We start from the raw sequence: 142,438 nt of genomic DNA, 5'->3' as shown, positions 1-142,438 counted from the left end.
ATCAAACTGGTCAGTTCTACACATTCTGTCAATTTCAGCTGCCATTCTTTATGAGACCCCCTAATATTCAGTGGGTGCTACTCCTTTAAGGGGGAGGAGCCCTGCCCCACCAATGTCTGTCTGCCCCCACCTGCCTGCCTTCTTACATACAACAAGTCCAGGTGGTGGCCTCTGCCTGTGAACATTCTCCTCCCTAGTCTCAATTTTACCAGGGTAAAAGTCAGCAGGGAGAAAGCAGAACGCAATGAGAGTTACTCTGCTCTGCCTGTCATTGGCTGTAGCGCCCTCTACTGTTGGGCTCCCTGTCTTCTACCCTACCAGTGGACACCAGACACCAGTGCTTTTCAGTGTCCCCTCCCAACTCTATGGCTAAAATAATGACCCTTTGAATCTTGGGAAAGTGCTGCCCTTGTCAAACTCAGCAGAGAGGAGAACTGGGACAAAAGCTAGGATTAGCTGCTTCTTTCTGTCATTGGCTCTGGTTCCACTCCCTGCCTTTTGCCCTACCTTCTCCACCAGCTTCCCATCTGCCTGTGGAGTGAACAAGACTAACCCCACTCACCCTCTCCCAAGCCTGGCACAAATTGGTGGTGTTATCAGTGTGCACCTGCTTAGCTTGGCACAGACAACAGCAGCAGAAGATGACAAAAGAAAGCAGTGAGTGGATTTGTCATGATCTATGGTTTTCCCAGTAGTGATGTATGGAAGTGAGAGCTGGACCATATAAAAGGCTGATCGCCAAAGAACTGATGCTTTTGAATTATGGTGCTGGAGGAGACTCTTGAGAGACCCATGGACTGCAAGAAGATCAAACCTCTCCATTCTGAAGGAAATCAGCCCTGAGGGCTCACTGGAAGGACAGATCCTGAAGCTGAGGCTCCAATACTTTGGCCACCTCATGAGAAGAGAAGACTCCCTGGAAAAGACCCTGATGTTGGGAAAGATGGAGGGCACAAGGAGAAGGGGACGACAGAGGACAAGATGGTTGGACAGTGTTCTCAAAGCTACCAGCATGAGTTTGACCAAACTGCGGGAGGCAGTGGAATAAAGAAGTGCCTGACATGCTCTGGTCCATGGGCTCATGAAGAGTCAGACACAACTAAATGACTAAACAACAACAGGACTCCGATTCAGACTGCGTGGAAGAGGCACCTAAGAAAGAAGACTCCAGGTGGGAGATGATGCCCCACTGGCTGTAGACACAACTGAAGCTACTGATAAAGCATGAGACCCAAACCCTACCCATGGGCTCAGGGGCCCAGTCTGCTCTTCACAGGGTGAGAAGGTTCAGAAAAGGAGTCAGGTCCAGCACTGCCTTTTCCTATACATGTAGCTTCTGAATGAAGCTTACAAACTACCGGTGGTCCACGAACCACACTTTGAAAACCACTGAGTTGGAATGTCCATCAACATTCCAAGCCATCAGATCAGCTCATTTCTAACCAGTACTGATCTGGGAACCCAGACAGGTGCTGTTCTTTGACTCCTGTCCTGAGCTTCCCCAAAATTTCCATCTGACAGCTTTAAGAAGGAGGGAGCTTTCTTGTTGGCAGTTCAAATTGCAGGTGACATCTTCAATTAACTTTCTCTGCCTCACAAGATGTTCATTCAGATGTCGAGTTCGGTATTCTGCGTTGTTGCTTTTTTTTAAAAAAAAGCTATTGAATTCTTTAAACAATTAAACCTCAGAGCTCACAGATGTTGCTCTCCGGAAGAATCTGGGAATGGAAACATCGCCACACCTGAAACCTTGAACTCCGATAATACTCCATGCTGTTGTGGATAGAGGCTGGAAGAAACTAGCCTCAGATGCAAAGGAAACATGTGTATTAATTGCTCCACCAACTTTTGTTTCGGGGCCCAACCACCTGTGACATGATGTAGCTCCTGCTTGGACTACTGCAACATGCTGTACATGGGACTACCTTTGAAGGTGACTCGGAAACTACAATTAAACCAGAATGCAGCTGCCAGACTGGTGACTGAGAGAGGCTGCTGGGACTATATAAGACCCAGTGGTGGAGGAAGGGGGTGCGGGGTGTACAGTCTGCCCCGGGTGTCATCACTGAGGGGGGAGTGACAAAATGACAAAAATATGAGTTTTTTAAAATGGGCTCACAGAACTTTTTAGTTCAGTCAACAAATGTAAAGAAACGTGTCTGGCACTGGGCACCATACCATGGGGGCTGGCACTTACCACGGGGTCTGTAGTGTGCCCGAGCCACGCATCTCTCCTGGGAGTGACGTGGTGGCTTGGGCGCTTGCCAATTCCACACTGCCTGAAACAGCAGTGTGGGACTTGCGTCTGCCCACCACCTCTCCCTCAGCCACCCTACAGCTGGAGGTGGCAGAGAGGCTCCACGCAGCATGCCCTGCCCCCATGGGTGGCTTGCTCTGTCCCCATGGGTGGCTCGCCCCATGGGGCACCGCCTGCACCACATCAGGTGCCCGGGCGGCTAGCTACGCTGCTGATAGCACTGCTCTTACATGAGACCTACATTGGCTTCCAGTATGCTTCTGAGCACACTTCAAAGTGTTGGTGCTGACCTTTAAAGCCCTAAAGAGCTTTGGCTCTGAATACCTGAAGGAGCGTCTCCATCCCCATCATTCAGCCTGGACACTGAGGTCCAGTTCAGAGAGCCTTCTGGTTTTCCCTCATTGCAAGAAGTGAGATTACAGGGAACCAAGCAGAGGGCCTTCTCAGTAGTGGCACCTGCACTGTGGAACACCTTCCCATCAGATGTCAAAGAGATGATCAATGATACGACCTTCCATAGACATCTGAAGGCAGCCCTATAACAGGAAACTTTTTAAGTCTGATGTACCATGTGTTCTTTAAAAAAAACAACACATTCGTTCTGGTCATTGACCAAAATAAATCAATTCCTTCATGTGTTCTTTTATATGAGTGGCTGGGGCAACCCAGTCAAATGGATGGGGTTGTTGTTTAGTTGTTTAGTCGTGTCCGACTCTTCGTGACCCATGGACCAAAGCACGCCAGGCACTCCTGTCTTCCACTGCCTCCTGCAGTTTGGTCAAACTCATGCTGGGAGCTTCGAGAACACTGTCCAGCCATCTTTTTCTCTGTTGTCCCCTTCTCCTTGTGCCCTCCATCTTTCCCAACATCAGGGTCTTTTCCAGGGAGTTGTTGTTGTTGTTATAGCCATGGAACATGGCCCTCAGACTCAAAAGGGTTCCACATTCTTGAGGACCCTATGATCATTGGATGGAAGAACTTTTATTTTTATGTTTATTTTTTAATTTATTTTTTTTTCAAAATTATAACAATACATATTATCCAAAAACATATCATCCTTATTTTCCCCCATTTTTCCTCCCTCCCCCTCCCCCTCCCACACAGAACCCACCCCCCATCCCCCCCGACTTCCCTCAGTTCCAGTCTTTGGTTTCTCTAATAATGCTGTTTTCTGCATGTTATAGGTCCTCAAACTACCGGTATTTAGCTGATTATCATCAATAGAAAAGTTTGTGAATGTTTATTCAAAGCCAGCCAAGGAGTCCAGTTCGCTTTGTTGCATCTTCAAATCCCATTCATCTTTAAAGTCACAGTTATCCTTGTCCCGTAGCTTATATGTCAGTTTTGCCAGTTCTGCATAGTCCATCAATTTTTCTTGCCATGATTCTTTAATGGATGGGGAAACATTTTTAACTGCTTTTAGGTTTCTTTTTTAAAACTGTAACTGATTTTAGAATGTTTTTATTTAGAATTGTTTTTTGTTTTAGAGTGTTTCTGGTTTTGCTTTTAAATGGTATATCTGTTTTCCACTGTGGGCTCCTTGAGGAGTGTGGGACAATCTGCAGCCAAATCATAACTGCATGACTGCTAGATAGTCACAATCAGGGGGCTCTGTGATGTCATATCTTTTAAACTTTTGTGGCAGGGAGGGAAACAATAGAAAACTTAATTTTTACTGCTCCCTGACACTCCACATTTTTTTGCCCTTCCTTTGTTGGGGGAAGACGTATCTTTGTTCTCCTCCAGAAAGCAATCTCCATTATGAACTGGACTATGGATATTTGTAACAATTAAGGATTATTGCCTGCCTGATCTTCATCACAGTATCTGTTGAATTCTGGCAGGATTTTGATGTGAGTAAACCTTGTGTTTTTCTTGTCTACCTAGGAGCCTGAGAGTGATTTCTTTGTCAAGAGGGAACATAAAACAGAAAGAAGATAACCCAAGCCTGCCTCAAATATCCTTGGATATCAGAATTGCTCTCGAAGGTTAAGCAAACTTGTCCTTATAGCTTCTAGAGATAAGCTGCACACGGATGGCAATTTTTAATTCTGCTGAAATAGATATTTGTATTCTCGCGCAACTGAGAAAGAGGGAAGATAATTACTAAATAAAATATCCTCTCCTACTCATCTAAATCCATCCCACAAGGAGGAAGGATGGGATTTAAAGGAATTCAATCAATCAATCAATCAATCAATCAATCAATCAATCGTGTATACAGTGTGTGTAAGGTAAAGGTAAAGGGACCCCTGACCGTTAAGTCCAGTCACGGACGACTCTGGGTTTGTGGCGCTCATCTCGCTTTACTGGCCAAGGTAGCCGACGTTTGTCCGCAGACAGCTTCCAGGTCATGTGGCCAGCATGACTAAGCCACTTCTGGTGAACCAGAGCAGTGCTTGGAAACACCTTTTATCTTCCCGCCGGAGCGGTACTATTTATCTTCTTGCACTTTGACATGCTTTCGAACTGCTAGGTTGACACACAGTCCCAAATTCAGTCGCTTTGTTTCTCCCTTGGAGGTTCCTTGGAACCAACACTTTTAATAATAATAATTTATTATTTATACCCCGCCCATCTGGCTGAGTCTCCCCAGCCACCCTGGGCGGCTCCCAATCAAAGGTTAAAAACAGTACAGCATTAAATATTAAAAACTTCCCTAAACAGGACTGCCTTCAGATGTCTTTTAAAGATAGGATAACTGCTTATTTTCTTCACATCTGAAGGGAGGGTGTTCCATGGGGTGGACGCCACTACCGAGAAGGCCCTCTGTCTGGTTCCCTGTAACCTCACTTCTCACAATGAGGGAACCGCCAGAAGGCCCTCGGCGCTGGATCTCAGTGTGTGGGCTGAACGATGGGGGTGGAGATACTCCTTCAGGTATACAGGACCGAGGCCATTTAGGGCTTTAAAGGTCAGCACCAACACTTTGAATTGTGCTCGGAAACGTACTGGGAGCCAATGCAGGTATCTCAGGACTGGTGTTATGTGGTCCCGGTGGCCACTCCCAGTCACCAGACTAGCTGCCGCATTCTGGATTAATTGCAGTTTCTGGGTCACCTTCAAAGGTAGCCCCACATAGAGTGCATTGCAGTAGTCCAAACGGGAGATAACCAGAGCATGCACCACTCTGGCGAGACAGTCTGTGGGCAGGTAGGGTCTTAGCCTGCATACTTAGTCTTTTATTAGACTAACAGATTATTTACAGCATGGCTCACTCCCTTAGAGCTTAGGGTCATCACCTGGAATCAGTTCCCCTTCTAACATCTTGCCCCAGGGAATGAGGTCCTGCCAACAGGGGCATAAGCAGGAGATTGTGTTGAGGGCCATCTCTGGGTTTTTCCCCCCTCCTAAGATGATGAACTGCCTGTCTTGGAGGAAAAGGGGAGGTGGTGGTGCTCACCCAAAAAACGAGTCATATTAACATGCAAGGCGACGGGTGGGTGGGGGGAGGGGATGGCAGGGAGAGGAGGAGGGGAGACAAGTTTTCATTTTCAACTTGTCAGGATTGGTGAAATGAATTACTGAACGAAACCGCTGAATGACAGAATAATGAGTTGTTCATTTGAAATGTAAAATAAATAGGTAAATCTCTCCGGTGACCAGGCAGGATAAATGGCGCTGGGGTGACAGTAGGTGATTAAATTAAACAGTAATGAACTCATGAGGGATGGGGCTGCCGGATTGGATTTTGAGGGCAATCTCTTTGTAAGCCTGGGGATTTAGGCTATAAATTATAACACACATCACACTTGCGTGCACGCACACACAGAGCTATTCTTCGACACAACAACATTGAGCGAAACAGGCTTTTCTGGAACTTGATCTTTCACCATCATGCTGAACTGCAGCTCTTGAGGTCATGACTCTCATGCCAATTCACTGCAGAATAGTGGGAATAATTCCTTCTATTTCCAGTGTACACAGTGTGTGTCCTCTCTTCATTAAATAGCCAAAATGGCAGCAGCCACTCACAAGACAGAGGTATTACTAGGCTAAGAGGGCTCTCATTGGCATGTTCAGTCACCATGGAATGCAGATTGATCATGGGAGGAAATGGAAAGTGAGTCAGGGGGAAAATGGAATGAAGGACCCTTAAGGAGATCTCTGCCGGATCAGACCAGTGGCTGTCAGGGACTGGACAGAGCAGGGGGAGGAATGGTGGATACTCCCTCCTCAGCCTGAACCTTCTAGAGAAGAGGGAGACGTATAGATTTGAAACAGTGGTTTGCAGAAGGTCACAGCTCAGAGGCTGCAGAGGGGAGAAGCTGGGAAATATTGGGAGAGGAGCAGGGACAATAATAAGGACAAGGGGAGAGACAGCTGACAGTGTCTTTAGCAAGCATGTCAGACCCCCCCTCCCAGAACCTAGTGGGCATTGAAAGTAGGAGAGCAGAAAGCTCAGAGGCAGAAAGCACAGATACGCCAACGTAGGGATGACGTATAATAGAAGAGACGGAGGGGTGGGGCTCCACTTGGAGCAATGCCATGACCACAAAGGGGCAGCTTTTCTAAGCCTCTCTCTGTGAGTATTGAATAAAAGACTTGGTAAGAGCTCTCCTTGTTTACCTATTCCTGGCTTCCTACCATGGGAGGGATCGGATTCCCTGGTGCCTGACAGTGGTCGTCGAGTCCAACATCCTGTTTTCATAGTAGTCAACCAGATGCCCATTATGGGAAGCCCATAAGCAGGACGTGAGCACAAGAGCACTCACTTTTCTTGTGGTTTCCAGCAGCTGGAGGAAAGAAATACCCATCTTGGCTAGTAGCCACTGATAGCTTTCTCCTCCATGAGTTTCTCCAATCCTCTGTTGAAGCCATCCAAGTTGGTGGCCATCACTGCCTCCCATGGCAGCAAGTTCCTTAGCTTAGCTATGCTCTGAGAAAAGGAGAACCTTCAGCTTCATTGGAAGTCCATGAATTCTAGTACTATGAGAGAGGAAGAAAAACTATTCTCTATTAATCTACAGTGGTACCTCTGGTTGTGAACAGGATCCATTCCGGAGGCCCATTTGCAACATGAGAAGAGCACAACCCGCAGCGGTGCATCTGCGCATGCGCAGGTTGCGATTCGCCGCTTCTGCGCATGCACGTGACATCCTTTTGCGCCTCTGCGCATGCACGACAGCGAAATCTGGAAGTAACCCTTTCCGGTACTTCCGGGTCGCCGTGGGACATAACCTGAAAGAACGTAACATGAAGCGGATGTAACGTGAGGTATGGCTGTACCTTGGTTCTCAAACGCCTTGGTACTCACAAGCCTTGGTTCCCAAAGGCTGAAAACCCAGAAGTAAGTGTTCCGGTTTCTGAATGTTTTTTGGAAGCCGAACGTCCAATGTGGCTTTTGGATATTGTTTCTGGGGCGCCTGCGCCAAACAGAAGCTGCGCCTTGGTTTTTGAACCTTTTGGAAGTCAAGGGGACTTCTGGAATGGATTAAGTTTGGTGCTTTGGTTTTGGAACGGACTTACGGAATGGATTAAGTTTGAGAACCAAGCTACCACTGTGTTAATTAATCTCCAACCATGCTCTCCATGCTGGTTAATCATTCCGTAAACTTCAACCTTGCCGTTCCTCGCTTGGTGGCCTCCTACCAAACGCATAAGGCCAAAGCTCAACTTCAATAATATCCATGGTGCTCAATCCCAGACCTGTTCTCCCCCCCCCCCCAATTCTCCTTCACTCTGGAGCACTTTCTCTCCAGATGGCTGGCATTATCCAGGCTTTAATAGGGGATTATGTGATCAAAGCTATCAGGATAATAGCGGCTGCTGCCTCTGCAGTCCCCAGTTCCAAACTTCTCCTTGCCTTCAGCAGGGGAAGGCAAACCCAGGGAGGCCCCCTAATCTGGCAGTAACAAATTAAAGTGCATTACTGTCCTGAGGTGCCCCCTTTGGGAGGGCTGCTTTGACAACCTCCCTGAGGGGCAAAAGTTGTGCTCTAGTCCTGCTTATGGGATTCCCACCAGGGCCTCTGACTGGCCACCATGAGAACAGGAGGATGGACTCAATGGCCCATTGGCCTGACCCAACAGGCTCTTCTTATGTTCCCCCATTGTGGTATCTGGTTGGTCACCATGGGAACAGGAGGATGGACTCAATGGCCCATTGGCCTGACCCAACAGGCTCTTCTTATGTTCCCCCACTGAGGCATCTGGCTGGCCACCATGAGAACAGGAGGGTGGACATCTGGTTGGTCACCATGGGAACAGGAGGATGGACTCAATGGACCATTGGCCTGATTCAGCCGGCTCCTCTTTTGTCCTTGACCTGAAGGTATGGCACTCAGTGTAGAAATCCTGGGTTGTCTCCCATGGAGTAGGAGTAGACTCAGTGAAATTAAGGAACCCAAGTTAGTCATGTCCATTCCCATCAAGGGCAACATCGTTGGGAATTATAAGTGGACAGAGAACTATTAAGCTCCTATCCACCTTGAGGGCTTCCCATTTGGTTGGCCAATTTGAAAACAGGATGCTTGGGCCCTTGATCCACTCCATCTGCCAGGCTCTTGGCTAGGTTTCTATGCCTAGGAGTGTATTTACTTTTTTCACCTGGGGGAGCATTCAGATGTGCAATTTCCCGATTCACCCACTTGCTGCCACCTGCATCCTGAAGTGGAGCTATCCCTTGAGTTCACACCACCTGGTTTCTCTGAATTTGTCGCCTGGCTCTGATTTCCCTTTGGATGTGAACAATCCCCCTTGCCCCTAAGAACACAGCTTCTCTCCCACCCCCTTCCCTGACTGGAGCAGGGAGGCTGAAATTCAATTTTCTGCCGCAATCCATGGCTGTGCCAGCAATCGACTCCCTCCCCACAATTTCCCCACTGCCCTCTGCACTGTTGGCACCCAAGGGCCTTGAATTTGCTATTTTATCATCCAGACCGAGACCGAACCGACAGCGGCAGAGACAGCCAGTTTGTTACAAGAAAGCCATCAGAGGCCATGAGCAGGCAGGCAGGCAGGCGCCGGAATGAGAGAGAGAGAGAGAGCTGGGGAAAGCCAAGGCAAGCGTTAGGATTCAATCTCTGCTCTCATTTCTCGGTGGGAAACCAGCCAGAATCTTTCCAGCCCTCCAAGTAGAGGAGGGGAGGAGGCCAAGAGGAGTTGGGGGGGAGCCTCTAGTGGGTTAAGTTTTTACTTTCTTTCCTCCCTGCTTCTCTGACACAAATCCAACGTGCCTCATTGATTTTCTTTTGGGCCCTGACTGGGCTCAGCAATATCAAATTACTCCTGCTTCCTAGGCTGAGTTATTGCCAGCCTGCTTCCAGTTAAGGAGGGACGCTCCGAGGAGGAGAGAGAATGAGTTTTCCTCCTTTGTCTGGACAGGTCCAGGGTCCAGGGTCCAGGGTCCAGGGTCCAGGGTCCAGGGTCCAGGGTCCAGGGTCCAGGGTCCAGGGTCCAGGGTCCAGGGTCCACAACCTGATTGGTCTCCAGGAGCAGAGCCATTCCATGTTCCAACAGAACATTCCAATGTTCCAACAGAACATTCCATGACATCACAGAAGCCAAGCTAATGGGAAAGGAGCTGGTGTGGTGTAGCACAAAGAAGGTTAGACTAAGACCTGGCAAATCAGGTGCCACTGGGTCAGTGACTGCCTCTCAGCCTAACCTACCTCAAAGGGTTGTTGTGGGGATGAGATGATGAGGTGCACAGCCATATACCCCATCCTGAGTTCCTTGGAGGCAAAGGTGGGATATAAATGCAATATATAAGTAAAATAATAATAAATGGAAACTGAGTGTTCCAGGAACTGTTCATGTTCTCACATTTGGAGTGAACAGTCCGTGATGTCACAGAACCCAAGCTTCTCGGTGGAACATTCAGATCAGGATGTTCCAGGAGCAAACATATTCCTACATCTTAAGGGAATAGCTGTAGCTCAGTGGTTGAGCACTTGCTATGCATGAGGAAGGTCCCAGGTTCAATCCCCAGCAGCATTTCCAGGCAGAGCTGGGAAATATGTGATGGCCTGGGAATCCGATTCAGAGGCTGAACCAGAGGAATCCCAGCCTGCACCGGAGTCCCCGCCTCCAGGGCCCGCTGAGCTGGGGCAGGGCCTTGATTCTGAAGCGCCTACACCTGTGCCGGATCCTTAGGAGCAGGCACCAGGTGAATCCACTCTGGCTCCAGAGGTGGTTGAGGACTCAGTGCCTACAGGTGAGTCTCCCCCTGGGCCCAGTAACCCTTCAGCCTCTCCTGAACTGCAGAGGCTCAGGGCAGAGAGGCGGAGGGAACTGGTTTCTCCCAGGAGGAGTGCTCGCCTTAAAGCCAGGGGAGGCGGGTCTCAGAGAAGATAAAGGCCAGTCAGCCCGGTCCCAGGATGCGGGAGCAACGTCGTCGAAGAGCTGTTTCGGCCAGCATCCAGTCCTGTTCCCCTAGAGTTCCTGTCCTTGCCCGGCTTCTCGCTGTGGACCCCGCTTCGCCCGTGGAGGACTGTCTGCTGACCCTCAACTCAGGTCCTGGACCTCTCCCCATGGTAACCTCCCCCCTGGATCAGCACAAAATATTTCCTGCCTGAAACTGTGGAGAGTCACTGTCAGTCAATGGCGACATCCGCTGAATATCTCAGCTGGTTAGTGCATGGTGCTGATAATACCAAGGTCACAGGTTTGATTCCCATATGGGACATATTCCTACATCGCAGGGGGTTGGGTTAGAATTCAATGGTTCTCAACCTGTGGGTCCCCAGATGTTGTTGGACTACAACTCCCTGAGCTCTGGCCTTGCTAGCTAGGTGTGATGGGAGTTGTAGTTCAACAACATCTGGTGTGATAGGAATTTTGAGGTCTTAGAATATATGTTAAATGTTCATAAGTGTACCAACCAAGCACATACATAGATCAGCACAGGAAGACCGACCTGAAACCATTTTTGATTCCCAAACTGAGGGTATGCCTCCCCGTTGTCTTTTCCTTCACAAATCCTGTCTTAAGGGCACATTTAAGATATGAATAGCGTGTGAGCCTGTGACCTGGCTCAGGAACTAAGTATTTCTCATTACAAAAGACTGACCAGGCTTCCCAGGCAATCCAGTCAAGTGACCATTAAACAGGTAACCTGGCAGACAGGAGGTAAACAAAGCACTCAGATTTCTGCTGTAGACTGCCCTTTCTCTGATGTAGGCATGATGTTTCTGGGGGTGGTCTTGGACTCCAGAGAGGGAATTTAAAATGTCTATATAAGGGCAGGCAAACTTTTGTTCTGGGTTCCTCCTCCCTCCTGCGTGTGGTGAGGACCCTGTTGCAACAGAGCAATAAAGATCAGGCTTACTAGCTGCTTTGCTTCTCAATATTCTCTGGTTGGCCTCTGTTATTTTCTCCTACCAATAGGGAACCTACGTAAGGATTCTATATGGGCTCTTGGATACCCCATAAGGGAAAAAGGGCAGATTTTTGTTTATAACACTGGGGACCCACTGGTTGAGAAAGACTGGGTTAGATGATCCTCAGGATCCCTTCCAACTCTATGATTCTGTGCTTAGAATTGAACTGGGTGGACACAATGATCTGACTAGGCATAAGACAGCCTTGTGCATCCCTACTGAGCTAGCAATCGTGGGCAGATTTTGACCAGACATCACCCACACCAATCCCTCTCCTACCTTACTGATGCTGATCCAGCACTAGTACAGAAGGGATTACACAAAGCAATTATCCCTGATGAATCTTTAGCGCTGGCACCCGACTACCTCCATATGTTCATAGTGCACATGTTGGAAGCATCAGGGCTGTGATCTGTCTTTCCATCCTCACTCTCTTTTGGGGGGGGGGCTGAAGACGGAGCACTCTCCAAACACCAGACTCCCAGCCAGAGTTTTAACTTTGTGTCCTAGCATGCTTTTGAGCCAGCACGACAGAACCGAATTTGCATTGTGCCATTTTTCTTAATTATACCCTCCACGTCGGTGCTTAATTGGAGCTTAATCAGGGGGAAAGCACCCGGCAAGAGCTTCGTTAGGGGAAACGAGTGCTCACAATTCTTTCTTTAAAGCCCTAAATGGCCTCGGTCCAGTGTACCTGAAGGAGCGTCTCCACCCCATTGTTCAGCCCAGAAACTGAGGTCCAGCTCCGAGGGCCTTCTGGCGGTTCCCTCCCGGTGAGAAGTGAGGTTACAGGGAACCAGGCAGAGGGCCTTCTCGGTACTGGCGCCCACCCTGTGGAACAGCCTCCCATCAGATGTCAAGAAAATAAACAACCACCTGACGTTTAGAAGACATCTAAAGGCAACCCTGTTTAGGGAATTTTTTAATGTTTGATGTTTTATTGTGTTTTTAATATTCTGCTGGGAGCCACCCAGTGTGGATGGGGAAACCCAACCAGATGGGCGGGGTATTTCTTCTTCATGGGCCAAACTCTCCAGAAAGAGGTATCTAGGACTCCCTCCCCCCCAAAAAACCCCAAAACAATTTGTCATTGATGTTATAAATGGGCTGGACTTCTCACCTTCCAGGTTTCAGGCCAAAGGGTGATTAGAACTAAGACCTTCATATAAGGAAAGCCTACTGGGTTGGGTCAATGGTCAATCTAGTCCAGCATGGTATTCTCTCAGTGGCCATTCATATTCTTGTGGGCTTCCCATAATGGACATCTGGTTGGCTATGGTGGGAACAGGACTAGAGGGGCCATTGGTCTGATCCAGCAGGCTCTTCTTATGTCTTATGCTCTCTTTGGAGCAACCCACGACTGTTTTAAGAGATGTGGTGCTGCTTTCGCTGTACAGTGCAGATGGGCCATTGCTAGGAATGTCATCATCATCATCATCCCTCCTTATCATGTCATGTCTGCGGTGGAACATTGTGAAGGACTGGACTGAAGGGGACGAGATTGAGGAGGAGGAATGGTGGAGATCACCCCCCTCTTCTCCTGACTCTTCCAGAGAAGAGGAAGGCAGTATTGAATCACAGCAGTGGTTTGAGGAAGAGCACAGCGTAGAGACAGGTGAACAGAAGAGCTGGGAGGTGTTGGGAGAAGAGAAGGGGGAGACAGAGGAGACAGAGACAGCACAGCCAGCTGACATGTTATCACTGGAGAGTATTTCTGACCCCCCTTCTCCCAGAACTTGGCGTTCATTGAGGTTGCAAGAGCAAAGGGCTGAAGAGACAATTAGCCCCTGGTGGCCACCATAAGAAGTTCTGTTGGTAGGAAGGGAGGTGGGAGGAGCTTAGTTGGAGCAACACCATTAATGGGAGGCAGACTGCATTCCTTGTCTCTCACTGTGATGACTGAATAAACTCATTAGCACTTTTTGTTTTTCTCTGCTCCTTGCAGCCAGAAGAAGAAGAAGAAGAGTTTGGATTTGATATCCCGCCTTTCACTCCCTTGAAGTCTCAAAGCGGCTAACATTCTCCTTTCCCTTCCTCCCCCACAACAAACACTCTGTGAGGTGAGTGGGGCTGAGAGACTTCAAAGAAGTGTGACTGGCCCAATGTCACCCAGCAGCTGCATGTGGAAGGGAGAGAATTCCCTGGAGCCTAACAGACGTGCACTCACATAACAGACTTGCCACCACCTTCCAAGGGACCTTAGCCTGGATAAGAGGAAACCGAGAGGAGATATGATAGCCATCTTCCAATGTAGGTTGGGAGATGGCACGAATTTGGTTTCTCCTGCTGCAGAGGATAGGACCCGAACCAATGGATTCAAGTTACAAGAAAGGAAATGCTGGCTAAACATCAGGAAGAACTTTCTGACAGTATGAACTGTTTGACAGTAAAATGGATTCCCTCAGAAGGTTGTGGGCTCTCCTTCCTTGGAGGTTTTTAAGCAGAGGTTGGAAGGTCATCTGTGGTGTAGTGGTTAAGAGCGGTAGACTCGTAATCTGGGGAACCGGGTTCGCGTCTCCGCTCCTCCACATGCAGCTGCTGGGTGACCTTGGGCCAGTCACACTTCTTTGAAGTCTCTCAGCCCCACTCACCTCACAGAGTGTTTGTTGTGGGGGGAGGAGGGAAAGGAGAATGTTAGCCGCTTTGAGACTCCTTCGGGTAGTGATAAAGCGGGATATCAAATCCAAACTCCTCCTCTTCTTCTTCTTCTTCTTCTTCTTCTTCTTCTTCTTCTTCTTCTTCTTCTTCTTCTTCTGTCATGGTTGCTTTAATTGAGATGCCTGAATTGCAGGGGGTTGTATTAGATTTGGGTCTCTTCCAACTCTACAATTCCTTGATTCTATTATTCTTACTGTCAGAAAGTTCTTCCTAATACTTAAAAAAAAGCTTTTCAGATTTATACATTTCACAAATTTTACAATCATTTTAACATTTCAAAGCATGTCTTCCTTCCCCCTCTTTCTGCAGTTTGTTAAATTTATTTTAAATATCCTTTGCATATCCAAACTAACTGAATTTGCTCATTTACTCATCTACTTTAAATATATACTCTGCAGGTGATTACAATCATCCTTCCAATGTTCATATCTGTTTACAATTTATCTGTTTATATGCGGTAAACCATTTCCATTTTTTTATAAAAAGTTTGTTGTTTTGGTTTCTTACTCTTCCGGTAAGTTTTGCCATTTCTGCATATCCTGTAAGTTTTGGTATCCATTCTTCCTTTGCTGGGACTTCTGCTTTTTTCCATTTGGGGGCGAATAACATTCTTGCCACTGTAGTTGCATACATGAATAAGTTTCTTTAAAATTTAGGTAGTTCTGTCCTATAATTCCCAAAAGAAAAGCTTCTGGGGTTTTTAAACAAAAGTTATTTTAAACATCCTTTTCAATTCATTATATATCATTTCCCAGTTCTTCCTAATGCTTAGCTGGAATCGCTTTTCTTGCAACTTCACTCCATTGGTTCAGGAGAAAACAAGCTAGAACATCAGGACACAGATAGGATGGGCTAAAACATTGTTATTGTGGCTCAAAACTATTGGCAGCCTCATTGCTCCATAAATTTGTCAAATCATTTTTTGAAAGTCACCCAAATCAGTGGCCATCATTGCATCCTTTGGAAATCTATAGCTTGAGCTCAAGAGCACCTGAGAAACCCCTTTACTTATGCTTTTTAAATCTGGACTATCAGATCCTCTTTCCATGGTGTCACCCCAAAGCTAACAGCTGCATGATGAGGGTTAATCTCCCTGTCTGTATCCACCCCCCTGCCCTTCATTCTCCCAAAATTCTAGGATTTGACTGGTCAACAAGTCAGCCTGAGAGCCAGCCAAATGGGAGCTGTCAGGTTCACAGAAAGGCTGTCACTGGAAATGTCACCGGTGATGTTGTAATGATTAAACTTTTTGGACCAGAGTCCTCGCCCCTTCTCCTTATTGAATGAATCAAAGCGCCTTATATTGACAGGAGCATGAGTTAAAAGGGGAAGATACAGGGAAATCAATGACTTATTAGGGTAGCTGGCCCATGGGGTGGAAGGCAGGGGGAAAGAGATGAGATGATGACTGGCTTATTCCTGGAATTATGGATTGCACTGTGTGCCCCCCCCCAAAAAAACACACACACCTAAACCCTTCTCCAAATTCAGCCAAATGATGAGGTGGCCTGCTTTGCATGCAGAAGGTCCCAGATTCAGTCCCCAGAAACTCCAAGTAGGATGGGGAATGTCCCCTGTCTGAAACTCTGGAAAGCCACTGCCAGCCCGTGTCAACAGGACTGAGCTAGACCAAGGATCCGACTTCCTTACAAGCAGTGCCAGATTTATGTATAAGCTAAACAAGCTTAGGGCCCCACTCTCTTGGGTCCCCCCAACAAAAATTTAAAGGGGAAAAAAACTGGATGTACATTTCCAAAATATAAGATAAAAAACAAATAAAATAAAACAAACATACAACAACAGTGTTTTGTGTTGTGTAGGCTCCTGTGATGTAAGTAATGGGCCCCGCCTGCTAGCCTACTCCCTAAAATATCACGGGTTTGCTCATTTCTATATATAGGGTGCCTACATTCTGCATCCAGGACACGGGTGGTGCTGTGGGTTAAACCACAAAGCCTAGGACTTGCTGATCAGAAGGTCAGCGGTTCGAATCCCCACAACGGGGTGAGCTCCTGTTGCTCAGTCCCTGCTCCTGACAACCTAGCAGTGGCTCCCCTTCTGTGGAATGCTCTCCCCAGGGAAGTTCGCCTGGCAGCGTCATTACACACCATTACAGCTTCATTACACACCTTTAGGTGCCAGGCAAAAATGTTCCTTTTTAAACAAGCCTGTTGTTGATCTGTTTCACATCCTATACCCTTTTAAAATGTGGCTCTTTTCTGGGTGGGGGTGTTATTGGGTTGTTGTTTTTATTCAGATTATATATGCTGTGATATTTTCTATGAACCGCCCTGAGACCTCCGGGTATAGGGCAGTATATAAACGAGAGAGAGAGAGAGAGAGAGAGAGAGAGGATAAACTTTTTTTTGTTTTTAAAAAAACTTCCCTATGCAGGGCTGCCTTCAGATTGCTCAGGGGTTGGATAACTCCATGCCCTCCAATATTTATCTGATGAAAATAGGGACGTCCTACCATACCCGCCAACACTTCTCTGAAGAAAATAGGGACATCCTAAGGAAAAGTGAGGGACACAGGTGGTGCTGTGGGTTAAACCACAGAGCCTAGGGCTTGCCAATCAGAATGTTGCCGGTTCGAATCCCCGCGACGGGGTGAGCTCCTATTGCTCGGTCCCTGCTCCTGCCAACCTAGCAGTTCGAAAGCACGTCAGAGTGCAAGTAGATAAATAGGTACCGCTCTGGCAGGAAGGTAAACAGCGTTTCCGTGCGCTGCTCTGGATCACCAGAAGCGACTTAGTCCTGCTGGCCACATGAGCCAGAAGCTGTACGCCGTCTCCCTCAGCCAATAAAGTGAGATGAGCGCCGCAACCCCCGAGTCGGCCACGACTGGACCATTAGTCAGGGGTCCCTTTACCTTTACCTTTAAGGAAAAGTGGGACATTCCAGGATCAAATCAGAAACCAGGATGGCTGTAAATCTGGGACTGTCCCTGGAAAATAGGGGCACTTGGGGGATCTGCACCCCTCACCCCACTGCCAAGCCACATGGGGGTGGTGGGGCTTGCAGCAGTGGCCAGAGGTTGAATTCTTCTTCTTTAATGCAAAATTAATGTTTCGCATTGTTTGTGGAAATAGCTTAGTACTTAGTGCTGAAATAGGACAAGGGTTCTCCCCTGGTCTTCCCCATCAAAGTGAGTCTCTCCCTTTACGGAGACGTTCGCAAAGCCATCTTTATAATGCCTCTTGATTAACAGTCTCTCTTGGAACTTCTCCGGGGAAGAGAAGTGGAAATAACAGAAGGGCAAGAGGCCGCTTGGCTACAAGAGGGACGCCTGTCAGGCCTTTGCTGGAAGCCCTGAGGGTGTTCTCAGCTCGGATTTATCATGAGTGATGAGGGGGTGGGGAGAGGAGAGAGAGAGAGAAAAGGCCAAGGGGATGATAAATGGAAGTTTGTTCCAGCAAATGCTGTGTTATCCCTTAACAAGCCGTTAATGGCACCCAGATTCGGTAACAATCCCTCAGGGCCTTGACAGGACAGTTTAACAACTCAGCGAGAAACATAAAAGGTGCGGTGGCCGAGCTGAAGACTGCAATTCACCCACTCTCCTCCATGAGGACAAAAGATGGCGGCTGTGCAAGTTCAATGGGTGGAGCAATAGAACATCAATAGAGATAGATGGCCCAAAGTGAATTGGACAAATTCATGGCTTTAAACTGACTAATGGGGGGGGGGGGGAGAGACAGTGCTCCTGAAGGTAGGAGTCTATCAATTGATGAAGATGATCATCCAAATGTCATAGATCAAATGGAGCAAACAGCACGCAGACCTAGTGGTGGGAGGAAAAAATCCTTAAATAAGAGACACGGGGGAATGATTAATGGACTTCAATGTCTGTACACTAATCCCCAAAGCATGGGAAATAAACAAGATGAGCTTGAGCTCTTGGTACAGCAAACTAAATATGACATAATAGGCATCACTGAAACCTGGTGGGATAAGTCCTATGATTGCAATGTAATAATGGAGGGATACAATCTATTTCAGAGAAACAGACCAGACAAGAAAGGAGGAGGAGTGGCGTTATATGTCAGGGATGTGTATACCTGTGAAGAGATCCAAGATTTAGAAGCTCAATTTTAGAACCTCAAAGCCAAAGTGAGAGCATTTGGGTCAAAATTAAGGGAGAGAAGAATAACAGTGACCACATTGTGGAAGAGGAACCCAGAAAAATGGCACACAAGGCCTTATAAAGACTTTTGAAATTCCCACCCTATAGATCAAGATGCAGATGGCACTGTGGGTTAAACCACAGAGCCTAGGACTTGCTGATCAGAAGGTTGGCATTTCGAATCCCCACGACGGGGTGAGCTCCCGTTGCTCAGTCCCTGCTCCTGCCAACGTAGCAGTTTGAAAGCACGTCAAAGTGCAAGTAGATAATTAGGTACCACTCCAGCGGGAAGGTAAATGGCATTTCTGTGCACTGCTCTGGTTCGCCAGAAGCAGCTTAGTCATGCTGGCCACATGACCCTGAAGCTGTACGCCGGCTCACTCGGCCAATAAAGCGAGATGAGTGCCGCAACCCCAGAGTCGGCCACGACAGGACCTAATGGTCAGGGGTCCCTTTACCCTTTACCTTTATGATTTTTATTATTTGGGGAGTGAAGGGAGAAATACCAACTGCAGAGGAATTCCTGAGCTAGCCTATGTGAAATGACCTGGTCAGGATGGGGCCATTGAGAAACAATACAGGTGGCAGGTGGTACTGTGGTCTAAACCACTGAGTCTCTTGGGCTTGCTGATCAGAAGGTTGGCGGTTCAAATCCACATGACGGGGTGAGCTCCTGCTGCTCTGTCCCAGCTCCCGCCCATCTAGCAGTTCGAAAGCACACCAGTGCAAGTAGATAAATAGGTACCGCTGTGGCGGGAAGGTCAACAGTGTTTCCATGCACTCTGGTTTCCGGCACAGTGTCCCGTTGCACCAGAAGTGGTATAGTCCTGCTGGCCACATGACCCAGAAAGCTGTCTGTGGACAACCTCTGGCTCCCTTAGCCTAAGGTTACCAGATTTTTTCCTATGGATCCGGAGACACTTTTCAACTTCAATGGATTTTGTATGGGGACTGATTTGTAAATCCGGGGACTGTTCCCGGGAAACAGGGACGTCTGGTAACCTTACCTCAGCCTGAAAGCAAGATGAGCGCTGCAACCCCATAGTCGCCTTTGACTTGACTTAACCATCCAGGGGTCCTTCACCCATTCCCCCCCCCCAAAAAAAAATGCATATATTGGGGGGGGGGGAATAGCATCCCCAAATGCACTATAGTGATAGAACCTGCTTGCAAAAATGCTCTGGTGATGCCAAGAGGCAGAGACCAATTTTGACTCTCCAAGGCAGGTGTCGAGGGATCAGAAGGTCAGTGGTTTGAATCTGATCAGAAGGTCAGTGGTTTGAATCCCCGCGATGGGGTGAGCTCCCGTTTCTCGGTCCCTGCTCCTGCCAACCTAGCAGTTCGAAAGCACATCAAAGTGCAAGTAGATAAATAGGTACCGCTCCAGCAGGAAAGTAAACGGCGTTTCCGTGCACTGCTCTGGTTCACCAGAAGCGGTTCAGTCATGCTGGCCACATGACCCGGAAGCTGTATGCCGGCTCCCTCGGCCAATAAAGCGGGATGAGCGCCGCAACCCCAGAGTCGGCCACGACTGGACCTAATGGTCAGGGGGTCCCTTTACCTTTACCTTTAAGGCATCTTCCAGCTCAGCAAAAGCATTTGAGCATGTCTTGGAGAAGGGTAATGGGCAGGACTGGCCTGGGGCGGTGGGTGAGGCTTCCTGGAAGCCCCTGACATTCTGTTCTCTTAAGCCTCCGGGGTGTCCGAATGGGTCTCCTCCTTCTTTGACTCCAGTTAACAAAACCCATTAGCATCCCAGGTCGTTCAGCACCAGAAGTTGAACACAATCACCCCAGATGGCAGTGCCTGACTATCCAGTGAGTGGGGGGGGGGAGAGACCAGAGCAGGAATTTGTCTAATCCCAACCGCGGGAGGATAACAATGGCATTTACTGCTTGCTAAGCGCTTAATTGCACAGCGCCGGGAAGTTTGCTGAATCTCCGGTGATAAAGGACCGGGGCGAGCAGATGGCAGAGGCGGCAGCTTACTCGAGTGGAATCACCTCGGCGGGCGATAAACATGGCGGGGGAAGCGCGACGGTGCATTCTGATGGCCCGCGGGTCGGGCCTGCGTGCCAACACTGTCTAATTTCTCTTTCTAATTTATCTCCCTGCGTTTGGGGGGTTTATTGTGGAGGCTAATCATTTATGCATGCAGCGGTTTCCGTCCCGCCAGGCCCCACGGCAATGCATAATTCAAGCCTGCAGGTGTGTGAAGATTATTTCACTCTCAAGGAGAAGCGAGCTCGATTCCACGCCTCGGAGCTGCGTATCATAGAATCGTGGAAGGGACCCCCGAGGATCTTCTAGTCTAACCCCTTGCAATGCAAGAATCTCAGCTAAAGCATCCATGACAGACAGCCATCCAACCTCTGCTTAAAAACCTCCAGAATCTCCTTTCTTAAAACTTGAAGCCATGGGTTCGAGTCCTACCTTCTGGAGCATGAGAAAACCAGTTTGCTCCATCTTCCATATGACAGCCCTTGAGATATTTGAAGATGGCTATCATATCTCCTCTCAGTCTCGTCTTTTCAAGGCTAAACATGCCAGCTCATTCAAACATTCCTCATAAGGCTTGGCATATATATATACAGTCATTCATACAGACATGGTCTCAGCCCTGCTCGCCTACATCAGCTATGATGTAGGTGAGCAGGAATTCAGAATTTTCCAGAGCAGAACATCATCTGCCGTAATGCCTGTGTTATTTACAGATAATCACTCTGCCTTCTCTGGCCAATGGATGAGGTAATAATGAGGCTTTCAAGTTTTACTATTGTTTGTGATGGCATAGAGGAAGTCAGAGAATGCAGAAAACAAGCAGAGGCTAGATACACCTTTTCAGTGGTCTAAACCACTGAGTCTCTTGGGCTTGCCGAACGGAAGGTCAGCAGTTCTAATCCCTGCGACAGGGTGAGCTCCCGTTGCTCTGTCCCAGCTCCTGCCAACCTAGCAGTTTGAAAGCACACCAGTGCAAGTAGATAAATCAGTACCACTGCAGCAGGAAAGTAAATGACATTTCTGTGCGCTCTGGTTTCCATCACAGTGTTCCGTTGTGGTTTAGTCCTGCTGGCCACATAACCCGGAAAGCTGTCTGTGGACAAACACTGGCTTCCTCGGCCTGAAAGTGATATGAGCGCTGCAACCCCATAGTCGCCTTTGACTGGACTTAACCGCCCAGGGGTCCTTTACCTTTACCTTTTACTATGTCCCCCACCAGAGCTGTCAGCAAGCAGGCAAAGACTATGCCTGCATGTAATCTGTTTCTGCCCCTCCCACTTCAATCCTCTCCTGGTCCTGGAAAACAGTGGAGCAGGTGAGAAGGAGATATGGAAGCCCTTTGCACCAGATTCTTCTCCTGCACCTGTTCTTCGCTCTCTGATTCTGCAGCTTCTGCTGCCTCTGACTCTCATCTCCTGGCTGTTGCAGATCCCCCCAGATCACTGATCCCTTCTTCCAAGTCAGTCTCCAACCACCCTTCTCCCAGTGCCCGCACCTTCCAGTTGTCCCTATTTTCCAGTCCTGAATATACAGAAGGTGTCCTAGTTTCTGATTTTATCCCAGAATGTCCTGCTTTTCCTTAGGATGTCCTTATTTTCATTGGAGAAATGTTGGAGCATATAGAGTTAAAGAGATAAGTAAATATACAACCTTTAAAAGACACCCAAAGGCAGCCCTGTATAGGGAAGTTTTTAATGTTTTATTATTCTTTTTATATATGTTGGAAGCTATCCACAGTGGCTGGGGCATTCCAGTCAGATGGGCAGGGTACAAATACTACTACAACTATTATTATTATTATTATTATTATTATTATTATTGGCTGACCCTGACCATTAGGTCCAGTTGTGGATGACTCTGGGGTTGCGGCACTCATCTCGCTTTATTGGCCAAGGGAGCCAGCGTACAGCTTCCAGGTCATGTGGCCAGCATGACTAAGCCACTTCTGGTGAACCAGAGCAGCGCACAGAAATGCCATTTACCTTCCCGCCGGAGTGGTACCTATTTATCTACTTGCACTTTGACGTGCTTTCAAACTGCTAGGTTGGCAGGAGCAGGGACCGAGCAATGGGAGCTCAGCCCGTCACGGGGATTCAAACCGCCGACCTTCTGATCAGCAAGTCCTAGGATCTGTGGTTTAACCCACAGCGCCACCCACATCCCTTATTATTGATTAGGGCATCCCTATTTTCATTGGAGAAATGCTGGAAGGTAGGCACTCCTTCTAGCCGGTCCCTGGCACCAGATAGGGCTGTAACAAAGGTGCTTGACTGAAACCCTGGAGATCTGCTGCCAGTCAGTGTAGACAGCACTGAGCTAGGTGTGCCTGTGGTCTGAGTCAGCCCGACGTCCCTAATTCTTGTGGGAAGAATCACTTCCCATTCTCAAGAAAGGTGACCGAAACTCCCTACCACATCCTGACGGCTGCACCGGGATAATGCTTTGCGCTGAGATTCAAGGCACAGGAGAGAGGACCCTGCCGAGCGAGGAGACAAGGGCTCCTAATGAGGCTGCGATGACCGTCTTGTGCATTTTAAAGCCGAGAGTAACAAAGCATCCGCGAGGGGAACTTAATGCCCAGGTGCGCTCCGCGTGCCGCCAGCCAACGATAGTTAAAGGGGTAATTTACTTGAGACAATGGCTCGCAGGCCCGATCGATACTGCAAAACCTCTCCGCAGCGGCAATAGCGATAGTGGAGGAGTGAAAGGGCGGCCCTTTGTGCCAGACCCTTAAATGCCGAAACAAAGGTTCTTGATTGCAATCAGAAGGGTTTGTGTGCGCGTGCATGTGTGCAATTTGAAAAATATTAAAAAAAACTGGGTACAGAAACACAGGGAGTTGTCAAGAGATTTGCTAATGAAATTAACATTAAACATTCTACATCAATTCACTTAACTCGCCAGTCCTTCAAATTATCCCTCTCTCTCTTCTTCCTCCTCCTCCTCTGCTCCAGTCTTTAAATTAAGAGCTCTCCTAGACTCAGACTATCTTGTCTATTGCATATGGCTGTAGCCAGTGGCGTAGCGTGGGTTGTCAGCACCTGGGGCAAGGCAAGTAATTTGCGCCCCCTAACCCTGAGTGAGCCAGGTAGGGGCAGAGAGCTGCGAGTGCGAGCGCGCCGCCCCCCCAGATGTTGCGCCCGGTGCGGACGGCACCCCCCATGCTACACCACTGGCTGTAGCTTATTAAGTAAGTAGACTTTGTTATTATTCATTCATTGCATTGATAGCTCAACTTTTTTCTCTAAAAGGAGTGCCAGATGGTGTACATGCTTCTGACGCTCCCCATTCTATCCTCACAATGACCACATGGGAAAGGCAAACTCAGGGGCGAGATCCTCCATTGAAATGGTTCAGTTCATTTCACCCCACCATAGAAAGCTCAGGTTTGCTTTGTTTGCAGCCCCAGCACACCCCAATTAGGAAGATGAAATGGATAACATTTTTTTAATAAAAAAAATCAAACACTCAGAGTTTAGGGCGATCCTCAACGTCTGTAAGTTTGTCTTCTATTTCAACAGGCATTGATGTCAGAGTTTCAAGCACATCTTTCCATATGGACTAGAAACTTGGATTTTATTGCAAAAGCAGATCATCTGAAGGAGCTGAATTGTGTCGCATAGTTAAACTACGGAACTCCCTCCCATAGGAGGCAGTGATTGCCACAGTGTTAGATGGCTGCAGCCTAAATCACTGAGCCTCTTGGGTTGCTGATCGGAAGGTCGGCGGTTCAAATCCCCATGATGGGGTGAGCTCCCATTGCTCGGTCCCAGCTCCTGCCAACCTAGCAGTTTGAAAGCACACCAGTACAAGTAGATAAATAGGTACCACTCCAGCAGGAAGGTAAACGGCATTTCCGTGCACTCTGGTTTCTGTCACAGTGTCCAGTAGCAGAAGAAGTGGTTTAGTCCTGCTGGCCACATGACCTGGAAAGCTGTCTGTGGACAAACGCCAGCTCCCTTGGCCTGAAAGCAAGATGAGCGCCGCAACCCCAGAGTCACTTTTGGCTGGACTTAACCATCCAGGGGGTCCTTTACCTTCTTCTTCTTTTAACCTAGATGGCTTTAAAAGAGGATTGGACAAATTTATTGAAGGCTATCAATGGCTATGCTCTGCCCCCGCAGTCAAAGGCAGCAATGCTTCTGAATACCAGTTGCTGGAAACCACAGGAGGGGAGAATGCTATTGTGCTCGGATCCTGCTTGTGGGCTTCTCATAATGGCCTTCTTGTTGGCCACTGGGATTATTATTATTATTATTATTATTATTATTATTATTATTTATTTATACCCCGCCCATCTGGCTGAGTCTCCCCAGCCACTCTGGGCGGCTCCCAATCAAGTATTAAAAACAATACAGCATTAAATATTAAAAACTTCCCTAAACAGGGCTGCCTTCAGATGTCTCTTAAAAATAAGATAGCTGCTTATTTCCTTGACATCTGATGGGAGGGCATTCCACAGGGCTGGCGCCACTACCGAGAAGGCCCTCTGCCTGGTTCCCTATAACCTCACTTCTTGCAATGAGGGAACCGCCAGAAGGCCCTAGGCGCTGGATCTCAGTGTCCAGGCTGAACGATGGGGGTGGAGACGCTCCTTCAGGTATACAGGACCGAGGCCGTTTAGGGCATTAAAGAACAGGATGCTGGATTTGATCAGTCATTTCCCTGATCCAGCAGGATCTTCTTATGTTCTTAGGTGATGGGCTCCCCTTCATTGGAGGTTTTTAAGTTGAGTTTGGATGGCCATCTGTCAGGGATTATTTAGCTGTGGTTCCTGCATTGCAGGGGGTTGGGCTGGATGACCCTTGGGTTCCCCTCCAACTCTACAATTCTTAGATTTTCCCCTTCAAACTGCAGAATCTCGTCATCTTACACACGCAGCTCTGTTTCAGGGTGAGTGGAGGGGGGAGAAGGCAAAGGAATTTGGTAGATACACACCCCTCCGATGTTCTTAGAGGAGTGAAATGGCAGGTTTCTATTGACACAACATGTCCCATTAAGTACCTGTCCAGATCGTGGGCATCTTGATCTCCGTGAGAGGAGAGAGTGGGGCCCTGAACCGTAAAAACAAAAGTGTTTTCTGCCAAAGAGGCTGTAATTCCCTCCAAATCTGTTCAACACAAGCAAAGCCTGCTCTTTCAGCCTCCTCCTGCTGTGCTGCTTGAAACCTGTTCAGTGTAAAAGAGGAAAATATCTATAAAGAGAGAGATTTTTAGCCTAATAGCACGAATGGGCTTTTCTGCATTGAAGCATTACGGTAATGAGAATCTTTGTCAAAAGGCTTCAGCTGCGGGGTGGGAAGGAACCCATTTAAAACAGATTAAGACATCCATCTTTGCCGTTACAGGGGAGGAAAAAGGTCTTTGTTAACAAAAGAAAAAATGGAGCGAGAGAGGTGGGATACTGTACTGCCTGCTGCCACAAAACAAGAAGCACCTAAAATGCCAAGCACAGGGAAACACTCAGATGCAGAGCTCAATTTGATCAGTCTGTAGGCATAATAGATCTTTGGATGAATCCACCATTCTCCAGGCATTGATATTTTCTGCTTTTGAAGGAAAACAAAAACCTTCTAATGCAAGGCTGTGTCGGATTAAGACCCAGGAGACCAGGGTTCAAATCCCCCCAGAGACATAAAGCTCAAGGGTTGACCACAAACTTGACATGAGCCAACAGTGTGACGCGGCAGCTAAAAAAGCCAATGCAATTCTGGGCTGCATCAATAGGAGTATAGCATCTAGATCAAGGGAAGTAATAGTGCCACTGTATTCTGCTCTGGTCAGACCTCACCTGGAGTACTGTGTCCAGTTCTGGGCACCACAGTTCAAGAAGGACACTGACAAACTGGAACGTGTCCAGAGGAGGGCAACCAAAATGGTCAAAGGCCTGGAAATGATGCCTTATGAGGAACGGCTAAGGGAGCTGGGCATGTTTAGCCTGGAGAAGAGGAGGTTAAGGGGTGATATGATAGCCATGTTCAAATATATAAAAGGATGTCACATAGAGGAGGGAGAAAGGTTGTTTTCTGCTGCTCCAGAGAAGCGGACACAGAGCAATGGATCCAAACTACAAGAAAGAAGATTCCACCTAAAGATTAGGAAGAACTTCCTGACAGTAAGAGCTGTTCGACAGTGGAATTTGCTGCCAAGGAGTGTGGTGGAGTCTCCTTCTTTGGAGGTCTTTAAGCAGAGGCTTGACAACCATATGTCAGGAGTGCTCTGATGGTGTTTCCTGCTTGGCAGGGGGTTGGACTCGATGGCCCTTGTGGTCTCTTCCAACTCTATGATTCTATGATTCTATGACTTTGGGGCAGTCACTGCCTCTCAGCCTAAACTCCTTCACAGGGTTGCTCTAGTTATTTAAGGAGGAAGGGGAGAGTCTTGTATGCTGCCTTGAGCGCCTTGGAGGAAAATGTGGGATAGAAATGCAACGACTAACTACTGGTAAATAAATTGCAGCCATACTTCCAAGTCCAATCACCATCCATTTCACACAACCGCTACAAGCATTCACTTTGTCAGACACTGCCTCTGTCAACCACGTAAGCCACTCACACCCAACAACTTCACAACCCAAGCATACAAATAAGATACAGTGGTACCTCGGGTTAAAAACCTAATTCGTTCTGGAGGTCCATTCTTAACCTGCAACTGTTCTTAACCTGAAGCACCACTTTAGCTAATGGGGCCTCCCGCTGCCGCCGTGCCACCAGAGCACGATTTCTGATCTCATCCTGAAGCAAAGTTCTTAACCCGAGGTACTATTTCTGGGTTAGCGGAGTCTGTAACCTGAAGAGTCTGTAACCCAAGGTACCACTGTACATATAAACCGTCCTGGACTCTGCATTCATCATCTGAGGCCCTTATTTGTGTGCATCCTCTATGTGAGGTCCAGACAGTGGCAACACAAGAACGAAGCCTTCTCTGCAGTGGCTCCCCGTTTGTGAAATGGTCTCTCCAGGAATTTTCACCTGGCACCTTCGTTATATATATTTTAGGCACCAGGCAAAAACCTTCCTCTTCAACCAGGCCTTTGGCTGATTAGTATTCTACAGCTTGTTGGGTCTCTGGACTGTAATAAAGATTGATGATAATGATTCTACAGCCTTTTAAATGTGTCTGTGGCAAGGGGGGGTATTGTTTTATTGTTTGGGTTTAATTATTGTCTTGTTCTTCTTCGAGGGTAGGACTCAAACCAATGGCTTCAAGTTATAAGAAAGGCAATTCCGACAAAACATGGAAAAACCTTCTGGCAGAAAGAGCTGTTCAACAGTGGAACTATCTCCCTCGGGAGGTGGTGGACTCTCTCCTTCCCTCAAGGTTTTTAAGCAGAGGTTGGATGGCCATCTGTCAGGGATGCTGTAGCTGAGATTCCTGCATTGTGGGGGTTTAGATTAGATGACCCTTTCATCTCTATGATTCTATGATTTCCTTGTGTTTTATCTTGTACAGTGGTACCTCGGGTTAAGAACTTAATTCGTTCTGGAGGTCTGTTCTTAACCTGAAACTGTTCTTAACTTGAAGTACCACTTTAGCTAATGGGGCCTCCCACTGCTGCCATGCCACCAGAGCACGATTTCTGTTCTCATCCTGAAGCAAAGTTCTTAACTTGAAGCACTATTTCTGGGTTAGCAGAGTCTGTAACCTGAAGCGTATGTAACCTGAAGCATCTGTAACCCGAGGTACCACTGTACTTTATTTTGTGAACTGCCCTGAGATCTTTTGATAAAGGGTGGCATATAAACTTTAAAAAGAGGGAGAAGGAGGAGGAGGAGGAGGAGGAAACAGCACTGCTAATACTTGATGGAGTAATGGACATGTCCCAACCCCACTGGACTATCTAATATTCCTCTCCCACTTCTCATCCGAGAGGGGCACAGACCTATGCCAGAACAGCCTCTCACCCTGGTAGGTACAGAGCTACTTCCATCCACTCACTCTTAATTACAGAATCATAGCAGACACAGTACTGTATGTACTTTAACATACATGGCATTTTAAACAACTTGGTGTGTGGGGTGTGGCACTCATTGGGACATCTTCATTGTTTGCATCCAGTTCTGAACTTCTTGCCTGGTTCCTGAACTCCTGAACCATGGCTTCTGAACTCTGTGCCTCCGTCGTCAGGCCATGCATCACAACTAAATCTGTTTAAGCTAGACTGGAGCTAGCTGTTGTTGTTTTCAAATCTCCTCCCAAATAACAAGAAGGTTTATAATACCAGGGCTTTTCTAATTTGATACTGTGGGATTGTGTAAGACTTTTGTATCTTAACTGCAAGTGCGGAATGCCTTCCCCAGAGGTGGTCTACTAAGCTGCCTCATTAACAAGTTTTAAGAGATTGGTTTAAACCTTCTAGTTTGTCAAAGCCTTAGGAAAATAGTGGAAGCTGCTCGTAAATACTTTGTGGTTCATTCCAGGGCTTCATAATCCATTGTCTTCGTTTCATATTTTCAGAAGGGAAGAAAGGGGAGTAGAAAACAGCTAAGATGAGGATACGACAGAGGAATATAAAATTATGCATGCTGCTGCATATGGAGTGTAATTTTGACACCAAAAGGCTCTCTGGCAGTTGTTTGTTAGTTTTGCTTTACCCCCACCCATGCAAGGCTTTTAGCAGTGACTGGTTCATTTGGTTTTGCCAGTACCTGTCTGGCAGCTTCCACTGCTTCCAGATTTTAGCAAATGGTTGCTTTTAATGTTCTGATTTAGAAGCCACCTGGGGACCTTGATGTGTGGAAGGTGGGACAGAAGGGGATAAATGGCAGTGGCCTTCCAATATCTGGAGGGCTGTCACACAGGAGATGGGGAAGACCTGATCACTGTTGCTCCAGAGGCCAGACTCAAACCAACCAGTGGGCAACACAAGGAAGCAGATTTTGGTGAGACATTCAGCAAAGCTGAATGTAAGAACAGGTCGACAGGAGAGCAGGCTGCCTCAGGAGGAGGTGGACATTCCTTTGCTGGAGATCTTTAATCAGAGGCTAGGAGACCATCTGCCAGGGATGCTACAGCCGTATCCTGCATTGCAGATCTTGCATTAAGCAACAGGTTAGGCTAGAATGGTTTTAACCGTTTGTGCTTGTTGTTGTTGTTTAGTTGTTTAGTAGTGTCCAACTCTTTGTGACCCCATGGACCAGAGCACGCCAGGCACTCATGTCTTCCACTGCCTCCCGCAGTTTGGTCAAACTCATGCTGGTAGCTTTGAGAACACTGTCCAACCATCTCGTCCTCTGTCGTCCCCTTCTCCTTCTGTCCTCCATCTTTCCCAATATCAGGGTCTTTTCCATGGAGTCTTCTCTTCTCATGAGGTGGCCAAAGTGTTGGAGCCTCAGCTTCAGGATCTGTCCTTCCAGTGAGCACTCAGGGCTGATTTCCTTCAGAATGGATAGGTTTGATCTTCTTGCAGTCCATGGGACTCCAGCACCAGAATTCAAAAGAATCAATTCTTCAGCGACCAGCCATCTTTATGGTCCAGCTTTCACTTCCATACATCACTACTGATTTGTGCTAAGTGACAATGATGCAACAGAAAGCCAGCATGGGTAGGGTATGGTGCAAAACTAATGGCATGGGACACAAAGACTCCTGAAAGTTCAAGACAGGCTGTGAAAAGTTTCTGGCTGTTTGTTTGTTTTTTAGTGAAGAAGAAGGGAGGATCCATGAAAGTATCTTAAGGTTTTGATCCTTAAGAGAATGGCATATGAAAGGGACCCTGCTCTATATTCAGGAGCTGTGTCTGAACTGGGTACAAAGGGAAAGAACATTGGGTGTCCTTTTGACAAGACAGTCCCTATGAAAGGGAAAAGGATGTTAAAGAAAGGGAGAAAGAGAGGAAATTGGAAGATTTAAGAATTCTAAAAATAAAGGAAAAGGATGAGGAATAGCAAGCAGAGAGAGGGATTTGTGGCTGAATATATGGCTCTGCATTCAGTCTGATTCCAACCAGCCCATTGACTGCAGTGTGGTTAAATCCATGGCTATCAATTCTAGACAGATCCATCCAAACTTGTTGTGTGGCTAAATCTGTTCAAGCTTCTTATGTGGCTAAATCCACTGTCATCAATTCTAGGCAGGTCCATCCAAGCTTGGGCTTGGCTAGGGAAACAGGCAAACCAAGGAATTGAAGCATCTTATCCATGTTTACTTGGCATCATGAGTTGCCCATGGAGCTTTATAGGATAAAGAATAATAAAGGAATTGGTCTCTGCCCCAGAAAAGCAACAACATCCACTCCAAGCTAAGCATGCCCATATCTTCCCATCGTTCCTTGCAGGACTTGTTGTCCAGAACTCTCAACCATAAGAACATACAAAGAGCGAAACAATATAAACTGAAAGCATTTGCAGATGACCTAGTTTTGACCCTACAGGAGCCAGAGCCTAGTACTAAAAGGGTATTGCAACTGATTCAGGAATTTGGTCGAGTGGCAGGATTTAAACTTAATAAACAAAAAACTAAGGTTTTGGGGAAAAATTTGACTTCTTTAGAGTCAGAAAGGTTTCAAAAAGAGACAGAATTAAATGTGGTCAAAAAAGTCAAATATCTAGGGGTAAATATAACAGTGAAGAACAGAAATTTATTTAAAGATAATTATGAAAAATGTTGGTCTGAAATTAAAAAAGACCTAGATGTCTGGTCAAGATTGAAACTTTCCTTGTCAGGACGTATTGCTGCTGTCAAGATGAATGTATTGCCAAAGATGCTGTTTTTATTTCAAACTTTGCAAATAGTGGACAAAATGGAGTGTTTTGGGAGGTGGCAACGAGATATTTCTAAATTTGTCTGGCAGGGCAAAAAGCCCAGAATCAAGTTTAAGATATTAACTGATGCTAAAGAAAGAGGGGGCTTTGCCCTGCCAGACTTAAAGTTGTATTATGAATCAGCAGCCTTTTGCTGGTTGAAAGATTGGCTACTTCTTGAAAACACTGATGTTTTAGATTTGGAAGGATTTAATAATGCGTTTGGTTGGCATGCATATCTGTGGTATGACAAGGTTAAAATACATAAGGCTTTCAAGAACCATGTTGTCAGAAAAGCAGTGTTTAATGTCTGGTCAAAATATAAGGACTTATTGGAAAATAAAACCCCAAGGTGGCTATCACCAATGGAGGATAAGGCCCCAAAAAGACTCAATATGGAGGCCAAATGGCCGAAATATTGGGAAATAATAGAAAAAGATGGTGACACCTGGAGACTGCAGAGTATGGAGAAACTAAAGAGGAAAGTGCGAAATTGGTTACATTACGCTCAGATTAAAGAAGTTTTTAAGTCAGATAAAAAATTAGGATTCCAGGTGGAAAAATCAAAGTTAGAAACAGAACTGTTAGAACCCAGCTCTAAGACACTTTCAAGAATGTATAATTTGCTGCTAAAATGGAATACACAGGATGAAACGGTCAAATCAGCTATGATAAAATGGGCACAGGACATAGGGTACAACATCATGTTTGCTGACTGGGAAAAGTTATGGACCACCGGTATGAAATTTACGGCATGTAATACCCTGAAAGAAAACATTATGAAAATGATATACAGGTGGTACATGACCCCAGTCAAGCTTGCAAAGATATATCATTTGCCTGATAATAAATGTTGGAAGTGTAAAGAGGCTGAAGGAACATTCTTTCACCTCTGGTGGACGTGCCCTAGAGTGAAGGCTTTCTGGGAAATGATATATAACGAGCTGAAAAAGGTATTTAAGTACACCTCTCTTAAGAAACCAGAGGCCTTCCTCCTGGGCATTGTCGGCCAAAGTGTGCAAAAGAAGGATCAAACTTTTTTTATGTATGCCACAACAGCAGCAAGGATACTCATTGCTAAGGGCTGGAAAACTCAAGATTTGCCCACACTGGAAGAATGGCAGATGCAACTGATGGACTATATGGAACTGGATGAGATGACCGGCAGAATCCGAAACCAGGGAGAAGAATTGGAGGAGGAGAACTGGAAGAAGTTTAAAGACTATCTACAAAAGCATTGTAAACTGTACGAATGTTAAGAAAAATGTACGATCTGCAACATCAGGGCTCCAACAAATTAATAATCTATATGTGTAAAAGTTAATGTAATTGAAAAATAAGAAAAATTGTGGATAAATGGTACTCTATAATTAACCTTTGACAAGAGAAATTTAAAAGACTAAATTTGAGATTTGAATATTGGGAAATTTTAATAGACAAATTAAATTAAGTTAATAATTTGCTGGTAAAACTTATGAGTTTAGAGAGTAGCAACAAGAGGTGTGAAGAAGTCCAAGGATGTTTATGAAATGAGGATATCTGAATTTGGTATATTTTTTATTTATATATCTTTATTGTCAAACAAAAATTTAATAAATATTATATAAAAAAATAAAAAATAAGAACATACAAAGAGCCTGCTGGATTAGGCCAATGAACCATCTATTCCAGTTTCCTGATCTCATTGTAACCAGACAGATGTCTGTGAGAAGTCTGCAAGCAGGACCTGAGCGCAGAAGCCCTCTGCCCATCTGCATTTCCCAGCACCTGGTATTCAGAGGCCTACTTACTTCTGGCAATTGAGGTAGAACAACCTGGGTACCACCCTCTGATTGTACTCTAAATCAGAATTAGCCAATCTGGTGCCCTCCTGATGTTGCTGGAACCAGTTACTACTACCCTACCGTGCAAAATGTCCTTCTTAAAATGCGATGCCTAGAAGTGGGCTCAATACTCCAGATGTAGCCTGGCTAATTTTCACATTTTGACAGTGCTCTCAGAAGATTTCTGTTCTTGGAGAACTGTGACCAAAATGCAGATTTTTCTTGCTTTCTTAAATTCCCCTATGATCCGCAAGCTTGAGTGAATACTTAAGGGAAAAGGGGAACAAATTTGAAAAAGGCTCTGTTTTATATAGATGTGAAAGCCCACTTCCTTGGAGAAACACTTCAATTCTAGCACCACACACTTTTGAGTTCCTTCACTGGTTTTGCATCATCGACTCACTTTGAATTAATTCAGCCCTTCCTGAGTTGCTGCCCTCCAACTGTTTCAGACTACAATTCCCAGTCAGCATGGTTGGTTTGGACCACCAGTCCCACCAGTACAGCTCCGCTCCCATTAGCCCCAGCCTCAAACAACCATGGGATAATATGTCAACATCTGGAAGTGATTGCTTCAAAGGATCGATAACAAGCTGTCATCAGTCAGGAAGGGGATGCAACAGTGGGGAACCAAAAGGAGATTGGCCCCATAATTAAGCAGACGTAGGAATTGGGTCACTGTGCTTCTGTATGTCAGGGACTGGACTGAGGGGGACAAGAGTGAGGAGGAATGGTGGAGACCATTCCACCCCCAAACTTCCCAGAGAAGAGGAAGGGAATATTGAATTACAGCAGTGGTTTGAGGAAGATTACAGCACAGAGACAGGTGAACAGAAGAGTTGGGAGGTGTTAGGAGAGGAGAAGGGGGAGACAGAGACAAGGCAGCCAGCTGACACATTATCACTGGAGAGCATTTCTGACCCACCCCCCTTCTCCCAGAACTCGGCCTGTGTTGAAAGTGGAAGAGTGAAGGACTCAGAGACAATTAGTCCCTGGCTAATTGGGGAACTAGGGGACACAGGTGGCGCTGTGGGTTAAAGCCTCAGCGCCTAGGACTTGCCGATCGAAAGGTCGGCGGTTCGAATCCCTGCGGCGGGGTGCGCTCCCGCTGCTCGGTCCCAGCGCCTGCCAACCTAGCAGTTCGAAAGCACCCTCAGGTGCAAGTAGATAAATAGGGACCGCTTACCAGCGGGAAGGTAAACGGCGTTTCCGTGTGCGGCTCTGGCTCGCCAGAGAAGCGATGTCACGCTGGCCACGTGACCCGGAAGTGTCTTCGGACAGCGCTGGCCCCCGGCCTCTTGAGTGAGATGGGCGCACAACCCCAGAGTCTGTCAAGACTGGCCCGTACGGGCAGGGGTACCTTTACCTTTACCTTTAATTGGGGAACTGCTGTTGCTAGAAAGAGAGGGGGAGGAGCTCAGTTGGAGCAACTCCATTTTTAGGAAGGCTGCATTCCTTTGCCATTCTCTGTGAATTGTTGAATAAATTGCTTGGTAAGAACTCTTATCGTTTCTCTTATTCTGGGCTGCTCCGTGGGAGGGAGCTGAGTCCCCGAAGGCTGACACATCACTTCATTGGTTCCTCTCATACCTCCAGGACCCAGTTATAGGACACAACTGTTTGGTGCCACGAGAGGTGTCTTGCAGGGTTCCATCTTGTCCCCCATGCTAGTTAATGTCTATTTGATTGTTATCAGGAGATTTGGGTTGGAAGAAAGAAGGTACCAGTATAAGTGTTCAGCACCTTGGACAGCACCATGAGTCGTTGCATTGGCCACACTGGAGTCTGGAAAAGGTAAAGGCAGGTAAAGGAGCCTTGGACAGTTAAGTCCAGTCAAATGGGTTATGGCACTCATCTCACTTTCAGGCCAAGGGAGCCGGTGTTTGTCCACAGACACCCTCCAAAGTCCCTATTTTCCAGTCCCAGAGTTACAGAAGCCATCTGGTTTCTGATTTGATCCTGGAATGTCCCACTTTCCTTGGGATGTCCTGATGGAGAAGCTCAGTTCTGGTGGCCGACTGCGGCCCATCAACCCTCTTTACCTGGCCCGCGATACTCTCTACAGACCACACCCTCTTTTCCCCAGGTCCTGCCCCTCACTGGTCCTGCTTCTCACCCACCATGAGTGCTTTTGTCAGGCTGGATTATGTCTTTACACTCCAACAATGACCCTTGCTTGCCTGGATGAAGGATACAGAGATCATGCGAGAATGTGTGTAGAAGCTAGCAGTAAAAGGTAAGGTAAAGGTAAAGGCCCCCTGGATGGTTAAGTCCAGTCAAAGGTGACTATAGTGTTGCGGCTGAGGGAACCGGCGTTTGTCCACAGACAGCTTTCTGGGTCATGTGGCCAGTAGAAGTAAACTGCTTCTGGTGCAACAGGACACCGTGACAGAAACCAGAGCACACAGAAATGCTGTTTACCTTTCCTCCACAGCAGTACCTATTCATCTACTTGCACTGGTTTGCTTTCAAACTGCTGGGTTGGCAAGAGCTTGGATAGAGCAACGGGAGCTCACCCCGTCGCAGGGATTCGAAGTGCCAACCTTCTGATCGGCAAGCACAAGAGGCTCAGTGGTTTAGACCACAGTGCCACCCGCATCCTTATGTAAATGTTGCAAGAAAGAAGGCGCCAGTATAAGTATTCAGCACTTTGGACAGCTCCAAGAGTCATCGCATGGCCACACTGGAGGCTGGAGTTGATGGTGGGTGGGATATCCTAGCCCTGCCTTAGAGCTTTTCCAAAGATGCTTACCTCCTGCTGCAAAGTTCACAACTCCTCCTCTCATTCTTAGCAACTGCAGCAACTTTTCTTCAGGGGATTTAATGTCCGTATAAATCAGACGTGGCCTTGCATTGAAAGCAGGCGATGGCCTGACCCCGTAGCGACCCGAGGAGGAGACCTCTCAAAGCGCAGCCTTTTTCCTACTATTATAAAACACATCTCAGCTGCGAGTCGAGTTAAAAGACTGCAGCCTTGCGTTCCTTCTCCGCCCCTCCCCCCATCCCCCTACCTCATTTCTCCCACTCTCTTCCTACCACTGGAAATGGGTGGTCATAAAAACATGGCAGGTTCATTAACTAGAAAATACATTTCGTACAGTACAAATGAAATTCAACTGACTGGCAAAATAACAGCACTCTTTTATTTTATTTTTTTATTACTTTGCACTTCATGGGTGAAAGAAAGGAGACTTGGGCTGCTGGAAAATGAGGACTAGGATAACTCATTGCAGAAGGGAGGTGTGGGCTTGTCTCCCTCCCCATGCCTACCTTTCTGTGCCAAAATTTCCTGTTCCTGGAACTTGGTTGCTGGGGAGGCTTAGTTATTTATACATTGGTGCTGTCCAGGCTGGACTACTACAATGCAGTCCATCTAGGGCTGCCCGGTTCTGAGTGTTGAATGCAGTTGCCCAAGTATCTGTGTGTATTGCTGGTTTTCTATTAATTTAATTCAGGTTTCAATTCTAAATGTAGGAATGGGCAAAATTGTCAGCTTCATGTTTCTTTCTCTTTTTCAGTCCTAAGTTCAATCCACCCTATTCTGCCACAGTTTGTCATTTATGTATTAAGAAAAGGGTCCTTACGAAAACTGACCGGCATTTGAGTGCTCACTTCTTTGAATGCCCTTGTTTTTGGAAGCTGTTTTGCATTTAAATGTTTCTGCTGATATTGAACTGTATGGGGGGGGCAGAGAGTTGCATCATAAAATTCAGAGAAGTGCAAATTTTAAAAGATGGCTGCATTTTGCTTTGTGTATCACTTCAGGAAGTGCAAATTAGGCAGAGCTGACCCTACCTTTAGGCAACAGCAAACCAAACAAATTCCTTCCCCATCCCTATGTTATGTTTGTGCATTTTGACCTATAACCCTCCTTGGGTGAGGTTTATTTTCTCTTAAACTAGACCTTACAATCAATCAATCAATCAATACATTTCATGTATTTCCAAGAAGGAAAGAATTTTGTTTTTTGTAAAAAAAAATCTCTTTTTTTCTTATTGCTAGCCAACCATTTCCACATAAAACCATTCTGTTTTCACCCCATGCCAGCCACACAACTTTCTGTGGCTCAGCCTCCTTTCCTTGAAACTCCTGCTCATTCATATTCGCCCCACTGTCTCCCCTGCCAGCCTGATGTAAATAGCTCCTCCATTTATATTAGCACTCCTGATTGCCCCAGGAAGTCACCAGAGCTGCTTTTGAAAGATGAGCTTGCAATTTAAGAACTCCCAAAATGAATCAATCTGATCTGCTAGAGTGAGATGTCACGGGAATTGCATGCTGGAGTTTCAAAAAGGATGCTGGAAAGGGCGGAGGAGGTTGAGGATGCAGGCATTATTTGAGAGACAGATCGCCCAAGCTAAGATTGAGACAGATGTTAGCATGCTACAGATTTTGCTGGACCACAACTGCCAACACCCCCAATCACTGGCTATGCTGGAAGGGGCTGATGAGGGTTGGGAGCCCAAGAACATCAGGAGGGCCACAAGCTCTCCATCTTTGGTTTTAGTGTCACAAGTTTGGCCAGGATTCAAATCCATGAAGCTTGCTGGGTGAACTTGGGCCAGCCAGTGCCTCTCAGCCTATCCTACCTCACAGGGTTGTTGTGGTAATTAAAGGAGGAGAGAGAGAATCATATATGCACCTTGAGCTCCTTGCAGAAAAAGGTGGGGTGTGCAAGAAAGCAGGTGTTGTGTCCAATATAAGTATTCAGCACCCTGGACAGTTCCAAGAGCCCCTTGAGAACCACAGTGGGCCCCTTTTTTGCTTTTTTTCTTCTTTTTTCTTTCTTTTTCTTTCTTTTTTACCTTTGTATGTTGTATGTTGTATGTTTGTATGCTGTTGTTTTTTTCGTTTTCTTCTTTTTTGCACGTTCAAAGTGTGTATATATTTTAAATTGCTCAATAAAGATATTTGTAAAAAAAAAAAGAAGAACCACAGTGGGCTCCTACCTTTAATCCACAGAAGAGGAACCTGTGGGCCTCTACCTGGTGCTTGGTGATGGCATCTCATCCCTATCATTAACTATGTGGGGGGCACAGGTCCCCGTACCTGAGATAGTCAGCAAGATGATAGCACAATCTGCGAATGTGGTCCTTTACAAAGATCAAGCCTGACCAGTCCCCGCCCCACCTTACAAACTACAAATTGACCCAAGGGATTAATTTTAAAAAGGAAGCCAAAGGAAAATACTGAGTTGTGGACGTACAGAATTGTAGAGTACTACAGTAGAGAAACACAATGGGAGAGGAGTTTCCAGCTACCCCACTCTTTGCCCTTGGAAGCCTTATAAGCCCTGTTTAGGGACGTTATTAATATTTAATTCTGTATTGTTTTTAACATTCTACTGGGAGCCACCCAGAGTAGCTGGGGAAACTCAGCCAGATGGGCGGGGTATAAATAATAAATTATTACTACTATTACTATTATTGTTGTTGTTATTGTTATTTATTATATAAGTAGTTGCTGCGGGAAAGAGATACTGAGCCTCATCATGGGAGCTGTGTTTCTAGCACTAAGGTGAAACTGTGAAGCTCTCTTCTTAGTTTTCCTATTGGACACTGTATGTTGTTTAAGTTATATTTATAGTATAAAGTGTGGGTTTTTGTGTGCTACTATATTTTTATTGTGCAATGTTATTAAGAAACTGCTTTTGTAATGTTTGTTTGAAATGCACCCCTGTTTCTTTGATGTAAAAGGTAAAGGACCCCTGGATGGTTAAGTCCAGTCAAAGGCAACTATGGAGTGCAGCGCTCATCTCACTTTCAGGCCTAGGGAGCCGGCGTTTGTCCACGGACAGCTTTCCGGGTCATGTGGCCGGCAGGACTAAACTGTTTCTGGTGCAATGGAGCACCATGAGGGAAACCAGAGTGCACAGAAATGCTATTTACCTTCCCACCACAGCGGTACCTATTTATCTACTTGTGCTGGTGTGCTTTTGAACTGCTAGGTTGGCAGGAGCTGGGACAGAGCAACCAGAGCTCACCCCATTGCAGGGATTCAAAGTGTCGACCTTCTGACTGGCAAGCCCAAGTGGCTCAGTGGTTTAGACCACAGTGCCAACTGCTTCTTTATTGTAAGCCACTTTGAGCATGATTTTTGTATGTGAAAAAGAGGCATGAATGAACAAATGAATTAATGAGTTGGAAGGTACCCCAAGGAAGAAGAGGAGGAGGAGGAGGAGGAGGAGGAGGAGGAGGAATTTGGATTTGATATCCCGTTTCATCACTACCCTAAGGAGTTTCAAAGTGGCTAACAATGCAATTCTGAGCTGCGTCAATAGGAGTATAGCATCTAGATCAAGGGAAGTAATAGTGCCATTGTATTCTGCTCTGGTCAGACCTCACCTGGAGTACTGTGTCCAGTTCTGGGCACCACAGTTCAAGAAGGACACTGACAAACTGGAACGTGTCCAGAGGAGGGCAACCAAAATGGTCAAAGGCCTGGAAACGATGCCTTATGAGGAACGGCTAAGGGAGCTGGGCATGTTTAGCCTGGAGAAGAGGAGGTTAAGGGGTGATATGATAGCCATGTTCAAATATATAAAAGGATGTCACATAGAGGAGGGAGAAAGGTTGTTTTCTGCTGCTCCAGAGAAGCGGACACGGAGCAATGGATCCAAACTACAAGAAAGAAGATTCCACCTAAACATTAGGAAGAACTTCCTGACAGTAAGAGCTGTTTGACAGTGGAATTTGCTGCCAAGGAGTGTGGTGGAGTCTCCTTCTTTGGAGGTCTTTAAGCAGAGGCTTGACAACCATATGTCAGGAGTGCTCTGATGGTGTTTCCTGCTTGGCAGGGGGTTGGACTCGATGGCCCTTGTGGTCTCTTCCAACTCTATGATTCTATGATTCTCCTTACCCTTCCTCCCCCACAACAAACACTCTGTGAGGTGAATGGGGCTGAGACACTTCAGAGAAGTGTGACTAGCCCAAAGTCACCCAGCAGCTGCATGTGGAGGAACAGGGACGCAAACCCGGTTCACCAGATTACGAGTCCACCACTCTTAACCACTACACCATGCTGGTCATCTAATCCAACCAACTGCAGCACGGAAATCATGGCTAAATTGTTTGTTACTGTCAAATCTCTCTTCCTTGCCCCTCCAGCATTCTGGTTTCCCACCCAACCCCCTGCTACTCCATCTATTTTGCTTTGGATTGCCAGCTTATCCTGGCCTGCTCCTGTGCTCTCTGTCTTGACCCACACAAATCAGCAAACTGAATATTCTTTCTGTAGTGTGGATTTGAGCTAAACCCTGCAACTTCATCCTGTGCCATAGAAGAAGAAGAGTTTGGATTTGATATCCCGCTTTATCACTACCCTAAGGAGTCTCAAAGCGGCTAACATTCTCCTTTCCCTACCTCCCCCACAACAAACACTCTGTGAGGTGAGTGGGGCTGAGAGACTTCAGAGAAATGTGACTAGCCCAAGGTCACCCAGCAGCTGCATGTGGAGGAGCAGAGACGCGAACCTGGTTCCCCAGATTACGAGACTACCGCACTTAACCATTACACCACACTGGCTCTCCAATAATTATGGCTACGCCATAAAAAGGCACAGGAGCAGAAGACTATATATATATGTATACACAAACACACACACATATATATATACCATATTTTTTGCTCTATAAGACTCACTTTTTCCCTCCTAAAAAGTAAGGGGAAATGTGTGTGCATCTTATGGAGCGAATGCAGGATGCACAGCTATCCCAGAAACCAGAACAGCAAGAGGGATTGCTGCTTTCTCTGTGCAGCGATCTCCTCTTGCTGTTCTGACTTCTAGGTCCGTCTTGTGGTTTGGTGCGTCTTATACAGCAAAAAATACGGTGTGTGTATGTGTATGTGTATGTGTGTGTGTGTGTATATATATATATATATATATATGCAGGTTATATATATACGAAAGCATATATATATATATATATATATATATATATATATATTTGCTTTCGTAGATTTTCATATATATATATATATATATATATATATATATAATATTATATATAAGTTGGCAACCCTAGACTTTCTTCAACTCACCCCAGACCTCCAGCCTGGACAGCAAAGGGTTGAAACCAAACTGAAGGATAATGTGAAAAGAAATGGTTTGTCATTCTGAGGCGGGGTGGAAAAAAGTTCTTTCTCAGCAGCCTGTAATACGCAGATTGCTCCAGGGCCCCGGGAAGGGCAGTGGTATTAACTCTGCCTTCCTTTTATGTAGTTAATTGACTGACCCACATCCAGCATTGACGCACCAGCTACACAATCCCAGCCTAATGAATTACACTTGTGTCACGGATAGAGGCAGCTGGCTCCTGTAAAGAGCGCATGCCAAGCACACATACACAGAGAGAGACATCATTTATACAGTTTATGAATTGCAATGCCCTCGCTGATGTAGGGAGAGAGAGGTCATATACAATGGGCATTTTTTAAAGGGTGCAGGGTTTTGCAACTTAGCACACAAATATACAGTGGTACCTTGGGTTACATACGCTTCAGGTTACAAACGCTTCAGGTTACAGACTCTGCTAACCCAGAAATATTATCTCAGGTTAAGAACTTTGCTTCAGGACGAGAACAGAAATCGTGCAGCGGCAGCGCAGCAGCAGCAGGAGGCCCATTTAGCTAAAGTGGTGCTTCAGGTTAAGAACAGTTTCAGGTTAAGAACAGACCTCCAGAATGAATTAAGTTCTTAACCCGAGGTACCACTATACCTCAAAAAGCCCTGTTACCCAAACCTTATTCCACCATCCCTCCTTCTAGGTCACAATGTGAGCCAGGCCTTACAGACTCTGTGCTTTGTTGCCAAACACGACCACACATCCTCACATGGCATGCCTGAAGTTTAAGAACATAAGAAGAGGCTGCTTGATCAGGCCAATGGCCCATCTAGTCCAGCAACCTGCTCAAGAAGCAGACTTGCTGAATTGGTCTCCCGGAAACAGATGTTTGACTGGATAGCTCAGTTGGTTAGAGCGTGGTGCTGATATCGCTAAGGTTGCAGGTTCAATCCCCGTATGGGACAACTGCATATTCTTGCATTGCAGGGAGTTGGACTAGATGATCTGAAAGGCACTTTCCAACTCTACAATTCTATGACTTCCTAGAGAGGATCATCTTTACTCCATCAAGAAGATTGGATGAGTTGGCCTCCAAGAGGTATGTGCATGAGGCAAGGTGAGGTAACTGCCTCAGGTGGTATGATTCATTATGTAGATCTTCACTCACCCCTCCTTCCCAGGTGGGGAGGGGGTGTGTGGACAGGCCTCAGTCCAGTATACCTGAAGGAGTGTCTCCACCCCCATCATTCTGCCTGGACACTGAGGTCCAGTGCCAAGGGCTTCTGGCAGTTCCCTCGCTGTGAGAAGCCAAGTTACAGGGAACAAGGCAGAGGGCCTTCTCGGTAGTGGCATCCGCCCTGTGGAACGCCCTCCCACCAGATGTCAAACATTATTATTATTATTATTATTATTATTATTAGTTCTCCTCAGGTGCCAACATGTCTTGGGCCACCCCATACAGGAGATTGAGAATATGCTTGACTTTCTAGCGAGAGCTATTTTGTGACCCCATCAAGGAGTCAGGCCAAGTTGGCTTCCAGGACACAGAGAACATGTTCAACTTGCTAGATAGGACTATGCTGTTACTCTGTCAAGTTTTCCCATTGAGTTATGAGTTGTGTTATGCCAAAAATTCCTCTCCCCACCCACAACCATAAAACCTGCTACCTCCATAGTCAAGGTGACAGTTCCTCCATACAACTTGATCCCTTCAGCCTCAAGCTGGAAGAGGCGTGAAGGGGAGAAACCATACAAGTGAGATGGGCAGTGACGTAGAGTGGGTTACCAGGCCCGGGGCCATGTGGAGTAGAGGTGGGAGGGAGGGAAATGGATGGACTACACATGCACATTCAGCTGCCTAATGGTGTCTGTGTGTCTGTGTGTGGGCTAAGAGTGGAGCACCTGCAGGCAATGGGTCCTCCAGCACCTCAGGGGCCAGAGCAGACTCAGCTGGTGCCTGCACCTGAGGATCCAGCACAGGTGAGGACCCTTCAGGCTCAGGCCCCAGCCCCGGCTCAGCTGGTTCTGGAGGCGGGGACTCCTGTGCAGGCTGGGATTCCTCAGATTCAGCTTCTGAGTCTGAATCCCAGACCATCACACTGTGTCACCCAGGAGACCACAGCCACAGATATAAGAAAAGAAGAGTCCTTCAGTTGTCCAGAGAGGTCACTTCCTGGTTTGCATGGAGAAGCCATTTTCGATGGAGACCAGCTATGGAAGCATGCAGCTGTTTTGAGGCAGCTGATTAATTAAGGGGACTAATTGGCTGGCTCTCTGGTTTGGGGAAGAAGTTATTTTGGTGGAAATAATACCTTAGTGAAAGCTGACAGGCCTCTTCTATGAGCATCAGAGTCTTGTAGCAGCTAAACTACTTTCCTTGTCCTCATTAGCTTACTGTTCACTTTGTGATACTTAAAAAAAAAATTTTTTTGAAAAAAAACACGCAACCTAGATTAATTCCACCCTTCCCTCCACAGCTCCTGTTCCTTATTTCCCAGCAACCCAAAAGAAGTTCATGGTTTGGGTGTAATTATCTCATCATCCCAGCGATTCATTCATGCACCCCTCCTTCTCCTTTTTCTTTGGGGCAATTAAGGAACAGCTCATTAAATTCATCATTATGGAGCTTTTCAAAACTGTTTTCTCCCCCACTATTAGAGGAGATGCATATTTATAACACATTCAGGGTTGCTGGGTTTATTTTATATTTTTAGTTATGCCTAAAAGAAGAAGAAAAAAACCTAGATACCAAATGAAGCATAATGAATCCATCAATTTATACATGTTTAGATACAAGCAGAGAGAGAGCTTGATGACAGTTCTTTAGCTTGTTAGAAGCAAGGCAGAGAAGGCACGAGGAAAGGTTAATAAAATTATGAATACTGCGGAGAGAACGGCTGCAGATTTTTCTCCTCGCTTATCATGAGAATCTGGCAGCTTTCTGATTGAACTGGTATGAATGTAAGAAAGGTTCTGCTGGATGATGATGATGATGATGATTTATTTTTATTATTATTATTTATACTCCGCCCATCTGACTGGGTCTCCCCAGCCACTGTGGGTGGCTTCCAACCAAATATCAGAAACAATACAGCATCAGACATTAAAAACTTCCTTAAATAGGGCCGCCTTCAGGTGTCTTTTAAAAGTAAAATAGTTGTTTATTGCCTTGACATCTGCTGGAATAGCGTTCCACAGGACAGGTGCCACTACCGAGAAGGCCCTCTGCCTGGTTCCTTGTAACCTCACTTCTCGCAGCAAGGGAACTGCCAGAAGGCCATCAGTGCTGGATCTCAGTGTCCGAGCTGGATGATGGGGGTGGAGATGCTCCTTCAGGTATACAGGACTGAGGTCGTTTAGGGCTTTAAAGGTCAGCACCAACACTTTGAATTGTGCTCGGAAACGTACTGGGAGCCAATGAAGATCTTTCAGGACTGGTGTCACGTGGTCCCTGCGGCCACTCCCAGTCACCAGTCTAGCTGCTGCATTCTGGATTAATTGCAGTTTCTGGGTCATCTTCAAAGGTAGCCCCACGTAGAGTGCATTGCAGTAGTCCAATAGCCCATGTAGTCCATCATTCTCATCTCACAGTGGCCAATCAGATGCCTCAATGGGAAGCTCACAAGCAGGACCAGAGCACAAGAACCTTCTCCCCACCTGAGGTTTCCAACAATGGGTATTCAGAAGGACTACTGCTTCCAGCCACAGAATCAGCCATCAGTAGCTTGATTCTCCTCCATGAATTTGCCCAGTCCCTTTAAAGCCATCCAAGTTGGTGGCCATCACCATCTCCTGTGGGAGCGAGTTCCAGTTTAACTCTGTGCATCGTGAAGAAGGACTTTCTTTCATCTGCCCTGAATCATCTAACAAAAGTCACCTTCATTGGGTGTCCTGGAGTTAGAAGAGAGGGACAAAAGGATCATGTCCACCTTAACATAACCTCCAACATTTCTCTGATGAAAATAGGGACATCTTATTCCATATTAAACCATATCAGAATGGTTTAATAATTTATACTCCATCCATCTGACTGAGTGGCCCCCCAGACACTCTGGGTGGCTTCCAACGTACAGTGGTACCTTGGGTTACATACGCTTCAGGTTTACAGATGCTTCAGGTTACAGACTCCTCTAACCCAGAAATAGTACCTTGGGTTAAGAACTTTGCTTCAGGATGAGAACAGAAATCGTGCTCTGGCAGCACAGTGGCAGCGGGAGGCCCCATTAGCTAAAGTGGTGCTTCAGGTTAAGAACAGGTTCAGATTAAGAACAGACCTCCAGAACGAATTAAGTACTTAACCCGAGGTACCACTATATAAAGGTAAAGGGGCCCCTGAACATTAGGTCCAATCGTGACTGACTCTGGGGGTTGTGGCGCTCATCTCGCTGTATTGGCCGAGGGAGCCGGTGTACAGCTTCCGAGTCATGTGGCCAGCATGACTAGGCCGCTTCTGGAGAACCAGAGCAGTGCACAGAAATGCTGTTTACCTTCCCGCCGGAGTGGTACCTATTTATCTACTTGCACTTTGACGTGCTTTCAAACTGCTAGGTTGGCAGGAGGAGGGACCGAGCAATGGGAGCTCACCCCGTCGTGGGGATTCGAACCACCGACCTTCTGATTGGCAAGTCCTAGGCTCAGTGGTTTAACCCACAGCACCACCCGCGTCCCTTTTACCACTGTATATAAGAACCTAAAAAAAATTTACAAAAACCTTACAGGGCTGCCCGTAACATGCATTCTAAAGGTTGTATAGTTACTTATCTCCTGGCTTGGGGGTTGCATAACCCCATACCATCCAACATCTCTCTGATGCAAGTAGGGACATCCTAAAGAAAAGTGGGACATTCTAGGATCAATCTGAAACCAGGACAGCTTCTGTAAATCTGTTAAATAGGGACACTTGGAAAGTCTGCATTAATGGTGAAGATGATGTCTTGATTGCTGATGGGAGCTGAGGTCCAAAAGAACCTGGAGGCTCAGAGCTTCCACATGTTGTTGTTGTTTAGTCATTTAGTCGTGTCCGACTCTTCGTGACCCCATGGACCAGAGCACGCCATGCACTCCTGTCTTCCACTGCCTCCCGCAGTTTGGTCAAACTCATGCTGGTAGCTTCGAGAACACTATCCAACCATCTCGTCCTCTGTCGTCCCCTTCTCCTTGTGCCCTCCATCTTTCCCAACATCAGGGTCTTTTCCAGGGAGTCTTCTCTTCTCATGAGGTGGCCAAAGTACTGGAGCCTCAGCTTCAGGATCTGCCCTTCCAGTGAGCACTCAGGGCTGATTTCCTTAAAAATGGATAGGCTTGATCTTCTTGCAGTCCATGGGACTCTCAAGAGTCTCCTCCAGCACCAGAATTCAAAAGCATCAATTCTTCGGCGATCAGCCTTCTTTATGGTCCAGCTCTCACTTCTATACTGGGAAAACCATAGCTTTAACTATACCTACCTTTGTTGGCAAGGTGATGTCTCTGAGGCACTGAAGGAAAGGGGGTGTTTGGGGCTACATATGGGGGCGGGAAGTGAAGTGGCTGCAGGCTCACCCAGCCTGCAGCCTCCTCCCCTTGACTCTGCCCTCCCACCCTACAATTTAGCTCTGAAACAATGGCATGCGTTGATGCCACTAGACAGAACTTTGGTTTAACCTAGCAGGGCGCTCATGTTCTCATGCAAAATGAACAGCACCACTTCCAGGAGCTGTGGCAGGAACGAGGTGCTTGTGGCTGTGATTAGAAGAGGGTTCCGTTCAACTTATCACTGGTTTTAATTACAGTCTTTCCTTTTTCCCTTTCCTTCCTCCCCCAACACGAGCCGGCTTCTAGTCCTATAATTCAATTTGGTCTTTTTTCTTTTACATTAATGTAAACCGCGGTAGTTTACTATCTAATTACAGTGAACTTTAATGGAGCTAGCTGAGGGATGGGATTAATTGCCCCGGGGCCCTTTCTTTCTTCTCTCCAGATGCATTTGCTAATTTTCTAATTATTTCCCTTTTTATCTCCTTACATTATGGATTTTAAGGGGGATAAAATTGAAATCAGCCAAGAAGGTCGGCCGACTTGTGCCTTTCCTAACCACGACCGAAGCAGAATGTTGATCTCTTTCTCTCTCTTACACGAGACAGCTTCCCACCCCCTTAAAATAAATAAATAGAGACGTTGTTCACAGAGGGGATTAGGCTGGTCTGCTCTATTTATTTGTTCCCTGCCTGAAAGCCTGGAGAGCCACTGTCAGTCAGTGTCAGCAATACTGAGCTAGATGAGTCGGTGGCCTGATTCAGCAGAAGGCAGCCTTCTGTGTTTCTGTGTCTTAAGGGAAGAGCCATAACTCAGTGACATTGCACACAGAAGGAGCCTGGACCCTCGGAACCCCTTCCAAACTTATGATTCTAAGGCCAGTGCTCAGCATCTCCAGGTAGGCTGGGAAAATTGAAACCGCAGAGAGCTGCTGCCAGTCAGTGTGGACGATACTGAAGTAGAGGGACCAAAAGTCGCCAAGCCCTGTGTCGCTACACTGCAAGTAGCATCGTGTCAGGCAGAGGATCGGTGTCAGATAAGGAGACGCTGACAGCCTCAATCGCTGGCAAGCAGAAACCGGTGCTGTTTTCACCTAATTGCGCCTAAGCTATGCAAATTGATCAGAATGTCAATAACACTGTTGCCTCTAATGAGCCAAGCGCTTTCTGTCTGGGATGACCTCCTCAAAACGATGCCGATCTAATTACAGCCAATATTTCCCCATCTCCCACTCTCTCACACACACTGTTCTCAGTTCAGCGGACGTGATGTTCTCGGCAGCTGGTGTCGGCAGAGTGGAAAGGAGCCTGGGCGTAAATCGAGGCTGTGAGCAAGGGCTGCCACTTATTTTGCAGCAGCGACAATGATGTCATCTAACGGGGAGCTGCTGTTTGCCGACCCTGTGCACGCCAACGAAATTTGCTTTTCCCTCCCACCACCTTCTCAGGGAGAAACCTGCCAAATCAGCTCAGCAGAGGAAGAGCTGGTTTAGCAGCTGTGGCTTACAGCGGTGGCTTGTCGACCATGGAGACTGGTAGGGCAAAAGGCAAGGAGGTCAACAGTAGGTGGCGCCAGAACCAAAAAAAGACTGCATTCAGTCTGTGAGCCTGGGGTTCCCAACCCCTGCTTTATAGGGTTTCCAAGTCCAACCCCAGACATTGAGATTTCGGGGGCCAAACCTGAGGCCTAGGGGTGGCCGCTAGTGATACCACAGGGGGTGGATCCTGGAGATGGAGGTAAATTGGGAGAGGAGCATAGGTAATTATTAGTTAAAGATATATAAAGGTAATATGAAATTAAGAAATGCATAATAAGTGATAAGTACGGAAAATCATCAGAGGTGTTGACGGAAGTCCAAAAAAATATTGTATAAGATGAGAAGTTCTGTTGTATGAATGTTAATTAATATGTTAAAAATTAATAAAAATGGATTTAAAAAGGGGGGAGAGGAGCATAGACCGATCCATTCTATCATTTGCAATCAGCTTCTGCTGGGCTGAAGCTTGCAAGTTGCATTCTCTGCTAGCTTAATATTTTTATTATTATTAATGGCACTCTAGGTGGGTAACATAGGAGCCAACTCCTAGGGGCCGAGGCATCTTCGGCCCCCACAATAAAATATTTGAGGTCCCCCCCAAAAAATATTGTTGGGAATTACTATACAAATGGGGTGTGTGCACTGTGTCATGTGTTTGATTCTGTGGGGCAGGACTTACCTAGGCCTCTCCAATATTTTATTCGGATTGACACCCCTGGAAGGTAGCTGAGGACAGACTGAGCTGCGTATCAACTTTCTAAACACCTGGATAAAGGTAAAGGTACCCCTGACCATTAGGTCCAGTTGCGGACAACTCTGGGGTTGCGGCGCTCATCTCGCTCTATAGGCCAAGAGAGCTGGCGTTTGTCCACAGACAGCTTCCGGGTCATGTGGCCAGCATGTCTAAGCTGCTTCTGGTGAACCAGAACAGCATACGGAAATGTGATGTGCTTTTGAACTGCTAGGTTGGCAGGAGCTGGGACTGAACAACAGGAGCTCACCCCATCGCGAGGATTCGAACCATCGACCTTCTGATAGGCAAGCCCTAGGCTCAGTGGTTTAGACTGCAGCACCACCCACGTGGATAGACTAGTCTAAATAAGAATGTTTGTAGCAGGCACCAAAAAGAGTACAGTTGGGTTACAGCTGCTTCAGGTTGCCTTTTTTGGGGTTACAGACCAGCAAAACCTGGAAGTACCGGAACGGGTTACTTCCAGGTTTCGATGGTCGTGCATGTGCAGAAGCACTAAATCACGCTTTGCGCATGCACAGAAGCACCGAATCGCAACCCACGCATGCGCAGACACGGGTTGCGAATGCTGCGGGTTGCGAACATGCATCCCGCATGGATCAATTTCACAACCCGAGGGCCCACTATACAGAGAAGGGGCATGCCTGATATCAATAGGCAGGGAGTTCCGAAGTGTAGGTGGAGTTGTTTTTGGGGGGTAAGGCGATCTCATAGGCCAGCTGTTAAGGGCTTTATGATCTGAGAGTAAGACCTTGAACTTGACCCGGTACCAAATTGGCAAGCAGTGCAGTTCTCTAAGCACAAACATCGTATGCTGATAAGGCCCCGCTCCTGTCAGCGATGGTGCTGCAGCACTCTGCACGAACAGCAGCTTCTGGAGCAAATACGAGGGGAGCCATGCATAGAGCGCATTGCAGCCATCTAGTCTTGAAGTAAGCAATGCATGAACTGCCGTGGCTTCCCTGGTTCAGGAATGGCCGTAGCTGTCAAGCCAACTGCAGTTGGTCCAGGGCATTTCAGACCCTCCAAGTGTCCCTATTTTCCAGGGACAGTCCCAGATTTACAGAAGCTGTCCCAGTTTCTGGTCCGATCTCAGAATGAGTCCCCTGTCCAGACATTTGCTTACAGTCGGGAGCCCCCCGCTCCCTCCTTTAAGAAGGCACCTGTTCTGTCGTCGTTGCTCATCTGTGAGCTCATTCTACCCCCTCCTCCCTGCATTATTATTTTTTACATGAATTTCGAGACCTAGAGCAGAACTGATAGCTAAATTAAACCTGCCGAGAGTGCCCGTTTAATTGAAAATGTCATCTGTAATTTAAATGTCAGAGCCGGGGATGATTATTAAAAGCCCCTTCTTGATTGCTTCGCCTCATTTCACAGTTTCAAAACAGACAAGAGAACGCTTGAAATGGAGCATGTAGCGCTCTGCTCTCTGGCAATTAATAATTCCCACTGACTGCCTTTTGCTCGCTCACTCTCTCCCTTGCTCTTGCCATACCCCGGCTCCCCAGGCCCTGATCCTGGGGCTTCACGCAACACAATAGTTAAACTGTGGAACTCACTTCCACAAGAGGCAGCGATAGTCACCGACTCAGATGGCTTTAAAAGAGGATCTGACATCCTTCTTCTTCACTCATAGCCGAGTAAGATTGTCTTCCATAAACACAGTTTTAATAATAAGTCCATAAGTGACTGTGGAGGCCCATTCTGGATCCACACATCTTCCCACAGTGGGTACATAGGTTTCCGGGTGGGAGTTGATCATGGTGAGGGTTTGCCAAATGTGCCTTCCTCTTAACATGTTTCTCCCTTGCGTCCTGAGTTCGAGTGTCTTCAAAGACCAATACACATTTGGTAAAGGCTGTTCTCCAATTGGAGCGCTCGCAAGCAAGTGTTTCCCAATTGTTGGTGCTTAAGCTACATTTTTTAAAATGTACTCATAAGCAAAGCTGATCTCACATAGCCCAGATATCAGATAAGGAATGTAAGGAATACTGGCAGGTGAGGAAGTTCTGCCCCATCAGGAAAGGTGTGTGATAAGGAAATGAGGGCATTTGCACACTCTTCTGTCTGTCTCTGGGATAGCCCAGTCAGAAAAGCAGGAGACTCTTAATCTTGGAGTTGTGGGTTCGAGTCCAACATGGGCAGAAGAGTCCTGCATTGCAGGGGTTGGACTCGATGGCACTCACAGTCCCTTCCAACTCTATGACTCTCTGCTCTCAACGGCTGCCGTGAGCATCCATGTACATCCGTCCAGCCGTCCCGAGCTTCCGTTTGCATCCATGCTTGGCTGCCCCAGCGCACTATCTTTCCAGCATGAAAGAAAGAAAGAAAGAAAGAAAGAAAGAAAGAAAGAAAGAAAGAAAGAAAGAAAACAACAAGCACAGAACCAGATAATTTTGTGGTGGCTAATAACTTTCCCCCGCTACGTAAGCTAAGATAACAATAAAGGTAATTGAATCTCATGCTTCAGGGATAAACTAGCTCGCCTGGTGGCACAGGGGTGGCAGTAACAGCACTCGATGCCTCCCTCCTCCTCCAACGTCCTCCTTTCTCATTCAGCAACTCGGCTCCGGCGCCCACGCATGTAACAGGCAGGTGTGGGCGTCGTCGTCTCACATGCAGCTCTGGAGAGATTGCTGTCATCTCCTGCTGTCATTCCTGGACTGCGAAGCAATCGCTGGAGCTGCTTCTCATTCCATGTCTGTGCTAGGTAAGAAAGCTCAGCACAGCGAATTCTTATGAAACACAATTAGGGCAGGCATGTGTGTCACCTCCACTGGTGGCGACCCACCACTTGGGGTATCTGATGACATGGAGGAGGGCCATTCCTTGGACTGCTGTGCGTGCATGCCACTCTCAGAATATGCCATTGGCTGCAACGGTGTCATGAATGAGCCAGCTCCCAAGGAAGAAGTGCTGCCAAATGAAGAAAGCAGCCAGGAACAGAGAGGGTTAAGTGCCCTTCAGGATGAGCATCAGCTAGTGCCAACTCCCCCACCCCTTGTGTGCTGGTCCCGTGGGTTACCTGAGAGGCAAAGACCAAGTCCGGACCGTGGTCAAAGGTGCAACATTGAGGCAGTCCGTAGTAGCTGAAGCTGGATGCAGGTCAGGGAGTCAGGTGAAGTCAGGAGCAGACATGCAAGCAGGGAGCCAGGGCAGGTCTGGAGCTCAGGCAGGAAAGCAGGACAGGGTTCAGGCAGGAACTAGCAACCAACTTGGGACTGGGGCTGGCCGTCTTTTATCTGCCCCGAGGCATAGGGTGGCCCCGATCCTCTGGTGACTCGCCTCTCCTGGCCTGGAGGTGAGCACTCCTCCTGCGGGAACTTAGTTCCCTCTGCCTCTCTGTCCTGAGTCTCTGCAGCCCAGGAGAGGCTGGAGGGTTACTGGACCCAGAGGCAACCTCAGCTTCCTCTGACGGGGCTGAGAGTGGAGCACCTGCAGGCAATGGGTCCTCCATCACCTCAGGAGCCAGAGCAGACTCAGCTGGTGTCTGCACCTGAGGATCCAGCACAGGTGAGGACCCTTCAGGCTCAGGCCCCAGCCCCAGCTCAGCTGATTCTGGAGCCGGAGAATTCTGTGCAGGCTGGGACCCCTCAGGTTCAGCATCCGAGTCCAAATCCCAGGCCATCACACCTTGGAATGCGGGCTGATCAGGGAATGGCTGAGAGCAAGCTAGAACGCAGGCAAAGCTTGCCGGAAGCACAAACAGACATGAAAGAGTTAAGAGACAGCCTCTCAGAGAATGGTGAAGAGGGGGGAGCTGACCTCTCCGAGGTCTCAACAAATGGGAGGGCTGCAAGACAGGAAGCAAAACAAAAGACATATGAAGCAAAAGTTCAGTTGCTTCTAGTCAGGAAGCAGTCTTCAGAAGGGTCATCTTGATTGATGGTGGTGGAGGTTGCGTTAAAGCCATCCAGAGCTATCTGTTTGTTTTGACAATAAAGCATCCTTTTTAATTAACTACACTCACTGAGTTATCAAGCCGGGAACTGGACTCCTGACAAAGCGTTTCTGTTCTAACCAATATAGTTTATTGTGGTGCTGTGCATGCATGCACAGGTGCTCAGTTGATTCCTCAGACCCAGGCGTCATATTTCTACACAAACCCTCACATGCACCCTCATGCTTGGAATGCTCTGACCCTAGCGATTACATCTTCTTATGATACTGCACATGCGCACATAGAAGCTCTGCGGTTGCCCCAGACTTCCTGGCCATGTTTCCATATGCATGTGTGCTCAGAATACTGCATTGGCCACCCCAAATGTAGCAGCAACGCCTTCCGACAGCACTGTGCATGAATGCTGGTGACCTGGCCTCGGCTGCAGTATTTCAATACGTTGTTGCGCATAGACACACAGCATGCTTCTCGCTGCTCCCGGGACTCGAGGCAGCATTTGTAGACTCACATGTAGGCCAGAGAATATGGCTCCTGGGAGCATTAGAAGACCTCTGCTGGATCAGGCCGATGCCCATCTAGCCCATCATCCTGTGGCCACAGCAGGATCTGAGCACAAGAGCTCTCTCCCTGCCTGGGGTTTCCTTCTGATTGCTAGGAAAGCACACACAGAGAGAAAGTTGGATCTCACAGGATCTACAGGAAATCCTTTCTGTGAGAGCTACTCCCCCTGTGTCCAGCCTCCTGCTAGAGCTCTTCTCTAGGGCCATGTTTTCGCATTTCCCCACCTTTCAAAGGCAGAATTGACATCCAGGGAGAATTTCTGAAAGGTGGCACTTTGTCCTGGATCTTAGAGAAGTCAATTGAAAAATCACAATTTTTTGGCATTAGAAGAAGAAGAAGAAGAAGAAGAAGAAGAAGAAGAAGAAGAAGAAGAAGAAGAAGAAGAAAGAAAGAAAGAAAGAAAGAAAGAAAGAAAGAAAGAAAGAAAGAAAGAAAGAGTTCAACAACTTTGGGCTTTGTCTTTAAAAAGCTCCACCAATGACTAGGGACATAGGACATATGCTGAGTCTGAGTCACAGCTCAGATTCCCATTCTAAAATATAATATATGTCTGTAACTACAATATAAGCCTGCCTCTAGACTGCTGGTGTGAAATAGAGAGTAAATCTATCTTATAAGAAGATCATTTTGCATGCTTATTGTTTTAAAGAAGAGGGGGAAATAACAGGAAATCCAGTCTCCATCCTGGATTACTTAAATTAAAAGGCTAAAGCTATCTTCTTTCTTTTTTGCTGAGAAAGGGATGTACTCTGCTGAACTCACAAACGTAAGGAAGGAAGGATAACATTTAAGAAACATATCCTCTCTTAGTTTCCATACAGATTCCTATAATTGGTATGACCATTGTGCCTAATAACCAATGAATCCCTTGTCCTCCGTGGATTTGCCGAATCCTCTTTTAAACCCACCTAGTTCAAGTTGGTGGCTGTCACTGCCTCCTGTGGCAGTGAGTTCCGTAGTTTAACAATGCATTGCGCAAAGAAGGATTTCATTTTCTCTTTCCTGAATCTTCCTACACTCCTTCATTGGATTCAGGTAGGTAGCTGTGTTGGTCTGATGCAGTCGAAATAATTTTTAAAATCTAAAAAAAATTAAAATTAAAAAAAATTAATTTTTAAAAAATTATTCATTCATTGGATGTCCATGAGCTACTAGTGTTTTGAGAGGTGGGGTAGGGGGAACTTTTCTTCCTCCGCTTTCTCTGTGCCATGGATAAAGTTACAGACTTTTTTCAGAAGGTCGGCTTCTGGGCGATTGGGGTTTTGGAACCTCTTTCTTTTTTAGATTCAAACTGATTGCAGACCGGGTTCACACACACACACACACTCTCACACACAAAGACCTTCATTTCCTGCCAAGCAATTCACTTGTTATCCAAAGCTCCCTTCCGTGGCCTGAGTAAGCTTTTAAGCCCCAATCTCCATAATTAAACAGGTAGAACACAATCGATTGCTCTAAGCACCATTAGATGCGGGCACCCCCCTTACCCCTTCCTTCCAAAGCGCAGGCAGGAACCGGAGACACGGTGGCACTTGATCCCAGTGCCAAGGGAGGCAGGTTAAGAGGGAATCGATGTCTGAGGCAGGCGCCAGAAAGCGGATGCGCTCTGGAGGAGCCTTCTGGCAGACCCCTGCCATTTAATGCTGATTTTCTTTTTCAGCGCGGGAGGGGAGGGCACAGTCGCATGCACGAGGCTTGGGGGGGGGGGGGTTATTTGACTGCAGAGCATGAATTTAAGAGAAAGGGGGACTCAAGACGGTGACGAGGCTGCTCCTATAATCTTCCAGGGCTGGGATGTGGACAGGATCCCCGGAACAGATTCCCCACTCTTCACGAAGTGAGGTCCCTGGTTTCATCCCTGACATTGCCAGAGGCAGAAAGGGGATTGCAAGCAGGGCAGAGCCCAGAGGCAATTCACAGTGTTATAAGAATTTCAAGTTGTCAAATATAGAATAAATATTCATAAATGCGCACATATCTAAATATATGAACCATGTGTCTGAAATAGTAAGGGAGAGCCATTTTGACTGACCCAATGACCTCAAATATTCCTCTGCAGTAAGGGAGGCAAATGGGGAAAGACTTCTCATTGCCTTTTTGCCTGCAAATCCTGTCTTAAGGGCACATTTATGTATGAATAGGGCGAGCCTGTGCCCTTGGTTCAGGAACTAAAGTATTAACCGTCACAAAAGAAGGGGCAGGCTGCCCAGGTAATGCAATCAGTGACCGCTATCAGGTATCCTGGCAGACAGGATTTCTGCTGTAGACCGCCTCCTGCTGTAGACAGAATCATAGAAACGTAGAGTTGGAAGGGGGCCCCAAGGGTCATCTAATCCAACCCCCTGCAATGCCTGAATCGCAGCTAAAGAATCCCTGGCCAGTGCCGGATTTACGTATAATAATAATAATAATAATAATAATAATAATAATAATAATTTTTATTTATACCCCGCCCTCCCCAGCCAAGGCCGGGCTCAGAGCGGCTTACAAGCAATAATAAAAACAAGTTGAATGATTACAACTTAAAAACAAAATTAAAATACAACATTAAAATATTGAAATATTAAAATATTAAAATTTAGCCTCATCAAAGGCTAGGCAGAACAACTCTGTCTTACAGGCCCTGCGGAAAGAAATCAGATCCTGCAGTGCCCTGGTGTCATGAGGCAGAGCGTTCCACCAGGTTGGAGCCAGTGTTGAAAAGGCCCTGGCTCTGGCTGAAGCCAATCTAACTTCCTTAGGGCCCGGGACCTCTAGGGTGTTGCTATTTATGGACCTTGAGGCTCTCTGTGGGGTATACCGGGAGAGGTGGTCCCGTAGGTACGAGGGTCCTAGGCTGTGAAGGGCCTAGCTATAGCTTAGGGCCCCACTCTCTTGCGCTGGGGGTGAAAAAATTAAAGGAAAAGAGACTGGATGTACATTTCCAAAATATAAGATAAAAAAAACAAATAAAGTAAAACCTTCATACAGCAACAGTGTTTTGTGTTGTGTGGGCTCCTATGATGTAAGTAATGGGCCCCGCCTGCTAGCCTGCTCCCTAAAATATCACTGGTTTGCTCATTTCTATATACAGGGTACCTACATTTTGCATGGACTGGTTGCATGGCAGTTGAATGTACAGTTGGATGTACAGCAACAGTGTTTCGTGTTGTGTAGGCTCCTATTTCTTATGTGCAAATGGCTTTAGATACCTATTAGGTCCATCAATTACCATATAGCATATACAGTATTCAACAACAAAAAACAGCACAATTTGTTGTTGACAAAGGACAGCTGGACATGTAAAGGGCCCCATTAGCTTCAGTAGCTTAGGGCCTCACCAAACCTAAATCCGGTCCTGTCCCTGGCAGATGGTCATCCAATCTCTGCTTAAAACCCATCAATGGAGGAGAGCCCTCTGCCACCCACAAGACCAGCCTGTGGAGCCTGTGTGCTTCTGACCTGATGGCATCCCATTCCTCTTAGAGGCCCTGTTCCCCTATTGAAGCAGGGATCTCATATTCATTTTAGGGGACGGGCCAAAGCATCACGGTACAGCGCTGTAACATGATCCCATTTTCATTCCTCCTAGCATCCCCAGACAAGACTGGAACCCCAGAGGCAGCCTAGAAAGAAGTTTTATATTTTTATGGCCCAGACAGGGCAGAAGTTCATGGGATATTGCTTTGCTCAGAGTGAGTCGGGTGAATGAGGCTCATCGCAAACGCCTTTGTAATAATAAAATTTAAGGTCTTATATATATAATAAATGTTCATAAATGTACCAACCAAGCACATACATACATCAGCACAGGAAGACCATCCTGAAACCATTTTGACTCTCAAGCTGACCAAATCATAGAATCATAGAATCATAGAGTTGGAAGAGACCACAAGGGCCATCGAGTCCAACCCCCTGCCAAGCAGGAAACACCATCAGAGCACTCCTGACATATGGTTGTCAAGCCTCTGCTTAAAGACCTCCAAAGAAGGAGACTCCACCACACTCCTTGGCAGCAAATTCCACTGTCGAACAGCTCTTACTTTCAGGAAGTTCTTCCTAATGTTTAGGCGGAATCTTCTTTCTTGTAGTTTGGATCCATTGCTCCGTGTCCGCTTCTCTGGAGCAGCAGAAAACAACCTTTCTCCCTCCTCTATGTGACATCCTTTTATATATTTGAACATGGCTATCATATCACCAGAAAAGGCAATCAGATAAGGCCTGATCAGATAACCTGACAGTCAGGAAAAACAACAACATTCAAATTTCTGTTGTAGACCGCCTTTTCTGTGATGTAGTTTTGATGTTTGTGGGGGGCTGGTCTTGGGTTACTCCCCTTCTATGATGTATGTATGATGTATGGAGGGGTGGTCTTGAGCTCCAGGAAAGGCAATTTAAAATGTCTATATAATGGTGGGCACACCTTGGTTCTGGGTCCTCTTCCGTCCTCCTGTGTGTGAGGGGAGCACCCTGTTGCAACAGCTTTAATAAAGATCAGTCTTACTAGCTGCTTTGCTTCTAAATATTCTCTGATTGGCCTCTGCTATTTTCTCCTACCAATAGGGAACCCACGTAAGGACTCAATACGGGCTCTTGGATACCCCATAAGGGAAAAACGGCAGATTTTGTTTACAACACCTTCTCAACCTGTGTGTGAGAAGCAACCAGTCCTTGCAAATGCAGCGACTTCAGCTTCAAAAGGAAACTGGCCTTGCTAGGTGGCAAATCACCCTGCTGCTCAGAAACAGTAAAATCAGCAGCAACTAGGCCCCTGACAACCTTCGAAAACCTCCTCCTAACAACAAAGGGAAATGGTAAAGGGACGGTATCCGCAATATACAAAATACTACTCCAAAATCCCGCAAATCCCCTAGACACAATCAAAAAACAATGGGAGAATGACATAGGCTATGAGATTAACCCCACTCAATGGACCAGAATGTGGTCTAAACCCCCCTTTAAATCCATATCAACAAAAAGAAAAGAACTCACACTGAAACTCACCTACAGGTGGTACCTAACACCAAGGAAACTAGCGCTAATACACCCAGGAACCTCACCAAAATGCTGGAGAGGGTGCACCTCCTCAGGCACATACCTCCACATGTGGTGGGAGTGTCCCAAAATTCAACTATTCTGGACAACAGCCATACAAGAAATATGTAAAATAACTAAGCAAGTAATAGACATCACCCCAGAATTGGCCCTACTAAACATCTTCCAAGACAACAATGCCCATTTACACCACAAAGAACTTATAACCCACCTGCTCTCAGCAACCAGAAACATCATAACCAGACCCTGGAGAGACCTGTCAGGAGTAAGCATGGACCAATGGTACCAAATAGTATGGGAAACAGCCCTACTAGAAAAATTAACTAATAAACTGAAACTGACACGGGGACAAACAGAAGAAGACGCCTTCACCCCAGTATGGCTCCCCTTTATCACATACACAGCCCAACAGGACAATGACAATAATCCACCAACAGCATACAAATCAATATGGCTAACCTGATCCAAAACACCCACCCACCTCACTCACACACGAAAACAAAGATCACCACAGCCAATCACAAGCAAACAATCACACCCTAAGCCAACCCCAACCTCTCTCACCACCAAAGGAACACAAGTGAACAACACAAGCAACGCTGACACCAAACTCTACATACATTAAACATAATAGAAACACCGCCACCCGACCCCACCCCCATCCATCCTCCCTCTCCCCACCCCCCCTTTCTTTTTTCTTTCTGTTTTCTTCTCCCCCTAATGCCTCAACAAATGAAACGGATTTGTAAAAACGTTACATGGAAGAAGAAGAAGAAAAAAATACGAGGCACTACACTTCTGTAAAACAAGAAAATCCTTAATAAAAATATTTTTTTAAAAAAGAAAGAGTTGGAGTTGGGGCAGGGGAGACCGTGAAAAAGAACTGGGGGGGGGCTGCAACCTTCCTTATTCTGTGCCTTGTTGCCCTCTGATCCGAGCAGCAGGCGTTAAATGCTGTGAATCTTTCTGGGAAAGGTGTGCATTTAAGCATCTTTGAGCAAATCTCTGCAAAAAGAAAAGTCAGAACAGGTGCTCAAAGGACGGGGGGGGGGGGCACCGTCGACATTCTCCGGACATGTATGGGTGAGCTGCCTTTAGCCACCAGCTGTCCACTCCCCCCCCTCCCTGCCTGACTCCATTCCCTTGCAGAAGGTTTATGATTTGTTGGTTCTTTGGTGGGGACCCGAGTCAGGCCCTTGCCCTCCCCAACACATGCTAGAAAAGGATGAGGTCTGTGCATTGGTGATTGGCGAAATTCTGAGGCCTGCAGTGCCATCTGGTTCTCCGGGCTGCCTTGGGAGTTTTCCGGAAGGTCATTGCTTCTACTGGAAAGTTGGAGGGGCAGAGAGAGAGATGGTCTCCTTGCAACAGAGCAGCTTGGAAGGCTGTTTTATTCCAGCAAATGGGGGCAGGATTTGGGCAGAGGACAGGGGGAGGAATGGCAGCCATGCGATTTGTTTTGTTTCGTTGCAATGAGCAGAATATAATCATCTTCATCAATATCAAGCATATACAGTGGTGCCTCAGGTTAAGTACATAATTCGTTCTGGAGGTCCGTTCTTAACCTGAAACTGTTCTTAACCTGAAGCACCACTTTAGCTAATGGGGCCTCCTGCTGCTGCCACACCGCCGGAGCACAATTTCTGTTCTCATCCTGAAGCAAAGTTCTTAACCTGAAGCACTATTTCTGGGTTAGCGGAGTCTGTAACCTGAAACGTCTGTAACCTGAAGCGTATGTAACCCGAGGTACCACTGTATCTATATCAAGTAGATCAAGAAATATCTAAAATAATTAAATCTAAATAATCTAAAATTAAATCACCTGCTCAGGCTTCCTCACAACTGTCCTTTACTGAACCCCAATCAGCATGCTTAAAGCTAACTTTCCATATTTCATACAAAGGAGTATTTTACCAGTGTTCTCCTTGCTGCTGCATGAAATAATGCATGAATCAGACCTTTGGATTTTGTAAGTAAAGCTTACTTTTAAACTTACTTAAGAGTGTGGTCTGTTCGTTGCCAGAGGGGTAGAGAGCGGCAAGCAATGTAGGTGGATTAAGCGGGTAAGGTAAAAAAAAAGTAAAGGACCCCTGGACAGTTAAGTCCAGTCAAAGGTGACTATGGGGTTGCAGCACTCATCTCGCTTTCAGGCCGCGGGAGCCGGTGTTTGTCCACAGACATCTTTCCGGGTCATGTGGCCAGCAGGACTAAACCGCTTCTGGTGCAGCAGGACACCGTGACGGAAACCAGATTGCACAGAAACACCTTTTACCTTCCCACTACAGTGGTACCTATTTATCTACTTGCACTGGTGTGCTTTCGAACTGCTAGGCTGGCAGGTGCTGGGACAGAGCAACGGGAGCTCACCCTGTCACAGGGAATCGAATCCCTGACATTCTGATCAGCAAGCCCAAGAGGCTCAGTGGTTTAGACCACAGTGCCACACGTGTGAACAGGGGTCCAAGAACCAATATTCCCATGCTATATTACTGCTTAACTCTGTGACCACTTTAAACTTTGCTGTTTGCGGGTGTGTGCGTCTGTGCAGATTTGTGGTTCACCTCAGGTGTCAAAATGAATTGGGCTAGCCCTGACCATGGGGTTGAACCTGGGACATTCTGCATGCAAAGCAGGAGCTCTACCACTGAGCTACAGCCCTTCCCTTAAGATACAGGGACAATGGTGCTGGCTTATACTGAGTCAATTGGTCCATCTAGCTCAGTACTGTCCACACTGACAGGCAGCAGCTCTCAAGGGTTTCAGGCAGAGGACACTCCCAGCCTTCTGCATGCAAAGCAGGTGTCCAACCACTGAACTACAGCCCTTCAGTGGTGTACAGTCAGTGTGGTGTAGTGGTTAAGAGTGGTAGATTCGTAATCTGGGGAACCGGGTTCGCATCTCCGCTCCTCCACATGCAGCTGCTGGGTGACCTTGGGCTAGTCACACTTCTTTGAAGTCTCTCAGCCCCACTCACCTCACAGAGTGTTTGTTGTGGGGGAGGAAGGGAAAGGAGAATGTTAGCCGCTTTGAGACTCCTTACAGTAGTGATAAAGCGGGGTATCAAATCCAAACTCTTCTTCTTCTTCCCTAACGGGGGTAGGGTGGAAAAATCCAGGAAGGATGCATTTGGGGTCAGGTCTAGTCTAAGTCCCTGCTTCCTCAAAACCCAGGTGAGCAATCCTCACTCGCAAATCCCCACTGAGTCCTCCTAGCCACTTGTTTGGGAATTGCTGGTTCAGGTCAACTCTTAAAGTTTGCCCAAATAAAAATCTTGCTCAGAGCCCAAACTTGGTTCAGTCAAATCCGCAGTGCAGAAGTGGGAGGGAGAAAGAGCTGGGGGGTGGCATGAAATGGCGTCTGTGTTTTCCGCCCTGTGTTTTATATATTTATATATATTTTCATCTTGTACGAGGAATAATTCATTTTTCCAGTGTTGCAAAGGCTCATAATTGATCTCGGAGCCTGCAGCCTCGCCTCTCGAAATGGTTTTTATCCGTAATGTAAGAATAAAACTCTGTTAGGTCAACCACACAGCAATAAATACCAGATGCACATTAACTGTAATATATTGGATTATTCCACTCGCTGGTGACGGGGGAAAACAAGATTTAATTCCCTTGGCGAGGCAGGCACAGAAAATCACTTTTCTGTGGCTGCTCCCCCAACCCTCTTCCCTCTTTCTTCTTTTAAGTCATTTCCGTCTGTTGCTGGTGGGGTTGCGAAATGGAGATCGGTGGCCTTTGTTGACAAATACATACAGTATATAATTCTTCTTCTTCTAAATGTTGCACCAATGAGAAAGGTACAAAGCAGAGCACAGAGGCTAAACTGTCCTCGTATTCCCTAAATGTCATCAATTTCTGAGGGTTACGGATACCTGGTCTCAAGAGGTTGGCTCACCACCCCACCCATAAAATTGAGAGATGGAGGATGGAGAGCAAATGTTCTAGTCATTGAACAGAATAGCTCAGTTGGTTAGAGCATGGCGCTGATAACACCAAGGTTGCAGGTTCTGTCCCTTACAGGGATCATGGATCAAAACTATAAGGGGAGGGGAAACATAAGGGTCAGACTGAGTCCTAACCAAAGGCCAGGCGGAACAGCTCTGTCTTGCAGTCCCTGCAGAAAGATGTCAAGTCCCTTAGGGCCCTATTCTCTTGTGACAGAGCGTTCCACCAAGTCGGGGCCAGTACTGAAAAGGCCCTGGCCCTAGTTGAGACCAATCTAACCACCACAAGCCAATTGGGATGGCTTCCGAATCAGTGAGTCGTCCGCAGTTTCCCCACAAGATTCTCCAAGCCAGTTTCTCTTCTCCCTTCCTGCAACGTCTGTCAATCTTCCCATGTTATCACTCAAACTGTGCTGGGACCATTCCCCAGCCATCACCCTTATCTGATCCCATTTTCTGTCTAAGGTGAGACATGCATCCCCTAATCCACTCCAGGCAATTAATTGGCTTTTGTTGAGCAAGAGCAAACAAGATCTCATCTTAATCTTCATTATTTCTTTTTGTAGCACAGAGTCAACACAAGATTAGGTTTAATTTAGCAAAAAAACAAAAGGGAAGAAGCAGGGGGGGTGGGAATCTCCAAATCTCTTGCCATTATTCTGAATCAGATTTTTATTCTCTTATTTAAAAAAAAAAACACCCCTCACTATGTGATGTTCACTTTCTCAACATTTCATTGAACAGAACCACCTTTTCACCCAGCAAAGGGGAGACACAGTGTCTGTAATTTCTGGGGAGAGAGTGTCTAGAAACAACACTGTCTGATCTCCAGCCCTTCATCTGCGAATCCCAGCTGTGCCAAGGTAGAGAGGATGGAACCCTCTGTAGTTCTGCCGGAAAAGAAATGAACTCTGCACTTGCTCAGGGGCATGTCTTTTCTCTTTCCTTAACTTTGTATCGCCTGGGATTGAGACCTCACACAAACCGAGGCCTGGGGCGGTTAATTTCTTTTAGTTTAATTTTTTTACTGTGTGCAGTACCTGCTAGGCACCATTGCCAAACATCCATCTTTGTACGGTGGTAGGTTTGAGGCACTCCTCTTGGGATGGGGGGGGGGGGGGAGAAGCCAGGACAGATCGTCCTCTGCATGATTCTATAGCAAAGCTTTGGGCGGAACGAAAATTCAAGGAACTATGATCCATTTTTCCTGTGGAATAACCTTGCAAAAGAGATTGGGGGTGTGTGTCAGTGCTTGGGCATAGTGCCTGCTGTTATTTATTGCTGTGATAACCCACTGTTGTAAACAAAAATTGCCCTTTTCCCTTATGGGGTATCCAAGAGCCCATATAGAGTCCTTACATAGGTTCCCTATTGGTAGGAGAAGATAACAGAGGCCAACCAGAGAATATTGAGAAGCAAAGCAGCTAGTAAGCCTGATCTTTATTGAACTTTATTGCAACAGGGTGCTCCCCTCACCCACAGGAGAGGAAGAGGAACCCAGAAAAATGGTCCGCAAGGCCTTATAAAGACTTTTGAAATTGCCACCCTGTAGATCAAGACCACCCCCAGAAACATCATACATGCATCACAGAAGGGGTGTGACCTAAGACCACCCCTCAGATACATCATACCAATATCACCAAAAAGTTCCGGTCTGCAAATGTTTTTTGGAAGCCGAATGTCCGTTTCGTATGTCATCGTTTCTGGGACCAAACAGCCAATCAGAAACCGTGCCTTCATTTGTGAACGTTTTTGGAAGTCGAACTGCCTTCCAGAACAGATTGAGTTTGGGAACCAAGGTACCACTGTATGAGTTTTTCTGAGCAAAGTTGTTGAGCTGCAAAATTGCAAAAAAAAAAAAGCATATTTTGAGCTATTTTTTTTAGAAGAATCAGCAAAAACGACGCTGCCGACATGGCTTGCCATACGTCTCCCCGGACAATTTGCCAATTTCCGCCAGGACACTGCTTCCGACTACAATGTTCTGTATGTGTCCGGAAAATTCTAGATGCATGACAACCGTAGGTTGGAGAACATAGGCCACCACTATAAATGATTTGGTGAGTATCAGAAACGAGATGAAAGCTGGGGTGGGTTCTCGCGATGCCACAGCGCCACCTACTGGCCTCGCTGTTGTAAATGCAGGCATAGAAAACCCTTATTCATTTCAGGAAAGATGCAGTTGTGTTATGAATGGCGGGACGGGGAGAGTCCCAAGAAATTAATAGATGGTGGGATTTTGATTAATTAGGATATGAAGGGGACATACAAGCTGCCAAGGAATTCCTGGGCTAGGCTATGCAAAACGACCTAGCCACACCAGAGCCATTAAGAAACAATACAGAGCCATTGAGGGCCTAACACCTTGCTCTGTGTGAACAGAGACAAATATATTTTGAAGGTTGCCAGGTCAACTGGGTGTGATGTCACAGGAAGAGTATGGGCCTTTGCTGTGCTTTTTTTCCCTGGGGGGACGCAGGGGTATGCATACTCCTGAACATTTTATGAATCTTTGTACTTTTGTGCATTTACTGTATTTATTTTCCCCAATTCAAACTATAAAATGGTGATTTTCTTGAGTCCAAATGAGAGTACCCCTAAACATTTTCTAAGAGAAAATAAAAGCACTGGGCCTTTGGCACAATAGCTGGTCATGTCATTCTGAAGGTTCTTAAAAAAGAATAATTACAAATTTATATATACTCCTGCATAACCTACAGATTTAGAGAAACTGCTATCTTATTTAAGTAAGGTAAAGGACGCCTGGGTGGTTAAGTCCAGTCAAATGCAACTATGGGGTTGCGGCGCTCATCCCGCTTTCAGTCTAAGGGAGCTGGCATTTGTCCACAGACAGCTTTCCAGGTCATGTGGCCAGCGTGACTAAACCGCTTCTGGTGCAACGGAACACCGTGACGGAAACCAGAGTGCATGAAAACTCCGTTTAACTTCCCGCTGCAACAGTACCTATTTATCTACTTGCACTGGTGTGCTTTCGAATTGCTAGGTTGGCAGGAGCTGGGACAGAGCAATGGGAGTTCACCCCGTTGTGGGGATTCAAACCGCCAACCTTCTGATCTTATTTAAGTGGGTAGGTACAATGGTACCTCAGGTTAAGAACTTAATTCGTTCTGGAGGGCCGTTTTTAACCAGAAACTGTTCTTAACCTGAAGCACCACTTTAGCTAATAGGGCCTCCTGCTGCCACCAAACAATTTTTGTTCTCATCCTGAAGCAAAGTTCTTAACTTGAGGTACTATTTCTGGGTTAGCGGAGTCTGTAACCTGAAGCATCTGTAACCTGAAGCGTCTGTAACCCGAGGTACCACTGTATATTGAAGTGTATGGCATAGGAGCAGCTAGTCCACATTGTGCCACACTTGTTGCAAACGCAGGCTATATTTTGAATTGTGGCCCCATTTGGCTTCCAAAATGATTGGCACTCACACACCTGAATTTGCTTTTAAAGGGAGGTGGCGCTGTGGGTTAAAGCCTCAGCGCCTAGGACTTGCCGATCGAAAGGTCGGCGGTTCGAATCCCTGCGGCGGGGTGCGCTCCCGCTGCTCGGTCCCAGCGCCTGCCAACCTAGCAGTTCGAAAGCACCTCTGGGTGCAAGTAGATAAATAGGGACCGCTTACCAGCGGGAAGGTAAACGGCGTTTCCGTGTGCGGCTCTGGCTCGCCAGAGCAGTGATGTCACGCTGGCCAGGTGACCCGGAAAGTGTCTCCAGACAGCGCTGGCCCCTGGCCTCTTAAGTGAGATGGGCGCACAACCCCAGAGTCTGTCAAGACTGGCCCGTACGGGCAGGGGTACCTTTACCTTTACCTTTAAAAGGTAAAGGGACCCCTGACCGTTAAGTCCAGACGCGGACAACTCTGTGGTTGCGGCGCTCATCTCGCTTTATTGGCCAAGGGAGCCGGCGTACAGCTTCCGGGTCATGTGGCCAGCAGGACTAAGCCGCTTCTGGCGAACCAAAGCAGCGCACGGAAACACCGTTTACCTTCCTGTTCCTGCCGGAGTGGTACCTATTTACCTACTTGCACTGTGTGCTTTTGAACTGTTAGGTTGGCAGGAGCAAGGACCAAGCATACATATATAAACATCCATGCCGACAACACTCACTCTGTGCTCTAATTTTGCTCTCATATCTAATGGCTGATGACCAGCCTATTGAATGGGAGCATTTCTTACAGCCATCTAAACTGAGTCATCACTGTTTGGCAATGAATTCCATAAATTATATGCATTGCATTATTTCCTTTTATCAAGACCAAAAAAACCTCCACTAACTCTGGTACAGGCCTCTGGTACAGGAGTTTGAATGCAACCAGACCGGACAGCATCATTTTAATTTCCAGAACTGAGATGTTGTTTTTAACCAGTGGATCAAGCGTGACACCTGGTGGCTGTGACTGGGATTAGCAAGCCCAACCTGGGATGTGTATTCTGTCCATGGGGCTTACTTCAAAGTGAAGGGAGCTGTTGGCGCTGTGGTCTAAAACCATCAAGCCTCTTGGGCTTGCTGTGGAGAAGGTCGGCAGTTCGAATCACCACAATGAAGTGAGCTCCTGTTGCTCTTCTCCCTTCCTTTCTGAGTTTGATTGTCTTCAAAGCCCATGACACCTTTGGTAAAGACTCTTCTCCAACTGGAGTGCTCGCAGGCTGGAGTGCTCCTGTGTTTATACTGAAGCACGTGAACGTAAGCAGGTACTCACTTGGTGTTAAATAAGGATCAGGCAGACTCAGCAATGGAGAATAAGAAGGTGAAGTTTATTGCCAGGCAATAAGGACCCAGTTTGGAATCTCTTCCAAAAGGAACTGGGACCCCGATTGACAGAAATCCAGAGGTCTTTATACCTGAGCAGATCACAGCAAATCATAGATCATGAGACAACCATGAGACAGTCACAATATTGTCAGCAAAGAATTAGCCAATTAGCAAGCTTCTTGCCATGCTACCAGCTCCTGGTCAAGCACAGAGTTCTAGTTCTGTTTTCCGATGCTTGCAGTGACGCTCTGTCTAACCTCTCCCCTAGTTATGACAGGACAGGGAGTTTGGAGATTTTGCGGTTTTGCTCTTCCTGTTCTGTGGATTAATTTAGCCTGTATCTGAGGGGATTTTGTACCAGAATCTCTGATTCACGTCTTCCCCTTGTCCAGGGTACACGGATGTTTGTAGGGGAAAGGACGGCTCCTAATTTTGCTGTTTCAAGCAGTATGCAGTTAGCTAAGGCACAGCTTCCCTTTGATTCAAAATGGATTATAAAATACTGTAAGCCCTGACTATGTGTGAGCATATATGAATATATTGATTACTGATAACTGATTACATGGATAGCATAAGGGTACCCCTTCTTCCTTGCCTCAATACTACATTTTTTAAAATTTGCCTTAGTCTCTAAACCATTTTTGTTGACCACCAGCATTACGCTTTCCTTTTTTTTTTAACTTCACCCAGAATACACTTTTAATGCACATTAAAAAAAGCGCTCATCTTACAAATTATTTTGCAATCCAAATATACAATAGCTTGGAAAACAAATAGTTTAGAAAATGAATGCCAATGTAAAAAGGCTACTTAAACCTATAACAGTAGTTTCTGCATGGCTCATCTTTACAGTTTTCTTACTGCTTCATCAATATCAGTAATCTGTTCCTTCAACTGGCTCCACTGTTCTGGATTTAGAGAGATACCTTTTCTGCCAGGTTTCATTTCACCTTCTTGATCCATCCAGTATTCTCTAATATCAGTTAGGACTTTACCTTTAAAATCACGAACACATATTCTCTTCTCTGTTGCTACTTTTCTTGGAGGAGGCGGCACCTTTGGAGCATTCACCAGCCTTCTGTTTCTTCACAGGCTTTTCAGGCACTGCTTGTTTTTTCCTTTTCACCTTTTTGTCAACTTCACTGTCCGAATCACTGGCAGATGAGCTTGAAGACACAAGTTCTTTTGATTTCGGCATTGTTCCACTCAGGCCCGCTGCTCTCACTGCCTTCCTCTCGGCTTGCCTTTTTTATCCCCCTACGCTTTCCATTTTTAAGTTCAGTAGCAGCACCCTGGCCACCTGTGATTCCCAAGAACTGTCATTCTGGAGCATGAGGATAGTGGAGGTAGAATCTTTGTGGGTAGTAGCCACTGATTGTGTAAACTCCAGATACACGGTATTGCAACCACAGTGTCCCTCGTGTCCCCTGTACTGTCAGAGTCAATGGCTGCTAACAGCCTGGAATACTTTAAATTCAGAGGCTCCTCTGTATAAGACTGAATCAGATAAGTGCTGGAGATGCAGTGAAACTGGGGAAACATTCTTTCATATGTGGTGGATAAAAGGGTAAAAGAGTATTGGGAACTAATTTATAATAAATGGAAAAAAAAGGTTTAAAAGTACATTTCCGGGGGGGGGGGGAGATCAGAGTCCTTTTTGTTGGGGATAATTCAGCTGAAAATTCCCAGGTGTCAAAAAAGCTTATTTATGTATGCCACTATGGCAGCCCGTGTTTTGTTAGCCCAAAAATGGAAAACAAGCAAGGTCCCAACTAAAGAAGAATGGCAACTTAAGCTGATGGAATATGCACAGCTTGTGGACTTAACATAGAGAATAAGAGAAGAAGTAGAACATACCGTATTTTTTGCTCTATAAGACTCACTTTCCCCTTCCTAAAAAGTAAGGGGAAATGTGTGTGCGTCTTATCGAGTGAATGCAGGCTGCGCAGCTATCCCAGAAGCCAGAACAGCAAGAGGGATTGCTGCTTTCACTGCGCAGCGATCCCTCTTGCTGTTCTGGCTTCTGAGATTCAGAATATTTTTTTTCTTGTTTTCCTCCTCCAAAAACTAGGTGCGTCTTATGGTCTGGTGCGTCTTATAGAGCGGAAAATACAGTACATTTAAAGAAGATTGGGAAAAGTTTATTGAATATATTGGAGGAAATTGTACCTATTTATCTACTTGCACTGGCATGCTTTCAAACTGCTATGTTGGCAGGAGCTGGAACAGAGAAATGGGAGCTCACCCCATCCCGGGGATTCGAACTGCTGACCTTCCGATTGATCGGCAAGCCGAAAAGGCTCCGTGGTTTAGACCACAACACCACCTGTATACCTGGGTAGGCCTGTCTAAACAAAGATGCTTTTGCTGGTGCTGAAAAGAGAACAGCAAAGGCTCCTGCCTGGTATCAATAGGCAGGAAGTTCCAAAGTGTTCATGCTGCCACACAAGAAGATAAAGTCCTTACAAATGTGAAACAGGCATTATGTGGCACTCAAAACAGTCGAGTGGGCAATCATGTAGGTAAATGAGTTAATTGAAAGTGGACAGTTGGTTTTGCCTAATCTCATTCGTTCAAGGTTGTGGGGTATATTTTTGTTGTTGAAGCATTCAAACTGCTGAGGCCATTGCTCAAAACAGAACAGAACAGAATAGATCAGAACAGAACATGGAATAGCCTTGAATGCACAGAGAGGCTCATCACACAGTTGACAAGTTCAAATATTTGCTGGAAATGTAAAGAAAAAGAAGGCACCTTTTACCATATGTGGTGGAAGTGTAAGATTGTAAAAGAATTCTGGGAAATGATATATAATGAGCTGAAAAAAAATGTTTAAAGTAACTTTAAAACAACAACAACCCATACCTCGGGTTACAGACGCTCCAGGCTGTGTGTTTTCAGGTTACGGATGCGCTGAAACCCGGAAGTACCGAAACGGATTACTTCCGGGTTTCAGCACTCGCAAATGCGCAGAAACACTAAATCACATTTTGTGCATGCGCAGAAGCACCAAATCACAACCTGTGCATGCGCAGATGCGACACTGCGGGTTGTGGACGCTGCGGGTTGTGAACGTGCCTCCTGCACGGATCACGTTCACAACCCGAGCGTCCGCTGTTCCAGAGCCCCATTCACATTCTGAAGCGAACATAAGACGCGTCTGCGTGGGTCACGTTTCGCCGCTTCCGCGCATGCGCATGACGTCATTTTGAGCGTCTGCGCAAGCGACAAAACCCGGAAGTAACGCGCTCCATTACTTCCGGGTCGCCGCGGAGCGCAACCTGAAAATATTTAAGCTGAAGCGTATTCATCCTGAGGTATGACTGCATTGTAAAATCAAATAAAAATTATTATAAAAAAGAGAAACTCACCACATGGAGACGCTGTTGCTTTCAATTCAACGTTTATTGATATACACAATTTTGTGATGAGCCCCGGGGAGCCAAAACCTAAGGCAGGAGAAAAACCTCTGGAGTGGGGTGGCCCCATCCTACCAGCTGAGTGAGGAATATAAAACACAGTGCCTATTTATTTATTTTTGCCAACCTTCAGCAGGGTGGCTGCAGGGCAGGGCAAGTGCATATAAGCTCACACATGCCCTTTCAGGCATGTTTCCGGAAGCAGAGGCAAGGCGCTTTGTTAACAGGAAGAGAAGGCAGCTCGTGAGACTCTGAACTTTGGCATCACAAGGCATTGAAAGAGGGAAGGCAAACCTGGGACTCTCCCAGTTCTGCAGGACTACAATTCCCATCACCACCAACACCAAACTGGCCTCGATTGCTGGGGGGAGTCCAGCAACATTCAAACAGCGTCAGATTCCCCCCATCCTGTACTAGCAGGATAAAATATCACTTTTCTCCTGAGGCTGGGCGGGGGGAGGCGAAAAACAGGCTACTGACTGGGATAGAGGGACTTTTGCAGCTATTGTTAAAGTTGCAAAAACAAAGAGCACAGGACTGAGTGAGGGAGACACTTTCGGAACAACATTGGGATATCAGCTCCTCTCAAGGCATTTCGGTTTGCAGCAAAGGCAGGGAGAGGATTGACAGATAAGAGTAGGAAGAAACATCACGGACAGAATAAATGTCACACACAGGAAAAACAATGACACAGAAAGAGATCTTCACTTGCAGTCTCACGTGTCAACACAAATAGAAGTTATAAATATTGCAGCTGTTGTATAAGGGATTACTATTATGATGGAAACGTGACCAAAATCAATAAGATTTTGGAATGCAGAAACAAAGTAAATTATCAAACCATCAATTCTAGCATGCAGGGGGGCACCTAAATTATATAATTTGGTATTTGATTAATTTGTAATAGGAATCGTATTATAATTTGGCATTGTTATAAGGAGGCTATTATTGGATTGTTGTAATTGAAAACTAATAAAATTTATTATCAGATTCCACCTCACACACACACACCCAATCCTTGCACTGAAACATGGAGGACATGCTGCAGGCCAGATAAAACTCAGCAATAATTTTAAATGATGGGAAACAGGGTTCGCTTCATCAGCTCAGCTGTGATAGGCCAGCCCTGCCCATCTTCCTTTCCCTCGATGGCCACCTGGAAGCAACCAGTCCATCAGGCTGCCTTGGTGGGAGAGATGGAAAGCGGAGCCCACTAAAGCGGAGCTTTGCTAAAGGACCAGCTCCATCTGTGCCAGCTGGTCCTTATAAGTACAACCATTTAAGAACTGGTGTCTCGGCTTGATTTTTCTTCCCCTCTTCCCTCCCTGTCCCTTTTTCCTTTCATGTCATGTCTCTCATATCGTAAGCCCGCAGGTAGGAACTGTCCTGCTCTAGTTGATTGTATGCAAGCCACCTCTAGGAGCCGTTTTGGCTGAAAAGCTGGATAAAGCTAAAGGGACCCCTGACCATTAGGTCCAGTCGTGGCTGACTTTGGGGTTGCAGCGCTCATCTCACTTTATTGGCCGAGGGAGCCGGCGTACAGCTTCCGGGTCATGTGGCCAGCATGACTAAGCCGCTTCTGGTGAACCAGAGCAGTGCACGGAAACGCCGTTTACCTTCCCGCCGGAGCGGTACCTATTTATCTACTTGCACTTTGAGGTGCTTTCGAACTGCTAGGTTGGCAGGAGCAGGGACCGAGCAACAGGAGCTCACCCCGTCCCGGGGATTCGAACCGCCAACCTTCTGATCAGCAAGTCCTAGGCTCTGTGGTTTAACCCACAGCACCACCCGCGTCCCTTTCAGGAGCTGGATACAAACATACAAACACTCTAAATTTGGGGGCAATTTGGTTTTTAAGGGGGGCAATGCAAGAATGAGTGATTAACAGTTAATGGCCTTTTAGGCTTCCTCCATGTGAATAGGAGTTCACTTTTTGAATAATAAGAATTATATCTCACCAGGGGAGCGGGTCAGGATTTTAAAGATGCTTAGGTGGGGCATGGCCGAAAAAAGGTTGGGAAGAAGAAGAAGAAGAAGAAGAAGAAGAAGAAGAAGAAGAAGAAGAGGAGGAGGAGGAGGAGGAGGAGGAGGAGGAGGAGGAGGAGGAGGAGGAGGAGGAGGAGGAAGCGGAGGAGGAAGCGGAGGAGGAAGAGGAGGAGTTTGAATTTGATATCCCGCGTTATCACTACCCGAAGGAGTCTCAAAGCAGCTAACATTCTCCTTTCCCTTCCTCCCCCACAACAAACACTCTGTGAGGTGAGTGGGGCTGAGAGACTTCAGAGAAGTGTGACTAGCCCAAGGTCACCCAGCAGCTGCATGTGGAGGAGCGGGGAATCGAACCCAGTTCACCAGATTACGAGTCTACCGCTCTTAACCACTACACCATGCTGGCTCTCAGTGGGAACCACTGCTCAAAACAAAACAAAACAAAACAAGTGGTTTTCAGAGGAATCACATTTGTCCAGGTCCTGCTAGCCAGCAATGGTGGGAGTTGTAGTCCAAAAACAGCTGGAGATCCAAGTTTGGGAAACCCTGAACTAGACCATCACTTGCCTTTACTTCCCACAGATCCCTCCATCACAGCTCTGCCTTCTTTTAATGGAGGGCTGTTGAACTTGCAGCTCTCCAGCTGTTGAAAGAATCCACCTCCTATCATCCCTGAACCTTGGTTGTTCTAGCTGGTGGGAGCTGCAGTGCAAAAACGTCCAGAGAGCATCATGTTAGCTACCCTGAAGGTATCTAGCCCAGCATCTTGTACTCACCATGGCCAACCATGAGCCCACAAAAAGGACCTGAGCAGAACAGAAACTGTCACACTGCCTCTGACAGCAGCCACTAATAGCCTTGTCCTCAAATAAAGGCAAGTTTATAAGGCTGGGGTTTTGTTTTTTAATCTTTTCTCCTTTTAAAAAATCTGCCTGGAAATATGACAGGCGGACCCGATCCTATCTCTTTTGAGAATGGACCACACTTCAATGGCTTCATCCTTCCCTAATACCGTCTGTATAAGGCAGATCTGTTCCTAACTCTCAGTATTATTATTTTTTGTATTTTTTTATTATTAAAGCTTTACTTGTTTTACAGAAGTATGTGTAATGTCTCTCGCATTTTTTCCGTGTAACATTTTTACAAATCAGTTTCATTTGTTGAGACATTGGGGGGGGGAGGGGGGAAGATGGGGGGCGATGTTTCTATTTTGCTTAATGTATGTAGGGTTTGGTGTCAGCGTTGCTCGTGCTGTTCATTTGTGTTTCTTTGGTGGTGAGAGAGGTTGGGGTTGGCTTAGGGTGTGGTTGTTTGTTTGTGATTGGCTGTGGTGGTCTTTGTTTTCGTGTGTGAGTGGGGTGGGTGGGTGTTTTGGACCAGGTTAGCCATATTGATTTGTATGCTGTTGGTGGATTATTGTCATTGTCTTGTTGGGCTGTGTATGTGACAAAGGGGAGCCATACCGGGGTAAAGGCATCTTCTTCTGTTTGTCCCCGTGTCAGTTTCAGTTTATTGGATAATTTTTCTAGTAGGGCTGTTTCCCATACTATTTGGTACCATTGGTCCATGCTTACTCCTGACAGGTCTCTCCAGCGTCTGGTTATGGTGTTTCTGGCTGCTGAAAGTAGGTGAGTTATGAGTGCTTTGTGGTGTAAATGGGCATTGTTGTCTTGGAATATGTTTAGTAGGACCAGTTCTGGGGTGATGTCTAATTAACTCTCAGTATTTTAAAACATTTTACACCCTTGGTGAAGTGGTTACTGCTATTGTATATATATATATTTAACACACAAGCCAGCATCATATTATTCTACATTGCTGGAAGACCCAGGGAAATACTTTTAACGTAAGAAAGCACTCTATTTTCTCTATCGCTTAGGGAAATTCCAGAGAAATAGATCGCAGCAAGCCCAAAAGTCCTGTTGGGCATTTAGCGCCAGGTTTCATCCAGCCCTGAAGACGACCATGCAAAGTTCACTCTGGCCTCGCTGAGGGATGGCATGATGCGCAGGCTCCTAAGCGGCTCCAGGGCTCTCCGATTCTGCCACTATGGCTCCACAGTCACGCTGCTGTGCGTCACCCGTGCTCCATACCAGCCCTTCCAGTAGACCGTGTCCTGACCGCCATGTTCGAAGCGAACGAAGCAGACCCCGGGACCGTAGTCGGCAAAAGTGTGGGTGATCTTGGGTGCAGGATGAAGAGAAAAAGGCAAGAGCGTTAGAGGGAAATATTTGCCCCCCCCAAAAAAAAAAAAAAATTGGAAGGCACCTGCTGCCAAAAGAAAATGGACATTATTTATGTATGCTACAACAGCAGCAAGAATTCTAATAGCACAAAACTGGAAGACTGGAGAAGTACCATCTAAAGAACAATGGCAAGAAAAACCAATGAGCTACGCAGAGTTAGCAAACTTAGTGGACAAACTGTGAGAAAAGGGCATCAGGGGCTTGGAAAAAGAATGGGAGCCTTTTACAATATATTTGCAATAACACCCAAAAAAATGGACTCGTTGGCAGGATTTAAATAAGCATTTACAATTTTTTTTACATAAAACATGGAATATACCACTGTGATAATAAAGTATTGAATATAAACAGCAGAACGTATCATTTGATGTGATAAACCAGAAATGGAAGCTGAGGGAAGTCAACGGGGGTGGGGGTGAAAAACTAATGTTTAGTATTGATATTGGATATTTGTTTTGAAAATGGAAAATCAATAAAATATTTCTTAAAAAAAGAATTGGACGGCACGTAAGAGGACATCTGGCCCACGCAGGTGTGGAGAACCTTTGGCTCTCCGAAATGTTGCTGGACTACAACTCCCATCATGCCTGGCCACTGGCCACACTTGCAGGGGCTGATGGGAGTTGGAGTCCAGCAACATTTGGAGGGCCCAAGGTTCCTCACTCCCAGTCTACACCAGGGTTTCCCAAACTTGGTTTGGAACCACAATTCCCCTCATCCCTGACCACTAGCTAGGGATGATGGGAGTGTAGTCCAAAAAGAGCTAGAAATCCAAGTTTGGGAATCCCTGATCTACATGCACAGACAGGATCCCTGACAAGACAGCTAAAAATCCACTCAGCAATATTGGCTAACAGTTGAAGCCCAGAATCAGAGTATTTGGGGATGGGGTACCAAGGAGGTTGCATGATTTGCCCCCCTGCTCAAGGCAGGATCTGCATCAGGTGCGGGGAACCTTTGGGCCTCCTGATGTTGCTGGACTACAACTCCCATCACCCTTGGCCACTGACCACACTTGCTGAGGCTGATGGGAGATGTAGTTCAAGGAAGCAAGAGGTGTCATCATAGCCAGGCAAAAGCACTCCAGGTGTGCTCCAGGTGAGAGATGCGGCTTGGAGAGGGGTCATACCCTACCCTGGTGGCCTGGCAGAGATGCTTGAAGGGCCACTTTCAGGCTCCAGGCCTGAGATTTACAGCATAGCTGTCAATTTAGATTTGAAAATAAGGGACCAGCAGCCAAAATAAGGGATTTTAGTCAACCAGCAGCCAAACAAATCCTCAAGCGGTGGTTCCCACAGCGCAGCAACCCAGCAAAGGGGATGCAGCAAGGGAAACCACCGTCACCTCTCTGCTGGGAAGCGCTGAGCAAAGGCGAGTCCCCAGGCAACGCGGCCGATTTGATCAGCACAAGGCATGCAAGCTCCACCCCCCAGTCGTTCTTAGACTCCTTATTGGGTGAGCAACGCAGCCAAGCAACACAGTTGGGCCTCCTTCCTCCCTGGCCGGCAGGGAGGGAGGGAGAGGAGCTGCTTCCTTTGAAACCCGGGAAATTTAAGGGACATCATCAATCTTGGACAGCAGCGGGAAACGGCGCTGGGATAAGGGAGTTTCCCGCCAAATAAGGGACGGTTGACAGCTATGATTTACAGACGTACGCAATATATGGGCTACTTTTAAAATGAGGCTGCATTTTAAATTGCAGTTAACCTGTATTTTAAATTGCTTTTTTCCCCTATTATGTTTCTATTGTAATTTTATTGGTGTTAGCTGCCCTGAGCCTGGCTTTGGCCGGGGAGGGCAGGGTATCAATTACATTTATTATTATTATATACGGGATCAGTTACTAATGTCCACAAGCCAAGCCGATGCTGGAAAAAGGCAAAGCGAACTGGGAATGCTTGCGACAGGAGACACACATGGGCAGGTCCCCTCCATCAACACCCACCTCCGTCCATTCACCCTCGTTGCCTTGCGGGACGGCAATGGTGTCGCTCACAAACTCGGCCAGCACCTCCTCTGTCGAAGACAGGAGCTGCGCTTTCAAGTTGTAGAGGCAACCAGCGTCACACCGGGCCGCATACCTGCAGGATGAGACCACAACACCTGTGACTATGTAACTTGAGCATGAGCCAGTCATGTGAAGCTGGCAGCGGAAGTGCCAAACGCAGCTTGAGGCTGTCTATGACGCACTGGGCAACAGATATAGGACGTAATATAGATTTTAATCTCAGCGGTGGCATTTGACTCCTTCTAAGTTAGCAAAAATGTATAAGACAAGTATAAGGAAAAACCATCTTCCGCAGAAACTGCTGCTTGCCTTCTATCACTGTGCCATTGAGAGCGTGCTCACTTATGGCTTATGTGTGTGGTACGGAAGCTGTACTACCCAGAACAGGATGGGGTTGTGCAGAGTTGTTAAGGCAGCAGAGAGCATTGCTGGCTGCCCACTCTCCACCTTAGAGCAGATTTATGCCACAAGGTGCCAGAGGAAGGCACTGGACATAGTAAAAGATCCATCGCATCCTGGTCACTGTCTCTTCGAGCTCCTGCCGTCGGGATGGAGATACAGGACGATGAAGACAAGAACGAGCCGTCTTAAGAACAGCTTCTTCTCCAGAGCGATCTCGGCCCTGAATGGGAAGCCTGGACTTTGAAAGTCATCTAATCTTCCTTGCTGTATTATACTGTATTGTTTTAATTAGTGTTTCTATAGTTGTTTTGATTTTGTGTGGAGTGCCCTACCTGGGTGGATGGAGCAGCCAAGTAATTTCGTTGTCCCCGAGAGGGGGCAGTGATAATAAAGATATTATTATTATTATTATTATTATTATTATTATTATTATTATTATTGATCTGCTGGAAATGTAAAGAAAAAGAAGGTACCTTTTATCATATGTGGTGGACTTGTAAGGTAATAAAAGCTTTCTGGGAGATGATATATAATGAAATGGGGGGGAAAGGCTTAAAATAACTTTTGTTAAGAAATCAGAAGTGTTTTTATTAGGAATTACAGGTACCGACATAGCCAAGGAGCAGAAAATACTCTTTATGTATGGAACAACAGTTGCCCAGATGTTATTAGCCCAGAGTTGGAAAGAAGACAAAGTCCCTACCAGAGAAAATGGCAAACTAAGCTGATGGAATGTGCTAAGTTGGCAAAGCTGACTGGAAAACCCAGAACCCAGGAGGAAAAAACTTTATAAAGGAATGGGGGGAAATTATAATTTATTTAAGAGACCACAGCAAGCAGATGAAAACATTAGCAGGATTTTAATTTCACTTGCAATGTAACAAATACTATGGATAATATGGATTGATTAAAAATATATAGATTATGGAATAATATGCAGTTGTAAATGTTAACATTAGGACCCATGGAGGGGATGGGGGTGAGTCTTGAGATCCTCTTTTAGTATCTACAACATTCCCATAGGCATAGCATCAGCCGACAAGCAGTGGTGGAGGCAGGGTTCAATTCTACATTGAATTCAATTCTACAATTCTACAGGTTCCACAGTCTCTCCACCCCACCCCCCTCTTACCAGTCTTTCACCACAATTTTAGGCTGGGTGGTGTCCATAAGCTCCTCCCAGTATCCTTCATCGCGGAGATCAATGACTTGCGACTTACAGCACCACCTGTGACGTTTAAAAAAGGTTAACACGTGAGAAGAATGTATAATACTGCATACCCTCCAACATGTCTCTGATGAAAATAGGAACGTCCTATTCAATAATAATACAGTGGTACCTCTGGTTAAGAACTTACTTCATTCTGGAAGTCCATTCTTAACCTGAAACTGTTCTTAACCTGAGGTAACACTTTAGCTAATGGGGCCTCCTGCTGTCGCTGCGCCGCTGGAGCACGATTTCTGTTCTCATCCTGAAGCAAAGTTCTTAACCCGAGGTACTATTTCTGGGTTAGCGGAGTCTGTAACCTGAAGTGTCTGTAACCTGAGGTACCACTGTAATAAGAATTTTACTATTTACACCCCACCCACCTGGCTGGGTTGCCACTCTGGGCAGCTTCCAACATATATAAAAACATAATAAAACATCCTCCCTCTCAGGCCACTCGCTGCTAGTAGCGTTCTCTACACAATTCCTCTTCCTCATTTGACAGCAACTGCATAACCTCCAACTTTCCTCCGATGGAAATAGGGACATGCTATTCCATAATAATAATTTTACTATCAGTACCCCATCCATCTGACTGGGTTGCCCCAGCCACTCTGGGCAGCTTCTAACTTATATAAAAACATAATAAAACATTAAACACTTCAGATGGCTTGGGGTCGGATAACTCCCTAACCTCCAACATTTCTCCAATGAAAATAGGGACATCCTAAGGAAAAGGATGTCCAAACTGCGGGAGGCAGTGAAACTGCAGGAGGCAGTGAAAGACAGGAGTGCCTGGCGTGCTCTGGTCCATGGGGTCACGAAGAGTCGGACATGACTAAACGACTAAACAACAACAAGGAAAAGCGTGTGGCACTGTGGATTAAACCACAGAGCCTAGGACTTGCCGATCAGAAGGTTGACAGTTCGAATCCCTGCGATGGGGTGAGCTCCTGTTGCTCGGTCCCTGCTCCTGCCAAACTAGCAGTTCAAAAGCACATCAAGTGCAAGTAGATAAATAGGTACCACTCTGGTGGGAAGGTAAACAGTGTTTCCATTCACTGCTCTGGTTCGCCAGAAGCAGCTTAGTCATGCTGGCCACATGACCCCAAAGGTGTATGGCAGCTCCCTCGACCAATAAAGCGAGATGAGCACTGCAACCCCAGAGTCGGTCACAACTGGACCTAATGGTCAGGGGTCCCTTTACCTTTTTAAGGGAAAGCGGGGCATTCTGGGATCAAATCAGAAATTGGGATGGCTTCTGTAAATCTGGGACTGATCCTGGAAAATAGGGATACTTGGAGGGTATGAAACTGCCTCAAACTATTTGCTATCTGCACTCAATCAAATGGTGAATATGGGCTTGAATACAGCCCATAATATGGGGAGGAGTTCATCCTTCCCTTTATTTCTGATGCTCAGGTTACCGCACCATTTCTATTTTAGCCAAAAATGGTACCCCCCACAGATTTTATTTTATGTAGGTCATTTAGAGGAGTCTCTTTGATTACGCAGTTTGACAATCTTTTAACTCTCTCTCTATATACATAAAAACATAAGGTTGTCATCACACAGCCCCCACTGGAGGATCTGTGCTGCTGTGTCACCCATAGGTCATGAGTGCCGGTTCACATGAGGCCCAAACAGCACCGCCCATCCACAAGAATGATGTTACAGAACCACAAAAAGGTATTTCGTTGGAGGAGTATCCAAAGGGACGTGCCGAAAACAGCCCAATGAGAACTAAGCATGCTCAGAAGCCAGAAGGGGGAGGTTCAGAGGGATTGAATGGAGTGACCGGAACCCTGAGTTGCAGCACTTCGGGCTACAACACTTAGGTTCCATGCACATTACTCCCCCCAACCCCATCCAGGTAAAAGGTAAAGGACCCCTGGATGGTTAGGTCAGCCCTATATACCTGAGGGAGCATCTCCACTCCCATCGTTCAGCCCAGATACTGAGATCCAGCTCCGAGGGCCTTCTGGCAGTTACCTCACTGCAAAAAGTGAGGTTACAGGGAACCAGGCAGAGGACCTTCTCAGTAGTGGCCCCCGCCCTGTGGAACGCCCTCCCATCAGATGTCAAGGAAATAAATAACTATCTGACTTTTAGAAGACATCTGAAGGCAGCCCTGTTTAGGGAAGTTTTTAATGTTTGATGTTCTATTGTGCTTTTAATTCTGTTGGGAGCTGCCTAGAGTGGCTAGGGAAACCCAGCTAGAAGGGCAAGGTATAAATAAATGAAGAAGAAGAAGAAGAAGAAGAAGAAGAAGAAGAAGAAGAAGAAGAAGAAGAAGTCCAGTCAAAGGTGACTATGGGGTTGCCATGCTCATCTGGTTTCAGGTCGAGGGAGCCGGCGTTTGTCCACAGACAGCTTTCCGGGTCCTGTGGCCGGAACGACTTAACTGCTTCTGGTGCAATGGGACACCGTGAGGGAAACCAGAGTGCACGGAAACACCATTGACCTTCCCACCGCAGCAGTACCTATTTATCTACTTGCACTGGTGTGCTTTCGAACTGCTAGGTTGGCAGGAGCTGGGACAGAACAATGGGAGCTCACCCCGTCACAGGGATTCAAACCGCCAACCTTCCAAACGGCAAGCCCAAGAGGCTTGGTGGTTTAGACCACAGCGCCACCCGTTTCCCTGTTAAAAGTGGCATACTGCAGATGGATAAGAAAACCCAAGAGCCACAGAGGTCCCTAGGGTCGTACATCCCTGACACCAAGCAGCCCATAAGCAGGGGGTGACTGACATTAACCCTCTCCATTGTTGCTCCCATTCAGAGGTATAAAAAGAACTCCAAATTCCAGATGTTCCACAAAGGCATCTTGGCTCAAAGCAGGCCACCTTACAGGACTTTTGACTTACTCAAAAGATGAGACAAAGTATTTATGGACATCCTCGCTGGGGAATTCTTGCCCAAAATTTCCAGGCAGGTCCTCAATTGCCCAGCCGTCACCTCCATTTTCCACATCCTGCCAATGTTCAAGACCCTCTGTGGGATGGCAGAATGACAACAGCAACATTAAAAATATTTATGTTTATACTTTTCAAGTTTATACATTTCACAAATTTTATACATTTCACTCATTTTACAATCATTTTGACATTTCATGGCAGATGAAGTTGATGGACTACATGGAACTGGCGGAAATGACTGGCAGAATCCGAGACCAGGGAGAAGAGTCGGTGGAAGAAGATTGGGAAAAATTTAAAGTTTATTTACAGAAACATTGTAAAATTAAGGAATGTTAGAAGGATGCTGGAATGAAGTTATGTGGTTTTAGCAGAAATGTTATAAAGGATTAAGAAAAAACAGACTGTTAATTGGTGAAAGGAGGGAAGGTAAAGTTACATTACATTAAGATAAATTACAGGACAAAAATTGGGAAAGATGGAAAGGATTTGCTGAAATAGCTAACCGAACTAGAATACAAAAAAGGGAGGTGTGAGGAGGTCAAGGAAACAAGCAAATGGTGGAATTTGCTGCCAAGGAGTGTGGTGGAGTCTCCTTCTTTGGAGGTCTTTAAGCAGAGGCTTGACAACCATATGTCAGGAGTGCTCTGATGGTGTTTCCTGCTTGGCAGGGGGTTGGACTCGATGGCCCTTGGGGTCTCTTCCAACTCTATGATTCTATGATTCTATGAAATGAAAGATAAGTTATGGGAAGATTCGCAGTGTTTTTTTAATTGTTTTTATTTTTCTGTTTTCTTCTTTTTCTTTTTTTTCTTTCTTTTTCCTTATTGTGATGTGTTGTTTTGTTTTTGTTTAATATGGTGTTTTCAATTTTTTCTTTTTGTAACCTTTAAAACTTTAATAAATATTAAATATTTTTTTTTTTTTTAAAAAAAAGACATTTCAAAACTTGACTTCGTTCTCCCTCTTTCTGTGGTTCCTTAAATACAAATGCACGCATACACACGTATGCATGCATGTACACAGAATACTGTTCTTCCTGGAAGGAAATCTATCAATTTGGTTTTTCCTCAGTTTCTCATTTTCACAGTCTTATTGTTCATTTCTCCAAAGCTACACATCACTTTGCAAAAAAGAAAAGAAAACTAGTCCTTATGGAAGCTCAATGGCATGTTAGTGTGAGTTTTTGCCTAACACACCCATTTTTGTACGCAATTGTGCCTAATCAGATATTGTTGGACTACAACTCCCATCATCCCTGACCATTGAAGATGCTGCCTGGGGCTGATTTTGTTTATCTATTTTAACAAAATTGATATAGCGCTTGATTTCTGGCGGTTTACAAGAATACAAAATAAAGCATTAAAATTATCGGTTTTAAAGTTTTAAAGCTGCTTTAAAAATAATAATCCAAAGGCGGTAAAAGTCAGTGGGAGCTAAGCGATAAAACAAACATGCAACTTCTATATGTCTGAATGGGCTTGGCTAAAGAAAAAAATGTTTTAAGTGGGCACTAAAGAGAGTACAGCAAATGTACCTGCCTGATTTCAAGAGGCAGGGGGTTCCGAAGGATAGACACTGCCACACTATAGGATCGATTGCTTACCAGTGCAGAATGGCTATTCTGTGGCACTTGCAAGAGTGCCAATTCTACAGATGGAAACGGGCATATATTTGGTAAGGTGATCTCGCAAGTAAACTGATCCCAAGCTGGCTGTTGAGAGCTTTCTATATCAGTAGCAACTTCTTGAACTTGGCCTGGTAACAAATTGGCAACCAGGGCACAGCTCTGATGGGAGGAGTTTTTATGCTGACAGGGCTTGCCAGTAGCCCTGCCACTGCACTAACTGCATGATTAAATGCAAGGCAAGCCCCACAAAGAGCACATTGTAGTAATCTAGCCTTGATGTCACCAATGCCTGATGGGAATCGTTCTTCAGTAATATCCAGAGGGCCAGAATGGCAAGCTAAGCTGATGGACTGTGCCGAAATGGCAAAGCTGACTGGAAAGCTCAGGAACCAAGACGACCAAAAAAAAAAAAAAAAAATTAATGGGGGGAAATGTATACTTTATTTAAGAGACCACTGCAAGCAGATGAAAACATTTGCAGGATTTTAATTTCACTTGTAATGTAACAAATACTATGGATAATATGTATGGATAAAAATATAGATTATGGAATAATATGCAGTTGTAAATGTCGACATTAGGACCCATGGAGGGGATGGGGTGAAGAGGTCTCAAGATCCAGAGTAATCTCTATAGAGCGGTACCTCGGTTTACGAACTTAATCCGTTCCAGAAGTCCATTCTTAAACCAAAACCATTCTTAAACTAAGGTGTGCTTTCCTTAATGAGGCCTCCCGCTGCCGGTACCCCTCCACCATTAGGATTCCATTCGTAGACAAAGTTAAGGTTCACTAACCAGAACACTACTTCTGGTTTTGTGGAGTTCGTATACCAAATAGTTCGTAAACAGGGCTGTTCTTTAACTGAGGTACCCCTGTATATGGATATGCATTTGGATTGTTATAAATTTATATTTGTAAAATCAAACAAAAATAGGTTTTTTTTTTTTTTTTAAAAAAGGACCATATTTTTCGCTCCATAATATGCACCTTTTTTCTCCTAAAACGTATGGGGAAATATGTGTGTGTGTGTGTGTGTCTTATGGACCTGCCAGATCACAAGCACCCTGGTGTGAGGGTGCCAAAAGCCACACACAGTGGGAGGGGGGGTGATTTGATGGGCCACGCTACTGCCAACTCCTATTATTTTTCCGGAATGTCCTCTAGCCACTTGCCTTCGCCGTCCGGGTTCTTGATTAAATTCCGCTTCCTCTTGTTCAGGAAGTAGAGGGTCTGCCAGCTGTCGGCGCTTTCCTCTTCTGCATCTTCCCCGGCAAAACCCTCCTGCTGGCATTTCAACAACCAAAGGGCAGCTCCGTCAATCAGGTTTTTCCACTGGGAGCAGACGAGGCGACACACTAAGACCAGTTCCACCGCAGGGAGGGATGCGAAGATCCGGACCAGAAGAGGCTCTGGGAGGGTCTCCATCCTGGAGGAGAGAGCTTGCTAAAATAAGGTTACCAGACGTCTCTGTTTCCCGGATTTGCAAATAAGTGCCTGGACAAATTCCATCCCCGGAATGTCCCCGGATTTCATCTAATGTCCCCGGGAAACGCAGCGGCGGCAGTCTCAACAGCCTGGAGCAGTTGGCTCTGGCTGGCTTCAGGAGCTGCTCAGAAGTCCCCATATGATGGTGGTGCAGGGGCTCTAAGATGCAGCTTCCGGGCTGCCTCCATCTTCCCTGACCCCAGCAGCTAAGCTGTGAAGGGAGGCTTCATGCTACCTATCAGAGCAGCCTCCCAACTCCTACTTGTGTGCAAGCAGGAGGGGGCAGGGATCTCTCAGTTAGGCACTGGGAAGCCTCCCTTCCCAGCTGAGGGATCCCAGCCCCCTCCTGCTTGCACACAAGTAGGAGTTGGGATGGGGCTGCTCCAGAAGGCAGCGTGAAGCCTCGCTTCCCAGCTGAGGGATCCCAGGCCCCTCCTGCTTCCATGCAAGTAGGAGTTGGGATGGGGCTGCTCCAGAAGGCAGCGTGAAGCCTCGCTTCCCAGCTGAGGGATCCCCTCCTCGCCGCCGCTGCTGCTGCTCTTGGCCCTCCTTCTCCACCTTCCATGCCTGATGGTGTGGGGCACTGCTTCCCCACCACCATCACCGAAGAACCAACAACTCAGGGGCTGCCCAGGCTCATGGAGAAAGGAGATAGAAGCCTTGGAGGAAAAGGAAACATGGTGGTTGAAGTTAAGACGGTGGCCGCCCCTCTGGCACTGCCATCGCTGTAGCATCAACATCCCGAAGGTGTAGTATTTATTTATTTATTCATTCATTTATTTATTTAAAGTGTCCCCGGATTCATTGAAAAAATTCTGGTAAGCTTATGCTAAAATGTACTAGGGTTGTCGCCCTACTCAGAGTAGGTCCTTTCAAGGCATGCCTGACTTAGACCCATTCATTTCAATGGGCTGTTTTCCAATATTAGTCTTACTTGGAACAGAGCCATTATGTTAATGAACATGCCTAACTTTTAAAAAATGTTAAAAGTACCAGTACTTAGAAGTACACACACATACATAGGGGAATATGCGCGCTTGCGGACCTAACATATAGAATAAGAAAACAAGAAGAGCATACGTTTAAAGAAAATTGGAAAAGGTTTGTTGAATATATGGGGGGAGGGAATTGTGTACACTTGAAAACGTTGGCAGCATTAAGATAGATTCAGCAGTGTTGAATTTATCTTAATTTCAAGATTTATAATTTCAAGATTTATTTGAAAAGTAGTTGTAATCTAAGCATGGCAGTTGCCTTTGAATGATTTCTGTAAATAATGTATATGAAAGAAAATGATATCGAAATAACGATAAATTAAAGTAATATGTTTATTATAAAAGAAATATGGAGAGGATGGGAAGTCATAGGTTTGTGTAGAAAACGCATAACTGAATTTGTATGCATTTTTGTGTGAACATAGACATTCTTATTGGACTGACTGAAATGAAGAAAATTATGTGCTGTATATATATGAAAAATGAAAAATAAAGCATTTAAAACTTTTTAAAAAAAAAAGAAAAATTCAACAGTGTAAATAAGTTTTGATGGATGTAATAATGGAATACAGTCGTACCTTGGATCCCAAACGCCTTGGTACTCGGACGTTTTGGCTCCTAAATGCCGCAAACGCGGAAGTGAGTGTTCGGGTTTGCGAACATTCTTTGTAAACCGAACATCCGACAAGGCTTCCGCGGCTTCTGATTGGCTGCAGGAGCTTCCTGCAGCCAATCAGAAGCCACACTTTGGTTTCCGAATGTTTTGTAAGTTGAATGGAGTTCTGGAACGGATTCCATTCGACTTCCAAGGTAGGACTGTCCTGAATGGTTTAATTTATGTAAAATATACAGGGATATAAGTTATGCAAATTGAACCATGGAAAGAGAGGAAGGGAAGTCATTGATATTTTAAGGTTGCTTAAATGAACATTCTAAAATGTAAAACAGAAAATTTAATTAAAAATACGGGGGGGGGGGAATTAAAAATACCACCAAATTTAAATCAATCTGACACAGCCAATACCTCAATAGGGGTGCTTTGTTTATGCTAGTTCAGAGTGGCTGGCCTCAGACTAGGAATGCCTGGGTTCAAACCCCCCCTAGCCCTGCCAATTCAGCCATCAAGCTCCTTGAGAGACCTTGGGGCCAGTTATTCAGCCAATTTACTTAACAGGGACATTTAAGGATTTAAAAAAGAATAAGAAATAAGCCAATATAGCTTCTTTGAAGGGAGAAGGTTGGCTATCACTAATATGTACCGTATTTTTCGCTCTATAGGACGCACCAGACGATAAGACGCACCTAGTTTTGGGGGGAGAAAAACAAGAAAACAAAAAAAAGAAAATTTTGAATCCCAGAAGCCAGAACAGCAAAAAGAATCTGGCTTCTGGGATACTGTGAGAGAGGGAGAACTGCGCAGCGCCCCTTCAAGCAAAGCTGGAGAAGGAACAGAAGGAGGCTTCGCTGGTCTGGCGGTGGGGAAAGCCGAGCTTCCCTCACCGCCAGCCCCGGGGAGCAGCAGGAAGGCTGCGCACAGCCTTTCCGCTGCTCCCCGCACTTGTGGAGCTGGCGAGGGAAGCCCAGGTCCCCATCCCCCCCGGCCCAGGGACCACACATTCGCTCCATAAGACGCACAGACATTTCCCCTTAGATTTTAAGAGGAAAAAAGTGTGCCTTATGGAGCGAAAAGTACGGTAACTAATAGTCAATGCCTGAGTTTGTTCACTTCCTCCTCCCTCCCCCTCCCTTTTTCCTTTGATGATATTTCTTTTTCGGTCATAAAAGCGAGGGCAGTCTTTTTATTTTTAAAAAAACCCTGATAAGCAAGCAGCTCATCAGGAGCTTTTTAACAGATCTGTAAGAAGTTGTTGGGAACTGTTTTAAAAATGAAGAGCAAAGGGGCGAGATCCTTTAAAATAAATAAATAATTAGACTGCAAGGATATGTTAGTGGACTCCATGGGGAATGCGACAAAGTAAACAGACAAACAGACTTTGGAGTATGCAAGAGAATCTTAGCAATTTTATAAGCCACTGCTCAAATAGAAAGAACCTCCCTCTGCCTATCAGCTTACTCGTTCCAATGTGACAGAAGCCAAATATTTTCAAAAACAACCAAATTAGCAAGCGGGTGTTTAATTAACACCCAGCCCCCTGGGTGAGCAATTTGCAATCTCAAGGATTTGAAAATCAGCCGCTGTTGAAGGGAACCAGACAGATGGTGGTCAGCACCACCAAATCTATATAGCATGGGTAGGCAAACTAAGGCCCGGGGGCCGGATCCGGCCCAATCACCTTCTAAATCCGGCCTGCTGACGGTCCGGGAATCAGCGTGTTTTTACAAGAGTAGAATGTGTCCTTTTATTTAAAATGCATCTCTGGGTTATTTGTGGGGCATAGGAATTCGTTCTTTCCCCCCCAAAAAATATATAGTCTGGCCCCCCACAAGGTCTGAGGGACAGTGGACCGGCCCCCTGCTGAAAATGTTTGCTGACCCCTGCTATATAGGGTTAGAGATAAGCTTGCATGTTGTGATCCAAAATGCATTTCCTAGGGACGTAAGTCCCTTTGAGCTTACAAGCCCCCAACCTAGTTTTATTAAAATTGACGAGAAGAAGCCAGAGTTTGGCCGCCAACGATCTGATCAGATCCTGCAGGGATCTCTCGAGATTCTGGGCGTGCAGAAGGTCCCAGGTAAAGTCCAGGTGGGGAGAGACTTCTGCCAGAAACCCTGGAGTGCTGCTGCCAGTCAGTGTAGACAATATTGAGATAGAGGGACCCATGGTCTGACTCAGCATAAGGCAGCTTCCTAAGGTCCTAAGAAATTGTCTCTGAGACACACCTTTCCCTCTCCCTCAATCACAAAACAAAGTGGGGGCAGTGGCGTAGCGTGGGGGGTGCAGGGGGGGCCGGCCGCACCGGGCGCAACAATTGGGGGTTAGGGTTAGAGGGCGCAAATCCACGGGTTAGGGGGCGCAAATTACTTGCCTTGCCCCGGGTGCTGACAACCCACGCTACGCCACTGAGTGGGGGGGCTCCATCCAGCCTCTTACAACCCCCTTCTTTGCACACCTGCCTTGCAAGGTTGGCCAGTTGTGCTTCTCCAATGACACTGGTAGTTACTGCTACCACCTCCACTGCTGTCCCTTTGAGTCGGTTCCCCACATTCAACCCACATTCAAGTTTTAATTCTGTTAATCAGGGGTCAGCAAACTTTTTCAGCAGGGGGCTGGTCCATTGTCCCTCAGACCTTGTGGGGGCCCAGACTATATTTTTTGGGGGGAAATGAATTCCTATGCCCCACAAATAACCCAGAGATGCATTTTAAATAAAAGCACACATTCTACTCATGTAAAAACACGCTGATTCCCGCACTGTCCGTGGGCCAAATTTAGAAGCCGAATGGGCCAGATCCAGCCCCCAGGGCCTTAGTATGCCTACCCATGCTGTTGATGTTAGGCTTTTGTGTGTGTGTGTGTGTTTAGCCATTCTTGTTTCTATCTGTAAGCTGCCTTGAGTGCCATTAGGAGAAAAGGTGGAGTATTATTATTATTATTATTATTATTATTATTATTATTATTATTATTATTATTACCTTGATGAAAAGATGCAAGATCTCTGCCCCCAAACCTTGGGAAACGTCTGCCTTTTGGGAGCAAATAATCCCAAACAAATGATCCATCAAAAGCAATGCCAATTCGTCCAATGGCCCATAAAATACAAAGTCAACTCAATACATTCATCCATAAACCATAAACCAGTATCATTTGATCCGGGCTCCGTTGACTCGTCTATCAATGATTTATTTATGTTTCTAGAAACGAAATTGCCCATTCTAATTTTTTAATGGGGTCAAGTTGGGAGAGGAAGGGCATTTTTGCAAGGGCTCACCTACCTTCAAGACGTCCGGACTTTCAAGGTTGGGGAGGTGAGGAGTCTGCAGGCGGGCGAAAAGGTGGATTTTGCAGGAGGGGAGTAGGAAAGAAAGAGGAGCTGGTGGTTTCTGCCTCCTAGCGCAGCATCGCAGTGGTCCCTTTCCTTTCTGTGACACAGCAAGTCTCTGATGTCCCAGCCTCGTCAGCAAGGTTAGAGAAGAGGAGGAGGAGGAGGAGAGATGTTTTCTGGGGCGTCAGACTCCGCCTCTGGAGCGGGACTGGTCTGATCTTGTCTGTCGCAGGCAAGTAACTTCAGATCTTGGCTCTTGTTCCCTTTGGCTGAGTGAGTGAGAGAGAGAGCTCGTGCAGACGAACCAACGCAAGCATCAAACCAGGAAAACGTGCCCTGCAAGACCGAAGTTCGCCTTCTCTAGGAGAATGTTTGCAGTTTACATTTCCAAACCAGGAAAACGTGCCCTGCGAGGAAAACCTTTGCATTGACACTTCCAAGGGCGGTCCCGCGGAAGACAGAGCAAGCTCGTTTGGGTGGGGCCCAAACCAACGGATTCAAACTACAGTGGTACCTCAGGTTACAGACGCTTCAGGTTACAGACTCCGCTAACCCAGAAGTACAGTAGTACCTTAGGTTAAGAACTTTGCTTTAGGATGAGAACAGAAATCATGCGGTGGTGGCAAGGCGGCAGTGGGAGGCCCCATTAGCTAAAGTGGTGCTTCAGGTTAAGAACAGTTTTGGGTTAAGAACGGAGCTCCAGAACAAATTAAGTTCTTAACCCGAGGTACCACTGTACAAGAAAGGAGATTTTGACTCAACCTTAGGGAGAACTCTCTGAAGGTCAGAGCTGAACCGACTCCCTCAGAAGAGGGTGGTGTTATAAGAATTCTAAGGTCTCAAGTATAAATTAAATGTTCATCATCATCATATTTATTATTTATTGTTTGTTGTTAGCCGCCCTGAGCCTGGCTTTGGCTGGGGAGGGCAGGATATAAATAAAATTTATTATTATTATTATTATTATTATTATTATTATTACCCTGCCCATCTGGCTGGGTTTCCCCAGCCACTCTGGGCAGCTCCCAACAGAATATTAAAAACAAGATAAAACATCAAACATTAAAAACTTCCCTAAACAGGGCTGCTTTCAGATGCCTTCTAAAAGTCAGGTAGTTGTTTATTTCCTTGACATCTGATGGGAGGACGTTCCACAGGACGGGCGCCACTACCGAGAAGGCCCTCTGCCTGGTTCCCTGTAGCTTCACTTCTCGCAGGGAGGGAAGCACCAGAAGGCCCTTGGAGCTGGACCTCAGTGTCCCGGCAGAACGATGGGGGTGGAGGCACTGCTTCAGGTATACTGGGCAGAGGCTGTTTTCAAGGACAACCATCTGTCAGTCTCTGAACAGAAAGTACTCTCCCCCTGCTAACCTAAGGTTACCAGATTTTTTTCAATGAATCCGGGGTCACCTTTCAACTTCCTGCTAAATAGATGGATTTTGTCAGGGGGATGATTTGTAAATCTGGGGACTGTCCCCAGGAAACGGGGACGTCTGGTAACCTTATGCTAACCATGTCAATGAAACCAGCCTGCACTCTGTACTTAATGGTCTCACAGGAGCCTCCCTCTTCCTTTAAATGTGTGAGCCAACAAATCATGCTGTTGATGGGGACCTGGGCTTTTTCTTCCCAAGTCCTGCCCTGTTGGCACCTCTTACCTTCCTGACTTGATTCAGGTCTTTGGCATGTGCAGCGGAGCAGCTCTTGGAGGCCACGTGCCTTCTGACCAACGACCTTGCTGTTGAGAACAGCTTCGACCCCTTGGACATCTCCCACTTGCCTAATTGTTTTTATTATTTTAAGAATTTCATAACATACTGCTTATTTACAGTATTCATGGCCCATTGAATAGTAGAACTGAAACAGGGCTGCTTGTGTCAGAAAGGAAATGGCTGCCTTCTCAAATCCCCAGTTGTGGTCCCTCAATTCCCTGGAAGTGCCCAGCAGCTTCTATTGCTTCTGTCCTTCTAAGAACCCAAGCACCACCACCATAGAAATGGACTGGGGGGGGGCTTCTAAAAGTGATTGATAATGGGGAGGGGGGTGAGCACAACATTGCCTTGGAGGAAGATCCTCCCCTCCTTCCAGGCTGATTTCTGAGATTTCGTGTTTGTTGAAATCAATTCCCCATCCATGAGAATAGAGAGAAAAGAAACAGGAATGTCAGAATGTGAGGAATGGATCAGGCCCCCAGGCAGGGATGTCACATTTTTGAAAGCAGATATCTAAAGATGCTAATATTTATACTGGGAGGGGCGTGGGACGGAGAACCTTTTTGCAAAATGGGGACAAGGAAGCACCTAAAAGCAAATTTCTGTTTGTGTGTTGATCTGGGAAGCGCAGATAACGTAGGTTCGCATTAAATGGAAACGGCATTTCTTCTCTTCTCAAAACTTGCCCAAAGGTCAACACTTTCTTTGACCTTTGACAGCTCTTTGCCAAACCTGGTGGTACCTGAAGTATTCTTCTTCTCTGGTGATCACTCATAGCTGAGTAAGATTTGTCTTCCATAAACACGGTTTTAACAATGAGTCCATAAGTGATTGTGGAAGCCAATTCTGGACCTACATGACCTTCCACAGTGGGGACATTGGTTCCCGGGTGGTACCTTGCGTTCTGAGTTCGAGCATCTTCAAAGTCCATGACACCTTTGGTAAAGGCTGTTCTCCAACAGGAGCACTCGCAGGCCAGTGTTTCCCAGTTATTGGTGTTTATACTACATTTTTTAAGATTTGCCTTTAAACCTCTTTTGTTGACCACCAGTATTACACTTTCCATTTTTAAGTTTGGAATAGAGCAGTTGCTTTGGAAGACGGTCATCAGGCATCTGCACAACATGACCATTCCAACAAAGTTGATGTTGAAGAATAATTGCTTTAAGACTGGTAATCTTTGCTTCATCCAGTATACTAGCATTAGTTTGCCTGTCTTCCCAACTGATGTGTAAGATTTTTCAGAGACACCGTTGATGTAATCTTTCAAGAAGCTGGAGTTGGTGTTTGTAAGTGGTCCATGTTTCACAAGCATACAGTAAGGTTGGTAGTACAATAGCTTTGTAAACATGTATATGCAGGTTCTAGCAAGACCGAAGGCAGTGATTCAGCTTAACAGTGTTATTGTGGCCCCAGGAACAGAAAGGGGGGAAAGGATCTGATTTCTAAACTCTTTAGCCAGCCCCTGGCGACACCCACCTAAGGCATGACTCGCTGCTTTGTGCCAGGCAGTGAATCACAATGCAGGTTTGAGATTCCTGGCCTGCCTTGTGATGCGGACTCAAGCTCAGAGCAGGAGACACTAAGGAACATACATAAAAGGACCAGTATGCTATGTTCTAGAGCGAAGTCTACAGGAAATGCCAACATCCTGTTATAAGAGTTCTAAGGTCTTATATATATATAAATTAAATGTTCATAAATGTATAGACCACATGTCAGAGACCCACAGAAAAAGTCCTGAAACCATTTGTCTCTTCCAAATTGACCTCAAATATTTCTCTGCAAGGTGGAAAGAAATGGGAAGCCTCCCCATTGTCTCTTTGCTCACAAATCCTATCTCAAGGGCACAGTTAAGATATGAATAGGGTGAGCCTGTGACCTGGATTCAATAATTGAGTATTTATCAAAGCAAAAGAGTGGCCAGGATGCCCAGGTAATCCAATCAGGTAACCTTGCAGCCAGGATAAAAACAAGGCACTCAGATTTCTGTTGTAGTCTGTGCCTTCTCTGATGTACATACGATGTATTGGGGGGTGGTCTTGGGCTTCAGGGTGGGCAGCTCAAAAGTCTATATAAGGCTTACACACCTTTGTCCTGTGTCCTCCTCCTCTCTCCTGCGTGTGGGGAAGCACCCTGTTGCAACAGCTTTAATAAAGATCAGGCTTACTAGCTGCCTTGCTTCTCAATATTCTCTGGTTAGCTTCTGTTATTTTCTCCTACCGATGGAGAACCTACAAGGGACTCTATAAGGGTTCTTGTGTACCCCATAAGGGAAAGGGAGCAGTTTTTGTTTACAGCAATTCACTTACTGCCATGAGTTTTTCAGATGCCATGTTATAACTCAAGTAAGCAAGGGTCACTACAGCAAACCTCTGCAAGCCTCTATGCGTTGATGCCAGAACCTCCATTCAAACGGCCACACACTTTGTTGCTGGGCAACAGCCCTTGGTGACATGGAAAGGACGGCCACCGTGCCAAGATTCTAGGAGAGACAGTGTGTCATAGTAGACTTGGACCTGGGAAAGCAGGGTTAAAAGCCCCACTCAGCCAGGAGACTCCCTGGGTGACCTCGGGCTATTTCTTCCACAGGATTTTGTACTTGATAGTCCCCTATGCTAGACTGGGAATATCCCTTCCAACCTGCCTGCATTTAGACACAGCCACAAGATTGAAAGTGAAGTCAATTTGGCTTCAAGCAAGACCTGAGGCTTAATGGCTTTACTGAAGCCTCAGGAATAGACTGGGGAAACAGGGAAAGGGGTCTGATTTATATAAACCTCAGCCAGCCCCTGGCAACACCCACCTAGTGCATGACTGGCTGCATTGTGATGTGGACTCAGGCTCAGAGGAGACAGAAAGCACCTGCTGAAGTCCCTGCAGGCAGCATTGAATACAACCCTGGGTTTTCAGCAGGGGCTGTTAAGTGCTGAAGGGACAGCAAGTTGAGCTTTTCTAGGCTCTGTGGTTTAACCCTCAGCGCCACACGCGTCCCTCTACTTATGTAAAAACACACTAATTTCCAGACCATCCACAGGCCGGATTTAGAAGGCGATTGGGCCAGATCTGGCCTCCAGGCCTTAGTTTGCCTACCCATGGTTTACACTGACCGGCAGCAGCTCTCCCACCTGAAGATGCTGAGGATCAAACCCGTGACCTTTCTGCGTACGAGGCAGCCATTAACCACTGAGCCACAGCTCTCCCATCCTGTTTCATACCCAGGACATACATGTGAGTCGAGTACTTTATTGATATTCTTTAAAACGTCCCCTTAAAAAATAAAAATCCAATGATAACTTTTAAAATGCAGATATACAGCTTCGGAGGAAAGGTTTCTTAGGCAGGGACCACAACCAGCATCCAAGATCCGTAGGGACACTGAGAGAACTCCAGGTGAGGTGGGTTCAAGCTGTTCAGCAACCCTTTCCTTCTCTTCGGGGTGTTTTCCTCCTCTTCTACGGGAAGTTCGGGCCCACGATGATGCTGCTGTTGGCAAGCTTTCCATAGTCCACGCCGTGCTCAAAATGGATGTGGCGGACTCCGCTGGGGTAGTTGCGGAAGATGTACACAGTCTGGAAATTTGGGATGGGGAGGGAGAAGGAGTTTTCAACAGAGCACAGCAACAGGCGGGTGCAGCTGTATTGAAGTAGCACCGGGTGTCAGACTTTTTGCACCTCCTTCACAACTTTGCACCCGGGACAACTACCCCATTGCCCCCAACCCACCCTCAAGCTAGACCACTGCTGAGCACAGAGTGCCGGATTTACAGATAAGCTATAGCTTAGGGCCCCCCTCTCCTGGGTTCCCCCCCAAAAAAAAAATTAAGGAAAAACAACAACTGGATGTACATTTCCAAAATATAAGATAAAAAACAAATAAAACCTACATACAGCAACAGTGTTGTGTGTTGTGTGGGCTCCTATGATGTAAGTAATGGGCCCCGCCTACTAGCCTGCTCCCTAAAATATCACGGGTTTGCTCATTTCTATATACAGTGGAGGCTTGGGTTGCGAACGTGATCCGTGCGGGATGCATGTTTGCAACCCGCATCAACACACAGGCGGGTTGCGATTCGGCGCTTCTGCACATGTGCAAAGTGTGATTTAGTGCTTCTATGCATGCGTGACTGCCAAAACCCGGAAATAACTCATTCCGGCACTTCCGGGTTTCAGCGGTCTGTAACCCCCCAAAAAGGAACCTGAAGCGGCTGTAATCTGAGGCGTGACTGTACAGGGTGCCTACATTCTGCATGGACTGGTTGCATGGCAACATGCAGCATGCAGCTGCAGACTGTAGACTGCAGTGCAGCACAGTTGAATGTAGGTCAAGCTGTTGTACCTGTTATCTAGCGTTATAGCAAATATTCTACACAAAAAACAGCAACAATTTGTTGTTGACAAAGGACAGCTGGACATATAAAGGGCCCCATTACCTTCAGTAGCTTAGGGCCTCATCAAACCCAAATCCTGCCCTGGCTGAGTACTTCCCCTGCCTTAAATCCTGGGTTTACCTTTTTCCAGTTCCTTGTGCCGTCCTTGATTACCTCCCCATTCGAGATATAGCAGGTATAGAGGGCTTTAAAATCTTCAGCCAGCAGCTTCACGGTCAGTCTGTAGTTGTAACGAGGATTTGGGTAGAGGACATCAGACCTGTTGGGGAGAAGAGCACAAGGCAAAATCAAGCCAAGAGTAAAAAGTATCCCGGCTTCCCAGTCACTGGCAGAGTGAAGACAATATCGTAATTTCTGCTTTATAGTGTGCAGATGACAAACCTAGACAGCATCTTAAAAAGCAGAGACATCACCTTGCCAACAAAGGTCCATATAGTTAAAGTCATTGTTTTCCCAGTAGTGATGTATGGAAGTGAGAGCTGGACCATAAAGAAGGCTGATCACTGAAGAATTGATGCTTTTGAATTATGGTGCTGGAAGAGACTCTTGAGAGTCCCATGGACGGCAATAAGATCAAACCTATCCATTTTTAAGGAAATCAGCCCTGAGTGCTCACTGGAAGGGCAGATCCTGAAGCTGAGGCTCCAATACTTTGACCACCTCATGAGAAGAGAAGACTCCCTGGAAAAGACCCTGATGTTGGGAAAGATTGAGGGCACAAGGAGAAGGGGACGACAGAGGACGAGATGGTGGGACAGTGTTCCAGAAGCTACAAACGTGAGTTTGAGCACACTGCGGGAGGCAGTGGAAGACAGGAGTGCCTGGTGTGCTCTGGTCCATGGGGTCATGAAGAGTTGGACACGACTAAACAACAAGTGTGCAGATGAAGCCCAAAGGCTGAAGCAAAACCAGCTGCTTTGGAAGCACTTGCGGCACCTTCGGAAAAAAAGTGGGGCATATCCAAAGCAGACAGCTCATCACACATTGCACTGTGAGGGTGGGGTTAGACTAGATGACCCTTGGGGTCCCAAATCTACAATTCTATTATATTTCAGGCCTGCTACAGGAGGGCAGTTGTTTTCTTTCTGGCCACGTAAAACCAGTCATTTAAAAACACTTGGATTTATATCTTGATTTTAAAAACCACATCAATTTGTTTCTGATGTTTGGTTTGAAATCGGTATCTGCTAATGAATATGTTAGATTGTTCTTTTGCAAACCACCCACACTTTCTCCCAACCCATATTTTGAACGTTTTGTGTTTCAGTTAATTCCCACCCACCCCGGGTCAGAGAGCTTTTCTCACTTTTCCAGCCTTGCCAAAAATCTAGCCTTACTCACGGAACTGAACTGAGCAAGATAAGCAAAGCAAAATCTCTCTCTGGATTTTCCACGCACCTGATAAGAGAGTAAGATCCAGTTTTCCACAAGGAACAACGGGAAAAGCTCTCAGACCCGGGGAGAAATTAACCTGTATGCCAGTGTTTTCCAAACTTGGGCCTCCAGCTGTTTTGGGACTACAGCTCCCATCATCCCTAGCTAGCAGGATCAGTGGTCAGGGAAGATGGGAACTGTAGTCCCCAAACAGCTAGAGACCTAAGTTTGAGAAACACTGTAGTGCACAAAATGATTTAAACGCAAAAGCGTGAATGAACTCATCGGGGTTTCCTGATGACCTAACGGTCAGGGGTACCTTTACCTTTAAGCGGGCTGTAAATTTTGCTAAATAACCCTTGGAAGTTCAGGATAAATCCTCGAACATGCCTAAACAACCCTGGTAGGGTTTTTTCCCCTGCTACTCAAGACCTACCAAACCCACCCATCTGGCTGGGAACTGTAATAACAGGACTAGATGGGGGGTTGATCCTGCAAGCTCTTCGGAGGCCATTTCCAGAACTCACCAATCCTGCACCACGATATGGGGTGTCACGTAGTCCATCAACTCATCCGTGTAGCCGTGGTCCTTCAAAGTGATGCGTTGAATTTTTGTGTCGGGCCTGAGATGTGAGGAAGGAAATCAAAGCCATTTCAAGTGCAGTGGTACCTTGGTTCTCAAACGCCGAAAACTCAGAAGTAAGTGTTCTGGTTTTTGAAAGTTTTTCGGAAGCCAAATGTCTGATGCTATTGCTTCCCGAACACCTGCACCTATCAGAAGCTGCACCTTGGTTTTCAAACATTTCAGAAGTCAAATGGACTTCTGGAAAAGATTAAGTTTGGTGCTTTTGTTTTTGCTATTTATTTTTGGGGGGGAGTTAAGGCCTTTTTGGTTAATTTGTTTTTGTGCCTTTGTGCAACCCAGTTCAGCTGCTGATTGATTGATTGATTGATTGATTGTGTGACTGCGGAAGTGGATAAAATCCCCCCCATCCAAACAATGACTATCATCAGTGCAGGTAAGAAAAAATAATAATTTTAATTTGTGCCATCTACAATACTGTTTTCTTTATTTTATAGAACAGTACATCGATTATTGCTTTCAGTTTATGGATCAATGGTCTCGTTACATAGTAAAATTCATGTTAAATTGCTGTTTTAGGGGTTGTTTTTAAAAGTCTGTTTTGCATTACTTTCTATGGGAAAGTGTGCCTTGGTTTTGGAATGCTTTGGTTTTGGAACGGACTTATGGAACAGATTAAGTTTGAAAATCAAGGTACCACCATCACCAGCCCAGCTTGTTAACTTTTTGTGCCCTTGGAGACTGGCAACTGGCAGCCCATGAACCCAGTTCAGCCCTCAGAAGGCAGCCTGCACTGCAGGGGAGAGGAGGGCAGCAAGAAAACCAGATAAGCCTTCCTGTGGTCCTTCTACTGCCACCTATGGACATCTTTCATTTTACTCTCTGCTTCTGCTGAAATAGCCCTTGATGGGAGAAAAGGAGACTGGATCTTCCTGCCTTACACTGAGTCAGACCACTGACTGGCAGCATCTATCTATTCTATCACAAGAATAGTCTCTTCTAGAGCTACCTGGAGATGCTGGGAATCAAATTCAGGACTTTCTGCATGCAAAGCAGGTGTTCTCCATCTAACCTACGTTCTTTTCTCTAAGGTTCCAGTCCTCATGGAGGAAGGGCTGCCTGCTGAGTCAGACTATTGGTCCACCTAGTTTTATATTGTCCACTCTTTGACTCTGGCTGCAGCTCTCAAGGGATTCCTAGAAGAGTCTTTTCGCTGCCCTACCTAGAGATGCCAGGGATATAGGTTGGACCTTCTGCATTCAATGCAGGTCCTCCACTACCATGTGACCGATCTTCTAAATCCATAGCCACATTTGAGGATTTGCTGAACTTATAACAAGGTCCTCACCCATTGAAGGCAAAGAAACATGTTGTGACGTTGTCATGGGGGTATTCGTCTGCTAACAGCTCCTCCACACCCCAGCAGTGCTCCTGATGCTTGTCGATTTCCCAGTAGAGAAATTCCTCTGTGGGAGAAGGAAGAAAGGAGGGCGTAAGAACTTTAAAAGAGGACAATGGCCCATCAAGTCCAGAATCCTCTTGCGTGCCAAGGCACCTGAGCCACAAAGTTCCCAGGAGAACAATAAAAAACACTGAGACAGAGCATTTTGGTTTATGGTTTACCTAAACGGCCTCGGGTCCTGTATACCTGAAGGAGTGTCTTCACCCCCATCATCCAGCCCTAACACTGAGGTCCAGCGCCGAGGGCCTTCTGGCAGTTCCCTCATTGTGAGAAGTGAGGTTACAGGGAACCAGGCAGAGGGCCTTCTTGGTAGTGGCACCTGCCCTGTGGAACACCCTCCCAGCAGATATCAAGGCAATACACAACTGTTTTACTTTCAAAAGACCAGTTGTCTTTTGAAAGGCAGCCCTGTTTAGGGATGTTTTTGATGCTGTACAGTCATACCTCAGGTTTAAGTAGCTTCGGGATGAATATTTTCGGGTTGTGCTCCGCGGTGACCCAGAATTAATGGAGAGCATTACTTCCAGGTTTTGCCGCTCGCGCATGCGCAGAGGCTCAAAATGATGTCACACACATGCGCGGAAGTAGCGAATCGCAACCCGCAGACGTGTGGACATGGGTTGCGTTCGCTTCAGGATGCGAACAGGGCTCCGGAACGGATCCCGTTCGCATCCAGATGTACCACTGTATTGTTTTTAATATTCAGTTGTGATCATGGTATCTCCCCTGCCAGGTAAGTATTGTTTTTAATATTCAGTTGGAAGCCGCCCAGAGTGGCTGGGAAACCCAGCCAGATGGGCGGGGTAGAAATAATAAGTTGTTGTTGTTGTTGTTGTTGTTGTTGTTGTTAAATAGGCCACAACTTTATTGGTTACCAACGTGAGCTGTCTGGCTTAGACATTGGGGTGAAGCCAGGCTATATCTTGACTCCTGCCCATCTGCAGGGAGTCCATAGAAGGGTAAACCACTGATATGGGGGGCCCAATAACTTACGTCAGATGGTGGCACCACCCTGAGGGGTCCCCGTAGGGGCTGTGACATGGCCCTAGCCCATGCCCAGGCTTTGGACAGTATTCGCGAATCCCTTTAACAGGATACCCTGACTGAGGAGGGGCAGGCGAAGGAAAGAACACCCCCTGCAACCAAATGGAGGCCTAACCTCACAAAAGTCGCAACGATTGCTACGAGACAGGCGAAAACCAAATGGCCGGTACCAATTTGCTAAGTGGAAAAAATTCCGACCCGGCCCCAACAACATGGCGACCGACGATTCTGGCTTAGATATGCAAGGTCATATCAGAGCAAAGCATGAAAACAGGGTGGGTGGGTATAGTGGTGTAGAATGGTCAGTTGGTACCTGGGGCAGAACTTGTTTTCTGTCACCCCCTCACATTGAAATTCCCCCTCCACCACCCCCCATCAAAGAAAACCGCACAGGCAGCAATCCATTGTAGATACCGCCTTCCTCCTTTGTTTTGACAGATTGGGGAAGGCTCGGGTGGGTGGGCGTTGCCCAGTTTTTTTAAAAAAACTCTGCACATTTATGTTTCACAGGGTGCGAAAGAAGGGCTTTGCACATAGCTGTCAACCACCCCTTATTTGGTGGGAAAGTCCCTTATCCCAGGGCTGTGTCCCGCTGCTGTCCCTTATTGATGATGTCCCTTAAATTTCCCGGGTTTCAAAGGAAGCAGCTCCTCTCCCTCCCTCCCTGCCGGCCAGGGAGGAGGGAGGCTCCAACTGTGTTGCTTGGCTGCGTTGCTCACCCAATAAGGAGTCTAAGAACGACTGGGGGGTGGAGCTTGCATGCCTTGTGCTGATCAAATCTGCCGCATTGCCTGGGGACTCGCCTTTGCTCAGCGCTTCCCAGCGGAGAGGTGACGGTGGTTTTCCTTGCTGCATCCCCTTTGCCGGGTTGCTGCGCTGTGGGAACCACCGCTTGAGGCTTCATTTGGCTGCTGGCTGGGCTTTCTGCCTTTGGCTTGGAGGGGCTCAGAAACTGAACATACCTGTGCTTGGAAAATCCCTTATTTTGGCTGCTGATCCCTTATTTTTGAGGCTGCTGGTCCCTTATTTTCAAATCTGTAAGTTGACAGCTATGGCTTTGCACCTTTATACAATATGCATGTGTGCTTGGGCCCAGGGTCTTTTGCCTCACCATCCCCACTACTGACTCCCTGTTGCTACTCAGCCTCAAAAAAAGTATAATTCATTGGATTCATTGGAAAAAAATCTAATAACCATAGGCTAGCAGCCAGGGGTAGCCATCTGCCACCGAACAGAGACCCACCTTTGCCGAAAGGATTCCGGACAATATTCTTCTGCAGCTTGCAGAGAAGGTAGAAGACCTTCCAGTCTGGGAAAGGACTGGTCAGCATTTCAATGGGGTAGCAGGCCCGTCTGCACTTGTCTTTCCACTGAGCGTTCAAGGAGTCTACCAGGTCTCTCCACCAGCAACACACCCAACGGAAGCAGCGGAGCAGGTGCCACGAGGGGAAGAAGTCAAACACATCCAGCAGGATCTCCAGAGGCAGGTCGTTGATGGACACCATCTTCCGCAAGAGAAGTCTTGACCGAGAGAGGTTTTAGAGATGCAAAATAAATGCAAAGGCAGGAGACCCGGGCTACTCAGACCCAAACCCGCTAGGAATCAATAGGGCTTACTCCTTCAGAGCGACCTGAAGTTTACAGCATGTTATTCCCTGAAGGAGAACTACTTGAAAATGATTTATATTTAACTCCAAGGGTAGTGCTGTGGGTTAAACCACAGAGCCTAGGACTTGCCGATCAGAACGTCGGCGGTTGCAGTGCTCATTTCACTTTCTTAGCCAAGGGAGCTAGCGTACAGCTTCTGCGTCATGTGGCCAGCATGACTAAGCCACTTCTGGTGAACCAGAGCAGTGCACGGAAATGCCATTTACCTTCCTGCCGGAGCGGTACCTATTTATCTACTTGCACTTTGACATGCTTTCAAACTGCTAGGTTGGCAGGAGTAGGGACCGAGCAATGGGAGCTCACTCTGTCGTGGGGATTCAAACCGCCAACCTTCTGATCAGCAAATCCTAGGCTCTGTGCCCACAGCGCCACCCATGTCCCTCTAGTGAAGGTTAGAATCTTATAAATAGAGGATTCTATCATTGAGCTAGTGGGGGGGGGGGGGAATCCCATAAAACAATAATGTTAGTGGCCTCTTAAATCAGCATCTTAAATGAATGAATTAGGGTACAAGAGGCTAGGCTCACTTTCTAAACTCACTTGGGCTGATACAAGGCCTAACTAGATGCAGGATTTTTTAAAAACACAAAGCAGGAGCCCCAGCTGGGGATCACCTGATTAATTAGGATCCCACAAGGTGGAGCTGAGTTTTAACCCTTCCTTCTCCAGCTTTGGTGGTAATAAAAACAGCCCTCAAGCTGCTGCTTGGTTTCAGGCTCAGATTGGTATTATCAGAGCTGGTCTAACATTATAATTAACACGGCTACAGGACAGGAAGCCAGCAAAACCTTTTTTTCCAGATCTTTTTCCAAAAAAAAAGCAGCAACTTTGACTCCTCCTCTAATTGAAATCTTTCCACTCCAGCTGGTCATAACAAGGATCTTGGTAAAGTTTGCTTTCTTCCTCCTCCCTCCCAACCTTGTTTCCTTTTGTGCTGTGTGTATTTTTATTTTTTAGTCTTTTTAAGCATGAGGACAGTGCCTTCACATTTCTGAACTACATTCACAAGCCCCCCCCCCTTTTTTTTTTGCTGGTGAGCAGAATAAAAATGGTTCAGATAAACAAACACACACAAAGGGAATATTAACGGTATGAAAACATGCTTCTCTGTATGGGAACAAATTAATGACCGTTCATGCAGGGACTATTGCAGCTGTTTTAAAGTTTGGAGTTTACTCACTTGGCGCTCTGGAGGGAAATAGGAACTAAAAACACATACCCCTTTAAATATATTCCACTACAGCTTAGACTCCCCAACCTGTTTTTCACACACAACCTTCATTTTATTGCTAGAGGGAACAAAAGTTTTAATGCAAAAGTCTTTTGCTAACAATGCCTTGCATCCAATATTAGTCCTACTCAGAGTGGAACTAATGAAGTTAACGAACATGCAATCCAGCATGTGGCGGAAAAGGTGGGATATCAATGCGGTAAATAAAATAAGCCCTAAAAATTCATCCATGCTGATGGCAAATTCAAAATACAGAGGTTCCCCTAAATGCCACCAGCCTTTTTGCCTAGCCCAGAGATAGGCTGAATTCAAGCGAAGGAGGAAGTGAAGAGTCACTCTTTACATGCTCAGAGACCCTATCACCAAAGTGTTGCTGCCTTGAGGTTCAACCTTGTAGCTAGTGGACACCTCTCAGCCTCCTCCCAGCCTTACCTCGGTTAAGAAAAGGAATGACAGCGTCCCAAGCTCTCTGGAAAGACAAAACGAAGGACGTTTCCGTCTCCGCCCCGCTCAGCATGCAGGAGCAGAAGGCGGGCAAGATAACCCAGGGAGGCGTCAGAAGCCAGGCGCTGCCTCCTTCCTAGGCGGGGCGGAGAAGGGGAACCCCAGCTCATTTGCATTCAGTGACGCGTCTGCAACGTCACGCCCCTTCCAAAAGAAACTTTCCCATGCCAATGGCAAATCAATGATAGAGAGTTCAATCGCGTCTCCCACCAAGATGGCGGGAGAGGGATTTTGCATATATATGAATTTCCTTTTTCCTTTTTTTAAATTTTATGCCTACTTTTCAAGTTTATACATTTCACTAATTTTACATTTTTTTTTAACATTTCAGAACTTGACTTTCTTCCGCCTCTTTCTGCGGTTCATTAAATTTATTTTGAATATCCCCTGCATATCCAAATTAATTTGATTTGCTCATTTATTCATCTACTTCAAATATATACTCTTATAAAACTGCAGGTTATTACTATAATCCTGCCAGTGATCTTATCTGTTTACGATTTATCTGTAAATATTCCATAAAACATTTCCATTCTTTTATAAAAAAAAGTTTGTTATCTTGAATTCATATTCTTCCAGTAAGTTTCGCCATTTCTGCATATTCCATAAGTTTTTTTTATCTATTCTTCCTTTGCTGGGACTTCTGTTTCTTTCCATTTCAGGGCAAGTAACAATCTAGCCACTGTGGTCGCATACATGGATTTGATTTTCTGTAAACTTTACCCTGAGTTTTTGATGATATTTCTTTTATTTAACAAAATGTGCATACCACTTGATTGTAAGAAAGCCTAGCAGTTTACAAGAAATGTGACCAGGTTTTTTTAAAAAAAAAAATCAGTTAAAAACATGTAAAATCAACAGCAAAAGTGATGTCAACATCTATGTGTCTGGATAGGCTTGTGTGAACAAAAAGGTGTTTAAGCCTTAAAGGTAAAGGGACCCCTGACCATTAGGTCCAGTCGCGGACGACTCTGGAGTTGTGGCGCTCATCTTGCTTTACTGGCCAAGGGAGCCGGCAGCTTCCGGGTATGTGGCCGGCATGACTAAGCTGCTTCTGGCAAACCAGAGCAGCGCATGGAAATGCCATTTACCTTCCCGCTGGAGAGGTACCTATTTATCTACTTGCACTGGCGTGCTTTCGAACTGCTAGGCTGGCAGGAGCAGGGACCGAACAACGGGAGCTCCCCCCCGTCGCGGGGATTCGAACCGCCAATCTTCTGATCGACAAGCCCTAGGCTCTGTGGTTTAGACCACAGTGCCACCCACGTCATTTAAGCCTTAAGAGTATATATTTAAATAAGATGAATAAATGAGCAAATTGTTAATTTGGATATGCAGAAGATATTAAAAACAAATTTAAGGAGCCACTGAAAGATGGGGAAGTCAAATTTTGAAATGTCAACAAATATTGTAAAATTAGTCAAATGTATAAACATGGAAAGTATAAATAAATAAATAAATTTGTGCATTGCCACTCCAAAAGGTGTTTAAGCCACACACACCCCAAAAAAGTACAGAGGAGGTGCCTGGTTGATGTCAACAGGCAGGGAGTCCAAAGTGAGTGTTACCGCATCATCTATTTCTCACAACTAATTTTTTTTAGTACATTGCTGTTAGACAATTATGTTAAGAGAAGTTAACGACGATTATAATTCTTGTACGGACTTGGTGTACTTAGTTGCTGCATGACAGGCAGGTGTTCAACCAGGTAAGCTTCCCCTGTCATGGTGGTAATAATAATAATAATAAGAAGAAGAAGAAGAAGAAGAAGAAGAAGAAGAAGAAGAAGAAGAAGAAGAAGAAGAAAAAGAAAGAAAGAAAGAAAGAAAGAAAGAAAGAAAGAAAGAAAGAAAGAAAGAAAGAGGTTTCCCCAGCCACTCTGGGCAGCTTCCAACAGAACACTAAAATACAACAACCTATTAAACATTAAAAGCTTCCCTAAACAGGGCTGCCTTTAGATGTCTTCTAAAAGTTTGGTAGTTATTTTTCTCTTTGACAACTGGTGGGAGGGCGTTCCACAGGGCGGGTGCCACTACCGAGAAGGCCCTCTGCCTGGTTCCCTGTAGCTTGGCTTCTCACAGCGAGGGAGCCACCAGAAGGCCCTTGGAGCTGGACCTCAGTATCCGGGCAGAACGATGGAGGTGGAGATGCTCCTTCAGGTGTCTTCACTGTGGCATTGTGGTTAGGCTGCTGAACCAGGACCTAGGAGCCCAGGGTTCAAATCCCCATTCAGGCACGAAGGTTAACCTTGGGCCAGTCACCACCTCTCAGCCAAACCTACCTCACAGGGTTCTTGTGAGGATAATACAAAGGGACAGTTGTGAGCACCACCATTCAGCTCTTTGCAGGGAAGGCGGGATACTAATTTAATATGGAAAAAAAAACCTCTGATGATGTCTCTTGCTTGCCTACATGGGGAATAGAGAGCAGCCTGCAAGTGTATGGACAAAGGTAAAATTTGCATTCGTGGCTCTGCCCCTTTGTCTCTGGCCCCTCCCATCACAGGCATGAGGTTTCCGGAAGGGAATGAGGTCCTCAGGCTGAGTAGTTTTCATCAGTGCGGTACCACTTTATTTCCTCTAGAAATCTGAATACTTCCTCACTTTCATTTCTTTATTCTGCTTGCATTCTGGATAGCTCAGTTGGCTAGAGCAGTGTTTTTCAACCACTGTTCCGCAGCACACTAGTGTGCCACGAGATGTTGCCTGGTGTGCCGTGGGGGAAATGGAAAAATTCGAAAGATTTTTTTAAAAAATGTCAAATTTTCGCCCACTAGGCGGGCACAGGACTGTGTCCACCCTATTTTCCATCCATCCTGGGTGGGGATCATATCGGATGGGATTGGACGAGAGCGGACAGGCGGTCCGCTCTCATCCGATTCCCCATAGAGAGCAGAAGGGCTCTGACATCTCCCTCTCCGCACACAGTGCGGAGACGGAGCTGTTATCCGCCGGCTCAGTGGGGATCAGCGGATCGATCCCCGCTGAGCAGAGAACGGTCCGCAACGTTTTTGTTTGCCATTAAAGAAAAAAAATATTAAACATTTTCTAATGGTGGTGTACCTTGTGATTTTTTTCATGAAACAAGTGTGCCTTTGCCCAAAAAAGGTTGAAAAACACTGGGCTAGAGCGTGGTGCTGATAACACCAATGTTACAGGTTCGATTCCCGTATGGGACAACTGCATATTCCTGCATTGCAGGAAGTTGGACAAGATGATCCATAGGGGAATTAATTAATAATTTATTATTTATGCCCCACCCATCTGGCTCCATTTCCCCAGCCACTCTGGGCAGCTCTCAACAGAATATTAAAAACACGATAAAACATTAAACATTAAAAACTTCCCTAAACAGGGTCCCTTCCAACGCTACAATTCTATGAATCCACCTTTTCATCCAAGCTTTTCATCAAGGTGGCATACAGAGTTCTCCTCATTTTATCCCAACAGCCCTGCGAGGGCAGCTTAGGCTGGGAGAAAGCGAGCGGCCCCAGCTTCATATCCAAGCGGAGGATTTGAACCCAGCTCCGAGTCCACCACTGTATCCGTTATACCACACTGGCTTACACCACAATTGTATCACTTTTTTTCCTGGAGAGATTCATTGACTTCAGTTCATTATTTTGACACAGCTGAATTGACCGGGGGCAGGTGGGGGGTATATACCGTATATCGTCTGCCTTTAGTATCACTCCCAGGTACGTATAAGAATGTAAAAAGAGCCTGCTGGCATCAGCATCCTGTTCTCACAGTGGCCTAACACATGCCTCAATGGGAAACCCATAAAGAGGGTTCAAGCACAAAAAAAACATGTTCCTGCTGTTGTCTCCAGCACCTGGTCTTCAGAAGCATTGCTGCCTCCAACTGCAGAGCCAGAAGAGAGCCATCATGGCTCGTATTATTATTATTAATATTATTATTATTATTATTACCCCGCCCATCTGGCTGGGTTTCCCCAGCCACTCTGGGTGGCTTCCAACAGAATATTAAAATAGGGAATCTTTTAATGTTTAATAGATTATTGTAATCAGTGTCGTCTTCAGACGTCTTCTCAAAGTCTGGTAGTTGTTTTCCTCTTTGACATCTGGTAGGAGGGCGTTCCACAGGTCGGGTGCCACCACCGAGAAGGCCCTCTGCCTGGTTCCCTGTAACTTGGCTTCTCACAGCGAGGGAACAGCCAGAAGGTCCTCGGCACTGGATCTCATATTTAAAGCCATCCAAATTGGTATCCATTGCTGTCTTCTACTGAAGAGAGATCCATAGCTTAACTGTGAGCTGTGTAAAGAAGGACTTTCTTTTATCTTAACCACGGTGGGATCTACACACACAAACAAAACCCACGATGGGAAAATGCTTTTTAAAAACAAACAAACAAACATGTTTTTAAAAACACATTGAATTTTGCATAGCTCACTGTCACCATCTAGTGTCACATTTGTATACTTTACAACACATTTAAAACGTTTCATTTGAAGCTGTGTAGATGAGTCCCACGTTATGTATTTGCTCAACGCAACTGCAATACCGTGGGCTGGTTGCATTTTCTTTTTTGCAGTATAATATTGTTTGCAGGGTCCCCCCACCTTCTCTTACAAAATAACATCCACACGCATTTGTTTTTTTAAAAAAAAAATGCTGATCATCCGAAAACTACACAAAAACACAACTTCGGGGAAACAGATGTAGGACCCAGGATTGCAACCCATTTAGTTGGAAAGCGTGTGTGTGTGTGTGTGTGTGTGTGTGCGCGCGTGTGGAATGACACAACAGAATGAGCCCTTGTGTGTCTCCCCGCCCTGTTGCTCAAGCAGATGAGTGGAACCATCTTCCCCTTCTGGTGGTTCCTCTTTCTAGGGAAATCTGGGTCCCACAGTGATGCTGCTGTTAGTTAGGCCCCCAGAGTCCACACCGGTCACTCCGTGTTCAAAATAGATGCAACGGACTCCGGCAGGGTAGTTATGGAATGTATACGAGCCCTAGAGAGGAAAGAGGAGAAGGAATGGTTAGGAGTCAGTTCAAACAAAAGAAAGAGGAAGGATCAGACGTTTTCACGAACAGTTTACTCAAGGCCCACATTAATATCCCAGAGCCAATTTGATAATAATAATAATAATAATAATAATAATAATAATAATAATAATAATTAATTTTATTTATATTCCGCCCTCCCCAGCCGAAGCTGGGCTCAGGGTGGCTAACAACAATCAAAATAGTCCAACATTCTAAAAACATTCATTATAAAATTAATTAAAATCAAATTAAGATCAAATTAATGGCAACCATCAAGCAAAATTCTGTGCAGATTGCCAGAGGAGGGGGGCAGGCTGCGCCCTGACCTAAGGCCTGGTGGAACAGCTCTGTCTTGCAGGCCCTGCGGAAAGATGTCAGGTCCCGCAGGGCCCTAGTCTCTTGTGACAGAGCATTCCACCAGATTGGAGCCGCGGCCGAGAAAGCCCTGGCTCTAGTTGAGGAGAGCCTAACTTCTCTGTGGCCTGGGATCTTTAGGATGTTTTTATTTGCAGACTGTAAATTTCTCTGTGGGGCATACCAGGAGAGGCAGTCCCGTAGGTACGAGGGTCCTAGGCCGTATAGGGCTTTAAAGGTTAAAACCAGCACCTTAAACCTGATCCTGTACTCCACCGGGAGCCAGTGCAGCTGGTATAGTACCGGATGAATATGATCTCGCAGCGAACACCCCATAAGGAGTCTCGCCGCGGCATTCTGCACCCGCTGGAGTTTCTGGGTCAGTCTCAACGGCAGCCCCACGTAGAGCGAGTTACAATAATCCAGTCTGGAGGTGACCGTCATGTGGATCACAGTGGCTAGGTTAGGGCGAGAGAGATAAGGAGCCAACTGCTTAGCTTGGTGGAGATGAAAAAATGCCGCCTTTGTTATAGCTGTAATCTGCGCCTCCATAGAGAGGGAGGTATCGAAGATTACACCCAAACTCTTTTTCCCGCTAACCTCTCTCCATTCTGTCTCTCCGGGCTCACTTAAGACCAACTCTTCAGCGCGACATTCACAGAGGACTTCAGATTCAGCAGACAACAGTTTCACGTGCAGAGTGTAGTTGTAGGGGTCCTCGTCAAGGACATCGCACCTATTTTGGATCACAAAATGACACATGAGCGATTTCTGAGAAGGAACCGGTCCCACAAAAAAGAGCTGATCGCATTTGGAGAATTTGCAGCTGCCTGCTTATTATGCATTTATTTAGAGAATCTGAATGGAAGTGAGAGCTGGACCATAAAGAAGGCTGATCGCCGAAGAATGGATGCTTTTGAATTCTGGTGCTGGAGGAGACTCTTGAGAGTCCCATGGACTGCAAGAAGATCAAACCTCTCCATTCTGAAGGAAGTCAGCCCTGAGTGCTCACTGGAAGGACAGATCGTGAAGCTGAGGCTCCAATACTTTGGCCACCTCATGAGAAGAGAAGACTCCCTGGAAAAGACCCTGATATTGGAAAAGATGGAGGGCACAAGGAGAAGGGGACGACAGAGGCCAAGATGGCTGGAGAGTGTTCTCGAAGCTACCAACATGAGTTTGACCAAACTGCGGAAGGCAGTGAAAGACAGGAGTGCCTGGCATGTTCTGATCCATGGGGTCACGAAGAGTCAGACACGACTAAACGACTAAACAACAACAAAGGGTATCTGTGCCCTGCTTTTCAGCCAAAAAAGCCCCCAGATCAGCTTACACAGAACTGAAACTGAAAACTAGACCACCCCTTCTCACAGGCTTGCAATCTGCAGCACACAAGAGAGAAAAGGGACAAGGAAGGAAGAGGAAAATCAAAATGTGGGCACCAGTTTCTAAACAGTTGTACTTATAGGGACCAGCTGGCACAATTCAGGAGAAGGAGGTGAAGCCCTGAGATCTTTGAAACCACCAGGAACTTGTTGCTTCCAAATTAAACTGAGTTCTGCTATCTATTGCATTCCTCGCTTTGCCCAGAAATCATGGCAGATGAGCAACCCCAACCGTAGGGGTTCGTTTTGCTTCTGCTATCAAGAAGGGCTACCCAGCCTGCAACCCCTGGTATCGCCAGCTCCAGCACTCACCAGTCTTTCACAACAATATCAGGCTTGACTTCATCCATCAGCTCATCCCAGTAGCCATGATCCTTTAAGACGATGACCTGGCTTTTGGGTGAGGGCCTGAAAAAGAGATCAAAGCCATTATCACCATCACCTACGTGGACCCATTGATATTGGGTTGGAGAGCACTGGTGGGAAATCTCAGGCCCCAGCACCTACTGCAGCCCTCCAAACCTCTCTGTCTGGCCCAGGCTGCAACCCCTTCCCGACCCCATGCCCTACTGACTTTGACAAACTCAACAACCCAACTCAGAAGCTTTTACCCTCCGCGAAAGCATGCAAAGTTTCAACTCCCCATAGCAAACTCCCACTGGGCAAATAAGTAACTGCTAAGCTCCTTACCTCTCTCGCCCTGACCTAGCCACGTGATCCACGCAACGGTCACCTCCAGACTGGATTATTTTAACTCGCTCTACGTGGGGCTGCCCTTGAGACTGACCCAGAAACTCCAGCGGGTGCAGAATGCCGCAGCGAGACTCCTTACGGGGTCCTCGCTGCGGGATCACATTCACCCGGTGCTATACCAGCTGCACTGGCTCCCGGTGGAGTACAGGATCAGGTTTAAGGTGCTGGTTTTAACCTTTAAAGCCCTAGACGGCCTAGGACCCTCATACCTACGCAACCACCGCTCCTGGTACGTCCCATAGAGGAACTTATGGTCTTCAAACAAAAACATCTTGGAGGTCCCAGGCCACAGAGAGGTTAGGCTGGCCTCAACCAAAGCCAGGGCTTTTTTGGCTGTGGCTCCAATCTGGTGGAACGCTCTGTCACAAGAGACTAGGGCCCTGCGGGACTTGACATCTTTCCGCAGGGCCTGCTGGACAGAGCTGTTCCACCAGGCCTTTGGCCAGGGCACAGCCTGACTCCCTTCTTTGGCGATCTTCACAGAACTCTAGCCCAATGGTTGCCATTAATTTGATTTGAATTAATTTTATAATGAAATGATTTTAGAATGTTGTATTATTTTATTGTTGTTAGCTGCCTTGAGCCTGGCTTCGGCTGGGGAGGGCGGGATATATATATAAAAAATATTATTATTATTATTATTATTAAACACATACCACCACCGCCCCAAATTCATTTGATTGGGAATGTGCTCCTTACCCGCTAAATGCACCAAAGCACCATGTTCCATCCTCAAAGGGAGAGTCATCCCTTGATAGCCTCCCTACATCCCAGGCCTCTTCTTGATCTGGCCCAATTTGCCACGAGTTCAGGCCCTCTGTGGCGAATCCAGAAAGAAAAGGACAGTGAAAGGAAAGGATACATACAGATATTGAACCTGGGATTTCTGCACTCCCTACACACGAACACTGTCTCCAGATAAAGGTAATCACCCGAGGCAACCAAAACTATTTCCTTCCCGCCAGAGTGGTACCTATTTATCTACTTGCACTTTGATGTGCTTTCAAACTGCTAGGTTGCCAGGAGCAGGGACCAAGCAACAGGAGCTCACCCCGTCCCGGGGATTCGAACTGCCGACCTTCTGATCAGCAAGTCCTAGGCTCTGTGGTTTAACCCACAGCACCACCCGCATCCCTATCTAATGCTTATTTTTTGAATTTTGAATTTTATTGTTATTCATGATTTTATACTGTATTTTATGCTGATTTTATAATTAAGTGTTTTAAATTTGTTGTTAGCCGCCCTGAGCCCGGTTTTTGAACTGGGAAGGGCAGGGTATAAATAAAAAATATTATTATATCATTAAGATTTATGGTGCGGGAGAAGTCTGGAAGAAGTTCTTGCTCCCCACCTTCGCCGCAGGGATTCCTAATGAGGTTCTTCTTCATTCTGCAAAGAAAGTAGAGAGTCTTCCAGTCAGGGAGAGCACCGGTCAACACCCCAAGTGGGTAGCCGGCCTGCTCACACTTCTCTTTCCATCCCGTGTTCAGATTGTCCACCATGTCTCGCCACCCGGAGCAAACCAGACGGCAACTGCGAAGGAGGAACCAGGAAGGGAGCTGAAGGAAGATCTCCAGCAGCATCTCCTTGGGAAGGTCCTCAATATTCACCATCTTCCTTCGGGAAAGGTCTGAGGGCGGCCACGAGGCGGGGGAAGAAATGGAAGAGAAAGCATCTCAAACTCTGGGATTCGCTCCCACAAGAAGCAGCAACGACCGCAGATTCGGATGGCTTTAAAAGAGGATTAGACAGAGATGGAAAGAAGATAAAGTCCCCGCGAGAGAAGAATGGCAGAGCCAGTTGATGGACTATGCCGAAATGGCCAAAAGGACCGGAAGAGTCAGAAATCAGGAAGACCAAAATTTTTATAGGGAATGGGGGAAATTTATAACTGATCTTAAAAACCATTGTAAACAGTTAAAGTCATAAGTAGCATTGGGATATCACTTGTAGTTTAATGGTGAATTTTGGACACAATGGAGAGGTAAAAAAGATCTTGGATTATCCTAAGAGATGCTGGAGGAAATGGTTAACAATAGGACCCACAAAGGGGAGGAGGGAAGTCCAAGAGATGCATTGGAATGTTGTTTTTATGTTGTATGTTGGATATGTGACTGTAAATTTTTAATTTGAAAAACCAAATAAATAAATTTAAATATAAATAAATAAGGATTAGACAAGATCATGGAGACATGTAAAGAGCCTGCTGGATCACGCCAATGGTCCATCTAGCCCAGAATCCTGTTCTCACAGATGCTTCCAAGGGAAGCCCACAAGCCAGAGAACCATCTGTGGTTTCCAGTGTGATGGCCTGGGACTCGGGCTCGGACTCGGAACCAGAGGAGTCTCAGTCCTTTGCCTCAGGCATCATCTGAAACAAGTCTGGGGCCTGATCCTGAAGGGTCCCAGTCTGCACAGGTTCCCCTGCAACAAACACCAGCTGGGCCGAGTCAGGGGCTTGAGCCTGCCCTGGCTCCAGATGCGGGGATTACCTCGTTGCCATCAGCTGGGCCATCACTTACAGCTGCTCCACTACCAGTTGGGTCAGGAGAGGCTGAGGTGGCCCCTGGCTCTAGTAACCCACCGACGTCTCCCAAGCTGCAGAGACTAAGGTCTGGGAGAAGGAGAGATCTTCTCGCAGGAGGAGTGCTCACCTTTGGGCAAAAGAGGGAGGTGAGACACCAGGGGATCAGGACTGGCCGGTACCCTGACATAGATAGAAGGCCCTGCCCCAGGTTGTGGGAGCAACATTGCTGTATGCCAGACCCTGCCTGAGACCCTGTGCCTGACCTTGCCTGGGTTCCTGTCTCGTGTCCTGCCTTGACCCTGTTGGACTGACTCCTAGAGGAACCTACAGATTCTGGACCAGACCTAGACCGCGGTTCTCGGGTTACCCCCGGGCCCAGCACATCCAGCAACTGACATTCAAAAGCATTGCTGCCTTCACCTGTGAAGGCAAAGCACAGCCATCCTGGCTAGCAAGCCACGGATCTCCTCATCTTCTTCCATGAGTTTCCCCAATCCTCTTTTAAAGCCATCCAAGTTATTATGGAATCGTAGAGCCGGAAGATGCTGGGGGCGCGATTGGCGCTGAGGGTTAAACCACAGAGCCTAGGACTTGCTGATCCGAAGGTCGGCAGTTTGAATCCCCGTGACGGGGTGAGCTCCCGTTGCTCGGTCCCAGCTCCTGCCAACCTAGCAGTTCAAAAGCATGTCAAATTGCAAGTAGATAAATAGGTACCACTCTGGTGGGAAGGTAAACGGCGTTTCCGTGCACTGCTCTGGTTCGCCAAAAGTGGCTTAGTCATGCAGGCCACATGACCCGGAAGCTGTACGCCAGCCCCCTTGGCCAAGAAAGCGAGATGAGGGCCGCAACCCCAGAGTCAGCCATGACTGGACCTAATGGTCAGGGGTCCCTTTACCTTTACCTAGAGCTGGAAGGGACCCCGAAGGTCCTCTAGTTCAACCCCCTGCAAGGCAGGAATGAATCCCAGTGAAAGCATCCATGGCCATCCAAGCTCTGCTTAAAAACCTCCAAGGAAGGAGAGTCCACAGCCTTCCACTGTTGGTGGCCATCACTGCTTCTTATTTTCTGATCATGGGGGAAGTTCCTTCTTTCCCTGCTCAGAGGAACTGTGGCTACTTGTGCTCTTGGAGACTGTTTCTGATGTGGGCGTTTTTACCGTACTGACTTATACTAAATACTTATTTACAGCTTGCCCTCGGAAATGCAAGCTTGCTTACTTAGATGATGAGAATAACGTTTTTGTTGGTTCCCCCCTCCAAAAGTGCTTTATTATTATTTTTGCAAATTTATTTATTTGGTTTTTCGAATTAACATTTTACACTCGGTGCCTGGCGTTCTCTGGTCCAGGGGGTCACAAAGAGTCGGACACGACTAAACGACTAAACAACAACAATCCAACATACATCATAAAGACAAGATTCCAAGGAATCTCCTGGACTTCTCCCTTCCCCTTTGTGGGTTCCATCTTTAGTCATTTCCTCCTGCATCTTTTACATGCATAGGCAAACTGAGGCCCAGGGGCCGGATCCGGCCCAATCACCTTCTAAATCTGGCCTGCGGACGGTCCGGGAATCAGCGTGTTTTTAGAATGTGTCCTTTTATTTAAAATGCATCCCTGGGTTATTTGTGGGGCATAGGAATTATTTCATTCCCCCCCAGAAAAATATATAATCCGGCCCCCCACAAGGTCTGAGGGACAGTGGACCGGCCCCTGCTGAAAAAGTTTGCTGACCCCTGTTCTTTAATTATAATAATCCAGATCTTTTACATCTCCATTATATCCAAAATTCACCATTAAGCTACAAGTGTTATTCCAATCCAACTAACGATTTTAACTGTTTACAATGGTTTTTAAGAGAAATTATAAATTTTGCCCCTTCCTTATTTTTTTAAAAAAAGTTTTAATTAAACCCTCCCACGGATTTACCCTAACACCCCCGCCCCCGCACTCCAGCTCATGACACCTGGAAGCCCCACCTCACCTCCGGGGTTAAAAGAGTCGTCTCTGCCCGGTTCTGTGCCCAGAATGCAAGGAGGAAGTGAAACTGCTCTGATATCAGATTAACACCACCCAATCTCCGCCTCGAGGAGGGGAATCCTGGCTCATTTGCATACGATGACACCCCTTCGACGTCAGCTGGCTTCTTCCAAAGGAACCCCGTCCCTCCCCTCCCGCTTTAATCGTTTAATAGCTTAAGGCGCCTCCAGATGCAAAGGTCAGAGGCGCGCGCAACGCTTCGGTTCCGAGCTTATTCTGGCCACCAGGGCTTCATTTAATCCGGGGCGGGGCGACAGGAGAGGCTCCTCATATTATGCAAATAAGCCTTGGAGGTGTGCATGGATTTTTTGGAAGCTACAGTATTTATAACAATAGCCCTTTTTTTTTTAAGCCAGGGCTCTCCATCCTGGCAGCGAAGGCTTTATAGGGTCCTTCTGCAACCGTGCTTTGGAACCGTGCCTTGAGCTGAGGCAGATAGACTTCCTTCCCGGGAAACTCAGGAAAAAGTGGATTTGGGAACTGCAGTTGCTCTTTGGAGAAGAGTCTGTGCCCTCGACCGGGGCGCGCTCAATCCGAGAGGCGCATCATCGTGCGCAAAGGCACCCCGGCTGGGAATCCCCTGCTCGCCCTGCCTACAAGGGTGGTGCTCCCCGAGAGTTTCCTGCCCCCTCGCCCTTGTTCACATTCGGTTTCTTTTTCCTGCAAGGCTGTTGAGTGTCATGGGGTCCCGCGTGTCGGCTGCGCATTTTCCAGCCCCGGTAAGCCTGTTTGTTTGTTTGCTTGCGAGGGAGGGGACGTTGTGGAGCCTGCGAGGTTCAGTTTCTATTGGGGGGGGTCCGCCCTCTCCTGCCCTCCGGACCTGTTTGCGGTAGGAGAAGTGATGGCATGGCCTCTGAGCATGTGCAGAGCGACCCCTCCTTCTTTTCTTCCCTCTAAGTATAAGTTCGTGTGGTTTTTCCCAGGGTTTCAGATACGTGTGAACTTGTGATGGGAGTCCCTCCCCTCGCTATGAAGTGTTGCCACGTGCATGGAGTAATTACGTTTTGGGGTCCGTGGGGATGCTCAGAATTAAATTTATTGGCCTATCCAGAGGATCCCTGTTAGACCCACAGCCAATGGGTTCTGCATGTCAGTACAGAACAGTGAAATGCAATACTGTGTAGTTAGTAATGGGCTACTCAGAATTTGTTGTTGTTGTTGTTTAGTCGTTTAGTCGTGTCCGACTCTTCGTGACCCCATGTACCAGAGAACGCCAGGCACCTCTGTCCTCCACTGCCTCCCGCAGTTTGCTCAAACTCATGCTGGTAACCTCGAAAACACTATCCAACCATCTCGTCCTCTGCCGTCCCCTTCTCCTTGTGCCCTCCATCTTTCCCAACATCAGGGTCTTCTCCAGGGAGTCTTCTCTTCTCATGAGGTGGCCAAAGTACTGGAGCCTCAGCTTCACAATCTGTCCTTCCAGTGAGCACTCAGGGTTGATTTCCTTCAGTATGGAGAGGTTTGATCTTCTTGCAGTCCATGGGACTCTCAAGAGTCTCCTCCAGCACCATAATTCAAAAGCATCAATTCTTCGGCGATCAGCCTTCTTTATGGTCCAGCTCTCACTTCCATACATCACTACTGGGAAAACCATAGCTTTAACTATACGAACCTTTGTTGGCAAGGTGATGTCTCTACTTCTCAAGATGCTGTCTAGGCCTGTCATTGCCCTTCTCCCAAGAAGCAGGCGTCTTTTAATTTCGTGGCTGCTGTCACCATCTGCAGTGATCATTGAGCCCAAGAAAGTAAAATCTCTCACTACCTCCATTTCTTCCCCTTCTATTTGCCAGGAGGTGATGGGACCAGTGGCCATGATCTTCGTTTTTTTGATGTTGAGCTTCAGGCCATATTTTGCGCTCTCCTCTTTCACCCTCATTAAAAGGTTCTTTAATTCCTCCTCACTTTCTGCCATCAAGGTTGTGTCATCTGCATATCTGAGGTTGTTGATATTTCTTCCGGCAATCTTAATTCCGGCTAGGGATTCATCCAGCCCAGCCTTTCGCATGATGAATTCTGCATATAAGTTAAATAAGCAGGGAGACAAAATACAGCCTTGTCGTACTCCTTTCCCAATTTTGAACCAATCAGTTGTTCCATATCCAGTTCTAACTGTAGCTTCTTGTCCCACATAGAGATTTCTCAGGAGACAGATGAGGTGATCTGGCACTCCCATTTCTTTAAGAACTTGCCATAGTTTGCCGTGGTCGACACAGTCAAAAGCTTTTGCATAGTCAATGAAGCAGAAGTAGATGTCTTTCTGGAACTCTCTAGCTTTCTCCATAATCCAGCGCATGTTTGCAATTTGGTCTCTGGTTCCTCTGCCTCTTCTAAATCCAGCTTGCACTTCTGGGAGTTCTCGGTCCACATACTGCTTGAGCCTTCCTTGTAGAATTTTAAGCATAACCTTGCTAGCATGTGAAATGAGTGCAATTGTGCGGTAGTTGGAGCATTCTTTGGCACTGCCCTTCTTTGGGATTGGGATGTAGACTGATCTTCTCCAATCCTCTGGCCACTGCTGAGTTTTCCAAACTTGCTGGCATATTGAGTGTAGCACCTTAACAGCATCATCTTTTAAAATTTTAAATAGTTCAGCTGGAATGCCATCACTTCCACTGGCCTTGTTATTTGCAGTGCTTTCTAAGGCCCATTTGACTTCACTTTCCAGGATGTCTGGCTCAAGGTCAGCAACCACACTACCTGGGGTATACGAGACATCCATTTCTTTCTGGTATAATTCCCCTGTGTATTCTTGCCACCTCTTCTTGATGTCTTCTGCTTCTGTTAGGTCCTTTCCACTTTTGTCCTTTATTGTGGAAATCTTTGTACGAAATGTTCCTTTCATATCTCCAATTTTCTTGAACAGATCTCTGGTTCTTCCCATTCTATTGCTTTCCTCTATTTCTTTGCATTGCTCGTTTAAGAAGGTCTTCTTGTCTCTCCTTGCTATTCTTTGGAAATCTGCATTCAATTTCCTGTATCTTTCACCATCTCCCTCGCATTTTGCTTGCCTTCTCTCCCCCGCTATTTGTAAGGCCTCATTGGACAGCCACTTTGCTTTCTTGCATTTCCTTTTCATTGGGATGGTTTTCGTTGCTGCCTCCTGTATAATGTTACGAGCCTCCATCCATAGTTCTTCAGGCATTCTGTCCACCAAATCTAAATCCTTAAACCTGTTCCTCACTTCCACTGTGTATTCATAAGGGATTTGACTTAGATTGTATCTTACCGGCCCAGTGGTTTTTCCTACTTTCTTCAGTTTAAGCTTGAATTTTGCTATAAGAAGCTGATGATCTGAGCCACAGTCAGCTCCAGGTCTTGTTTTTGCTGACTGTATAGAGCTTCTCCATCTTTGGCTGCAGAGAATATAATCAATCTGATTTCGATGCTGCCCATCTGGTGATGTCCATGTGTAGAGTCGTCTCTTGTGTTGCTGGAAAAGCGTGTTTGTGATGACCAGCTTGTTCTCTTGACAGAACTCTATTAGCCTTTGCCCTGCTTCGTTTTGATCTCCAAGGCCAAACTTGCCAGTTGTTCCTTTTATCTCTTGACTCCCTACTTTAGCATTCCAATCCCCTATAATGAGAAGAACATCCTTATTTGGTGTCACTTCTATAAGGTCTTGTAAGTCTTCATAGAATTGGTCAATTTCTACTCAGACTACTCAGAATAGGCCCATTGAAATGAATGGGCCTACGTTAGCCAGTTTCGCTCATTTTAATGGGTCATCTCTGAAGGCAACTGATGTTGGATACAACCCGATAATAACCCTGGTTAAATTAACATTTTAATGGGCGGTGGGGTTTTAACTTGGGTGGGTACTGTTTTATTTGGGGAGTGGAGCTGATTTAAATGGTTTCTAAATGTAGTATGCTAATTTTGGATTTTTGGATTTCATTTCACTTCATTGAATTTCAGTTCACTTTTAATTTGTATCCTACCTTTCCATAGCACTATACACAGGGTGGTTTATAAGCTGAAAAATTACAAAAGATTGTGCACCTTATAACAATCTGATCCAATCCAATATTATGACATACAAAAGTTATGTCATAATAAAAACATAACTTTAAAATGAACAACTTATATCCAATAAAGCATTCTTTGATAAGCCATTGGGATATAGTAGTGCACAATGAAATTAAATATCAGCAAATAAGAATTAAGCCCAAATTCACCCTTAATTACAATAAAGTTTCTAAACTATAAGCAATAAAAATAACAGTGCATAAAATAACACGATACAAATTGAGAAGCAAAGACACACAATTTATAAAAAATAAACTCCTCTCTTCCCAGCTGCTTCTGCATGGTCTGGGAAAGGCTCCTCCTAGGTCTGGAGGGTGGGCCAGGGCAGGTAGAAAAAGCCATTGCCTGATGGCTAGTACAAAATGCAGGAGGAGAGCTAAGAATGAAAGGGGGCAGCAGATGGATGTGGATAGAGCACAGAATGTTTAACTGGCTCTTAGGGCAGAGAAAGAAACCAGGGGGAAGAATCAGGACAGGAATGAAGCACGTGGCTACAACATTTTGTTGCAGGGTTCCTCTTTACAACTATTTCCCACTGCTGTTCTTCTTGTGGGATTTCTCTCTCTCTCGTTGTGGTTCTTCCCTGGAAGCGTCCAAAAGACCACTCTGAAGAAAGATGCTGACTATCGGAGACTTGCCTGAACGTGTCCTGCTGGAGGTGCTGGTCCGGGTACCAGCGAGGAACCTGCTTTGCAACTGCCGGCTGGTTTGCTCCCAGTGGCGACGCCTGGTGGACGACCCCGAGCTGTGGAAGATTAAGTTCCAGCGAAAGAGCGGACCTGAGACCCAAGAGTCGAAGGCCTTCTTCATTTACTCCCACAGTGAGAAGAACTTAATCAAGAATCCTTGCGGCAAAGGTGCATCCCTGTTCAGCTGGGGGAGGAGGGGGTTATTGCTTGGTTTCTGTTCTTTGTTTTTATTATGTGTTTTGTGTTCGTTACCTTGCATTTTTACATCCCTAAGATCTACAGATGAAGGGCAGTACAGTGGTACCTCGGGTTACATACGCTTCAGGTTACAGACTCCACTAACCCAGAAATAGCACCTCGGGTTAAGAACTTTGCTTCAGGATGAGAACAGAAATCGTGCTCTGGCGACACTGCTGCAGTGGGAGACCCCATTAGCTAAAGTAGTACCTCAGGTTAAGAACAGACCTCCAGAACGAATTCTTAACCCGAGGTACTACAGTATACAATTTTAATAAATAAGGAAAGGGAAATGGTCACAGTCCGACAAATGATTTGTGTGAAGGCACTTTGCTGCAAATGATGGGGAACAGGGCAGGGCAATGCTGGGTTTTCAACATCGCGGTTCATTGCCAGCCAAACATTGGGGTTTGACGATATACCACAATTTTGAAAAAAGCTGCATCGGCCCCAGCCGGCGAGGTGCTGGGTGAAAACACCACAGATCTCATTGTGGGAGCTGGGGCATTTTCAGTCCAGCACCAGCGGAGCCAGCTCTGAGGCCCTTGGGCCTGGCTCTGCTGGGGGCTGGAAAACAACTGCCCCCAGCGCAGCCAGCCCCGACGTCCCTGCCACTCGTGCTGGAGCAGCAAGGATCCAAGCTGCTTCTGCCTTTGATGGCATTGGGGGCAGGCAAGCTATCTTGCCCGCTCACCCCCCACTCCCGAAGACCAACCTAGCGGCAATAGCCAAGCACATGGAACCTATGCGGGTGCGCTGCTTCTTTCTTCCGGTGGGGGTGTCGTTCACCCCAGAAGGAATGACATAGCCCGCCCACCCCGGCGCAAGGCATGGGGTATCTTCACCTTGTGTATAGGGGCTGCTGGCGAGTGCTGGGCCTCCAGCAGCATCAAAGAGCCCCCAAACCTTCCACCACGAGGGGGGGGGCTCCATCTTCCTGGGAGGAAAGGCATGGCACCCCCTCCTGGAGGAAGGTAGCCAGGCGGGGTCTGGTCTCTCTCAGCTGGGGAGGGGCTGCACTTTGACAGAGCCCCCATCTTGCCGCTGGCTCGTGTGAGCCGCTGGTGGGTCGAGAGCTCTGTAAAACAGCTTGGCTCAGGCAAGGGCAGCAGCTCACTCCTCAGCCAAGCAGTTTAAAGAAACAGAGGAAGGATTATGCCGTATTGGTACCTCGCCAGTTCAGCTTGATTCTCCCTCTGCTGAGACAGACTACAATGGCGGTTTCACCAGCCGTATATCTGTCTCCAGCTCCCAGCTAGTTTGCTTCTTCCTCTGGGAGCTGGAGGCAGAGGGACTGGAGAGTGGTGAACGTTCCACCAGCGATATACCGCTGAGTGAAGCTGTCATCGCGGTCTGCCCCCACATAATGGTCCTGGGCGATATATCAATACATTGCCCAGGCCTAATGGGGAAGGGTTCAGTGGCAGTTAGTCAGCGGACTAGAGGTACTAGGCTGTTCCTCTAAATGTTCCTGGTATATCTGAGTATTAAAGTACCATATTAAATCCTGGCACCACCTTTCCAAAGCCCAGGAAGCTTCTGCCTGACTTAGGGAAGGAGGTGAGATGCTTGAGAGCCAGCGTGGTGTAGTGGTTAAGAGTGGTAGACTCGTAATCTGGGGAACCGGGTTCGCATCTCCGCTCCTCCACATGCAGCTGCTGGGTGACCTTGGGCTGGTCACACTTCTCTGAAGTCTCTCAGCCCCACTCCTCCTCTTCCTCTTCTTCTTCTTCATCATCATCTTCTTCTTCTGCGTGCGATGTCAGTACATCATGTCCCCCCTGTTGCCCTCGCTGGTCTGTGTGTCCCTCCAGGATCCATACGCTCTCTTTTGTCTGGCTGCTGACTCCTCTGTTGCTTCCACTGACTCAAAAGCCTCTTCCTTCAATGTCCGTCATTTTGATTTTGTTTCCGCAGAGGGCCTGGACTCCTGGGCGATGAGGGTCCCTTCCGAGGGCCACTGGAAAACCGAGGAGCTGTCCGAGGAGGATTTGGCAGCCCTCCCTGTGGAAAGTTTCCTCCAGAGGAATTCCTACGCAAAAAAGAAAGACTCCTCCCCACAGTGGGTCAACAGATGCTTTGCTGCGTGTGACGGGTGAGTGTCCGTGGACAGCTGTGAGTCCAAAATGACTCCCTGGCTGCAAATCTGGTCCCTTGGGGACACAGTTACCCCATTCAGGACCATGGAACCCCCCACACATGTGTCCACCCCCTGTTCCCCAGAAACAGTACTTCTCTCTTGTCGGGATTCAACCTCAAGCCATCCATCAACCGCCATCCATCCTCCAAATGCCTTCAGACATTCACACAAGATGTTCCTTTGTGCTTCAGGCTCTGCAGCAAGGCTCAGCTCATTATTCTGAAGGATGTTGGGTACTGGGACGAGCTGTTAGATGAAGCCAGACCTAACATCACCGTGAATGAATGGTAGGTTCAGAGCATCCAGTCTTGGTTATGGGGGGGGGGGTGCTGCGTGGTCCAAAGGACAGAACAAAAACGTATGGAAGATGCAGACATGGCAAAACTTAATGGAAGACTAAGAGATCAAGACAACAAAAGAATGGAAATGGTTATTTAATATTTACAGATAAATTGTAAACAGAACATTGGCAGGATTGTTGTAAATAACCTGCAATTACATACAATTTGCTCATTTATTCATGTTTTAAATATATATATTTGAAATAGATGAGCAAATTAAGTTAATTTAGATATGCAGAAGCTATTGAAAATGAATTTAAGGAACCGCAGGAAGAGGGGGAAGGAAATCAAGTTTCGAAATGTTAAAATGATCGTAAAATTAGTGAAATCTGAAAACCAGGATCTGGTAGGATTCCAGACAGCTCCAAAGCTGGCAATGTGGTCCAACCCAACGCCCTTCAACCTTGGGTCTCATACAACTGCCATCATCCCTCACCATTGGTGTGCTGGGGTTGATGGGACTTGTAGTCCAACCACAAAAGGTTATAGAACACTGCTCATCTGCTCTTAGCTCCCCCCCCCCCAATAATTTTTCTGTTTTACATTTTATAATATTCATTTAAACAACCTTAAAATATCAATGACTTCCCTTCTTCTCTTTCCATTGTTCATTTTGCATAACATAAATCCCTGCATATTTTATATAAACTGAACCACTCAGTTTTCCCTTATTGCATTCATCCAAACTTATTTGCACTGTTGAATTTACCTTAATGCTGCCAATGTTTTCGAGTGTACTCAGTCCCCCCCCCATATATTCAACAAACGTTTTCCAATCTTCTTTAAACGAATGTTCTCTTATTCTATATGTTAAGTCCGCAAGCTGCGCATATTCCATTAGTTTTAAGTTGCTACTCTTCTTTAGTTGGGACCTTGCTCATTTTCCATTTTGGGGCCAACAAAATATGGGCTGCAGTAGTAGCATACATAAATAAACTTGTTTTGTTAGCACTCTGAGCCTTTTTGCACCTTTGCAGGCCTTGAATTTCCTGAGCAAGCTGTGCCTCACTGAGATAAGATGCTCCTTAAACGGCCAGCAGGCAGACATGAATGGCACAGCCAGAGATAGCAATGTGTCTGAGTAACAACTGCTGGAAAGACAGGAAGGGAGAAGGTTCTTGTACTCGGGTCCTGCTTGTGGGTTTCCCAGAATGGGCATCTGGTTGGCCACTGTGAGAACAGGATGCTGGACTCAATGGTCCATTGGCTTGATCTAGCAAGCTCTTCTTATGTTTTGTAGACACACCAAATAATATATCTACATACAAATGTAAGAAGAGCCCTCCTAGATCAGGCCAACGACCCGTCTAGTCCAGCCTCCTGTTCTTGTGCAACTGGTATTCAAATGTGTCCCACCTCTTGACAGTGGAGGGAGAACACAGATACCATGGCTGGTAGCTTCAAGAACCACCTCTCTCCATATGAACCTAGCCAGACCCTGAGATCATGTTCCAAGGGCCTCCATTGTGTGCCTCCTCCTCGAAAGGCCTGGAGGGTGGCAACACGAGAAAGGGGCCTTCTCTGCAGTGGCTCCCCATCTGTGGAATGTTCTCCCCAGGGAGGTTTGCCTGGCTCCTTCATTATACAGCTTTTGGTGTCAGGCAAAAATGTTCTTTTTAAACCAGGCCTTTGGCTGACTGAAACCCGATGTCCTTTTAAAATGTATTGGGTTGTTTTTGTTTATATTTTGATTATGTGTTTTGTGGTTTTATATTGCGATTTTATGTTGTAACCGCCCTGAGACCTGCAGGTATAGGGCATTATAGAAATAGAATACAGTGCTGCCTAGGGATGGGAACGGGATCCGTTCCGGTGCCCTGTTCGCATCCTGAAGTGAACGCAACCCGTGTCTGCTTGTGCACGGGCCGCATTTCACCGCTTCCGCGCATACGCATGATGTCATTTTGACTATCTGTACATGTGCGTGCAGCGAAACCCAGAAGTAACACGCTCCGTTACTTCTGCGTCGCTGCGGAGCGCAACCCAAAAATATTTAACTTGAAGCACATTTATCCCGAGGTATGACTGTAATAATAATAATAATAATAATAATAATAATAATAATAATGGTCATTGAAAGCCGTATTCATGCATGAAACTGATTGATGTATATAAGCATACAGCCATTCGCCATTATTGGCTATATTACTACTAATTATTATTTATTAGTAGTAACTGTTTTAAAGTTGTACATTCAAGTACATGGGAATAGATTTGTATCAAAAGGTCTAGGCTGCCTTGATTCTTTTATCTGGAGGTTATCGGTCACGAAATATATACTCTTGGTTTGGTGTTGAGTGTTCAAATCATGCCTAGTTTGGTTTCTGCCCAAACTGATGTTTTCTCTTCCCCCCCCCCAAAAAAACAGCTATTATTGTCCCCCTGGCAGCCGCTATCAACTTAGCGTGAAGCTGTTGGACGCAGACTTTCAGCTCCTCCACATCCTCCATACGGAAGGGCGCGGTTCAGAAGCTCCACGCTGGCGTCGGGTCTGTAAGCCTGTAATGCTTGGGGTGGGAAGCAGAAGCAAGGATTTATCAATCTGAGGGCCAGCATTCCCTTGTATGCAGGCTTCTAGGGGCCACATTCCAGTGATGGGCAGAAGCAGAGGTTGAAGTGGGCAAGCGGGTGCTTATTCATTTATTTTTATCTAAAGGAGTTTGTGGTCATCACAAAAGGAGGGAGCCAGTGTGGTGTTTTAGTTAGAGTGTCAAGACTATGACCTGGGAGACTAGGGTTCGAATCCCAACTTGGCCATGAAGCTTGAGCCCATTCAATGTCTTCTCTAAGCCTAACCTACCTCCCTGGGGATAAAATGAGGAGGCGAGAGTTATATAGGGCATCTTGAGCTCCTTGGAGAAAACATGGTCTATAAAAGTAAGAAATGAATACTTGGGCTCCATGATCACTGCAGGTGGTGACAGCAGTCACAAAATTAAGACGCCTGCTTCTTGGGAGAAAAGCAATGACAAACCTAGACAGCATCTTAAAAAGCAGAGACATCACCTTGCCAACAAAGGCCCGTATAGTTAAAGCTATGGTTTTCCCAGTAGTGATGTATGGAAGTGAGAGCTGGACCATAAAGAAGGCTGATCACTGAAGAATTGATGCTTTTGAATTCTGGTGCTGGAGGAGACTCTTGAGAGTCCCATGGACTGCAAGAAGATCAAACCTATCCATTCTGAAGGAAATCAGCCCACTGGAAGGACAGATCCTGAGGCAGAGGCTCCAATATTTTGGCCACCTCATGAGAAGAGAAGACTCCCTGGAAAAGACCCTGATGTTGGGAAAGATGGAGGGCACAAGGAGAAGGGGACGACAGAGGATGAGATGGTTGGACAGTGTTCTCGAAGCTACCAGCATGAGTCTGACCAAACTGCGGGAGGCAGTGGAAGACAGGAGTGCCTGGCGTGCTCTGGTCCAGGGGGTCACGAAGAGTCGGACACGACTAAACGACTAAACAACAACAAAATTTAAAAACCTGTATGTGATATACACAAAATTATCAATAAAGCAAGTTCAGAGAATCATAGTTACAAGGGACCACGGGCATTATCTAGTCCAACCCCCCTGCAATGTAAGAATATTTTGCCCATATTTTGTGGCTTGAACCCACAAACCCGGGATTAAGAGCCACGTGCTCTAACGACTGAGAAATAAGATGAAAAAACCGAATTGTATGACACAGATTACATGCATGTTATAAAACAGAGTTGCACGTTAATATATACATGTCTTTGGATGTCTGTGTAAAAGGTAAAAGTAAAGGGACCCCTGACCATTAGGTCAAGTCATGACCGACTCTGGGGTTGCAGCGTACAGCTTCCAGGTCATGTGGCCAGCATGACTAAGCCGCTTCTGGAGAACCAGAGCAGTGCATGGAAACACTGTTTACCTTCCTGCCGGAGCAGTACCTATTTATCTACTTGCACTTTGATGTGCTTTCGAACTGCTAGGTTGGCAGGAGCAAGGACCGAACAATGGGAGCTCACCCCGTCGCGGGGATTCGAACCGCCGACCTTTTGATCGGCAAGCCCTAGGCTCTGTGGTTTAACCCACAGCACCACCTGCGTCCCTTGATGTGTGTGTAGGTGTGCCTAAAAGAAAAACGGGGTTAGCTGGGCACTGAAAGAAGGACAGCAAAGTCACCTGACAAACATCATGGGCAGGAGTTCCAAAACATCGGTGCTGCCATGCTAAAAGAAGGAATCCAAGTGCACAGTGAACATTTGTGCATTCCTTGTAAGCTGGCAGGACATATTGGTTGAGTGGGGGGGGGGGGTCAAGGAGATCTCCCAGCCCCCTAAAAATACTTGCAAAGCAGTGGAGTGTCCAGAGGGGAGATCCAGGGGCCAGGCTTGGGGGCCACATTTAGGCCAAAGACCCCTACCTTTGAGAGGGGTAGTTTTCCTCCTACCTTGGCAGCCTTGCTCCGTATTCAGCATCTCCCACTTTCTCTCCTGTCTTCAGATTTCGCAAGGGATTATTGAATGCCAGGCTGGACTCCGCTACATCCTCTTTGAACACCTGGCTGTAAATGGCAGCGGCCAGCCGCCCGAGAACAGCGTAAGAGTCACCAGGAGCAGCGTCACTCTTGGGCCGTTTAATTGGGACGAAGACTTCATAGAGCACTTTCCCAACTCAGATGACGAAGACGGCGCTAGTGGCAGCGGATGCAACTGGTGAGGACCCTCCCCCTGTCTTCTTGCTACCAATCAAGTGGAGGCTCTGCCTGTGATTGGCTCTCCCTCTATCTGTCTTTGGCCATGGCGCCACCTAGAGGTGGGCTCCCTACCTACTGCCCTACCAGTGCCAATGGGCACTGCCAGCCCCCACTGACTCTTAATTCTTTCCTGTACACTCTGCTGTCTTCCTATGACATCTGTTCTTATGTCCGACAACATTTGCATCACCGCCTCTTCAAAATTTGGTGTTCTGTCTTTCATTTTACTTTTCTCAGACTTATCTGCACCATTACATCTACACTATTCCATAGTATCAAGGTCAACTCACCCAGTCACAGTCAACAAGATTTTTAGTGCACAGGCGGCAGCAGACAGCTCAGCAGCTCCCCGCTTTCTTTACTCTTCTTATTCTTTTCAAAAACCATCCAAAATCCATTTACACAATTATACCCAATAATAATAATAATAATAATAATAATAATAATAATAATTCATTATTTGTACCCTGCCCATCTGGCTGGGTTTCCCCAGCCACTCTGGGCAGCTTCCACAAAGACCAAAAATAAACTAAGATGTCACACATTAAAAACTTCCCTAAACAGCGCTGCCTTAAGATGTCTTCTGAATGTCAGGTAGTTGTTTATCTCTTTGACATCTGACGGGAGGGCGTTCCACAGGGCGGGCACCACTACCGAGAAGGCCCTTTGCCTGGTTCCCTGTAGCTTTGCTTCTCACAATGAGGGAACCGCCAGAAGGCCCTCGGCGCTGGACCTCAGCGTCCGGGCAGAATGATGGGGGTGGAGACGCTCCTTCAGGTATACTGGACCGAGGCCATTTAGGGCTTTCAAGGTCAACACCAACACTTTGAATTGTGCTTGGAAACGTAGTGGGAGCCAACATAGGTCTTTCAAGACTGGTGTTATGTGGTCTCGGCAGCCGCTCCCAGTCACCAGTCTAGCTGCTGCATTCTGGATTAGTTGTAGTTTCCGGGTCACCTTCAAAGGTAGCCCCATGTAGAGCACATTGCAGTAGTCCAAGCGGGAGATAACTAGAGCATGCACCACTCTGGTGAGACAGTCCACGGGCAGGTAGGGTCTCAATTCAAGGAGGGTAAAAGAAATACTGTATACTATTTTAACAAGCTCACACGGCAGCAGTTACTTTGTAGTCCCCAAAGAAGAAAATGAAAGTTGAATGTTTCCTCTCCCTTTGTGACACAATAATGGAGTATAGCTTTCTCCCACCGGGAGGTCTGCTTCCAGAAAGAGTCTATTCCCCTTTCAAATCTATCTCTTGCAGGGTCTCTCAATTTAGTCAGATTTTCCCCCCTTCCCCCTGCAGAAAGAGGGGTTTAGAATGTTTCCTTGGAAGTTTTGACAAGTCTTTTAAAGTTACGGCTTCGGTCAGCGGTAACTTCTTTCACTTCTACTTCAGCGGAAAGGGATCAACCTCTGTAATTTAAATCCCTTCCAATCCAATTGACAGTCCGAATTTAAAACCTTTTTTACTCACGATTGTCCAATCTTTTAAAATTTGGTCGGAGAAATTGGTCGCTCATGATTGCCGGACTTCGGAGCTTCGTGCGATGAAGAAAGCGAGTAGATTCCACAGTATCCGCATCTCCAACCCTGCTTATTAGAGCTTAGCAGGGAGCAGGGGAGTCGCAAGGGGTACCCACTGGAACACCAGGTCCTCAGAACGCTCAATCTGAGGTTTTTTCGGAGTTCTGTGACGCTCTTGCTGTCACCCCAGTCTTCAAAGCACAAGGGCTCCTTCTTCCAAAAGAGCTCTCATTCGCCATTAATCGCGCGGCCAACCAGAAGTCTCAACCTGCAGTTTCATAAAAGTATATATTTAAAGTAGATAATTAAATGAATTTGGATATGCAGAAGATATTGAAAAATAAATTTAAGGAACCGCAGAAAGAGGGGGAAGGAAGTCAAACTTTGAAATGTTAAATTGATTGTAAAACTAATGAAATGTATAAACTTGAAAAGCATAAATAAAAACTTTTTTTAAATAATAAAAAAGACACATCAGGGCTTCCGATCTTTGTAGTTTGGCCAGTTAGAGAGAACGATAGAAGCTGACTTTTGAAGGAAGATAATATTGGGTAGCAAAGAGTCCTCTGTCTTTCTCTACAGCGACATGTAAATCAAATATCTCTTCATGAGCTGGGTTTTTCTCTCATCCTGAATTAATAAAATAGGAATAGACACTGCAATCCTAACTGTGTCTACTCAAAAGTAAGCCCTATTGAATTCAGTGCGGTTTATTTTCAAGTAAGTGGGGTTAGGCATGCGGCCTAATTTGTGTTTGGCATAGTAACTGGATACCAAACATTGTCTTTTTCTGGGTTCACTTTTTTATTTTCTTTTTTTGAGGGGGTAGGATGCTCCCTTCCTTCTCTCTGCTCTTCAGAGACATATTTCTATGTAACTGACTGTGAGGGCTTATTTACTATAAAAGGAATCTCAGCACAGCAAAGCAAGCTATGAGGATTACCGTGGTTTACACTAAGTCAGGTATGGGGAACTTTGGGCCTGCTACAACTCCTGTCATTCCTTGCTATTGGGCATGCCATGCTTGCTAGGGTTGATGGGAGTTGTAGTTCTGAGACAAGCCAAGGGTTCCCTGCCCCCGTGCTAAATCCATATCTCTGTCCTCCTCTGCAGATGAGCACTCCGGCACACCATTCAAGCTTCTAGTCCCTAACTGTGAGGTGATGAACTGTAGCCCTGGGACCAGATGTGGCCCTCCCATCCGGCCCTCGGGGTTCTCCTCTCACTGGCCCTGCTCTGCTTGCTTCCTTGAGTGCCTTTGCCTAGCAGAATGTGTCCCTGAGTAAAGGGACACATAAAGCCTTTAGCTTGCCTGGATGGAGAAACCTGCGTATACGAACCTCTGGATTGTGCATGGTTTGGATGAAGCGTTCTGTTGCTCCACCCGTGTTTTGCCTCAAGCCACACCTACTGCTGGTTTGTGGCCCCTGGAAAGTTGTCCTGGAGGGAATGAGGACCCCTGCCTTTCCCCTAAATCGAAGCCCTGATTGCTGCATTTCCCAATGCAATCCCCACTGCAGACATCTAGGTGTTGATTTCCTTCTCGTAAACAAATGCATAGAACTCCGAGACCCCTCCCAAATCCTTTGCCAGATGAATTCGTTTTTCTGCCATGGCTATATAGCACTGCCAACAATACTCTTTGAAGAGTAAACTGTGATAGTGGACATTGAACTTATGAAAAGAGAGAGGGAATAAAGAACTGTCTTACATGAAAAGAGTTAAAGCCTCAAATCCAAACTTACGATAAGAGAGAAAAAAAGAAATTTGGTTGAGCACCACCCTGACATTTACTGTGACAAAACCTGGCAAATAAAGTCCATCTTTCAACAAATGTGTTTGTCTGTTCTTTACATTAATCACTTTTTAAAGACATCAGCATAGAGGAAAATGCTACATTCTCCATCCCTCCTGTAACATTCCAAGATCAAAGTGGCAATCGTTTTTTCCACTTCCAATGTGCTGCCATGCATATTTCAGCTGCTAGAAGCAGATTTATATCTGGGATGCGTGTGGCACTGTGGTCTAAACCACGAAGCATCTTGAGCTTGCAGTTCAAAGCCGCACGACAGGGTGAGCTCCCGTTGCTCTGTCCCAGCTCCTGACAACCTAGCAGTTTGAAAGCACACCAGTGCAAGTAGATAAATAGATACCACTGCAGTGGAAAGGTAAATGGCATTTCCGTGCGATCTGGTTTCCGTCATGGTGTTCTGTTGTGCCAGAAGCGGTTTACTCCTGCTGGCCACACGACCCAGATGTAGACAAACGCCAACTCCCTCGGCCTGAAAGCGAGATGAGCACTTCACCCCATAGTCACCTTTGCCTGGACTTAACCGTCCAGGGTCCTTTACATATCTATCTATCTATCTATCTATCTATCTATCTATCTATCTATCTATCTATCTAATCTACCTCCAAATACACAGAATGGTTGAGTTGGAATGGGCCCAAAGAGTCATCTGGCCCAACCCTCTGCAATGCAGGAATCTCCTCTAGATCATACATGACAGATGTCCATCCACCCTCTGCTTAAAGACCTCCACTGAAGAAGAGTCCATTCCGCTGTTGAACATCTCTTAAGGTCAGAAAGTAGTTCTTGATATTTAGCCTGAATCCCCTGTCTTGTAACTTGAATCCACTGGTTTGGGTCCTACCAAAACAACAAGCTTTCTCCATCTTTCTTAGGACAGCCCTTGAGTTATCTGAAGTTGCATATCGTATCCCCGTCTAAGTCTCCTACAGGCTAAACAGACCCAGCTCCCGCAACCTGTCTTGGTTTCCAGACCCTTAAACTGATACCTTTTATGACTTCTTCAAGGTAACCTCATAATAAAAATTTAATTTTTTGTCGTAGCGAAGTATCTGAGCTGTTGCTTTTTTATTTAGTTTTTTGCAGATTTTTGTGATGTTGGTTCTTTTGAAAAATTTGTTAAAGATATCTCCGTGTGTTGCATGTTATATATACTGCTTTAAACACTTGTACAGCACCCTCTTGGAGGAAGTAACCAAGCAAAATAAATGCACCGCAGAGGGTTGTGGAGCACTTTCCAGGGGCCACAGCCATGCTTCATGGGGACCAATGGTGGAGCTGAATTCAGCCTAGTGGGTCACACATAGCGTTGTGTGTTTTTTTGTGCTAATCATAATGCTTGCTAACACACAATCTTAACATAGCAGCCAACTCCTAGGGCCTGAAGGGTCTCCCCCCCCCCAATAAAATGTTTTGAGGGAGCTGGGGCCCCCAAAGTTCATGGGCACTGCCCTTCAAATAGTGTGCCTGCACTACGTCATGTGATCAGTTATCAATATTTTATTCGAGTTGGCTCCCCTGCAATATAAGCTTTGCATCCACTTGCTTTGTAGGCTGCAGGGTCCTGAGTCCACCTTTGGAAACCTGCTTTCTGGAGCTCAGAGCAAATTCCTGCAGGCTGAGCTAAAACCTTAGGAGCAGCAAGACTGGGGCTTAATATATGTCTGAGGCCTTGAAAGGGGCGTGGCAGCCTGGGAGGAGCATCATCTTATGCAAATACAGTCTGGCAGGGATTCCACTGCTTGCCCAGCCCACAAGGGGAAGAACTTGCTAGAGACCCCGCCCCTAAAGGGAGGATTGGCAGCAGGGGGTATGTCACTTCCTGCAATTCCATTGCCTGGACTAGGATCGCTTCCAATTTCCTCTTACTGCCTGGTGACTGAGCAGGGTGGTGACTAGATTTCCTGTCGGAATCGTTATGTAGTTTCTGCGCTCATTCCAGACCAGGGACTCAGCTTGTTGTTGTTGTTTAGTCATTTAGTCGTGTCCGACTCTTCGTGACCCCATGGACCAGAGCACGCCAGGCACTCCTGTCTTCCACTGCCTCCCGCAGTTTGGTCAAACTCATGCTGGTAGCTTTGACAACCCTGTCCAACCATCTCATCCTCTGTCGTCCCCTTCTCCTTGTGCCCTCCATCTTTCCCAACATCAGGATCTTTTCCAGGGAGTCTTCTCTTCTCATGAGGTGGCCAAATTACTGGAGTCTCAGCTTCAGGATTTGTCTTTCCAGTGAGCACTCAGGGCTGATTTCCTTCAGAATGGATAGGTTTGATTTTCTTGCAGTCCATGGGACTCTCAAGAGTCTCCTCCAGCACCATAATTCAAAAGCATCAATTCTTCAGCAATCAGCCTTCTTTATGGTCCAGCTCTCACTTCCATACATCACTACTGGGAAAACCATAGCTTTAACTATACAGACCTTTGTTGGCAAGGTTTGTCGCCCAGGGACTCAGCTATACAGCTGCAAATAAAATGTTTTAAATGTGCTGCAAAGCGCAATATACAAATGTGACACTAGATGGTGACAATGAGCTATGCAAAATTCAACGTATCCTTAAAAACTTTTTTTAAAAAAGCATTTTCACAGCCTTTTTTATACGAGTGCAGATTCCACCTAGGACTTCATTGGGGACATAGGCAATGGGTCTACTACTCTGAGTGAAATTTAATTGGACATAGCCCAGAGCCTCAAGGGACGGAAGATCTTGGGCAGGGGTGCCAACCTGAAGAAAATATTGGGGGGTCAAGCACACCGCAAACCAAACCTTGTCCAATTGACTGCAAACTGGTGCCAAAGTGGAGTGGGTTCCAGCCAAATATAGGTGCAAAACAGCTGTCAGTAGACCACTATCTTTATTTTTGTGCAACAGGTCCCCACAAGAGTAAGAACACCAAGCATGGGGTGTCATCCTCTTCCAAAACTTCACTCTTTCCCCCAGCATATACTTCAAGCAGCATCATTGATACATCATCACTACATCAGTGGAATGTCACAAATAGGGAGGGGTATAAGAAGATCAAACGTATCCATTCTGAAGGAAATCAGCCCTGAGTGCTCACTGGAAGGACAAATCCTGAAGCTGAGACTCCAATACTTTGGCCACCTCATGAGAAGAGAAGACTCCCTGGAAACGACCCTGATGTTGGGAAAGCTTGAGGGCACAAGGAGAAGGGGACGACAGAGGACGAGATGGTTGGACAGTGTTCTCGAAGCTACCAGCATGAATTTGACCAAACTGCGGGAGGCAGTGGAAGACAGGAGTGCCTGGCGTGCTCTGGTCCAGGGGGTCATGAAGAGTCTGACACAACTAAACAACTAAACAACAACAAATACAAGGGTTACAGGAATTCAACATTAGGTCACTTTATCAGACACCTTTCCCAACACCTCTTAAGTAGCCATCACTGAAAGAACAATAAAGCACCTTACATATCCTTGTCCTCAGGACTTGTCTGGAAATGGGCTTTCAGAACACCTGACTTGCTAAACTGCCTCTGTTGATGTCTATTGTTGTCCCCTTGGTCACCCCCTGGATGGGGTGCCATACGCTTGGGGAATTATGGGCGGATGCCCTGTTCCTGCTGCCTATGCGACTTCCTGCTTCTTGGTTCATGGAGGGGGGGGTGGAGACCAAATTCACCTTTCTTTAAGGGTTAAAATGGCCTTGGAATGAGGAGAGTTAGTTAAAGTATGGATTTTCTATGAATTTATAAAGAAGGGGTCAGCTATGGTTGTAGAAGACAGGTGATGTGCAACCAAGGAGAGAAAGAAGCAAGTGGCTTTTTAAAAGCAAAGATCCTTTATTTGGTTGCAACTGGGTTCCCGATACAAAGGCGACAAAAGGTACGAGGAACCCCGTCTAAAGATAAATCCAGAATTTTATACAGTCACAATTGTAGGTGGTCTGATTCATCACAGGTTCATCAGTTTACAAGGTAAGGGGGAGGTACATGGGTGAGGGATGCAAAAGGGAGGTTCGGGTGCAAGATATAAGGTGGGGTGCAAATCCTATCTACATAAGTAAGGTAATACCTAGAAATCCAGGAAGAGATGGCAAATGGTAATGTAATCTGTTTTTTCTACAATGGGAATTGGATGAGAATTTTATCCAACAGCTGAATTCCTCACCATGCAGGGTCAAAAGAAATGGATCTGGTCATCTGACAGGGAGAAGGAAGGGGAGCTGAATGGAAGTGATTAGGTTGAGGCTAAAAATAATATTTTTACTTTCATGGTTACAATAAAGTGATGCAATTTGAATACATGAGTTCCAATTCTTATTTTCCTGAAGGTAGTTACAATCATTGAGAATTTGAACAAACACTGATAAGGCCTAAGGATACAAAGGGGTCAATTCCATTGCAAAGACACCAAATGTAACAATTGCATAAGGGTCACAAAAAGTAAAGACACAATTACAAGAAAAATGAAACTAGATACAATTTAAAATTACCCGGATACAATTATAAAAACAACAGCAACACTTGGATACAATTACAAAAAATACTTGGAAACAATTATAAAAATAGAGTTAGGGTAAATTCAGGAAATAGGGCAGTGCAGGGAAGAAAGAAAAATGCTTTATTTTACAGAAAGGAAAGAGGTGATTTGAAGGAGGGGAATAACAGGAGAAGCATATTAAAAGGAGAGCAGACTGGAAGGCAAAATTGAGGAAAAGACTGATCTCTCTCTCTCTCTTAGGTTGTCTTCATTTGGTTTATTTGGTCTTGGTTTTCAGCTTCTTTAGCTATTTTTCTAAATCACTGGGAAGCAGGGTTTGTGGCACAAAACAGCACAAAACCAGCACTCCGCTTTGGGACTAATTTGGCATCGGTCGATTGGGTTTTTGGCCCTTTACTTGTGACCCCAGTTTGAGTGTCAATAACACAGTTTGGGGGGCAGCTGGGAAAGCTAGGTTCGCAGCACTAAACTTTGACACTGGATCAATCGGACAAGATTGGATTTTTGGCATTAACTTGTGACCCTAATTTGTTTTGTTGGTTACTCAGTTTGGGGAGTCGCACAAAATGTGGGGTTCACAGCATAAAACTGCACAAAACCTTGGCATCAGTTTGGGAGGGATTCTGAATTTCGGGGTTGCAGGTTAATGAAGCCATGGGGAGAGTTGCTCTTGTGCTCAGGACCTCCTCAGAGGCTTCCTGTAATGGACTCCAGACTTTAACTGCTATATGATGTTGCAGGAAACCCCCCCCCCAATCATTTAGTTTGTACAAACTTGATACACACTCACACATGACATACACAATGTTTCTGTTATAAATTCATAGTAAATCAACCATACATCGGATCTACACCGGTCCACTTTTATTGTGCTCCATGAAGGAAGGACTATCAAAAGGAGATGGTTTGATACAGGATGGCCATAATCCCTTGTGTGTACCAACATGTAGGTAGGAGCCCTACCCAGTTGGCATGCCAACCTTGATGGTCTTAGACAGAAGACCATCAAGGACACAAAGAACTTGCATATGGGAGTGGATTCAACATGGACTGGAACAAAGGACAATGATCAGCTCTTCCCTCTGGGGGCAGGAAACTGCCAGCTCCCCTTTGTCCTCTTGAAAATACTCATGGGGAGGGGGAAAGGGGGAACCAGCCAGGTGACAAGATACTCAGGTTACCTCCACAAACCCCTCCCGCAACCCCTCTTTTTTGTGATGTATCAATAATGTAGTCATGATGTAGTTGTGATGTAGTTCTAGGGGTGTAGCTTGGGGGATTAGTAGCTAATAAAAGTTGGGGTCTCCTTTTGTTCAGGGCTTCCATCTTGTTCCACCTTGTGGCAGGTGGGAGTCCTGTCACAACAGTCTTCAATAAAGACCAAGCCTACTGGCGGCTGTTTTGCTCTGGTATTCCTGGCAGGTGTCCTTGTTTTTTGTCCAAGGGAGCCCTCAGATTTCTCTGTTAACAGTGATCAGCCAGCCCTACTCCCAGGATGACCTTTAGGTGTGTACAGATTAAGAGATCGAAGGCTGCTCCACCTGCATGGAAAACACTATGAAACTGATTGCTCTTATTTAGGGCCCATAAAGGAAGCTTTCATTCCCCCCTCCACCCTGCATTCCGTCCTTCTTTTCTGCAACCAAAGATGACTAGCTCCGGGAGTCATGCTTAATGGGTCTGCTTCTGTGGATCATAAATCCAACAGAGCCCAACTACAAGGAAAGGAGCGATTAGATGGGTTTACGGCCAGATTTACTGCCTCCCTCGGCTTCTCTTTTAAATTCCGCACGTTGACAGGTTAATATCTTTCTTTACAAGCTGCTGCAAGGCATAAACAAAGCTGGGTGGAGGAGGCACAAAGAGAAAGGAGGCAACGCATATGTGGAATGTGTGTGTGTGTGTAAGGCTGTTGTCAAAAGTTGCATCACAATCCTGGATTTGGAGTGCAGTCAGAATGCAGGGGGAATTCTAGGGTAGGGGATCCCAAAGTGGCCAGCAGGATTCCCAGGGGCCAAGAGGCAAGGGGGAATCACAGGTGCAATTGAGGTGTCAATGCCTATCAGACTCTAAAAAGCCCCTATCACTGGATCAAGTTCAAAAGCTTTGTTGAGTTCAATAAACCATATAGTTTTAGCTGCCGTTGGAATAAATATGTCATTAATGGTTATGGTTTAGGATTGTATTCCTTAGTGGGTCCTGCAAAGCGCTATTCTGGATGATTTTTTATTTTAGAGTAGCAGGCACGAGGTATGAGTTTATGGAACCCAAGGGAGCAGGCCCTCCAAAATTTGGGAACCACACCTCTTACTGAGCCTGCTTTGTGCTAAAGTGTTTGTTTTGTGCCTAGCTGGAATAGAGAACCAGTGGGCCCTTGTGGTTAGAGCAGTGCTGGATTTAGGGAATTGCTGTGGGCGGTTCCCCCAAACAGTGCGCTGAGCCAAAGGAGCACAAAATATGCGCAGAACAGAAGGCAAGATGGTGGAGGGCATGAAAATAATAAATATTTAGCGGTGTGGGCCAAATTTTGTCCTCACTCAGGGCCGCCATATTACCAAGGTTCTCCCCTGGTTACATTCTAAGTGAGACCCTGGAGACCAGGGTTCAAATCCCCACTTTGCCAGGGAGCTCATTGGGTGCAATGGGTATGAGATCACTGCCTTTCCCCAGCCTACCTCACAGGGTTGTTTTGGAGGGGGAGAACCACGTGTGCCACCTGGAGTTCCTTGAAGGAAAAATATGGCACCCAAACGTAATCATAATAGTGATTATAGAATCATAAAAGCGCAGAGCTGGAAGGGATCCCCAATGGTCCTCTGGTCCAATGCCCTGCAATGCAGGAATCCCAGCTAAAGCATACATGACTGATGGCCACCCAACAGCTGCTTAAAAACCTCCAAAGAAGGAGAGTCCACAACCTCCAGAGGAAGACCGTTCCACTGTCAAACAGCTCTTACTGTCAGAAAGTTTTTCCGATTATCGGTGATTGTAATAGTTAAAGCCAGGAATGGTGGCAGGCCGTTAAATTAATCCCCCCAAATCCCAAGTCCCCAACACAGCCTCGAACTAAGCCAGGACAATGAACGTTTATACAAGAACCATACATACACAACAGCAAAGAGGTGCAGAAATTCAACGGTTTGACTGATTTCCTTTGTTTCAATGGCTAATGACTCCTTTGGAAGAGGGGAATCCAGGGTTCCCCCTGCCTTCTGGTTGCTCTTAGCCAGTCCCGCTGTTCGGAATATGCAGCTGCCCCATACAGAATTTGAACCTGCAACCCTAGTGTCATCAGCACCATGCTGTAACCAACTGAGAAAATTCAGTTACTGCTCCTTTCCTGATGGGGCTCATGAAAGCCAGCAAGTTTTTAAAATTTGTGCAGGTCTGGATGAGCTCCTGGCAGACAGACTTTTGCATCGTGACAGCAAGTATGTGCAGGTAAACCATAATCAGAGTGCAGGTGGCTCTGGACCTTTTCCATCCCGCCTTGAATTTGCAGTGCGGTTTCCATTCCACCTCAGTTTGCCTTTTGCAAACAAACAAACAAACAACCACCCCCCCAAAAAAAACCCTACATTATTTGTCCCACTGTCCACTGTGGTACAATTATATAACACCCATAATTAATCACATAAATTGCATTGTTATGTTATTCCACCCCATCATTTCAGTGCAAAGGAGGGGAAGGGGAACAATCAAATATGTATCATTTGCAGATGGAAAGCAATGTAAATACCTATTGTACTTGCTAGATTGATTTCCATTCCAGAAGTGGGACAAATAGGCAAAACCTGGCCATTTCTGCTCCTGGAATTGAGCAATTCTGTCTAGGTTGAGCCCCAGCACCTATCTGAAGTCACACACTGCGTAAGATCTGCAATACATCTTCCCTGGAATAGAAAGACATTTTGTTTTGTTTCCGTCATCCAGTAAACACCATACCACAACTTCCCTTGGCAGCTGGTTTCTATTACCCAACTCTCTTCGACAAATGTTTGGCTCCCTTTTTTGTAATCTCCTTTCCTCATTCCTAGACCTTGCCATCAGCATCTCGTTCTGCGTCCAAAAACAGACGTTCTGTTATTTTTCAGCCCCAAGGAAGCCTCCTAACACTTCTCAGCACCTTTAACAAATGACAGCTCCCAGAAGCCGTGACTGTTTCAAATGGCGTCATAGTGCTTTGAATGTCTGGCACCCATCTGAGCCTTTGGCCTTGCTGGCCAGGGCTGGTAAGTGTTGGAGTTGAAGGGCCACAACTTCTGCCATCCCTGAACTAGACCTTCACATGCCTTCACTGCCCCTGGCTCCCTCCATTCCCCCTCTGCCTTCTTTTAATGCTGGGCTGGCCAACCTCTGGCTGATCCCAGACTACAACTCCCATCCTCCTCCTCCCTGACCACGCTGCCTGCGGCTGATGGGAGTTGGAGTCCATCAACATCTGGAGGGCCACAGATGTTCTCCATCTTCTTTCCTAGGCCTGGTGAAATCCAGGTCTTTTTTTTTTACTTCATAATATCAACCAAATGCTGGCTGGGGCCATAGTCCGAAATATCTGGAGGGCACAGGATCAAAGAAGGCCTAGGGATGGGTGAAATTGTCCATTTCGGTTTCTTTCATTTTTCCAATCTTCAGTTCTCTACATTGCCACATCAGTGTGCAAAGTGTGATGTGCGTCTTTAAAAAGCCTTCGTGAGAATTTCACCAGCAGTTCAGTGTGGATTTCTCCCAATATATACATTTATGCATTCAGTTTCCCCTATTATTATTATTTTTGCAAAGCCTATGTTCCCTAATATTTACATTCCCCCATATGTTTATTTTTCCACATATATTTAAATTTCACAAGAACATAGGAAGAAGCCAAAGGGGGCCCACTTAGTCCAGCCTCCTCTTCTCACAATGGCTGACCAGAAGCGCCGAAGGAAAACCCACAAGCAGGGTTCTCTACTTTTGAATGCCATCTTTGTTTTATCATATGCATTTTTACGCACACTTTACCTCAGCATATGCATTTTTTGGTACACATGGCCGGCAAAGTGCATTGCAAAATATCGAAAAATGCAAATTTGGAAGGTGGGCTGCATTTCAGTTCCTGTCTTGTTTTGGAAAGTGTGAATAAAACAGATTCTTCTTTAAACAAATCCATCCCCCCATTCATTGGTCAGGCTGACAGAAAACAGTCACTTTGCAAAACAAACAAACACGGGACTGCAGAGGTGCAGATTTCCTTTTCATGGAGGCCAAATTTCACACTAAGAATCACAAACCCCAATAGCAATGTGGCCTAACACACCAGTCACACTCCTGTCACCTCTTGGATTTTAAGAAGTCAGTTATGAACAATCGCTTAGTTGACGTGGATCAAAGTCACTCCCGTTTACCCGCTAACAAAAACATGTTTTTTAAAAACTGGTCCTTTTAAAATAAAAGCTCCACACCTCTTTATAATCTTCCGGGAGCGATCGCAATAAGGAAAGAGGAAGATGTGAATTTATTTCTCGCTGACTGACAAGGGGAGTGCTGTTAGCGTGACCCGTGTCATTACACCCTGAGGTAAAATTTGAGGTAAAATGTAATGCCGAGCCAGATATTCATGGCCATTTCTATCCTAACCACACAAGAAACCAAATTCCACAGTGATTATGAACAAACAACTGTAGTTAGCTAAACTCAGGTGATCTGGAGATAAAATAAAAAGGCACGACTAAGGTTTTTCGTTTTTTACCTCAGACTTGGACAGGGGGCATAGATTGCTCTCCTGACCTAAACAACAACCATGAAGTAAAATGGGAGATGCTTCGGTTCATGAGGCTGTTTTACCAAAATAATTTAACAACAAGATAGTCGATTTCCCCCACTATTGTCGGTTAAGGTTATTTACTTTGCTTTATTTTTCAGAAAGGGGGTAGTCAAGATGGCATCCTCCTGGTGCTGAGGGACTAGAACTTCTGTCATTCATGCACACACACACTTTTCAAATTTATACATTTCATTAGCTTTACAATCAATTTATCATTTCAAAATTTGACTTCCTCCCCCTTCTTTCTGTGGTTCCTTAAATATATATTTAATATCTACTGTATATCCACATTAACTTAATGTGCTCGTTAAATCATCTACTTTAAATATATACTCTTACAAAACTGTAGGTTACTACTATAATCTTGCTAATGTTTTTATCTGTTTACAATTTATCTGTAAATATTCAATAAACTCTTTCCATTCTTTTATAAAGAATTTGTTGTTTTCATTTTTTATTCTTCCAGTAAGTTTTGCATATTTCTGCATCTTCCATAAGTTTTTGTATCCATTCTTCCTTTGCTGGGAACTTCTGCTTCTTTCCACTTTTGGGCAAGTAACATTCTTGCCACTGTAGTAGCATACATAAATAAATTTCTATACACTTTGGGTAGTTCTGTTCCCATAATTCCCAAAAGGAAAGCTTCTGGTTTCTTTTAAACAAACATTATTTTAAACATATATTTCAATTCATTATATATCATATCCCAGTAAGCTTTAACCTTACTGCAAGACCACCACATATGATAAAAAAAACCTTCTTTCTCTTTACATTCCCAACACTTATTTGATTTGGATTTATACATTTTTACATTTTACTCGGTGTTAGATACCATCGATATATCCTTTTCATATAATTTTCTCTTTCACCATAACACACTGTAAATTTTATATCCCTATTCCACAATCGTTCCCATGCTTCCAGATCTATAGTATGACCAATATCTATTGCCCAATGTATCATTAAGGATTTTACTTGCTCATCGTTGGTCTCCCATTCCAATAATATTTTATACATTTTAGACAGCACTTTTGAATTACATTCCAACAGGTCTCTCTCCCTTTCTCTTTACATTTCCAATGTTTGTTGCAACTCCCCTCATTCCCGACCACTGGGCCATGATGGCTGGGGATGAAGGGAGTTGGAGGCCTCCAGGATGCCATCTTGGCTGTAGCTGTGGTAGAATATAAAGGCCATGAGAAGATGCTACTGGATCAGGCCAATGGTCCCCCTAGCCCAGCGGCCTGGTCTCACAGCGGCCAACCAGGGGCCCATTTTGTGGGAACCCCACAAAAAGCACCCGAGCGCAACAGGAAAAGTCCCCACTCATGATTCCTAGAAACTGGTATATAGTCCTCTCCTCCATGAGTCTGTCTTTTAAAGCCTATCAAGTAGGTGTCCATCACTGCTT

General features: G+C 46.2%; 4 protein-coding genes and 1 pseudogene across 11 annotated transcripts; 1 reads left to right on the top strand and 4 right to left on the bottom strand.

Annotated features, from left to right (window-relative positions):
• Nucleotides 1-67,674: 67,674 nt before the first annotated feature.
• Nucleotides 67,675-68,253, bottom strand: LOC310851020 (activated RNA polymerase II transcriptional coactivator p15 pseudogene; annotated as a pseudogene). The gene has a single exon. The product of its transcript is annotated as an activated RNA polymerase II transcriptional coactivator p15 pseudogene (transcript).
• A 5,931-nt stretch (nt 68,254-74,184) lies between these two features.
• LOC310849723 (F-box only protein 2-like) lies at nt 74,185-93,517 on the bottom strand. Of its 3 annotated transcripts, XM_083750349.1 has the most exons (7): nt 93,263-93,517; nt 89,189-89,501; nt 83,987-84,240; nt 81,136-81,262; nt 78,192-78,287; nt 76,595-76,730; nt 74,185-74,585 (listed from the first exon to the last, which is right to left on the bottom strand). In XM_083750349.1, the coding sequence occupies exons 3-7, from the start codon at nt 84,237-84,239 to the stop codon at nt 74,451-74,453; spliced, it is 747 nt and encodes a 248-aa protein (XP_083606475.1). In that variant the 5' UTR covers nt 84,240; nt 89,189-89,501; nt 93,263-93,517; the 3' UTR covers nt 74,185-74,450. The 3 variants fall into 3 exon arrangements, with proteins under 3 accessions (XP_083606475.1, XP_083606476.1, XP_083606474.1); XM_083750350.1 differs by lacking the exon at nt 93,263-93,517 and having other exon boundaries at nt 83,987-84,257; nt 89,189-89,755; XM_083750348.1 differs by lacking the exon at nt 93,263-93,517 and having other exon boundaries at nt 89,189-89,754.
• A 659-nt stretch (nt 93,518-94,176) lies between these two features.
• On the bottom strand, nt 94,177-103,238 carry LOC310849726 (F-box only protein 44-like). 2 transcript variants are annotated; one of them, XM_083750363.1, is made up of 6 exons: nt 103,135-103,238; nt 101,047-101,308; nt 98,646-98,763; nt 97,242-97,337; nt 95,461-95,599; nt 94,177-94,522 (listed from the first exon to the last, which is right to left on the bottom strand). In XM_083750363.1, the coding sequence occupies exons 2-6, from the start codon at nt 101,306-101,308 to the stop codon at nt 94,406-94,408; spliced, it is 732 nt and encodes a 243-aa protein (XP_083606489.1). In that variant the 5' UTR covers nt 103,135-103,238; the 3' UTR covers nt 94,177-94,405. The 2 variants fall into 2 exon arrangements, with proteins under 2 accessions (XP_083606489.1, XP_083606490.1); XM_083750364.1 differs by lacking the exon at nt 103,135-103,238 and having other exon boundaries at nt 94,470-94,586; nt 101,047-101,410.
• A 4,594-nt stretch (nt 103,239-107,832) lies between these two features.
• On the bottom strand, nt 107,833-115,330 carry LOC310849725 (F-box only protein 44-like). Of its 3 annotated transcripts, none has more exons than XM_083750360.1 (6): nt 115,217-115,330; nt 112,059-112,438; nt 111,407-111,524; nt 110,267-110,362; nt 109,170-109,305; nt 107,833-108,181 (listed from the first exon to the last, which is right to left on the bottom strand). In XM_083750360.1, exons 2-6 carry the CDS (start codon nt 112,318-112,320, stop codon nt 108,056-108,058), a joined length of 738 nt encoding a protein of 245 aa, XP_083606486.1. In that variant the 5' UTR covers nt 112,321-112,438; nt 115,217-115,330; the 3' UTR covers nt 107,833-108,055. The 3 variants fall into 3 exon arrangements, with proteins under 3 accessions (XP_083606486.1, XP_083606487.1, XP_083606488.1); XM_083750361.1 differs by having other exon boundaries at nt 112,059-112,337; nt 115,217-115,329; XM_083750362.1 differs by having other exon boundaries at nt 112,059-112,337; nt 115,199-115,255.
• Nucleotides 115,331-115,877: 547 nt separating this feature from the next.
• On the top strand, nt 115,878-130,786 carry LOC310849714 (F-box only protein 44-like). 2 transcript variants are annotated; one of them, XM_083750329.1, is made up of 7 exons: nt 115,878-115,991; nt 119,889-120,155; nt 122,142-122,319; nt 122,556-122,651; nt 125,074-125,194; nt 127,176-127,387; nt 130,066-130,786. In XM_083750329.1, coding segments are annotated over exons 2-7 (849 nt in total). In that variant the 5' UTR covers nt 115,878-115,991; nt 119,889-119,914; the 3' UTR covers nt 130,067-130,786. The 2 variants fall into 2 exon arrangements, with proteins under 2 accessions (XP_083606455.1, XP_083606454.1); XM_083750328.1 differs by lacking the exon at nt 130,066-130,786 and having other exon boundaries at nt 127,176-127,779.
• Nucleotides 130,787-142,438: the final 11,652 nt, after the last annotated feature.

The sequence above is a fragment of the Podarcis gaigeae genome (genome assembly GCF_964106915.1).
Source record: "Podarcis gaigeae genome assembly, chromosome: 8".
Classification (NCBI taxonomy): Eukaryota; Metazoa; Chordata; class Lepidosauria; order Squamata; family Lacertidae; genus Podarcis; species Podarcis gaigeae.
The sequence above is the reverse complement of the archived record's forward strand: the minus strand, read 5'-3'. Positions and strand labels throughout refer to the sequence as shown.

Coding starts and splice junctions, on each gene's coding strand:
- LOC310849723 (XM_083750349.1), bottom strand. CDS start 84,239: ATGGAGACCCTCCCAGAGCCTCTTCTGGTCCGGATCTTCGCATCCCTC. Junction 81,263..83,986: donor CAAGAACCCGGACGGCGAAG/GCAAGTGGCTAG, acceptor GCCATCCCACAG/AGGGTCTTGAACATTGGCAG. Junction 76,731..78,191: donor AAAATTGTGGTGAAAGACTG/GTAAGAGGGGGG, acceptor CTCATCCTGCAG/GTATGCGGCCCGGTGTGACG.
- LOC310849726 (XM_083750363.1), bottom strand. CDS start 101,308: ATGGTGTCCATCAACGACCTGCCTCTGGAGATCCTGCTGGATGTGTTT. Junction 97,338..98,645: donor TGTTTCTTTGCCTTCAATGG/GTGAGGACCTTG, acceptor CTCACATCTCAG/GCCCGACACAAAAATTCAAC. Junction 94,523..95,460: donor GCACAAGGAACTGGAAAAAG/GTAAACCCAGGA, acceptor CCAAATTTCCAG/ACTGTGTACATCTTCCGCAA.
- LOC310849714 (XM_083750328.1), top strand. CDS start 119,915: ATGCTGACTATCGGAGACTTGCCTGAACGTGTCCTGCTGGAGGTGCTG. Junction 122,652..125,073: donor AACATCACCGTGAATGAATG/GTAGGTTCAGAG, acceptor CCAAAAAAACAG/CTATTATTGTCCCCCTGGCA. Junction 125,195..127,175: donor AAGCTCCACGCTGGCGTCGG/GTCTGTAAGCCT, acceptor TCCTGTCTTCAG/ATTTCGCAAGGGATTATTGA.
- LOC310849725 (XM_083750360.1), bottom strand. CDS start 112,320: ATGGTGAATATTGAGGACCTTCCCAAGGAGATGCTGCTGGAGATCTTC. Junction 111,525..112,058: donor TAGGAATCCCTGCGGCGAAG/GTGGGGAGCAAG, acceptor GATTCGCCACAG/AGGGCCTGAACTCGTGGCAA. Junction 110,363..111,406: donor TGCTTTGGTGCATTTAGCGG/GTAAGGAGCACA, acceptor TCTCTTTTTCAG/GCCCTCACCCAAAAGCCAGG.